Source organism: Bos mutus, chromosome 1, assembly GCF_027580195.1.
Source record: "Bos mutus isolate GX-2022 chromosome 1, NWIPB_WYAK_1.1, whole genome shotgun sequence".
NCBI lineage: Eukaryota > Metazoa > Chordata > Mammalia > Artiodactyla > Bovidae > Bos > Bos mutus.
The window spans coordinates 79,257,665-79,401,843 of record NC_091617.1 but is presented as its reverse complement, the minus strand read 5'-3'; the positions used below and the strand labels follow the sequence as shown (position 1 = coordinate 79,401,843).

The window sequence follows — 144,179 nt, the reverse complement described above, 5'->3', positions numbered from 1 at the left end:
CTCTTTAAGAAGCACCCACCGGGAGAAATAATCAGTCTACGAGAGTTAATGAACCTTTTTCTTATGAAGAAATACAAAGAATCAAGGAGGATCTGGGAGGCTATTTAGAGGACCCAGAAAAATATATTAGAGCTTTTAAAGGTGTTACTCTGCTTTATGACCTTACTTGGAAGGATGTGATGTATATCTTGGGACAAACGCTGACTCCAGACTCAAAAACTTGAGTTTTGGGAAAAGCGGTTGCTTATGGAGATGAATGGTTTGGTAATGAATCAGTAGGGAAGAGGGAGGGTGAGATAATCACCCTCCCCACTGGGAATCAGGTGGTCCCAATTACAGAACCAGACTGGGACTACAACACAGCTAAAGGAAGATGGGATCAGAGTCATTTTGTCAGATGTATTCTTCTTTTTTTTTTTTTTTTCCCCATCCTGAACCCCCCTCCCTCTTCCCTCCCCATACCATCCCTCTGGGTCATCCCAGTGCACCAGCCCTGAGCATCCTGTATCATGCTTCGAACCTGGACTGGCGATTCGTTTCACATATGATAATATACATGTTTCAATGCCATTCTCCCAAATCATCCAACCCTTGCCCTCTCCCACAGAGTCCAAAAGACTGTTCTATACATCTGTGTCTCCTTTGCTGTCTCATGTACAGGGTTATCGTTACCATCTTTCTAAATTCCATATATATGTGTTAGTATACTGTATTAGTGTTTTTCTTTCTGGCTTACTTCACTCTGTATAATACGCTCCAGTTTCATCCACCTCATTAGAACTGATTCAAATGTATTCTTTTTAATGACTGAGTAATACTCCATTGTGTATATGTACCACAGCTTTCTTGTTCATTCGTCTGCTGATGGACATCTAGGTTGCTTTCATGTCAGATGTATTCTTGAAGGACTCAGGCAGGTGCGTTCTAAGCCTCTAAAATATAGCAAATTGGCAAACATAGAACAGGAGGAGAAGGAAGCTCCTGGTAAACTCCTACATAGACTGAGAGAAGCCCTTCGCAGATTCACTGAGATTGATCCCAAAAGTGAAGAGGGAAAAGTGATCTTAAAGGATAGATTTCTCACTCAGTGGGCTCCAGATATCCGCCGTAAGCCATTACAACAGGCGTATGGACCAAATCAGTCTTGAGATACTCTGTTACAACTGGCTCACACAGTCTATTATGGTAGGGAATATGAGGAAAAGAAAGAAAGGCAGAAAAAGACGAACAGGCGGAAGCCCTTGCAATGGCTATGAGAACAGCCTGAGAAAAATGCCCACAGGGACCCAGGTGAAAAGGGATGGGCTTGCTATTACCGTGGAAAGGAGGGGCATCTCAAGCGAAATTGCCCTCAGGCATCTAAGCCACCCCCGGCTCCATGTCCAGTCTGCAAAGGACCACACTGGAAGAGAGACTGCCCTCAGAGGTGTAGGTTTCAGAGGTCGGACTCTCAAGACCATCAGGACTGAAGGTGCCTGGGGGTCCCCACACAAGCTCCTGTCCTAATTTCACCTGAGGAACCCCAGGTATCAATAACTGTGGGGGGCCAATCTGTTGATTTCCTTTTAGATATTGGGGCAACTTACTCCATGCTTACTGAAGCCCCTGGCCCACTTTCTTCCCAATCCACTTCTGTAATGGGACTGTCTGGATGAGCCAAAAGATGGGCCTGATAATCTATGTGAGCCTACTTCTGCTGACTCCAAAAATCCTGAGTCTGCCATTTGATCCTCAAGACAATGCCCTCCTGTCCTGGACTCACTCCTACACTGAATTCCACAATCAGTCTAACTGCTGGGTCTGTGGAGTGCTCCCCTCTTCGTCAGTGGAAGGCTTCCCATGGTGGACATCACCACTTCAAGGAAAAGACTTTCTCCAAGTCTGCAAATACCTTCAACAACAATCACATGTGATGCCTCTTCTTAAACTGATGACATCTAACAATCTTAAGATGGACTGATGTAACTATGGACATAATGTGACTTTTCATTTTGATTTTAACTTGGTTTAATGACTATTTTGCCTTACGTCTGTAACTATAATGGGGTTTTCTAACCGTCTAAAAGCTTTTAAGTTACAAATGGTTGTCCAAGCTCCTATGAGTGCCACAGCCTCCTCCAACTATTACTTGGGGCCCCTGGATCAGAGACCCTCAAAATGAGGGTTAGGAGATATTTTGCCTCAACAATTTAGGGACTGTGCCCCTAAACAGCAGGAAGTAGTTATGGAATGAAAACGATGCCCCTTTCCCTTGGCAACGTAATTTTCCTAAAAGAAAAGGGGAATGAGAGAGTCATTTCCTAGGCAGGTTGATAAGAAGTCTAGGGGTCCCTAAGGAGAGAGGGGTCTGGAATTCTCAAGAAGGAAGGAAGGACAAACCATTTTTTCCCCCTCTACATTCCTTAGGATTATATAACAATAATACATCCTGCCTGAGGACAGTCTCTGGATTAAACCTTCTGGCTAATTCTGTTATCTTAAAATGTAAATTATGGGAGTTAAGTTCAGTTCAGTTCAGTCACTCAGTCGTGTCTGACTTTTTGTGACCCTATGAATCGCAGCACACCAGGCCTCCCTGTCCATCACCAACTCCCGGAGTTCATTCAGACTCATGTCCATCGAGTCAGTGATGCCATCCAGCCATCTCATCCTCTGTTGTCCCCTTCTCCTCCTGCCCCCAATCCCTCCCAGCATCAGAGTCTTTTCCAAAGAGTCAACTCTTCGCATGAGGTGGCCAAAGTACTGGAGTTTCAGCTTTAGCATCATTCCTTCCAAAGAAATCCCAGGGCTGATCTCCTTCAGAATGGACTGGTTGGATCTCCTTGCAGTCCAAGGGACTCTCAAGAGTCTTCTCCAACACAACAGTTCAAAAGCATCAATTTTTTGGTGCTCAGCCTTCTTCACAGTCCAACTCTTACATCCATACATGACCACTGGAAAAACCATAGCCTTGACTAGACGGACCTTTGTTGGCAAAGTAATGTCTGCTTTTCAGTATGCTATTGAGGTTGGACGTAACTTTCCTTCCAAGGAGTAAGCGTCTTTTAATTTCATGGCTGCAGTCACCATCTGCAGTGATTTTGGAGCCCAGAAAAATAAAGTCTGACACTGTTTCCACTGTTTCCCCATCTATTTCCCATGAAGTGATGGGACCAGATGCCATGATCTTCGTTTTCTGAATGTTGAACTTTAAGCCAACTTTTTCACTCTCCTCTTTCACCTTCATCAAGAGGCTTTTGAGTTCCTTTTCACTTTCGGCCATAAGGGTAGTGTCATCTGCATATCTGAGTTTATTGATATTTCTCCCAGCAATCTTGATTCCAGCTTGTGCTTCTTCCAGCCCAGCGTTTCTCATGATGTACTCTGCATATAAGTTAAATAAGCAGGGTGACAATATACAGCCTTGACGTACTCCTTTTCCTATTTGGAACCAGTCTGTTGTTCCATGTCCAGTTCTAACTGTTGCTTCCTGACCTGCATGCAAATTTCTCAAGAGGCAGGTCAGGTGGTCTGGTATTCCCATCTCTTTCAGAGTTTTCCACAGTTTATTGTGATCCACACAGTCAAAGGCTTTGGCATAGTCAATAAAGCAGAAATAGATGTTTTTCTGGAACTCTCTTGCTTTTTCCATGATCCAGCGGATGTTGGCAATTTGATCTCTGGTTCCTCTGCCTTTTCTAAAACCAGCTTGAACATCAGGAAGTTCATGGTTCACATATTGCTGAAGCCTGGCTTGGAGAATTTTGAGCATTACTTTATTAGCGTGTGAGACGAGTGCAGTTGTGTGGTAGTTTGAGCATTTTTTGGCATTGCCTTTCTTTGGGACTGGAATGAAAACTGACCTTTTCCAGTCCTGTGGCCACTGCTTAGTTTTCCAAATTTGCTGGCCTATTGAGTGCAGCACTTTTACAGCATCATCTTTCAGGATTTGAAATAGCTCAACTGGAATTCCATCACCTCCACTAGCTTTGTTTGTAGTGATGCTTTCTAAGGCCCACTTGACTTCACATTCCAGGATATCTGGCTTTAGGTGAGTGATAACACCATCGTGATTATCTGGGTCGTGAAGATCTTTTTTGTATAGTTCTTCTGTGTATTCTTGCTACGTCTTCTTAATATCTTCTGCTTCTGTTAGGTCCCTACCATTTCTGTCCTTTATTGAGCCCATCTTTGCATGAAATGTTCCCTTGGTATCTCTAATTTTCTTGAAGAGATTTCTAGTCTTTCCCATTCTGTTGTTTTCCTCTATTTCTTTGCATTGATCGCTGAGGAAGGCTTTCTTATCTCTTCTTGCTATTCTTTGGAACTCTGCATTCAGACGCTTATATCTTTCCTTTTCTCCTTTGCTTTTCGCTTCTCTTCTTTTCACAGCTATTTGTAAGGCCTCCCCAGACAGCCATTTTACTTTTTTGCATTTCTTTTCCATGGGGATGGTCTTGATCCCTGTCTCCTGTACAATGTCATGAACCTCCGTCTACAGTTCATCAGGCACTCTATCTATCAGATCTAGTCCCTTAAATCTATTTCTCACTTCCACTGTATAATCATAAGGGATTTGATTTAGGTCATACCTGAATGGTCTAGTGGTTTTTCCTACTTTCTTCAATTTAAGTCTGAATTTGGCAATAAGGAGATCATGATCTGAGCCACAGTCAGCTCCTGGTCTTGTTTTTGCTGACTGTATAGAGGTTCTCCATCTTTGGCTGCAAAGAATATAATCAATCTGAGTATAATATAATCAAACATAATATAATATAATCAAATTATGGGAGTAGGTCTGATCTTTACAAGGATTATGTAACAATAATTTATCCTGCCTGAGGACAGTCTCTGGATTAAACCTTTTGGCTAATTCTGTTATCTTAAAATGTAAATTATGGGAGTAGGTCTGGTGAGGTCATTACAACCTCCAGACATTCTTTGGATTCACTGGAGAGTATATAACTCCATTGCTAACACTAGCAAGTGGGTACTCTTTCTGCCCCCTTCTGATGCCTATGTCAGAAGCTTTCTCTATCTCCTTTATACTTTAATAAAACTTTATTACACAAAAGCTCTGAGTGATCAAGCCTTGTCTCTGGCCCCAGATTGAATTCTTCTCCTCCAGAGGCCAAGAATCCCAGCGTCTTTGTGTGGTTCAGCAATAACCGTTCACTATCCCATTAATAAAAATAAAGACTAAAAAAAAAAAACGAGTATTCAGGGAATAAGAAGGAACTCTTGGAAATTAAAAGTATGATAGCAGAAATAAATGAATTGAGAGAGGGTTTGGAATATAAAGTTGAAGAAACCTTGTAAGAAGTAAAAAAAAAAAGGCTGTGATGTGAAAAATAAGAAAGGATCATTCTAAGAAGTTCAACATCTGAATAGTAGGACTTATACAAAAAGAGAATAGAGCTAATAGAAGGGAAGAGTCATCAAAGAAACAATGGGAAAAAAAAATTCCCAGAACTGAAGGACATGGCTTCTTGATTAAAAAACTCATTTGAGTATCCAGAGTTAAGAATGAGAAAGGACAGATACCAAAGCATATCATTCTTGGGGGGATAGGGGAAAGAAGAAAAGCCTGTTGGCACAGGAAAACAAAAACAAAACCAACCTCAAACTGATTATATGTAAGATCTAAGATAAGAATTATATATAAGATTATATACAAGATCTAAGATAAGAATCTTAGTCTATGCTAGAAGCCAGAAGAGAATGAAGCCACACCTTTAAAATTCTGAGATAATTTGTTTCCAACTGAGGATTTATACTGAGACAAATTATTAATCAAATGTAAGGGTGGGACAATGGCATTTTCATGTATGAGAAGTCTCAATTATTTTACTTCCCTTTCTGAAGGAAGCTATTATGGATATGTTCCTTCACATTTAGAGAGTAAATTAAGACGGAAATAAATGAATTCTTCCTTTCAGCTCCAAGAGCAACCAGCTCAGGTTGGAGTAGGAGAACAGAAGTTTCCAGAGGGGAGAGCTCCAAGAAACTGAAAACAGCAAAAAAAGAATTGTTGAAAAGTTGAGGCCTAAATTAGTGATAGCTATCTAGAAAATTCAGCAAATTAACAGAAGAGACAATAGTGGCCTCCAGAAATGACAACTAAGAAATGTACACAAAGTGGATTAATCATAACATGGCTCCATGGCTCAGCTGTGAACAATCATTTATCTGGTCATAACGATGAAGCTTCTAGTGTTGACTTAATTAAAAAAAAATGGCATAAAGCTTTTAGGAGAATGTGGGAAGGAGAAGAGGTCTGTAGGATGTGGTTAAAAAAAGAGCTAAATCCTCATTTTCTGTAGTAGGAAGTCAGTGGAGAATATTTAACACTGGAAAAAAAAATACACCCATATAAGCAGGCTATTTAGATAGATGGATATAACCAAAAGTAAATAAAAGGGTTGAGAGTCATTGCATTTGAGCAGCAGAAATTAGGGGTGTGGAGGAGTGGGGCAAGGCCTGAAATCATGTATTTGGAGGGCTTAGCATCTCATCATGTATCCAGATTGGCACCTGAAATAAGCAGGGTAAAAATGGAGTGACCGCTGCAGAGAACATGGTAACAACACAGTCCAAGTTCTGAGCAGGAGCACCCTGCTTTGGATAGTGTGCATATGGCAGTGGCAAAAGAACTTCCCTTTTCTGGTTCTTGGAAAATCACTTTTTACTCCATTTTCTTTTTGTCGGAACCTGTATACGCTGTGCTCAACTCAATTTTAATTTCAGCTCTTTTACTGAAAGAGCTTGGCCTAGCTCTCCCCAAACGCTGGAGGGGAAGGCAGGCTAGTGTATGGAATTCTGGTTTAGTCACTCACCAGCTTTTGCCTGGGCTAGATCCTTAAGCTCTGATTCCTCATTTGAAAATAGAGAAATTCCTTGTCTCATAGGAGGGTGTGAGGAATAAATAAATAATTTACTACATAAAGTGTCTGGTACATAGTCATTACTGATATATTTAAACAAAAGAAGAGGTACACTGGATAACCCTTAGTCTAGGGCGGGCACCCCATAATGTAGGGGCCAGCCCCCACAGATGAACCATTCAGTAGGGGCAAGAGCTCTGGGAGGGGGGAATTTGGGGGGTGGTGGTGCAAATAATCCATGAAGTTTGCTGATTGTAGCAAAAGTTCTTACTGTATTTTTTTGAGTGTAGTGTCTTTTGATTAGACTGCAGGGTTCAGCAAACTTGTGGAGACCCAGATCCTGGAATGTTTTAGGCCTAAGGATCGATAAAGTGCTTAGCTTGCTGAGCTTCCAAGTCTAAACACAGAACAATTGCTCCCATCCCAGATAATGTGGAATAATGGATCCAGGGTTAATAGGATTATCTTTTACCCCAAGGCTCCTGTGTGCCTTGTGGTGATTGTTCATTTAAGCCAGGGACCTGGGATCAGGGCTCTAACTCTAGCTCTCTCATTCTCTGACTCAAAACTGAGCTCTTTACTAATGTCTTGCCAGGAGGAGGCTCACCTGCGGGTATGCTGGGCTGTGAATTTCTTAGGCTGTATTCTTGGCTCATTTTATGAACTTCTTTAGTTCTGGGTGGGATCTTTAAATCCTGGAGTTGGTCTGGAGTCAGGGCCTCACACAGTGAGGGTTACATTTGCCTCACACTTACTGGGAGCATGTGGGAGTTCATGAGGTCTAGGCAGACTCTCATTTGGTCTCTGTTAGAGTTTGGTTTGAGTGCTTCTGTGTCTGACTTCACACAGAGGAGGAGGGGGATTAGTTGCCAGAGGCTATAAGGTATAGGGCCGGGGCGGGCAGGAATGATGGCAGAAAGAGATCATGTGGAGAATAGACCCTGAGGAAGAGGAAGGAGGTGGGTTGGCTCGGGGAGAGAAGTGAAACTACGTCTTGATGTCAAGCCAATGATCCTTGTGGGGTGGGAGGGGGTTCCGGGAGCAGAAGATGCAGATCACAGGGGTGTCCTGCTTTAAATGGGCACTGTACTGAAACTACAAGGAAGTGCATAAGTATATAGGGGGCTCAGGGACAAGGGGGCTGCAAGGAGACCCTGGGACCAGCTGAATGTATGATCCCCATAGGGTGATAGGAAGAGTTGGTTTAAGCCACTTAATAGAAAATTCTTATAAAGAAAAACCCGAAGTCTCTATTGTTGGTTATAAATAACAAGCTCTGTTATTTATTTCTCATGTTTCTGCAAAGTACACTTGCAATCCAGAACTGTTCTTTCCCATTGCCTCATCTGTCAAAGGCCCAGTCACAGTGTTTGGAAGGAAGTGAAAAAAAGGAAGTGGAAAAAAAAAAAAACACAAACGCTTCTGAGCAGCCGCAGTGGATGGCTACAGCCCTATCACACAACTGAGGCCCTCCCGTCTCACAGCCTTGTAGGGCTGTAGTGGGTCAGAGGCAGCTGGGATCCCTAGGGCTGGTCTAAACCGAGCTTTTCAGGGGTCCATTGAAGGGATTACAGGAAGGAACATACAAAGTACAGACGAGCCTTGCAGCCACTAGAAAGTTTCCAAGCATCTACCTTCTCTGGGGATGCAGGGTTTCCTGTCTGTCTCTCTGCAGGCCTCTGCCCTGTTCTCTTTGTTGACCAGCTTCCTTTCCCTCTGCAGGGCCCCACCGGCCTGTCACCTGATCTCACGTGTGGCATTTGCTTCTCATCTTGTGCTCACTACCTTTCCTTTAAGCTCTGAGTCTACCGCCAACTGACTGTGGTCTTTTTTTTCATAGTTGCAATGTTGAAAGCATCTGACTGATCCAACTCCCTTATTTATGGGAGAGTTGCTTTTGTTTATTAATTAATTAATTTATATTGGCGTATAGTTGATTTACGATTTTGTGTTGTTTCTGGTGTATTGCAAAGTGATTCATATATATATATTTTTTTTCCTTTTTCATATTCTTTTCCATTATGGTTTCTTAGAGGATACTGAATATAGTCTTCTATGCTACACAGTAGGACCTTGTTATCTATCCATTTTATTTATAGTAATTTGTCTGCCAATCCCTAACTCCTAATTTATCCCTCCCTCCCTTACACCTTTTTCCTCTTTGTTAACAGTAAGTTTGCCTTTGTGTCTGTGAGTCTTTTTCTATTTTGTAAATAAGTTCATTTGTATCATGTTTTTAAATTCCACATATAAGTGATATTATGTGATATTTGTCTTTCTCTGACTTACTTTACTTGGTATGATAACCTCTGGGTCTATCCATGTCGCTACAGATGGCATTATTTCATTCTTTTTGATGGCTGACTAACATAGTGTTGTTTTGAACACTGGGGTGCATATATTTTTTCAAATTAGATATATGACTAGGAATGGGATTGCTGGATTATATGGTAAATCTACTTTTAGTTTTTCAAGGAACCTTCATACTGCTTTCCATAGTGGCTCCACCAGTTTACATTCCTGTAACAGGGAAGAACCTTTGTATTCTAATATAAGTTAGTTATTAAAGGGATGTTGCCTATAAGCTTAAATTATGCATAATGGCTCATCTCAGGGAAACTTGCCTCCCAGATAATGAGTCTTAGGCTAAAATACTTTTGTCTAGCTCATAGGAAATATTCTGACAAGGCCCATCTGTGAATGACTTCAGGAAGGAAGGAAAGAACACATTCCCTCTGGAGGCTGACTGGGATCCAGAAGTGACCAGGAAATGATTGACTTTACTCTCTCCCCTTTTAGTGTAAAAGAAGCCTAAATTCTAACTCAGGCAAGATGGTTCTTTGGGACATGAGTCTACCATCTTCTCTGTCTGCTGGCTTTCTGAATGAAGTTGTTATTCTTTGCCACAACAACTCATCTCTTGATTGATCGGCCTGTCCTGTGGTGAGCAGCATGAGCTTGGACTCAGTAACATTCCCACCCACCCACAGTGTAGGAGGGCTCCCTTTTCTCCACAGCCTCTCCAGCATTCATTATTTGCGGACTTTCTGATGATGGCCATTTTGACTGGTGTGAGGTGACACCTCATTGTAGTTTTGAGTTGCATTTCTCTAATAATTAGCAATGTTGAACATCTTTTCATGTGCCCATTGGCCACCTGTATGTCTTCTTTACAGAAATGTCTATTTAGGTCTTCTGCCTTTTCAACTGGGTTGTGTGTTTTTTTTTTATTTGTTTGTTTTGTTATTGAGTTGTATGAACTGTTAGTATATTTTGGAAATTAAGCCCTTGTTGGTTACATCATTAGCAAATATTTTCTCCCAGTCTGAAGGTGGTTTTTTCCTTTCATTTATGGTTTTCTTTGCTGTACAAAAGTATATAAGTTTGATTAGGTCCCATATGTTTATCTTTGCTTTTTTTTCCTATTGATTAGGAAGACCGACCTCAGAAAACACTGGTACTATGTATATCAGAGACTGTTTTGCCTGTGTTCTCTTCTAGGAGTTTTATGGTGTCATGTCTTGCATTTAAGTCTTTAAGCCATTTTGAGTTTATTTTTATGTATGGTGTGAGGGTGTGTCTAACTTCATTGATTTATATCAATATGGCTGTCCAACATTCCCAGTGCCGCTTGTCGAAGAGACTTATCTTTGCTCCATAGTATAGTGAGTTGCTTTAAAATCAAAGTTCTACCCTTTGTCCATAAGCAGAGGCCCAAGTATTGTAAGTGGGTAGCAGTAGGGTAGGCAGATAGAATGACTTGCCTATTTGAGTAATATGGGAGGTCTGCAAGCCATCTTCCAAAGGATTTAGAAAACAATAAAGGGACCTCACATTTCCTCACTAGTCTGCAGAATACTGTGGCCAGAGTGCACGGTGCACGGGGAGGAAAGACAGCAGGGTTGGTCTTTGCCTGGGTCACGGGGACACAGAAATCCATTCAGTCTCTTCAGACAGATTACAAGGTGTATTAACCATTTATCACTGAAGGTTTGGTCTAGAGCAAAAGACAAGTTATGAGAGGCTGGCCAGAGAGAGATGGAGAGTAGGGGCCTCCTTCATGTAAATGAGGCAGGCAGGTAAGCAGTTTCATTGTTCTCTGGCCCTGGGGGCACTTTGCTCCTGTTTCCTGGAGGAGGTTCCTTATTGGCAGGCTCCCAGATAGCCACAAGCTCAGCTGTGTTTGCAGGCAGTAATTCTTCCTGGCCTGGTTCACTTTCCCCACAGTGACTCTGGCTCTTGGTTGTTTTGTTGGTATTAATTACAGACAGCAGCAAAGTGCACAGGTGCCACAAATGATTTTTTGTTTTTCTATCTCGCTTGATTACTTTGTTGTTTGCTCTGTTCTGCCATGAATCTTTGTGAGATTTTGACATTTGCACCCCTCAAATGGCTCACTTCAACTTCAGTTTCATCTGATGTCAGTTCCCAGCATCTGTGCTTCCTCTTATTTCTCTTAGCATCTCAGGGTCTCTTTCTTCTGGACAATATCCTTGTGTAACACCATTCCTCTCTTCATTGGATTTTTCACTTTTTCCCTCTGTACCAATTCTTACTCATGCATCCCCCCTCCCCAAAGCTTGATTAGGGGAACTCATTTTCTCATCCTGGTTCTTGTTTAAGCCTTGGCCTAAGCTGAGTGTGCGGAGAAGGCAATGGCACCCCACTCCAGAACTCTTGCCTGGAGAATCCCATGGATGGAGGAGCCTGGTGGGCTGCAGTCCATGGGGTCGCTAGGAGTCAGACACGACTGAGGACTTCACTTTCACTTTTCACTTTCATGCATTGGAGAAGGAAATGGTAACCCACTCCAGTGTTCTTGCCTGAAGAGTCCCAGGGACGGGGGAGCCTGGTGGGCTGCCGTCTATGGGGTCGCACAGAGTCGGACACAACTGAAGCGACTTAGCAGCAGCAGCAGCAAGCTGAGTGTGAGTATGAAATATGAAAAACCTGGGTGCCCCAAACTCTACACTTGTTTCCACTAGAAATGTTATATGTGGTGAGCAAGGGTGTGGGTGAGGGAGGGGCTGGGGTAGGAGAGGAGTGTTAGAGGAATGGGCAGAGTTCTCCACTCCTGGGAGTTTGTGTGGTATGATAGTTCTGCAGAGAGCCTGCCAAGACTGTTCAAAAGCCCGAGAAATTTGGAAACTCTTTGACTCTGCAATTTGACTTCTTAAGACTGTGTCTTAAGGAAATAACTATGGATTTCCCCCATAGTTTTAAGGAGATGGGAATACCAGCCCACCTACGTGCCTCCTGAGAAATCTATATGCAGATCAAGAAGCAACAGTTAGAACTTGACATGGAACAACAGACTGGTTCAAAATTGGGAAAGGAGTATGTCAAAGCTGTATATTGTCACCCTGCTTATTTAACTTCTATGCCGAGTACATCATGTGAAATGCTGGACTGGATGAAGCACAAGCTGGAAACAAGATTGTAAGGAGAAATATCAATAACCTCAGATATGCAGATACCACCACCCTTATGGCTGAAAGGGAAGAGAACTAAAGAGCCTGTTGGTGAAGGTGAAAGAGGAGACTGAAAAAGGTGGCTTAAAAGTCAAAAAATTAAAAAAATGAGGATCATGGCATCTGGTCCCATCACTTCATGGCAAATAGATGGGAAACAATGGAAACAGTGACAGACTTTATTTTCCTGGGCTTCAAAATCACTGCAGATGGTGACTGCAGCCATGAAATTAAAAGACGCTTGCTCCTTGGAAGAAAAGCTATGACAAAACTAGACAGTGTATTAAAAAGCAGAGACATTACTTTGCTGACAAAGGTCCATATAGTCAAAGCTATGGTTTTTCCAGTGCTCATGTATGGATGTAAGAGTTGGACCATAAAGAAGGATGAATGCTGAAGAATTGATGCTTTTGAGTTGTGGTGTTGAAGAAGACTCTTGAGAGTCCCTTGGACTGCAAGGAGATCAAACCAGTTAATCCTAAAGGAAATCAACCCTGAATATTCATTGGCAGGACTGATGCTGAAACTCCAATACTTTGGCTACCTAATGTGAAGAGCTGACTCATTGGAAAAGACCCTGATGCTGGGAAAGATTGAAGGCAGGAGGAGAAGGGGACGATAGAGGATGAAGTGGTTGAATGGCATCACTGACTCAATAGATATGAGTTTGAGCATACTCTGGGAGTTGGTGAAGGACAGGAAAGCCTGGTGTGCTGCAGTCCATGGTGTCGCAAAGAGTTGGACATGACTGAGCGACTGAACAGCAACAACAAATCTGTAATTTGAAAAAAAAAAATAGAGTTGAAGATGACTTAATTGTTCAGCTTTTGGGTTCAGAGGCATATACTTTTAATATGATTATTAAACCATGACTTTATTGGATCTTTGTAAGAAGTCCAGATAACAAAATAAAACCAGGAAGGGTGTGTTATCTATAGTTATCTTGGCTGGACAAGAGAGGGTAACTTTTTTCCCTCCTTTTGACAGCTACATTTTCTAAAATTTCAAGATTAAACATACATTTCTTTGGCACTAAGAAAAACAAAGTATGGGGAGGGAGGAGGGAGGAGGGTTCAGGATGGGGAACACATGTATACCTGTGGCGGATTCATTTTGATATTTGGCAAAACTAATACAATTATGTAAAATTTAAAAATAAAATAAAATTAAAAAAAAATAAAACTATCACTCAATGAAAAAAAAAAAAAAAGAAAAACAACAATTACTTTAAAAACAAACACTAGCCACCCAGACACAATAATAACATACAGGTTGAAACTTTAGATTCAGTTAAAAATGTTCCCCAATAAGTTTAGGAATTGAATTCACATTTGTAACATTATAAAGAATTTACTATAGGTCAGAGGGAGACTGTGAGCCAGTTGGATGTATTTGTTGATGGAAATCGGTTGTCCACAAACCTTAGCTAAACATTAGACTCAGGGTCAGAACTAATGCTTTCTTACTCTTGCTTTTCTTACCAATAATAGCAAGTAGCATGAGGATTAAGTGATTGTAGAAGAGTTTGCTTTGCTTAATCTGCAGCTCACTCTGAAATTGCTCAGCTCCAGAAGGGGTAGGTCTGGGTGAACAGATGGCCAAGTTGAACCCTGGGAAGGAGGCTGGAGTTCTGGAAGGGGCTCTGAAGTGGCCGGAGTGACCACGGATGGGAGGAGCAAGGGTGTTTTTCCTCCAGTGTGTATTAACATGTGTGCCTCTGATGCTTAGCCGATAACTTGGCTTTGCTTTTTTTTTTTTCCCCTTCCTGCAGGCAGTGTAGAGTGAATTGTGCTGAGATCTGCAGAGAGCAGCCCAGGGAGAAGCAGTGAAGTTGTAGACTGCAGCTGAAATGAACTGGCCCACGTGAGCCTGCCCAAGCCCTGGGGCAAGGCCTGTGTCCTATCGCTGAGGTAAGAGCCCTCAAATCCTAGCCTGGGGACCAAGAAGGTAAAAAGCCTCCTGGGGTGCTGGATGGGGTGTTGGACACTTCATCCTCTCAAGAGCAGGAGATAAAGGCCACTTGTTTCTGGTTCAAACCATCAGCTTCTATTTCAGCCCAACCAGGGGCAAGGTCATTTGGTGGCCTAAGAGGTTTTGATTTTTTAGGGCAGGTCTTCTGGACTCTTAACAGAAAGTTGTGTTTTCTCAATTGCGGGTGAAATTTGAACTCCCAAGGGAATGAATTTATCCTTCAGATAAGACTGCACCAAGCTCAGGGAATGCTTAACATTGGTGCACCAGCTCTGTTCTGCTGGGGAAGTTGAGTTTTTAGGAAACACTACCTCACCCCCACCCCCCAAGGAATATAGTGACAGAAATTACCTGGAGAGGTTATTGCAAAATAGTCCACTAAGCTTCCTAAAAAATTACTTAAATTACTTAGATATGTTCTGATTATAAAAGTAAAATGGAGAAATAATGACGAGGAAGAAAAGAAGACACGGAAGAAAAGAAAACACGCCTGAAACCCTAACAGAGCTTCAGGTAGTTTCCATTAAAATTACTCTTTAGGCCTCCAGGGCATGTTGGCTCTTCCTGCGTGGAGGCAGAGGGGGGAGGCGGAGGGAATACTCAAAAGCTAGGAGAACTCACCTCCCCTCTGGAGGCTATCCTGAGCTGATTTTAAATATTCCGGAATTTTGCAAATTGGTTGTTAAAAATTGGCGACTTGAAATTGGCTACAGTGGGAAAACTGACACCACTGAAATTAGCCAAGGCTGCAAACGAGGGACGTTTTGCTTTGGAGATTCTGATGGACCTCCCCCGCCCCCACTCCTGCCCCCCATGCTGGGAGGCACAGGACAGGTCACTTCACTTGTGTATCCCTCCGCTTCCTCCCCTGTGAACTCTAAGTGCTTCATAATCATTAATTGAATAAATGACTGAGTTTCTGTTCTTACTATCCCATAAAGTGAGTCCCATAAGAGTGAAAATGAAATGTTTTGCATGTTGTAAATTTTCCTGCCCGTGGAGGGGAGGGGCTTTAATTGATTGGTAAGCCTTTGGTTTATTGATGGAGACAAACTGGCTGGAACTTCTCCTTTTGGCTCTTGCTTCTGGGGAAATCTGTGAATTACTAACACCCTTTCATCCGGGCTGATGAAAGCTCTCCATTTATGGACCGACATCTGGGGCAAATTTCCTTCCTGGAAAAATCAAGAAATCAAGAGAAGTGTGAAAAGGAAGCCCGGGCGCTGCTGGACCTGAGAGCCAGGGTTGAAATCAGAGCTTTAGACTCACAGGCTCTGATGCGGGGAGGAGGGGGCGTTGGGGTTAGAGAGGAGCAGGGGCACTTCCTGCCAAATGTGAAACTTAAACAAAGGCTCTTTCTTCCAGGCCCTGCTGTCAGCAGATTAGAACTAATTAAATTAGCATAATGGAACCCCAACCTCTGCCCTCTCCCTCGCTTTCTGAACCTTCTGGCTCCTTTTGGCCACCTCCTTTAAGTAGCCTGCAAGAGGGGATGGGGAGAAGGCAGGGCACCAGGGTACTGTGTAGAACTGTAGTTTGGAAAATTACAAAAGTAGAAAGGACTGTAGAGGCCATCTGGTCCCACACTTTCATTTTAAGAAGCCTGGTCCCACAGCTGTGGTTAGCAGTTGTAGTTGCTGAGGAGAAGGTGTGTGCTCCAGGGGAGGGAGGGATACCGGTTGTGAGAGGGTGCTGCTCCCGAGGCCATGTGCTCACTGAGCCTTGTCTGCACCTGGCAAGGGCACAGGTGGGTGTCCTCCAGGTGCCAGCCCTGCCTCCCCCCGCCCCCAGACCCTCATCTGTATCTGACAAGCCCTTCTGGTACGCTTAGAGTTAAGTCCTCTTCCTTCATCAGGAGCTTGGCTTTCTAGGTCAGTGAAACAAGCTGAGAAGATGTTATCTGAGGACCTTTTAAGGTATATATATATACACTTGGAAGGGTAGAGAAGGGCGTTGATTGAGCTCATCGTGGCGTCAGGTGCCCTGCTTCTGTTTTGGAGATACTTGATATAGGTTTGAGCCAGGCTTCACAGTAGCTGCATGATTACCTTGTCTTTCTGACTCAGTTTCCTCGTTTGTAAACTGGGCTGAATAACACCTACCTTGAGTGAAGGTTAATAATTATATTTTTTTTTTTTCCTTTTGCTTGCTTAGTCTCTATGTCACATCCTATTCCTCTGAGACCCCATTGACTGTAGCCCACCAAGCTCCTCTGTCCATGGGTTTTCCCAGGCAAGAAGACTGGAGGGGGTTGCCATTTCCTTCTCCAGGGGATCTTCCCAACCCAGGGATTGAACCTGGGTCTCCTGTATTGCAATCAGATTCTTTACCACTGAGCCACCAGGGAAACCCAGATTAATGATTATTTTTATAATGTTCTGCCCACAAGGTAGCTGCTTATTAGATGACAACCATCACGTTTTTCCCATGCAACTTTATTGAGATATAATTGAGAGAAAAAAACCTGCATATATTTAAGTCGTGAAACTTAGTGAGTTTTGACATATGCATAAACTTATGAAATTTTCCACACAAATCAGTGAACATAACCATTATCCTCCCGTTTCTTCCTTCACCTAATCCTTCCCTTCTGCCCCCTCTGTGTCCTGCCTCCCATCCCTGCTGCTGCTGCTGCTAAGTCGCTTCAGTCGTGTCCGACTCTGTGCGACCCCATAGAAGGCAGCCCACCAGGCTCCACCGTCCCTGGGATTCTCCAGGCAAGAACACTGGAGTGGGCTGCCATTTCCTTCTCCAATGCATGAAAGTGCAAAGTGAAAGTGAAGTCGCTCAGTCATGTCTGACTCTTAGTGACCCCATTGACTGCAACCTACCACGCTTCTCCATCCATGAGATTTTCTAGGCAAGAGTATTGGAGTGGGGTGGCATTGCCTTCTCCAGCCTCCCATCCCTAGACAACCATTAATCTGCTTTATTGCTGTAAATTGGTTTGCATTTTTTAGAACTTTACATAAATTGCATAATACAGCATATTTTCATCTTACACTCACCATAAGTATTTTGATACTTATCTGTGCTTGTGCATCAGTAGTTCTTTCCTTAGGAGAAGGCAATGGCAACCCACTCCAGTACTCTTGCCTGGAAAATCCCATGGACGGAGGAGCTTGGTAGGCTGCAGTCCATGGGGTCGTGAAGAGTCGGACACGACTGAGCGACTTCACTTTCACTTTGCACTTTCATATATTGGAGAAGGAAATGGCAACAGACTCCAGTGTTCTTGCCTGGAGAATCCCAGGGACGGGGGAGCCTGGTGGGCTACCGACTATGGGGTCGCACAGAGTTGGACACGACTGAAGCGACTTAGCAGCAGCAGCAGCTATTCAGATCTTTTGTTCATTAAATGAAATTGGACTGTCTTCTTGTGATTGGATCGTAAAAGTTCTTTATATATTCTACAGACCAGTGTTTTTAATTGGAGACTTTGCAAATATATTTTCTAATTCTGTGACTTGCTTTTGGTGGGAAGCAGTAACACATTAGCAATTACAATTCAGTTGAATAGTGCTGTGCTCAGGGAGTACAAAGGAAGATCAGTAATCTTAGGATGCGAAGTCAGGGAATCTTTCAGGAGGTAAAGGTATGTGAATTGGGGCTTAAAGGAAATTATACGTTAGCTGGGCAGGAGAAGGGCAGTGTAGGTAGGAATTTGTATGTGCAAAGGCATGGATATGTGCAACATCATGGTGCAGGCCCAATTGTAAGCCATTTGATTGGAGCCCTGGGATTTGGCGAGTGGAAGAATGTGGTGTGGGCTGGAATCCCAGATGCCCTCCTACTGGCTGTGCACCTCTTTTACTTATTTATAACTTTTAATTTTGAAACAATTATAGGTTCAGTTGTAGTTGCAAAGATAGTACAGAGAGGTCTAGTGTATCCTTCAGTTTCTTCCCCTGGTTTCATCTTACACAATTATAGTACAGTATCAAAACCAGGAATCTGAGTTTGGGTACAGCTGTGCGTGGAACAATGTCTCATTTTCTCACATGTTTAGATTAGTGGAGCCACCTCTGCTATCAAGGTACAGAACTATTCCACACAGAGGTCTCCCTCATGCCACCCATTCATTGTTATGCTGGGTTGGCCCTTTCTCGCTTTTCTCATCCCTATAATTTTGTCATTTTCAGAGTGTTCTGTAAATAGAGTCATGTAATATGCAATCTTCTGAGACTGGCTTGTTTTCATTCATCAGAATGTACTTCAGGTCCCTCCAGGTTGTTGAGAGTACCAATAGTTAGCTCTTTTTTTTTTAATGATGGGTGTTATTCCATTGTATGAATGTGTCAGTTTCACTATTGACCCATTGAAGGACATTTGGGTTGTTTCTAGTTTTTGACTATAACAGATTCAACTGCTGTAAGCAGTTTTGCACAAGTTTTTATATGAACATCAAATTTTATTTTTCCAAAAAAAAGAAACTCCCCAATTTGTGTGTGTGTGTATTTTTCCAGGATAAATGCTCAGGAGGGCAGTTGCTGAGTTGTATGGCAAGTGTGTTTTTAATTTTTTAAGGAACTGCCTAACTATTTTCTAGAGTGACTGTATGGTTTTCTGTCCCCACCGGCAATGTAGGAAAGATGTACTTTTCCACCTCATCAGCATTTGCAGCATCCTTTTTTATTTATTTTATTTTTCATTGGAAAAAAGCACTCTAGTTCATCAATTTCAACACAAACATTTCTTCAAAAATTAAGAAAAAAAAAGCTTTTTATTTTACATTGGAGTATAGCCAATTAACAATGTGACAGTTTCAGGTGAACAGCAAAGGGACTCAGTCATACATACACATGTATGCATTCTCTCTCCAAGTCCCCTCCCATCCAGGCTGCCATGTAATATTGAGCAGAGTTCCGTGTACTATACAGTAAGTCCTTGTTGATTATCTATTTTAAATATAGCAGTGTGTACTTGTCCATCCCGAACTCCCTACTGAATGAAGTAAATCAGACAGAGAAAGAGCAGTATTTTATGACAGCCCTTATATGTGGAATCTAAAAAGAAATGATACAAATGAACTTACAAAACAGAAAGAGACTCTCAGGCTTTGAGAATGAACTTATGATTGCCAAGGGAGGGAGTGGCAGGGCAGGATGGGAGAATAGTTAGGGGGTGTCTTCTTTTTAATATCAGTTGTTCTAATAGGTATGCAGTGGTAGCTCATTGTGGTCTTCATCTGTGTTTCTCTAGTGGCTGGTTGTGTAACTCTTTCCCTTTCTGCTCTCGGGTTGGCTGTGATAATCTCGACCCCAGCCTGTACTTTTTAAATGTGAGAAGCAAAAGGAAGCTGACAGCCCCCTCCCACCGTTTGTCTTGGAAGTCTGGCTTCCTTGGAAGCTGCCTTGGAAGTCTGGCTTCACTTGTTTTCTGATCCAGTTACCTGGCTATAGGATCTTTCTTCATTGTCCTGAGTGGCTCTAGGAAAGTGATAGTTTATAGACTTGTGTGTTTTTTTCAGGAGAGGGTTTTTTTTTTTTTTTTTTCTATTGTTTTCCCACAGATGAGCAAACAACCTGTGCTGATATTTTACTAGCCTCTGGGGTAAGTTCTCCTCCATTCCTTCCTTCCTTGGTCCCCATGTGCCAAAATACGTACTTCTTGGCAGCTGAGATGAAGAAACGTCTGGATCTGACTCCGGATGAGTTTTCTCAGTGTTTGGAGGTCTGAGGTGCCAAGGGAGGCTGCCACGGCCTCAGGCCCTCTCTGTGCTTGGGATCGTCTCTTCTTTTTACTTATAGGTGGAGAGGCGGCTTCAGTGTGCTGGGAAAAATAATAATGGTAGCTAAGAATTACACAGCAATCATACTGGATAACAAGTGCTTTGTGCTTTTTCCGATTTAATTCCCATGACAAACTGACAGATGCAGAGCCTCAGATTCCTTACCTGTAAACAGGGCAGTAACCATACCTAGTGGGTAGATTGGGAAGGATAAGTAGGGGTGGTATAGTGACTTACCCTAGAGAATGCTGGTTCCTTCTCCTCTACAGAGGCCCTTAAGAATTATGAATACTCAGCTGCACGGCAGTACTGCACTGAAAGAAAACGAGGTGTCTGTATACCTTGTCCCACTTTAATCAAAGATGAGTGTCCATTCACTTAATCAGCATTCAGTCAACTTTAAGAATGTAAGGTGTGCTTGCTTCTGTACTAGGCACCGTGAGCCCTAGAGCTACAGTCCTTGACCTCATACAGCATGTGGTCTACAGAGAGAAATATGAATTGATTAATAACACAACCAAGTGTATACTCATGGACTGTGGATTTCTATAAAGGAAATTCTGTGGTGCTGGGTGAGTTAACCAGTCTGAGGTCGGAGGATGCCTCCTTGGGAAAGTGATTCTGTTTAAGGCTAATAATAAGGCTTAGGAGTCTTATTCCTTAGCCTTGATCTACTGCAGAGGACCTTGTGGAACATTCTACAGGATCATTTCACTTTCTGCTGTGTCCTGACTATAGACTGACCCAATGCACGGTCATCCTAGCGCTCTCCCCACCCCAACAACCCAGGCTGTTTTGTGAGGTTACTCATCCCTCATTTATAGCTGCTGCTGATCCCATGGGGATGGAGACTAAGCTCAGGGTCACACCTCACAGGGTTGGGTCATCATTTTTTGTTGTTTCTTTGTTTTTGAATGTTCTCATGACTCAGCCAACTTATTACTCAACCAAACACAGTGAGCCACCATGGTAGAGTTATTCATCACATAGAGTTAATAATAAAAACCATCTTTATTGAGATAGGATTTGTATTCCATGAAATTAACTTGCTTTAAGAATAAATTCAGTGATTTGTAGTAAATTTACTGGGTTGCACAACCATCACTAAAATCCACTTTTAGAACATTTCCATCATCGGTTGGGTCATCTTCAACTGGAAAAATCAAGAAATTATTTTTCATGGTAATAGATCCGTAATTATTTTTTATGGAATTAGTTCTGTGCTCCCTGTAGAAGGATCTCATTAATTAATTCAGTTAGTATTTACTGAGAGCCTGCTGGAGACCATAGCTGCGCTAGGTGCAAAAGGCAATAAAGAGAAACAAACAGAGATGGAGGCTGACAAGCTTCCTGTTGAAGATACATTGTTAGATGTGATCTACCTGCAGGTTGGGCTTCCTTGGCAACTGACAGTAAAGAATCTGCCTGCCAGTGCAGGAGATGTAGGTTTGATTCCTGGTTCAGGAAGACCCCCTGGAGAAGGAAATGGCAACCTACTCCAGTATTCTTGTCTGGGAAATCCTGTAGCCAGGGGAGCCTGGTGGGCTACAGTCCATGGGGTCGCACAGAGTTGGACAGGACTTAGCAACTAAATAACAGCCTGCAGGTTATAGGTTACCTGTGGCTGCTGCAGGGCAGGTGATAGTTTTCTATCTGTGGCTCCTAATTGATGAGGCAAGGGCCATGCTTTTGCAATACCTGCTGATTGCACTGAAATTACTGGCCAAGCTGGAGGGAAGCATACTCTCCAATATCCGCACACAGCTGTAAGCTTTGGCAAGAGTGGTTGCAGGATCTGGGAAGAGAGGAGATTGCGGGTGCTGTTTGCAGTGTGAAGATTCCACAGGTGGACTTGGGGTGAGTGGTGAGGTGTACTGAAGGAGGAAGAGTGCCAGGAAAGTCAGGGATGGTTGGCTGTTCAGGTGGCCTAGGGGTGCATCTGCATACAGTGGGGTGGTGATTGGGGCAAGGTGGGAGGTTTGGATACTAGACTGAGGAATTTGGACTGGCTGGAGCAAACAGGGAAGATGCTGTTTCAAGTCTCCAAGGAGGGGAGCGTGACTATTCAGAGCTGGGCTTGGGTGAGTAATCTCGTGTTATCAGAGGGATGAGAAGTGGGCATGGGTTAGGAGGTTCGTAAGTATCCTAATGTTAGGTGATGTGGACTTGGTGTGAACAGGGGAAGTGGGGCAAGGAAAGAAGAAGTGGATGGGAGAGAAGATTCTGCCAGGTAGGGGAGAAAACCTCTCTGTCCCAGCTTCTTCTCTTAAGGTCCATACCTGCTTTACCCATCTGCCTGTGGTACTTCAACCAGCCCCTCAGATTCAGCCTGTCCAAAGCCAGGCTCCACAGCCTCCTCCCTGTCATGCTTTACCCTTGCCTGGTGTGCTTTTCTCTCCCCTCCATGCCTCTCCTTGTTCTACTCCTCTTGCCCAGGAGGAAGGAGAGGAACCAGAAAGAAGTGGAACACTTATCCTGGTGGAAGGTAGCGCCATTGAAGGTAGTAGTGAGAGATTTCCAGGGAGGGAAGTGCCAGAAGTCAACAAGGTGCGTGAGTGCAGACACTGAAGAAGGGCTGGGGACTCAGGGCTGGTACTCAAGGTGAGTGAGGTCCCTTGGCCGCAAAGTTTAAGGAGGCCCTGGCTGTGAACCCTGTGTTGCATAACCCTGAAACGAGAGTCCTAGACCAGGTTCCTGCAGAAAACTGGTGGTTGGGAGGATGCCGGCAACTTTGGAGAAACCATTAGCTTTCAGAAAGTTAAGGACCGAGGGTGGAACTGTTTCTTCAGAAGATCGCCTTCAGTAGGAAGCTTCCTGAAGCTGCCTGGGGGCCTACCTGTCTACTTCTTCCTTACTGCAGGATGGCTCCTTAGGGTCTCTACAGATTCCCTAGGCTTCCTGGACCACAACGTGAAGACCACTGCTTAGATCTAGCTCCACTTCTTATCAGAGAATTCTGAGACCCAGAGAAATATGTGACTTGTCTAGGGCCACACATGGAGAGGTGACCATAGGAGTCTTCTTTATCTTCCTTTGATGTGTGACCTTTAGTTACTTTATCTTCTCTTTTCACTGTTCCTCGCAATCTCCTTCTCCCTCCTCTACCAATGAGAATTGCCAACAGCTGATACTCAAGGACTTTGTTGGAAGACTGAGGGCTAATTCTGAGAAGTTTATTTCTAAAGTGCCTGCTATTTAGCATTCTTTTAGGGGCTATTCCATTTATTATTCCTATAAGAACCGTTCTAAGTAGTTGTCATTGTCCCATTTTCTTGATGAGAAGACTGAGGTTCAGGAGGATAAGGGGCTGGCTTAGATTTGCATAGTTACTAACTCATGCTGCCTGATACCCACTACGTATTTCTTTATTCATACAACTGAGTGCCTGGAAGCCAGGCACTGGTTTGGTGCTGATATGGTACAACCAAGGGCTTCCCTGGTGGCTCAGTGGTAAAGAATCTCCCTGTGATGTGGGAGACAAAGGTTTGATCCCTGAGTCAGAAAGATCTCCTGGAGAAGGAAATGGCATGCTGCTTCAGTATTCTTGCCTGGAAATTTCCATGGACAAAGGAGCCTGGTGGGCTACAGTCCATGGGGTCACAAAAGAGTCAGACGCAACTTAATGACTGAACTATAACAACAGCAAAACAATGGTACAAACAAGGAGACAAAAATCCTACTGAAACCTACTCTATTTGTCTTCCTGCTCCTGCAGGGGATCAGCCTGTGCTTCCTCAGGTCCCCTACCTCAGGGTCTCTGGGCCGCCTGTGGTAGCTGCTGTGTTTTGGGCTGTTGCTGAGATGCTGTCCACAGCTAAATTCGTTCCTCAACCAGTATGTCTTACGGCCTCCTTTCTCTGTGCCTCTGGATTGAGGAAACTTTCCACTTGAATCATTCAGAGGCTATACGGGCAGTTTATTCCTCAAGGAACATGGTTTTGCTTCAGTTCTTAGCTTTATCATCAGCCATTTCATTTGGCCACAACCCCTGAGCAGAACTGTGACTCAGCCCCATGATTTAGCCCTGATAGGCAAGTTATTTTGGCCTCCTCAGCCCCAGTGAGAATTTGGACTCAATGTTTTCACTTGTCACTTTAGACTGTTTGCCAGAGTTTGTGGAAAAAGGAGTGTATTATTAATGCCTTTGCTGGGAATGGCTGTGCCTTGCCAGGTTGTCATGTGAGCCCTCTGAAAAGTCCTGGGCTGCAAGGCCCCCAGCGCTCCTAGGCCCAGGGGCTTAGGTGGGAAATGTGATCCTGTCCTACAGAAACTGCAAACAGCCACGGAGGGCAGAGAGAAACTTGGAAGGGGTGGATCAGGGTCTCACCTAGGAGTTCACAACTGCTTAGTGAGTGTCTCATGGGGCTGACTCCATCCTGGTGCTTCAGGGGCACCCGCCTTTCTTTGAACGTCCTTTAGTCTGGTGGCCTCCTCCCCTCTAAGACAAAATGAACATATTAAAATCAGTTTAGTAATATTTAGAGAACCATTTTACATTGGACGCTATGCTGGCCACTTGAAATAAGTGATGTAGTTTTAATCTTTAGAACAAATCTTTGAGGTAAAGCTTGTTAGCTCTGTGTAAAGGATGAGAAAACAGCCTCTGAGAGGTGGAATGAATTACACAAGGTCGTGTAAGTAGTAAAGAATGGAGATGGGATTCTAATCCAGAGTCATCTGGCTTTGAGGATGCCTTTGAGGACACCATGAGCCACCAGACATAAAATAATTCCTCCTCTTTCCTTTGGTTTGTTCCTGCAGTTGGTCTCAGCTCCTCCGTCTCTCATTTTGTGGTTCTCATCACCCTGTAAGTGGGGACTTGACTAGAGTTCAGTGTCAGTTGGGTCAAGGTTTGGTGGAGTAGATGGTGGGGTTCCAGGCCAGCATAAGGGTGAGGATAAATGGCTCTGGCTCCTTCCCCTCTGTCAGCCGAAATGACTCCTCTTCATGCTCTACCAAAGCTCCTTTTTAGTGCCAGGAGCTCAACTCTGAGTTTAGGGAAGATTATATAGCAACATCACTTGCTTGCTTGGAAAACCTCCTTAATGTCTGAGCAGATAATCCTGTTGAACCCCGTTTCTCATCTCTGCAGCTCTCATACCTTTACCCTTCACAGCTTAATATTTCTTAAGTAAAACAGGCCCACTTTCATGACTCAGTCTTTGCACTGTTTTTTCCCCCTGCTGTTGGGCATACCTTTTTCTGCCTGGTAAACTCCTATTCATCCTTCAAAACTCAGAGTGAACATTACCTTTTCTGACTTCTGAGTTGGCACCACCCCCAGCCCTTAGTTCTTGATACCTTGCATGATCTTTCCGCCTTTCAGTTTATGGATCTTCCCCTTTCTCTAAGGCCTCAGGAATAGGGACTGGACCCTATTTATTTCTATATCACCTGTACTTGGGTGATATATTTGTGTGAATAAATGAATGAAGGCTTATCAATTAAACTATTAAATATGAGTTACAGGTGGCCGCACTAACTGAAAATCCCAGGGACTTTAGAGAAAGAGAAGTGATAGGCTAAAGCTGTGGGGCTCTTGATTCATTGACAGGTGAACCAGATTGTGTGCTAGGAGCATTCCTGAAAATGAGCCCCACTGCAGAAAGAGAGGGTCCCAGAGGAAAGAAGTGAAGCCTCACAGTTGGGGAGCGAAGCACCCAGCCTGCAGTCTCAAACTCTCCCCAGCCTGCCTCCCAGGAAACCTGGGTGCTCACCGGGAGAAAAATTGGGCATTCTGAATATTCCCAAAAGGAAGGGGAGGTGGGTGGCATGTAGGGGAAGAACAGAAGCAGAGGCAGGAGGAAATCCAGGGTAACCTTTCTTTCCTTAACTGTGGTACTGGGGGCATCTTGTTGGCCAGGGCTTCTGCCCCATGGTGGCTCCTGAGGATGCAATATGAGCTGAGTCTGAGTGAATTTGGAGCTAGGACCTGGATATGTAGGCCATTCTGTGCCACTGGGCCTCATGCCCATTTAATTCTGCCTTCTCTAATTGCTGCGTGTAGGCACTTAGACTTTAGACATGGTCAGATCTGAGTTTAAATAAATCCTTGTCTTCAGTTCAGTCATTCAGTCGTGTCCGATTCTTTGTGACCTCATGAACCGCAGCACGCCAGGCCTCCCTGTCCATCACCAACTCCCAGAGTCCACCCAAACCCATGTCCATCGAGTAGATGATGCCATTCAACCATCTCATCCTCTGTTGTCCCCTTCTCATCCTGCCCTCAATCTTTCCCAGCATCAGGGTCTTTTCCAATGAGTCAGCTCTTCGCATCAGGTGGCCAAAGTATTGTAGTTTCAGCTTCAACATCAGTCCTTCCAGTGAACACCCAGGACCAGTCTCCTTTAGGATGGACTGGTTGGATCTCCTTGCAGTTCAAGGGACTCTCAGGAGTCTTCTCCAATACCACAGTTGAAAAGCATCAATTCTTCAGCACTCAGCCTTCTTCACAGTCCAACTCTCACATCCATACATGACCACTGGGAAAACCATAGCTTTGACTAGACAGACCTTTGTTGGCAAAGTAATGTCTCTGCTTTTGAATATGCTGTCTAGGTTGGTGATAACTTTCCTTCCAAGGTAAGCGTCTTTTAATTTCATGGCTACAGTCACCATCTGCAGTGATTTTGGAGCCCAAAAAATAAAGTCTGACACTATTTCCACTGTTTCCCCATTTTTATGCCATGAAGTGATGGGACCAGATGCCATGATCTTAGTTTTCTGAATGTTGAGCTTTAAGCCAACTTTTTCACTCTCCTCTTTCACTTTCATCAAGAGGCTTTTTAGTTCCTCTTCACTTTCTGCCGTAAGGGTGGTGTCATCTGCATGTCTGAGGTTATTGATATTTCTCCCGGCAATCTTGATTCCAGTTTGTGCTTCTTCCAGCCCAGCGTTTCTCATGATGTACTCTGCATATAAGTTAAATAAGCAAGGTGACAATATACAGCCTTGACGTATTCCTTTTCCTATTTGGAACCAGTCTGTTGTTCCATGTCCAGTTCTAACTGTTGCTTCCTGACCTGCATACAGGTTTCTCAAGAGGCAGGTCAGTTGGTCTGGTATCTCCATCTCTTTCAGAATTTCCCACAGTTTATTGTGACCCACACAGTCAAAGACTTTGGCATAGTCAATAAAGCAGAAATGGATGTTTTTCTGGAAACTCTGTTGCTTTTTCGATGATCCAGAGGATGTTGGCAATTTGATTTCTGGTTCCTCTGCCTTTTCTAAAACCGGCTTGAACATCTGGAAGTTCACAGTTCACGTATTGTTGAAGCCTGGCTTGGAGAATTTTGAGCATTACTTTATTAGCGTGTGAGATGAGTGCAATTGTGTGGTAGTCTGAGCATTCTTTGGTATTGCCTTTCTTTGGGACTGGAATGAAAACTGACCTTTTCCAGTCCTGTGGCCACTGCTGAGTTTTCCAAATTTGCTGGCATATTGAGTGAAGCACTTTCACAGCATCATATTTCAAGATTTGAAATAGCTCAACTGGAATTCCATCACCTCCACTGGCTTTATTCACAGTGATGCTTTCTAAGGCCCACTTGACTTCACATTCCAGGATGTCTGGCTCTAGGTCAGTGATCACACCATCGTGATTATCTGCGCCGTGAAGATTTTTTTGTACAGTTCTTCTGTGTATTCTTGCCACCTTTTCTTAATAACTTCTGCTTCTGTTAGGTCCATATCATTTCTGTCCTTTATTGAGCCCATCTTTGCATGAAATGTTCCCTTGTCTTGGGCACTTTAATTTTGAATTGTGTAGCACTGAGCAAAAATAAGAGAGTTGTTATGGATCAATGAGCCATATCAGGATCAGTGATCACTATCTACAGGCTTTCTGCTAAGTGGTTTATGGCATACCCTAAAGATAGGTGTCATCGTTCTGAAGTCACAGATACATGACTAAGGTTCAGATAGGCTAAATACATTGCCTAAAGTCACACAGTGAGTAAATGATACAATCGTGTAGTGGACCCAGGTTTGCACACTTGATCCACTAGGCCTCCAGCCTCCAGGTTGTGTGATCTTAGTCACCTGGGGCTCACTGATTCAGTCTGGTTGGGGTGGGGTCTGGGGAGCAATGTATATAGCAGGTACTCGAGATGGTATTAAGGTCTAGCAAGTTCAGGAAATACTATGTGGTACTTTCCTGCCTGTAAGGTGTGGGTCATGGCTGGCCTGCAATAACTATTAGCTGTGACTATTGTGACATGAATTAACTGAGATGATATTTTATCATAGGAGCTTCCTGGGTGGCTCAGTGGTAAAGAATCTGTCTGCCATGCAGGAGATGCAGGTTCGATCCCTGAGTTGGGAAGATGCCCTGGAGGAGGGCATGGCAACACACTCCAGTATTCTTGCCTGGAGAATTCCATGGATAGAGGAGTCTGACAGGCTATTGTCCATAGGGTCTCAAAGAGTTGGGCACAACTGAAGCAACTTAGCATGCAGTGTATTTTATCGTGCAAAGACTTTCATCTTTTAAAAATTCATTAGTCTTAGAACTAAAACTTAGAAGTTAAGAGAAGTAGATTCTGAATTGTGAATCTACAATCTAAAACTGTATACTCAGAACTATCTGTACATGAAATGAGCTGCCTTCAGAGATACCTGTTCCTCCCGTTAAAGAAATAGGCTATACCACAAAGCCGGTGTGCTTTAAGGACCTAGGGCCAGGTTAGTGACTGCCCTCTGCACGCACATGCTGCGGAGGATTTGGGTGTGTGAAGGTTCAACAGAGGTGAAGTTGAGGAGCTATGCAAAGTCAGAACGGATTCTAACCCTGAAAGGGAAAGCAGGAAGGAGGAGTGGCAGAAGCCAAAGCGAGTAGATATTCAGGGGCCATTGCTTCCAGCAATGTGTCCTGGGCAACCTGCACTCTCTTCCATAGCTTCTGAGTCACCAGAACCCCAGTCCTGCCATCAGGGCTCTGAGAACTTTATGTTTCGCAGGGAATGCTGGTGGGCACATGTCTTTCTATCTCTTCCCAGGATTCCCAGGTCTTCCTGTCTTTAAGTTCTCAAAGCCTATCCTGTGAGCACATACATTACAGATCATAGTCTGGAAATCTTGTCTCATCAGAGACTGGAGGAAGGCTCAACCCCTTACCTTGGGCCATTGACCTTTTGTTTCCAACCTCAACCTTTGATGATAAAACTCAGCATAGGGATTCCTCTGGTAGACCAGTGGTTAAGACTTCACCTTCCAATGCAGGGGGTGCAGGTTCGATCCTGCTAAGGATCCCTTAGCATCCAGGGAGCTAAGATCCCACATGCCTCGTGGCCAGGAAACCAAAATATAAAGCAGAAGCAGTTAAAAAAAAAAAACACAAAACACCTCAGCATAAGCTTTCTTACAGACTAAGAGCAGTCATTAAGACCCTGCTAGAAGGAAACCAGCTGAATGATTGCCTACGCTAGATTCTAAGATCCATGACGTTATTAATAGCTGCCACCTTGAACACTGATTGTGTGCTGGGTGTTTCTTTTGTCATTTAATTCTCCCCACAACCCAGTGATAGAGGTAGCGCTATCCCTGTTGTATCAATGAATAAACTGAGGCCCCAAAATTCAGCTAAGTTGCCCTAGGTAACAGAGCTAGGAAACAATGGACTTGGACTTCAAACCTATCTCTCTGTGAATCACAAGTTAGAACTCATTAGGCATATACAATTTTGCCTTATTGGAGTAATAGGAAGTTTTGCTTCTCTTGATGAGGAAGCTTAAGGATTGGTTACCCTGACAACTGATGAGAGCAAAGCTGTGTAAAGAGTGTATCACAGGGATGGCAGATCCTTGTACTCACATTTGAACTCCTCTCTAACCTTTATTAATATGGATAGCCATGACCTTCCCAAAGACATCTTTTGATGACTTTGGCAGAGAGAGATTTCTGGTTGCTAGTGACTCTCAGTGAGGTACCATTAATGCTAAGGATGGTGGCTGACTATGTTGGGGACTGTTGGGCTCTGAGGCAACTATGTTGAGGGCCAGGAATTTGTTCATGAGGAATGAAAACAGGTGGGAAGATTCAGTGAGAGGAACGGAGTGTGAGATGTGCATCATTTCATCAACCTTGAGATAAAAGGGCACCTGTGTGTATTAACTTTGAAAAGGAGACCATCTGGCCCCATCTTGGTTGGCCAACACAAAGAGATTGTCTTCTGATACATAGGTCTGTTCTGTTAGAAGAACAAAAATCATCCAAGAGAGGTAAAGAAATTTGAGGGCTTTCTCCAACTCAAGCTTTATCTTCTGTAACTGTGAACAGATCTTGTTTGGGGTTTAACATCATTTGAGTACTCAAGATGGCAGGTCCTCACCATCCCCTCCTTTCTGATTGCCTGTCTGCCATCTTCTAGAAGCTCCTTTGGGCTGCAGTTTGAGCTGGGTGCTCTTACACACTACCATTTCTCCTTTCCAGGGGAAAGGAGAGAAGCAGGGAAAGGAAAGAAGTGGGTAGCAGCACCTTTCTTCATTTCTAACTCTAGCCACAGTATCTTTTCTTGGGACTCTTTGTGTAAATATGGCCAATATTATAAACTTTACTCTGTCGTTAATTTCATTACATTTGTTCAGCTATTTTGTTTTCTGCCTTAGGTGCTAAGTTTGTCTCAAGACTCTTTGAGGGCAGGAAATGTAGTTTATGTGGAGGTGGTGATGACTGTATTTTAATTTCAGTGTCTAGCAGGTAGCCAATAAAAACTTTTTTTAAATTTGTTTAACTGATGTTTATTGGATGCTTTTCTTGGTCTGGGCACTGGACACAAAGGCACTAGGGTTACGGAGCTAATTGTTACTTGATCGAGATGCTTAATTTTAAGGGAAGACAGACATGTAAGCAAATTAAAATTTTAATTTTATTTGAGCTATAATTGAGGTTTGAGTAAAATTTATTGGGTGCTCAGATGAGAAATGATGAGACAAGAGAGATGGAGACAGGTGTAAGAATGTTTTGAGAGCAGTAATAATAGAACTTTGTTTCCTGTTGCGTTTGATTCAATACCTTTATGGGCTTGTGTTAGGGACAGTGAGGTACCAGGATGAATATGCAATCCAGGAGCACCCTGAGTGAAGGGAGAGTTGAATATGGGATAAGAAAGAAGGAAAAATGCTTAACAAGATATTAAGTGATGGAGAGACTGAGGGAGAGGATTATAATTCCTAACACATATTGAATGCTTATTACCATGTGCAAGGTAATTAACATGAATTGCCTCCTTTCCCCCTCATTATAATCTTATGAGGTAGATACTGTTTTCTCCATTTTTACAGATGAGGACACATCTTGAGAGTGGTCAAGTAGCCTGTTAAGATCACATAGTTGAGAAATGGTAAAGTCAGGTTTAAATCCAGGAACTCTTGTTCCAAAGTAAACACCCATGTGATTGGGTAGAGAAAAACTCAACCAGCTGATCAGGAATCCCCAAAGGGCCCTCAGTGCTGATACATGCTGTGTGCTATACCTAGTTGCTCAGTGGTGTCTGACTTTTTGTGATCCCATAGACTATAACCCACTAGGCTCCTCTGTCTGTGGAGATTCTCCAGGCAAGAATACTGGAGTGCTGATAACCCCCACATTTATACCTCTGGCCCAGACCTTCCTACCGTCCTCTGTAATCTTCTATCAGACTGCCAGGTCACACTCCACTTGAGAGTCTAATCTCAAACTCAGGATACCCAGAGCTGAACTGATGTGCTCTTCCCCAAGCTTCTCTTCCCTCATCTTCTTCTTTTCTGTTGAAAGCAGCACCATCCCCAGATACTAAGTTATTCACTCATTACACTTATGGTTTTCTATGTCTTTCTCTGCTAGAATGTAAAGCTCCAAGGGCAGTGATCTTCATCTGGTTAAGCATCTTAAGCCCTCAGAATTATGCTGAGCACATAGTTAGTGGTTAATACATTTAAAAATGAGTAAATGTAGGTGTCAATTTTCTGTACAGGTGTCTGGTTTAAATTTTGTTCTTAAATGTGGTCTGGAGTCTAGGGGAGGTGCCCATGGGTGTGTGTAAGGGGGTACAGAGGGGAGCCCATGAGGTTGAGGCTGGACTTCTAGGGATGTGGACACTTCAGTGCCAGCAGGAATCTGGTCACCAGAGGAAGTTGGCATGGGGAGGGAAGAGGAAAGCTGGGAGGATGCCTGTTAGAGGGAGGGAGTTTGAAGAAAAGGAACCAGAGAGGCCTCACTGAGGTAGGTGCTGAGAGGAGATTTTGCAATTAGAGACGCAATTTCAGTGGAATGATGTGGGCTGACTCCAGTTACTTGGGAAACAAGTGGAAAGTGGAGAAGTGTAAGCATCTCAAGAGGCTCTGCTGTGAGGAAGGAGAGGTTAGGTTGTTCTTTGAGGAAGTGTTTTGTTTGAGGATTTAAAAAAATTATTTATTTTTAAATTGAAGAATAATTGCTTTACAGAATTTTGTTTTCTGTTAAACATCAACAAAAATCAGCTGTAGGTATACATATGTCCCCTCTGAGGGTTTTTTTTTTTTTTTAATCTGTTAAAAAAGAAACCCCAACCTTTTGGGTATGGGCGGGTGAAGAGTGAGGAAGTGACACAAGAGGGGGTTGGGAGGTGACAAATAAGCTAATTTCATCCAGATTGGCAAGGAGACATTGAGCAAATTCTGTCTGGTCCTTGCCCAAGAATTGCTGCTGAGTTCAAGCCCATAGCTCAATGCCTGGCACATAGTGGGTCCACAGTATTTATTGAGTATACTGTTAAATACTATGGGATTGAGTGACAGGTCACTATCAACTACAATGCAGTAAAAGATGTCTGATACAGGGAGTTGGCTTTTCAAGCCACTGACTGTAGGCGAGTGGCATTTATCTCCCCTTAGCAGCATATTCGTGAGTGTTATGAGCAGTTGTATGTGGTTATATTTTGGTTTCCTCTTTTCTGCACCATGGTTATGCTTTTAGAAGATAAATTTGCAGGTGACTCACTTGGGTGACTAGAATGACTTGTTACCCAAGAGTTCTGTGTGCATATAATGGTGACTTAGTCAGTCTGGGCTGCTTATAAACAACAGACATTTATTTCTCACTGTTTAGGAGGCTGGAAAGTCTTAGATCAAGAAGCCAGTGTGCTGGCATTCTGGTGACGGTCCACTTCCTAGTTCATACCTGGCACCTTTTGCTGTGTCCTCACACAGTGGAAGCAGTGATGGGGCTTTCTTTTTTATAAGAGTGCTAATCCCATTCATGAGGACTCCATCCTCATGACCTAATCATGTCCCAAAGGTTCCACCTCATACCTTCACGTCTGGGGATTAGGATGTCAATACATGAATTTGCAGGGGACACAAACATTCAGCCCATAGCAAATGCTAAGTCCAAGGAAACAAAAGAGTTGGCCAAGGGTGGCAGAAAGACCATTTGACTCTCAGTTAGAGCCTGGCACCGAACCAGTTCCATTTCACACCAAGTGGTACCACCTCTGGGAGTTGGATTTAAATTATCTAAGTTTGTTTCCTTTGGATTTTATAAATAGAATAGTGTCAGGAAAGGAAGAAATAAAAGGAACTATGATTTATGAAATGTATTAAGAACTACAGTCTGTTTCCTTCTTTAAAAAATGACACGCGAAGAATGCAGGTTTAATTCCCTGATGGTGGCAAATGACAAAGTTTATAGATGTCCAGGGAGAAGGCTAAAGATTAGACTCCTATTTTAATCCCACCCTCTCTGGGAAGACATTGGCAGACTGCATAGGAAAGAATGAAAGAAAAAAACCCTTACTATTTATTAAATATCTTGTGTGCCTGAAATAATGCAAATGCACATGACACTCATCCACACTAGGGAAAGGGCAGTTCATCAGTGTAACCTACCCAAGGCCACACAGCCAGCAAAGGGGAGGGGGCTTGACCCTCTTGGCTAAAGAGGGATGCATCTAGGAAATGCAGCTGCTTGAAGTCAGCCAGAGTCCCGAGCACTAGCGCAGTGCCTTATAATCAGGAAAATCTTGAGAAATATTTATCAAAGGGATAGTGTGTTAATTGAATGAATTACCAGAGCCCTGGGAAAACTTGCAAATAGGTTTGCTAAAGTGCTGTTAGAGGTCTTCAGCACTTTCTAGAGAGTGAGAGAAACCCAGGGAGAGAAACATTTAAATTTTCAAAAGGAGTAATTACAAAGCATCAGCATCAGGTCATCACTAAGATGACTTGTGTAAAATGCCTGCATATGGTAGCTCTCAGTAAGTAATAATTAATGCATAAGGTAATTATTAAATCAATACATCCCCATTGTTTCACCTCACTCTGGGACACAAGATACAGGGTTCCCTGACCTGACACTTTTGGGGTTCATGTTGGAAAGCACTGTAGCTTTTCTTTATCCCTGATGTCTTATTATATAATATATCTTTCCCTGTTGGCAGTCCTAGCCTCTTGCCCCTCAGTTTAGCAACTCTTTGTGGTTTCTGCACAAGGAAACTTGTGTGTTATCTCAGACCCTATATTTAAAGACCATCCCAAGTATTCCCTCAATGGCCAGACATTTTTGTGTGATACCAAAGCATAAAGACACTTTATGTTGATTATGATAATAGTGAATTTAGAACGCTTCTATCAGTCAATGAACATATTTGTATCCTTAATAACTGAGGCCTCAGTTGGTAAAGAATCTGCCTGCTGTGTGGGAGACCTGGGTTCGATCCCTGGGTCAGGAAGATCCCCTGGAGAAGGGAATGGCAACCTGTTCCAGTATTCTTGCCTGGAAAAGTCCATGGACAGAGGAGCCTGGCAGGCTACAGTCTGTGGGATCACAAAGAGTCGGACACAACTGAGTGCTTAACACTTTCACTTTCAAATAAGTTGGAAAATGTGGACTAGATGGTGGTTGGTTCACTACTTCAACGTAGTGCTTTTATAACTGTCACTAAAGGATACTAATTTGTGTGTGTGGGGAAGATAGCACTTATTTAACCCGTGATTTTGAGCAGTACATAGACAGGGCTTGCTGATCTCATTTATGGATGATTTAAAGATAGGAAGGATAGTGAGTGTTGTGTGTGCCAGGGTCAAAATTCTCTGTAAGCTTCACAGGCTAGAAGAGGAACAGAGTGTAGAAAGATAAAGTGTAGCACCAGGATAAATAGAGGATAAAAGGTGAGCTCCAAATACCAATGGCACACTCAGACAGCCCAGCCGGAGGTGTAGTTAGGGACAAAGGCTTATAAGAAAGGCTGGTAAACTTGAGTTCAGTTAACGCTTGACTGAGGGTCATTAGCATGAGGCTGCTAAAAACTAACCAGAAACTGTCCACATTTGCATGGTAGGAGTATAGTTGGTCTCCTGTTCCCTACTAGTGAGGCCACACCTAAACACTGTGGAGTTCAGAAAACGTGTTACTTAAGGAATGGCTCAAACAATGAGAATGTTTAGCTTGAAAAAGAGAAGGGTTGAGGCGGGATGTGTGTGTAATAGTTTTGGGCTTCCCAGGGGGTGCTTCCCAGTGATAAAGAACACACCTGCAAACACAGGAGACATAAGAGACATGGGTTTGATTCCTGGGTTGGAAAGATCCCCTGGAGGAGAGCATGGCAACCCACTCCAGTATTCTTGCCTGGAGAATCCCATGGACAGAGGAGCCTGGTGGGCTACAGTCCATGGGGTTGACTGAAACAACTTAGCATGCCCATAATAGTTTTAAAGGATTGTTTCATGGAAAAAAGAACAGATGTTTGTTTTTCCTCTAGAGGATGGTCTTAGAACCAGCAGGTACAAGCTAAAGAGTTTGGGAGGAGATGAGTCCAATGTTTTGGGTTGACCTAAAAGTTCATTTGGGTTTTTCTATAACATCTTGCAGAAAAACCGGAATGAACTTTTTGGCCTACCCAATAAATAAAAGGCTTTTCAGAACTAATATTTAGCTGTCTGCAGATGGGGTGCCTTGGAAGGAGAGTTATCATTATTACAGGTATGAAAGCAGATGCTGGCAGGGTGGCCATTTTTTTGTTGCTGTTGAATGGGAAGTTCATTCATCAGGTGGTAGGTTGACCACCTGACTGTCCCCTGAAGTCATTTCTAACTGTGATGGGGCTCCTAGGCCTCAGAGAGCACCCAGGCCCCCGACTTGACGTACAAGGGGACCCAGTAGCCAGATACCTGATGAAGAGGCCAATGTGGAAGGCTTGGGCTTTGGACAAAGAGCTAATGATGGAAATCTTCCTCTGTTTGACTTTTTCTGCAATTAATGAACAATTTGAATTCTAAAGAACCCATAGGTAGCGTTTGTTATTTAAAAAACAGTGGTATAACAATAGAGCACTGGGATTTGAGTCTCCCGTAGGATTCCATAGGACCTCAGGGACCTTTAGGACCTCAGGGACCTCATGTTCTTCCAGCCCTGTTCAGCTTCCCGCATCCTACACAGCCTCCTTGGTCTAGGACCTGGCCCAGGTCAAATCCTCTTTCTTCACGGGAAGCCTCCCTTACCCACCCTTATCTGTAAGGCTGGTCTTGTCTCTGGGTGTAGACATGGTAGACATGGGCCTTGGAGAGTTAGTTAAACTGCGTTTGAATCCTGGCACTGTCCTAACTGTGACCTTGAACAAGGGACTTCACTCTCCATGTAAAGCATCCTCATCGTTATCTATAAAATGCAGGTGAGTTGTATCTACCTTGCAATGTTATTAAGATAACTGAGGAGAGGTAAAATGCTTAGCATAGCACCTGTCCCGTGTTTCATGTTCAGCCAATAGGATTCATCTTTATGATGCTAACTGATAGGCATTATTCTTGACATCTGTATTCAACCTACCCCAAGGATGGTTACCTGCCAAGAAGAATTCCCTGGCTGGAAACTGCTGCCTCTCGGGTGAGGTTTTCCAGTATCACTCTCTCTAGTCCCTCTCTCATAGACCATTGCAGTCCTTTTCTACAGCTTGGTCTTTTTTGATTTCCTCTGAAAAATTTCAGTAGATAATATAAACCAGATGCTGGTTTTATCCAGATTCAGTTAACTCAGATACTAGTTTCAGTCAGTTCCTCCGTCATTGGTTGTCATGGTTGCCTGCCTCCCACCTCCTCCATCCATTTCCAGGTCACCTGGAAATAGTTACACAGAGTTTCTAGTAGAGGCATCATCTTGCTAAATTCCTACCCTGTGTGCCCAGCAGTGACTAACGAACTGGTTCTTTTTTATTTTTTATTGAAGTATGGGTTGACTTGCAGTGTGGTATTAGTTTCAGACGTATAGCAAAGTAGTACATATGCATATATCTACTCTTTTTGATTATTCTCCCATATAGGTCATTGCAGAGTATTGAGTAGAGTTCCCTGCGTTATACAGGATGTTCTTATTAGTTTCCTATTTTATATACAGTGGTGTGTGTGTGAGTCCCAGTCTTCCAGTTTATCCCTCCCCTCCCCTTATACTCTGGTAACCATAAGCTTGTTTTCTAAATCTGTAGCCCTATTTCTGTTTTGTGGATAAGTTCATTTGTACCCTTTTTTAGATTCCACATATAACAATATATGATGTTTGTTTTTATCTGACTTACTTCACTCAGCTGACTGATTCTCGTTTTTCCTTTTGTGGGAAGGATCTTTCCACTGAAGCTTTTAGTTTATACTATGGGGGAGGCAGGTAGGACTTAGCCAGTTGCTTTCTTGTGGACTTTTGATGACTCTAAAGTCAGGCCAGGCGTTTCTTTTCTCTTGGGTGGAGTGTGATTCTCCTACAGGCATCTCATTCTTGACTCTTTCATTCAGGGCATGCAGAAGTCTTTGCTGAGGACCCAGTTGAGACAGACCTAGCAGGCCTCAGAGAGACTGGAATGCTTTCTGCAGTCTGGAAGGTCACACCCTCACAGAGATACAGACATAGGCACTGTGAGAGGGTGCTGTGGGAGCACAGCTGAGGGGCTCCTAGCTCAGACTGGGGCAGCAGAGAGACTTTGGCTCTGATACTGAATTACCTCTAAGTCAACACACTGTTAAGACCAGCCAGATGCACTGGTTCCCTCCACATGTTCAGTCAAAGGATGCCTGTGGCCCCTCCCTGGATGGCCCCATGTAGACCTTTCACAGTCGTCCCAAGTGAGGACTCTCTCCTCCAGCCTCCCCGGGCTTCCCTAGTGAAGCCTGTGCTCTTATGACCTGAGTTCATTGGAAGCCTGGGTTAGTCGCCTGTTGGTCTCATTCCAAACTGGGGGTGGGAGGAGGTATGAGCTGCCGTGGTGCCCTCTGTGATCATCCTTATTCATTTTGCTTTCTTTGTTCTTATAAATCCACTGTTGAGGGTGAGGAGGGCCTTAAGCACATGGGCAGAGGTGGGTTCCACTGAGTACAGAGGTTGGCCTCTGCTCACCTTCCCACAGGAGTCAGCATGGGCTTTTGTTCCCCAGCCACCTCCCTCCCTTCTGAGGACAAAGGGTCATCTGCCTAAAATCTTTTGGGCTATCAATGGATCTCACCATTTGAGAGGCTTCTCTGTACCATTGTACCATCTCTTTCCTCTCCATCTGACCTCCCATTTGGCCAAATGGGGTCTGAGGATAGGAATCCAGTTCCTGAAACTGAGCCACTCCTGTGGCACCTGAGAGTGGTTTCGGTATTCAACCATAAATATCTTTTAAAAGTGTAAACTTAGTACATGACCACAACCAAAAATACCCACAACAAATATCTCAGGCCTACTGTTCTGGGAATAGAAAAACAAATTAGATATGGTCTTTGCTCTCAAGGCATTCACAGCCCACTGTCCTATCCAGATCAGATGGGTCCCATTGCTGGTCAGCACTGAGGAGGAGAACTGTTTAATAACCCCGCCACCACCACCTTTGTCCTCCAATCCTTCTGGGGATAGTATGATTTGAGGAAATGGGCTCGTGTGACAGAAGGTGGCTGTTTTCCCCCATACCCCTCCTGTGATGCCTGGAGCTACCTATGGACTGGGATTCTGACTTGAGTGTCCTTGTCCCGACAGCACCCAGCTTAGAATGCGGGCTTCTTCTGCAGGCACTTGATAAACACTTGAGTGAAGAGTTGAAGCATCAAGTTCATAAAGGAATCTTTTTCAAGATCATTCTCCCTGTGGGGTCCCTGTGGTTACTGCTTGGCTGGCTCTTACCTGAACACATCCTTTGTCCGTTCTCTTTCATGAATGACCAGTTTGAGTCAGTTATTAAGTTGCCATAAATAATTCAGTGCACTTGAGATTTAAAGGAAAAAAAATGTCTTACAGGACCTGTTTTATTTTTTGAGGGGTGTTATGAGGTCACCACGACTTCTGTCATTCCAAACAAAAAAAAGGTCATTTCCTGTTCTGTTCTTTCAAATATGTCAGATGGAGCCAAGAGGTGCTGAAATAGCAAAAGGAATGCCAGGGGAACTGGAAGTAAAGCTCAACAAGCTGCAGACTTGCAGAAGTCACCCTGTGGAATCATAGAGTGGGGTTTTTGTCTGCTTTTCAGTTAGGCAACTCATCATTTTTTTTTTTCTTTCATTTTTTAGATTTATTATTAAAAAAAATTTTTTTTAAGAAAATCAAGGGGACTTATTAAATAACTGTGCCTTAAAGACCTCATTTGTAGGCAGGGATAGCTGTGTGCTAGACTTGGGGAGTGAGATCTGAATCTTGGTTTTGTCCCTTTCTAGCTGGGTGGCCTTTGGAAAATCACTCAGTTACTCTGAACTTCAGCTTTCTCACCTGTAAAATAACCCACTGAATTATTCAGAAGACTTAAAAATAGAGAGTGCCTAAGAACAGGGACTCAGGAAGTGAACCTTATAATAATGGTAATGTGTATAGGCAGACATAGCGATGCTTCCTCATCAAAGACGGTCTCTGTGACCTAAACCACTCTGCAGGCTTATCACCCATATATTCCTATGTGTTAAGATGCGATTATCTTCTTCTCCTAAATATCAACTCTAATACTAGAAGCTTGGTATAGCTTCCTCTAAGGCAGCAAATGAGCACACAATGGCATGTTAGTTCTACTTGTCACATTTTTAAAAAAGGAGGCCTTGGGAAAGAAAGAGTAATGGAAATAGTGCACACAGTTCTGACAGCCAGTCAGCTTAATTTAAGGCTTGCACGAGTACAGATGGGGGACATGAACCAGGGGTCCCCCAGTCTCTGTAGGCTGAGCATCTTGTGCCGGATATGATCCCAGTGTCAAAATAGTTGTTTTTTTCATGCTGCTGCTGCTAAGTCACTGAAGTCGTGTCCGACTCTGTGAGCCCCCAAAGATGGTAGCCCACCAGGCTCCCCCATCCCTGGGATTCTCCAGGCAAGAACACTGGAGTGGGTTGCCATTTCCTTCTCCAATGCATAAAAGTGAAAGTAAAGTCACTCAGTCATCTCCGACTCTTAGCGACCCCATGGACTGCAACCTACCAGGCTCCTCCGCCCATGGGATTTTCCAGGCAAAAGTACTGGAGTGGGTTGGCATTGCCTTCTCCTCAAGATAATTATTTCTTCAGGTCCGCAGAAGAAGAAATCATAATCTCCTCTTGGTTTGGAGGATAGCCCATCCACGCTGGATTTACTGAGTGAACTTATTTATTTGAGTGTTCCAGGATTGTATAAACAGACTATGTATTCTGTATTTTATGGATGATTTAAGGTAGGACTTTTTTGTGTGTTTCTTTACTGCACATGAACATCCTTATGAAATAAGGATTTATTTTAATTGACTTCAGATTTATTCAAATTTGTTTTTTCATTTTATCTATAACTATTTCAATATGTACTCTTAAAAGATAAAGCTACTTAATAGGCTCTTATTGCATTTAAATAATGAACAAATTCCTTTGTATGATCAGATATGGAGTCAATGTTCAAATTTCTCCAACTGTTGTTATGTATGTGGATGTGTGTGTACTCATACAGATGTATGTATCAGTATGTTTGTATGTGTGTATATGTACGTATATGTAATTTTAAAAACTGTGTTAATTCAAATCAGGATCCTAATAAATTTATGACATTGCAATAGGTTAATATGAATTTTAAAATTCCTAAAATGCTTTTAATCAGAAGTTTCCCGGGAGAGAGGAATTTTCGAACCCAGCACTGATTTTGCAGCTAACTGTTGGGTGAGGTGTGGCTCCATGTCTGTGGGACAAGGGCCCACAGACGATCTCTCTGCTTAGCTGCCTATTTACTTGTACTGTTCAACTGTCCCTTTCAGAGACACCTACTTCCTGATCTTTTATTCATACTCAAAAGATCTTCCTGATCTTTTATTCATACTTAAAAGAGAATCTTCTTCTCTAAATATTTGAATACTAATCCAAAGGACAAGTTTAGCTGCCAAAATCGCAGCTTCCAGATCTTCACCCAGAAAGCTTTGTATATTTGCTTTTCCTGGCCATGCAGGTAGAACACTGAGTTTTTGATGAAATGAAATTTTGCAACTTAACTAGAAATAATCTGGATCTCACCTTGGAATTGGGAAGAAGCATGTTATGACGTAGGGAAGCCAGCCTGACCTCCCAAACGATGGTGTATCTTTGTGCTTTTGACACTTGACCTTGGGAGGAGGTATAGACAGTAAGGAGGTATTTTCTGGGTTAAAAATAAGAACAAAATGTTTTGAAATAGGGCTCCTGTGCAAGTAGCTGAGGTTTATGCAGTTGCCACGGGTGGAACTTAAGTTCCTAAGATCATGGCACACCTTCCTGAGTGGCCTGTGGGGTGAGCTGGGTGAGCCTGAAGTAGCTGAGTCAGGAGGGCAATCGTGTTTCCGCCGTAGGCAGGACCTCTCAGCCTCATGTGGTTAGGAGGCCCATTGTACACTCTGTGCTGACCTTTCCTTTGGATTAAATGCTGTAGCATTCCATGCTCATTCATATCTTTATGCCCTTCTGTTTTGCGAAATGCCTCTAAGAGTCCTTCCTATTGGCCATTTCATACAACTTTCCCACCCCCACTCTTCTCTGCTTCTCTCCAGTAAGGTGCGCCCCACTCTTGGTACCTGGTGCGCTTACTCTTACTCGATTCCCCCGTTTCATGCACGTCCCATGTTGTGTTGCCAGTTTCTTTTTCTGCCAGGCCATCTGCACTGTTGTGCTCTGAGTGCCCTAAGCTTATTGCCTGGTACACAGGATGTGCTCAGCTTTCGTGGGGTTTTGAGGTGGGAGGGGGGTTGTCTGCCTGTAGCACTCTGCTTGTGTTGTGTTGGGGGCGTGTAAGAAGGAGTTGTGTTCTTAGGGAAATTGGTTTGCAGAGATATGAGACAAAAGAAGTTAAATAATTGTACAGAATGAAAGGCAGAGAATATGAGTGGCCAGACAGGACTGCCCAACTTCCTTCCTGTGTGAATTATCCTACTTATTCCTGGAGATTGTTGCCATTTGTTTTGTGATTACAAAACCTGTGGCTCAGAGGAGTGAGATGATGTGCTGAGGGCCACCCAGTTAGTAAAGGTAGAACCAGAACTGGGGCCCAGTCTTCTGATTCTAAATCAGGTATCCTTTCTACTCCTGGTCTCTGGTAACCTGGAGCCTAGAAAGGAGAAGGGACTCACCTGGTACTGCAGTTGTGACGCAAGACTTTAGACAGTGAGATGCCAAGCACTGTATGTGGTCAATGAATGGGGAGGGAGAAGGAGAGAAGGAACATTGAGCAGTTGCCGTGTTCAGTGAAAATCAAGTCACGGATGTGGGCCACATAGGTAGTTTTAACTTTTATAATAATCACAACAAAAATACACAGATGAAATTAATTTTAATAGTGCATTATATGTAACCCAGTATACACCCAAAATATGTACTTTATCATGTAATCTATATAAAAATGATTAATCCAACATTTGCATTCTTTTTTCCCCATGTGAGGCCTTCAGATTACATTTATCGCTCGTCTCCACTGGGATTAGCCATACTTCCAGGGCTCAGTAGACACATGAGGCTTGTGACTACTATGTTGGGCAGGTCGGTATTTTTTACGTATTTCAAGCATTTCAGGAATCACATGAAGAGTTTATTGTAGTCCTGTGTAAGAACTGAGGAAATGAAAACAGGAGAGATTAGGGAGCTTTCCTGGAGTAACAAAGCTGCAGAGTGATAAAGCTGACCCAGGTCTGTCCCTTGGCTTTCAGCTGTGGCTGGTGGCCTGCCAGTCCTCAGGCAAGGAGGAAAGGAGGGATTCTTGACCCCTGGTCTGGAAGGATGCTGGAATTGAATAGGTGGAAGTGAGCAGTGTTTTCCATGTCCTGAAGTTACCCCCAAGTGTCTGAGCTGCTGCTGGTGTGGATGGTTGAGTGTGGGGGGAAGGGGCGTCAGGTGCAGAGGCAGAAGTAGCCCATTTCCAAACCATTGTTAAATAAGCTGCCATGGAGCTGGCTGAGAGAGCCCAGGGAAGTGAAGGGAACCATTGTCTTCAAGCGCATTTGCTGGAGTTAAGGGAGTCCTTTCAGTAGGTGGAGTGTCTCTCTCCCAGGACAAGGACACTTACCTTTCAGAAGTTATGTGAAGAGTCTGTTATAACACACAGAGAGAGCTCAGCTAGCCAGGGCTGGGTCATCAGGTGCTAAGTGAATGTATTTGCCCTGCTCTGTGCTAAGGCAGGTGTTTCTGTAAAATCCCAGTTTTATCTTTTTTTCACGAAGACTGTGATATCCCAATGTGGGAGAAACTGAATTGGGAGGGTCATGTGCCTCTCCTGTGGGCAACCAAGTTGGTTCTAAGCTTTTCTTGTTTTATTCACAAAGATTACAACAGCAGTGAAGATACACTTTGAAAACCCTGGCATCCTGATGTATTACTATTCATTTTGCACTATTCCCTTGCAATCATCGTCCTTTGGTGGAAAAATGTTTTTAATATAATTTTAATGTCGACAAAGTTTATTTCTCCTGTTATCATAAACATTTTCCCTATCTTTATAATGCATGTAGTATGTTAATGGCTTCAAAGAATATCACTCAATTCTACATCACAGTGTGCTTGTTCCTTTGGTTAGATATTTGGGTTGTTTCAAAATTTCTTGACATTGTATTTGATGCTACTGCCTGCAGCCTCATGCTTATTTTCTTTTATATCTTTTATAATTAATTATAAAATTATAAATTTATAGTTGTCATTATATCTTATTTGTAAATATAATTATAAATTTACAACTATTTGTAAGAAATTAATCAGCTTTTGAATTCCAAGCCAGAAGAGTTATAAACATCTTAAAATGTATTGGTTGTTCTGGCACAACACTTCTGTTTTCTTGAAGTGTTGCTTCTGTCCCCACCTCCATTTTATTGAAGTGTAATTGACATATAGCACTGGGTAAGTTTTAATATGTACATCATAAGCTTTGTTTTCTCAGCAGTGGGTGACATGTGAGCTCACCAGTTTTGCCACAAAACAACCAAGACTGGATGCTAAAAACCAAAGTTTTGCTAAATTTCACAAAGGTCAAAATGCGTCAAGTGTTTGTGTGTCCTTCCCCACGTGCCTCTTAGAACACCTCTGATGTAACTGACCAGAGGAACAGGTGACCACTGTTTCCGGGGTGCTTCCCTGGGGAAGCTGTTTGCAGACAGATGGTGAAGGCTAAGCCGAAACACCCACAGCCTTTAAGTCTGACACTTCCCCAGAGCTCGGCCTCAGCCTCTCACAGGAGCACAGATGAATGGAGTACAGAGCCTGCAGTAAAGGGATGACCTTCCAGTTTCCTTCCACATCCTAATTGCACTTGGATCTGTCACAGGCTTTGGAGCAGGAAGATGTGTACAGCTGGGAATGTTATTTAATCCCTCTTTCATCTAAAGGGGATGACAGTGATAGTTCCCTATAAGTTTTCTGGGAGGATCAAGTACCAAGAACATAATTAGTACTCAATAAAATGTTGTAAATGTGGGTTTGAGTCTTAGTTTCAATATATTCTACATGCCTTCTTCAGGCAAATTACTTAACTTTTCTGGCCTTGTGCATTCTCATCTGTAAAATGGGATTATAGCATCAGCCTCACAAAGACATGAAGGGATTTTAATGAGATAAAGTATAGAGAACATTTAGCTGAGTCCTGCACATAAACACTCTCCATAAGTGTAATGAAAAGAAAAACTGCTTTTTAGTTTTATTTTCTGCTCTTATATTGATCTGATTCCCTGGTGGCTCAGATGATAAAGCGTCTGACCGCAACACGGGAGACCCGGGTTCGATCCCTAGGTTGGGAAGATCCCCTGGAGAAGGAAATGGCAACCCACTCAGGTATGCTTGCCTAGAAAATTCCATGGATGGAGGAGCCTGGTGGGCTATAGTCCATGGGGTCGCAAAGAGTCAGACGCGACTGAGCAACTTCACTTTCTTTCTTTCACTATATTGATCTAAGCAGCAGTTCTATTGTAATTAGCTCAGATTTTGACATATATGCCCTCACTGTGTGTTTTTACTGTCCACATTTGCATCCTGAAACAAATGGGAGGCAAATCGACGTTGTCATGTCCCTGAAGCTTTTAACAGGTTTTAATGAAATCGTGTTTTTACGGTTAGAGCATAGTTTCACAGAGAAAGGATGATACTTCATATACTTATTAATTTTGTGGCTTTACCCTATGGTTGGCATCAAAGCAAACTGTCAGGTTTGTGGAAGGTATCCAGTGCTTCTTTATGCTCAGCAACACAAATCAAGTCTGTCTGAATGATAAGGTAAAAACCAAGTCTTAGGGAATGCAAAAAATGGCCATTGAAGTGCTTGAACATAGCTCATCTCACACCCCCTCCTCTTATCTGTTCTGACTCCTCTTCCTCTTCGTGTTTCAGTTCAGTCAGTTCAGTTGCTCAGTCATGTCCGACTCTTTGTGACCCCGTGGACTGCAGCACACCAGGCTTCTCTGTCTGGCACCAGCTCCCGGAGCTTGCTCAAACTCATGTCCCTCATCTCATCCTCTGTCGTTCCCTTCTCCTCCTGCCTTCAATCTTTCCCAGCATCAGAGTCAGCTCTTCACATTAAGTGGCCAAAGTATTGGAGCTTCAGTGTCAGTCCTTTCAGTGAATATTCAGGACTGATTTCCTTTATGATTGACTGGTTTGATCTCCTTGCAGTCCACCTGCAGTGATTTTGGAGCCCAAGAAAATAAAGTCTTTCACTTTCCCACCTATTTGCCATGAAGTGATGAAACCAGATGCCATGACCTTAGTTTTTTGAACGTTGAGTTTTAAGCCAGCTTTTTCATTCTCCTCTTTGTCTTTCATCAGGAATCTCTTTAGTTCATGTCTGAGTTACTCAAATGTGAAGTTGATCCTCAGGCTCCTCAAAGCACACACACTGTGTGGTGACTTCTCCACATGGCACATGCTCTGTGGCTGTTATTCTTACTTACCCGTTTCTCTCCCTCCGGAGTCAGAGTCCTCCACAGTCACCCTCATGTTCTCATTGCCTAGCTCTGGTCCTGAGCAACATTAGCACTCCATCAGTATATATTGGCTGAATGGAGAAACTTGCAAAAACCTGCATGTGAAGTTAGAAGGTGTGTGTCAAGTAGTGAGAGGTGCATCTGCAAAGTGAAGCAAGTGGGCTGAGGAAAAGAAAAACAATAATATTTACATTTGGAAAACGCAAAGATTTCCCTTTGTGTGTACTTCCTTGTGCCCTGTGAGGCATCGGTATTCCCTCATCCCAGCTGTTTCTTGCCTCTAAGCCGTGTTTCTCTATCAACATCTTGCCAGCTCCCGTCTGTTCCATTCACCCTTGCTGAGGGTTTGAAGTGAGGATAGTTCTGTTGTGTGTTCATGTCCAATTTGTAGCCTTCTGATTTTGGGGGTAAAACCTGGAACCTGGGCATATCAGCAGAAAGGAGAAGTGTTTTCTTCTTTAATCCTCATGCCCTATAGGTTTGAGAAGGACCAGGGTCTCTCTGGCTTTCCTTGGATGGTAGTCACTGGTGGCATGGGGTGCCTGGCAGGTGGAGGAATAATCTTGGTATGAAATGAGTCTTTGCTATTCAAATGTTGGCTTCGGGGCCTTCTGCATTATCACTGCTCATCTGGGAAGTTGAATCCAACTCAGTAATAGAATTCTTTACTGAGCACCTCCTGTATGTTGGACAATATACTGAGAGCTTCACAAATGCTGGCTTAGGTACTTACATCTGTAGGACGATTGTGAGACATCTTCTGAGAAACCTGGCCAGACCCTGAAGCCGGGAGCATAATAACAACTTGGTGATAGAAGGAGAATTTGTCAGGGAGCCAAGAAATCTGAGTTCCACTTTGGCTCTGTCATAAAGTGATCATGTAGCTCTCTCGGTGGCAGTGGACGTCAGTTTTTCCGTCTATGAAAATGGGATGAGGACAGTTTGCCCAGATGCTTTTAGATTTTCTTCTGTTTCATGCCATCATGGTGTTGAATACGGTCCAGCCTGCTCTCTTCTTTGCCTGCGTGACTTTTTGGATTGCAGGTTGGAACTGTGTATTATGAGTAGACTGAGTGAATCTATCTCCTAGTGATACTCTGACCTCCTGGTGACAAAAAACTTGTTTTCTTAGATGTTTCCTAACCGTGGGCCTACCACATTGGCGAGATATGAGGCAACATTGTGTAAAAGGTCCTGAAACATCTTGGCTGTATGTGTTTATTCTGGGACAGTGGCTTCCAAGCCTGAATGTAGTGTTTCTCACACTAAAAACTGAAACTAATCATTAGGACTGCTTTTAAATAACTTGGCCTTTAAATGTGTTGAAGTTCTTGTCATTTTCTCTTTTATTATTAGTGCCTTTTGTGTCTGGTCTAAGAATCTTCTCCTACCCCAAGATCATGAAGATACTCTAATATGTTTTCTCCTAGAAAGTCTGTATCTTGATTTTTCACATATAGGTCTAGGATCTGCTTCACATTAATTATTTAGATAGATTGTGAAGAACAATTCAAGATTCATTTTTTCCCTATATAGATGTCCAGATACTCCAGAGCAATTTATTAAGAAGACCTTTCTTTCTCTACTGAATTTCACTGATAGCACTGTAAAAAAAAGAAAAATGTTACTGTTAAAAAAAAAAAATTAAGTTACTGTTACTTTTGGATTCTGTTCTTTTTCATTGATCTATTTGTCCTTACTTAATCACTGTCTTGATTACTGTGGTTTTATAACAAGTCTGGTAATTTTCCTTTTTAAAAACCTTTTTATTTTGTATTGGGGTGAAGCCTATTAACAGTGTTGTGATAGTTTCAGGTGAACAGTGAAGGGACTCAGCCACATATAGTAATTTATGTGTTTTTTTTTTTTTTAATTCTGTTTTTTAAGTTCTCTGTATTTTTTTTTAAATAAATTTTTAGTTATCTTGTTAATTTCTACAAATTGCCTGTTGGGATTTTGATTGAGAATGCACTGAAGCTATAGATCAATGCAATAGTCGAGCCTTCAGAGAAACAAAACTAATAGAACTTTTGCGTGTTTATCTTATCAATACTCTTACAGACTTACCTGGAGTAACGTTTGACCAAATATCTGGGCACCTGCGGTCCAACTGACACATTAAATTTATCATCACGGTCTATTTGGGGGAAAACAAACATTTAAACAAAACTAAACCTTTCAATTCATAAACATGATATATGTTCCCGTTTCTTTAAGTCTTCCTTAACTTCTCTCAGTAAGAACAATTTTATAGTTTTTCAGTGAGAAGTCTTGGCTATCTTTAATTTGCTTCTTGGCATTTGATGTTTTGTTATTATAAATTGTGTATAAGATATATTTTCCAATTATTTGTGTATTCATACTTTTAAAGAATGCATAGTGTTTTGCAAGAAATGTAATTCCCGATTTGTCAGACAGCAGTGATGTTTAGGAACTGTTGTTCTGGAGGTAACCATAAATCATCACTAAAACATCCTTTTCATCTGTGTGCTGCTTTACCATTGCTAAAGCATTTCCTTCCTTTGGACCCGACAAGGGCTCTCAGAGACAGCAGAGCTATTATTATTCCTAATATCATATAAGGAAATTTGGCCTCAGGGATATTATCTGAGAGTCCTGTGACTGGCAGGTGACCATGGCAGTCCCAGGCTGTCAGAACTCAGGGCTTTCCTAAGAGAGAGGGTCTGCTCCTGATACCACAGTCTATGTTTATCAACGTGGACTTTTATTGAGAACGCACGGCAAAGGCGTCTGGCTTTATGGTGAGTCTTCGGCCTCTGGCCTCTGTGGACAGCGTAGAAGGCAGGGGAGAACGCAGCAGAGGGGGAAAGGTGGACCAAGGTAACTGTAAGTCGCCGGAGCGCAGAGGAAGGACAGGCTCGCCATCGGCCCATTAAGCGCGTTGTCTTTTGTGAAAGATCCCGGTGCCCCACCACAGCTAGAATGTGAGCACTGTACGCAGTGCATACCTTGCCCAATCATGTGCTGCACCCCAGAGGGAAACAGCAAGCACAGAAGCCTTAATTACCCAAGAATCATTTAAAGTCGAGGAACTTAATCTACTGAATGTTTTGTTTCTTTTTCTTTTGAGAACTTCAGTAGAAGTTGATTCAAATCTAAAAGACTTGACTCTCTTCCTTTAAGTTTCCTTTTCCAGCCTTTTCAGTTTCTGTCCTTTCTCTCTTCTCCTCCTCTTCCCTCCGTTACTGAGTGCCAGGTCCTGCAAATGTAGAGATAAATGAGGGAGCTTCTCCCCTGGGGAACTTAAAGTTGTACAAACTTTTTGGACTGTCACCAACAAGAAGGAATGTAGTTTATGGTATTATAGTTGTGTTTTAAAAAAGTTTTTATTTTTTAGAAATACATACTGAAATATTTACAAATGAATGTCATGCTATTTGGGATTTGTTTAAAAATTAGCTAGGGGGTACAGGAGTAGGTAGAAATATAAACAAAATAAGATTGGACATCGTTAATAATTATTGAATCTGAGTCATGGGTCCATGAGAGTTCATTATTTGTCATCCATCTATAGCCACGTTGCTAATGATCTATTTCAGATAAAAGTTTCATGAAGCACGGTTATTACATGCAGTGAATTTTGATACTTTCAAATCTAGTTTGCTCTATTTTATAAGCCGAGTGATGTTTTAAATTGTTTTTGACTCATTAATGTAAAATAATATGTATTTTGAAAAACACTGGTATAGTGTGGGAGAGAAGGACCTGTAAAATAAGTGATTACCAGCCATCCCAAAGTGCTGCTAGAGTGTGAGCTGAGGGACACAAAGGAGAGAGAGGGACTGAGCAAACAGAGTCCCAGAGAGTCTGGGAGACCCTCACAGATGTCTTTGAGCAGTTTGGATGAAAGAAGAAACATTTACATGTTGACAAGATGGTAAGGAGGGATGTTTGAGCTCAAACATCAGGAGGGCCCTGGTATAGCTGGGAATCAGTAAGGTGGACTAGGTGAGCCTTAGTTAGGTTAGTGCAGCTAGAATCTCAGAGATGAGATTATAGATAGCAGCAAAAAAAAACACAAAAGGTCTACAAGACAGCTTAAGAAATTGGGAATTTTTTCTCTGTGTTTCAGGAACGCATTTTGATGGTAAACCTAGAAATGACCCTATAACATTTGCTTTTTCTCAAGATTGCTATCAGCTACAAGGAGGTAGACCAGCTTATTCTATGCAGCGATGGTTTACAACAGAAAACACAGACCCAGAGGAGACCTGATCTTGGAACCCAGATCTCCCAACCCATCTCATGCATCTCATCTCCCACCCTGTCACATGCTTCTCTGAAGATCCACATAAATACACAAATTGAGCTCCTACAGTTTTTACTAAAGCAAAAATTATAGTCATTTCAGGACATAGTAAGAGCAGGGAATAGAGTAAGCCCTGTCCTTTCTTATTCCCACTGCAGTGTTCTCTCATCTGCAGAGTGAAGATATGGTAACTGTGAGAAATTGATAATAATCACTTACACTTACAACATGGTATTTTTTTAGGTGCTTTACAACTATTATCTCACTTAATGTTCACAACAATTCTATGCGGTAATTATTTTTTCCATTTCACAGATGAGAAAACTGATGTATATACATAAAAGTAAGTGATGTGCCTAAGGTCCCATAGCTAGCAGTTAGCAGAGCTTGAATTTAAGTGAAGTCCAATCTCTTAACCACTATGATGCTTCTTAGTTAGGTTTGATTTCATTGAATCCAGATGTTTGAACAAAGATAGTCAGTGAAAAGATTTGGCTTTCAGCTTGATTCTCAATATTGCTGAATCTGAATCTTCCCTAATTCAGAGGAAGGAGAATGTTTTTCCAGGTAAGAGAAGAAGGATGACTTCTTGCATGGGAGTGATATTTTAATGGAGCTTTGAGAGATGGGTGAAATTTTGAGAAATAAAAAATTCTGAGAACAAAGGGCAGAATACCAGCCAAGATGAAATAATCCAGCTATAACTTCTCCTCACCACTATTTATAACAAAAAATTGGATAGAATGCAAGAACCAACTACATGAAAACTTGGAAAAGGCAGATAGGATACTGTAATCAAAACCTAAATAATGACCCTTGCTATGTGGAATTGTGTAGTTTGGGAGGCTAGAACTCTGAGATAACCCCATCTTTCCAGCCAGAGGAACCAGGAAAATGAGCCAATGAAAGCCAGAGACTCCAGGGAAATTCCTGAGAAGAAAGAGCTGAAAGGGGGACCCACTCTGTGTATGGTTTGGCACAAGTCCTGGGCATTCTACAAGGTGCACTACAAGATGTGGGATGGATCGTATGAAGCGTAGCAAAAGTTTTGAGAACTTAATCTGTGGTATTAACCACTATCTGAGTCCCAGATAAACCCTTGAGTTGCCTATGTGACTGGCATACTCATTTGGCACAGGAAAGGCTTTGAAAATTAAATTGACGTCAGAGATACCGGTCATTAAAGATGAGGGAGAATGTTCTATTTGAACCAAAGTGGGCTAAACGCCTGCTAAAACAAATAAACGGAAATATCAACGTTTTTTTCAGAAGAATTTAACAGAGTTTAGAGTCTCATGACCTAACATTCAAAAGTCCAGGATACAATCCAAATTTACTCACTATGAAAAGGACCAGGAAAAGCTGAACAAAGAGGGAAAGATTTTCAACAGGTGTTGACCCTATGATATCTCAGATGGTAGAATTCTCAAAGATTTAAAGTAGCTGTTAAAACCATACTCCACTCTTGAAAGACATGAAAGGAGAGGTTTTCAGCAGAAAAATGGAAACTATGCAAAATAACCAGATGGAAATTGTAGAACTGTTGAAGAGACAACATCTGAGGGAATGAATCCACTAGATGGGCTCAGTGACAAAATAGAGATGACAGAGAAAGAAGTCAGTGATCTTGAATATAGAGCAATAGAAATTATACAACACTTAAAATATATTTGTAAATATATTTTTTATTGGAAACAAATGGATAGAGTGTTATGGTACTGTGTGTGTGTGTGTATGTGCTCAGTTGCTCAGTCATGTCTGACTCTTTGCAATCAATCCCATGAATTGTAGCTCATCAGATTCCTCTGTCCATAGGATTCTCCAGGCCAGAATACTGGAGTGGGTTGCCATTTCCTCCTCCAGCAGATATTCCTGACCCAGGGATTGAACCTGTGTCTCCTGCATAGGCAAATGGATTCTTTACCACTGAGCCACCAGGGAATTATCTAGCCACGAATGTCAGTGGTGCCAAGTTTGAGAAACCCTGCTCCAGACTAATCTAAGTTTTCTCTCTAATGATATTTCCAGCATTTTCTTTATGTTCTAATTCTGGACATATACTTATCTTGCATCTGGTTTTGTATTGTTCTCTTTTTTGTATCCATCGTTGAGTGAATGTGAATTTTGATACCAGCTTTTTCATTTATCCAGTTGTGTAATTTTGGTCAGGTCACTAAACTATGCCATGCTTCAACATCTGTATCTGTAACATGAGATCAAAGTCAATATGCATAGATAATGCACTGATTGACATTTTCTCAGTATTTGCCGTGGGCCAAGGACTGTGCTAAATGCTGTAGGTTTGTTACGTTTCACTTCTTCAAAACAGCTCTGTATGGTTAGCATAGGGGCTTCCCTGGTGGCTCAGTGGTAAGGACTCTGCCTGCAAAAACCTGCAGGAGACACAGGTGTGATTCCTGGGTGGGGAAGATCCCCTGGAGAAGGAAATGGCAACACACAAGTATTCTTGCCTAGAAAATCCTATGGACAGAGGAGCCTGGCTGACTACAGTTCATGGGGTTGCAAAGAGTCGGATGTAACAGAGCACACAGCACACACAGAATCACAGTGAGTCCCAAACAGAGTAAACGCAAATGATAACTACTCAGTCACATCATAATTAAACTGCTGAAAACAAAATTAAAAAAAAAATATTGAGAGCAGCCAGAGAAAGATGATACATCATATGAAAGGGAAACCTATTCAAGTACTGCAGAGTTCTCATCTAAATCCATGTAGATCAAAGACAGTGGAACAACATCTTTGAAGCAGTGGAAAAACAAAGCTGTCAACTCAGAATTTTATATGTAGAAAAAAATCCTTCATGTTTGAAGACAAAATATTCTCAGATGTAGGAGATCTAGGAAACTCATTTTAAATCATATTGGAGAGAAAATTTGAATGTGAGCAATAAAAGAAGAGCAGGAGAAATAATAAATATCCAACATGGTAGACTCTCCAGCAGTGAAAATACACTCAAAAATATGAAATAAAAAATTGAGCAAAAATAATCTACTCCCATGACACAAGGGTAATTATAGATTACTGGCAATATTTTGAATTTATTTCCTGCAAGTCATTTTCCTTTGTGAATAATTTCTCCCTTTCCTTTTCTTCTTCTCCCGCTTTTTCTCTCTTTCAACTAAGATTTTAGAGTTTTATAATATTCTTTATCAGTTTGCATTATATTATGAATCCATTACTATTTTGTTGAGAGAACTAATCTAAATTTTTTTGTTTGATAATGATGATTTGGTTATATTTATAAAAAGAGTGCTTTTTAGAGATCCATAGTGACATAATGGATGCAATGATACAATGTCTGAGATTTTCTTAAAATAGTCAAGATGGAGGATTGGCTTCTTATGTCAAAGAAATGAAACTTGCATTAAATCAGTAATTGTTGATGTTGGGTAAGGAGTACATGGTGGCTCATTATATTACATTCTCAGCCGTGTCTGACTCTTTGTGACCCCATGGATTGTAGACCACCATCCTCCTCTGCCCATAGGGTTTTCCAGGCAAGAATACTGGAGTGGGTAGCCATTCCCTCCTCCAGGGAATCTTCTCCACCCAGGGGTTGAACCACAGGTCTTTTGCATTGTTGGATTCTTTACTATCTGAGCCACCAGGGAAGCCCATGCTACTTTCTAGTTTTCTAAATGTGTTTTGTAAATTAGAAAGCTTTAAGAAGTCTTCATAAATGTGATTTTAATTGTTTAATCACTCCCTGTCCTGCAGACATTCCATAAAAGTAGATTCTCCTATTATTGTTGTGAATTGAGGCTGTTTCAGGTTGTGTGTGGGCTGAGATTGGATCAGACAGCTTTTCTGATTATTTCCTTTTCAGAGATGTAATTACTGAGTTAAAAGAGAATGGGCATTTTTAATGCTTTGATACATTTTGCCAAATTGCCCTTCAGAAGAGATGTTCCATGTTATTTTTGTTCAAGAGACACATGAGAGTGCTCTTTCAGCTCTATATTATATATATTTTTAACTGCTAGTAATTTTTTTTTACAACAACTGGACTTTATTTGGACCTTAATTCAAACAAACTCTTAAAAAAAATCAGCTTTGTAAACAAACACACGTATTTGAACTTCTGGCTAGATATTTGATGGTATTAAAGTTTTATCATTTATTTATGTTTGTGTTTATTTGTTTATATTTACTGGGTTTGGGGGTTATTTTTTGTGTTTCTGTGGTTACTTTTTTTTTTAATTAATTTTTATTGCAGGATAATTGTTTTAAAACTGCTATTAATTTGATAGGGAGAAGGTGGCATCTTGTTATTTTAATGTATATTTCTTTGAATTTTCAATAACACTGAACCCTCAACCTGCCACTGGATTGGTCCCCATCCTTGTAGGGAGAAAGCAAGGGAGACAAGTAGAAGGAAAAAGATTTACAGCCCCTCCTCATTCCTCCCTTTGGGGATGAGAAGCAAATGCAGACAAAGAGCCCTGGGTTCAAATCCTTTCTGCAACTTCTAGCTACAGACTTTGTACAGCCTTCAGCTCTCGAAGCCTCAGATTTTTCCACTGAAGAAATAGAGCAGTGTCACTGGCCTCTGTAAGGGTGAGGTGATAGAGATTTAAAGGGAAATAACCTGGTGTGCAGCGGTCAGTCTGAAGCTTTATGAGGCTGCAGTTCAGGATACAAAAGCACTACCTGGTGTGCAGAGGCAGCAGGAATCCAGAGCCAGCTCTCCTGCCTGGGACGGCCCTGTGGGGACTGCTGCTCGTGTTTGCTGTTTACCATTCGTTCTTTACAACTTCCTCACACAGCACTCTTCCAGTCATTGCTCAGTGACAGAGGCAGCTATCCCGAGCCAGGAAATTAATCCTGGGGAGTGAATGCCAACACCTGATGTATTTATCTGATTCTGTGGGAATGCACCTTTCAAACCTCAGCTCCGGATCATGTTGAACTTCAGGTGGGTTTCTTTGGCAGTGTCTCCCCTTCTTCTTTGGAGCCAAACTCAGAGTAGGACTCTGCTCTTTTCAGGGCAGCCCAGCCAAGCCGGGGTCTCAGACTAAATTCACTGTCCCTCCCTGACCGCTCACCTTCCTACTGCTCCCTCTCTGCCCAGGCCCAGAATTTCCAAATTGGACATATTCTTGCTCCACACCTAGAGGTTAAGAGCGGCTGAGACAGAGTTGGGGCCTGGGACTCTGAATAACCTGTCTCACAGCTCAAGAGACAACCTGACATATTCTTCTATTTACTGCTTTGGAATGGTGGCGGAGGGTGGGGGTTACTCTTTAGGTCTTTTGAATACCAAATGAGAAATGTGTGTGCATGCATGCTAAGCTGCTTCAGTTGTGTCTGACTCTGTGCGACCTTATGGACTGTAGCTTGCTGGGCTTCTCTGTCCCTGGATTCTCCAGGCAAGAATACTGGAGTGGATTGTCATGCTGTCCTTCAGGGGAATCTTCCTAACCTAAGGATTGAACCTGTGTCTCTTATGTCTCCTGCATTAACAGGTGGGTTCTTTACCACTGGTGCCACCTAGAAAGCCCCCAAATGAGAAATACTTCTCCTGAAATCAAAGCTGGGTGCCCAGGCCCTGGTGCTATCAGCCTAGCCCAGTTTTGCTCTGGAATCACCTCATTGATTTCCCATTTTCTTCCCTGGACACAGTCTACTTGCAAAAGACCAAAGGGTGGAGCTGGGAGATGGAGTAAGTTTGGCTTATTTTCTAAGTTGAAGGAAAATTCAGAGGCAAAGTCAGCAGGCTTTCTTGTGAGAATTTGGGTCTACTGACTTCTCCTGTCTTGGGCAGTGAGCCAGCCAACTCCTGTGGGGCTGTTTGGGCAGAGCTTCTCTAGTTGTTTGTCTGCAGAAGACTCTCAGGTATGTCCATGCTCTGAGATAATTGAGTGATTTTGTGTTTGCATTTTGATGATCATTGAAAAATGATTCTTATACCAGTTATTCACCCCAATTCATAGCTAGACGATCCTTTAGTAGAATAAACTATTGGTGTCTTCAGTAAACGTTTGTCAAATAGCAAGCATTTCTTTTTCCTCTTTCAAATGGAAGGGTGCTTGATGAAGCAAAAACTTTATTTCCTATTGCTTTATAGAGGTGGAGAACTCATGCCATTGTCTTGGAGCCTTAAGGTTCCTTCTCCTCTATTATTTCCCTAGTGTTTCCACCACAACCCTGTGAAGTAAGGATTATTAAGCCCCTTTGAGCATAAGGAAACAGAGGGTCAGAGAGGATGAGTGACTTTCAAGGATACACAGAGATTTGATCTGAGGACTGGGGGTCCTCATATGTATACCATGATATCAGGCTTTTTCATGAGTTTGGCCCTCCCAGTAACAGCTCCTTGTCTCTAACTCCTTTGAGAGTTCCAGATTCTGGTTCTCATTGCTTTGGATCAGTGTTTGAAATGGTTAACACTGAAAGTGGCTATGTTGATTTTGTTGAGATGGTCATCTAGGTCCCAGATTTAACCAGGCAAATATTGAGTCATGTACTCCTGGAACATTCATCTCTTCTCAGAAATGAAGACTTGCTCCATCCTCAGTAGATAAGCCTTCTGCTCCTGGCAGGCTCAGGTTCACAAGGTGCCATTTATTAAGCACCTGCCATGTTCCAAGGCATGGTAGGATCCTTTCTTCTAACCTTATAGCAACTCTGTGAGGTAGGTGGTTTTGTACACATTTTACAGATAAGGAAGCTGACACCCAGCACATTCATGTAATTTGCCAGGGTCATGCTGATAGCCGATGAAGCTAGGATCCAGATTCGTCTGACTCCAAGGCTGGATTTGCAGGAAATTTGGCTCTACTCTTCCAAGTGGCGCCTTGTGTGTGGGCCTTCACCATCTTAGTCCTGATCCTCATCTCATGAGTGTGGGGGTGGGTAGGGAGTGGGGTGCACCTGGGTTGGCTTGACCTCTGGACCCTGAATCAAACCTGAGTTGGGATTCTGGCTCTGTCTCTTTATAGCAGAGTGATTGTGGAGAAATCCACAGCCTCATTTGTAAAATAAATTAGACAATTATAGTATTGTTTTGATCGTTAATCAAGTACTTGTCACAGTGCCTGGCCTGTAATAGTTGCCCAAGAAGCAGTGACTACTATTTGTTTATTGGTCACGTACTCTCAGGGAGTGGAGAAGAGGGTTTTAGGGATGGGCAGGTCTGCCCCCGCCACCTGCTCCCCCACACGGCTGAACTGGCACAGCACCATGTCAGCTCGGTAGCTCCCTTCCCTGCTCTGAAGCTCTTGATCTGCTGTCCACTGCACCTCTGGTGAAAGCCAGACTCTCCTACCTGTTGCTGTGCCTCACTGTGAGGCTTGAAGCTCCCTTTCAGCTTCACCTCCCGACGCTCAGCTTTGTCTCCCTGCCTAGGCAGACTTGAGCCTCTCTGTGCCCAGCACCCTGCCCTTGCCCACCTCCAGGCCATTTCCCTCCCATCCCACGGGTCTTTCCCATCCGCCTAGGCTTCTTTGATCCCAGGCTGGATTTGAATCCCTCCTCCCGGGCTAAGATCCTTGAACACCTTCTTTTCCAGAAGAAAACACTCACTTATTTGGTAAAGGAAGATGACCCACAGGCCCTGACCCAGAGGTAACTGGGCCACAGGCTTTGGCAACACAGAGGTAACTAGATGGTTCAGGTGCTCACTCTCTAGTGAGAGGAGCAAAGTAGACAGTGCATTAAATATTTTGTCTTTGACTTCTCATGGCATTTAGGATGATTAGCATCTTGAGGGCAAAAAGAGTAAGTACCAGTTACCTCTGGGCTACTGTTCTGAGCTCACAGTTACCAGTGTTTTGGTTGAATTGATTGATCTGAACAGATGTGATCAAAGGTAAACTCACAGTTCTGGCACCCCCAGGCAAGCACTGGTGGGGGGCGGGGTTAGAGGGAGAGTGGGAAGCCCAAGAGCACCCCTCTCCCTTCTGTGACCTTCTCTTCTACCCCTCCATCTTCCTAAGTCACATTCTATGACCGAGTCAGCATGCAGGGTTTGGCACTTTTTTGATGACTTGCTATTGGCTTCTAGGGAGGGAAGCACCCTGGGCTTAGAGCCAGACATTCTTGGGCCAATCATATGATCTCCTCCAGCCTTGGTTTCCTCTTGTATAAAATGTTCAAACAGTAGACTTGACATTCATATGAGAGTTCTCTGGAGATCTTTGGAAATGCTCCACATCATCTTCATCTTTCTTACCAAGTTCTCATTTATTGATAGTAGTCCTAAGGTGAGGTGTTCTGCTCTCATTTGATGGATAAGGACGTCAGGCACCAGAGCTACCAGAGCACAGAGTTCCCCCAATTTATGCAGTCAGGCTTAAGCGATCTGTGTCCTGAGCAACTTAAGTGATCTGTGTGCTCTGTTGATCTCATGAATATGGAGCTGTAGGCATTTGTAAGTCTATTAAAAGAAATTCATCATTGGGTATAAATTTTCCTTAACACAGACTAGCAGTCTGGTTTCTTTGGGAGCCATAGCTCACAAAGTGAAAGTCACTCAGTTGTGTCAGACTCTTTGTGACCCCATGGACTATACAGTCCATGGAATTCTCCAGGCCAGAATACTGGAGTGGGTAGCCTTTCCCTTCTCCAGGGGATCTTCCCAACCCAGGGATCAAACCCAGGTCTCCCACATTGCAGGCGGATTCTTTACCAGCTGAGCCACAAGGGAAGCCCAACAATACTGGAGGGGGTAGCCTATCCCTTCTCCAGCAGATCTTCCCAACCCAGGAATTGAACTGGGGTCTCCTGCATCACAGGCAGATTCTTTACAAACTGAGCTATCAGGGAAGCACTACAAACAAGCAGTTATTTCTATCATGACCTGAGGAGTATGGAACCCCTCTGCACCGAGTTGTGGTCTGGAGGCGACTTCTCTTGCAGACTAAGGGACTCAGATAGTCAAAATCCCAAATGTTGACTCTGTAAATGCCAAAGGTCAAGTGTCAGGACAAGAACCATCTGGGGCTGCTGATGGATTCAGTGAGATGATAAGTGTCCAGCCCCTGAGTGTGCCCTGGGCTCAGAACTATGGCACAGTTACTTTCCTTTTTCACTAAGATCATTTGCTTCTGGGGTTAGTGGGCTCTGCTGTGGCTGAGAGAGTGTAAGTCAAACAAGATGAACATCTGAGTACAGGAATTAGGAGCATGGTCAGACAATTCTGGATTTACATCTTGGCACTGCCACTCGCTACCAGAAGCCCTCTAACTTCTTTAAGATTCAGCTTCCTTATCTGTGAAATGCAAATGATAGCAGTGCCAGCCCCAGAGTACAGTGAAAGGAGGAAGATCTGGGGGTGGGATTAAGCAGTGAGTGCTGATATCTGATCTCTAAAGTAAAAGATCCAAACCTTCCATCTGCCAACACAGGCGCAGATAATCAAGTGATCTGTGTGTACGTGAGGTGGGCAGGGAGGCAGATGTGAAAACCCCCAGAAAACCAGCTCTTGCCATCTAGAAGGGACTGACCATGAGCCAACAGCAGAGTGGAGTGTGAGTCTTCCTCTGGGACCACTCTTTGTCCAGGAGATGACTTTTCACACCACTGCTGCCTGTGTCATCTGGCGATCACGCTCAAGGTCACAGATGGGAGGAGAGAAAGTTGAAAGGTCCACTTTGATGTAAGGGTTAGTAACAGATAAGAGTTGTTCACATCTTCACTTTGGTCAGGGAGCCCAGAGTTAATGACATTTGACCTGAAAGTCTTGGAGATTTGGATCGAAGCTGAGGCCCTGTCACCCCACCTCCTCAGTAACTCAGGCCCATCACAGGCAGTGAGTTCCCTGGACTATGGAAAAGCCTGTGTAAGTAGGGACCTAAAATGTCTGAGCTCCTGTGTTGATCCATCAACCATGTCCACCTTCACTGAACTGGCATTACCCCTGCCCCATCCCAAAAGCCTGGAGCTTGTCCTGTCCACCTAAGGACCCACCCCTGTGAATGTCACATTCTTCAAGGCCTAAGTCAATGTTTATTGGTTCAGGCCAGTTAAATCAGAATCTATCTAGGAGAATTTTAAGCATCTAGCTGTATTTTTACTGAAGTATAGTTAATTTACAATATTGTGTTACTTTAAGGTGTATAGTAAAGCAATTTGGTTAGACATATATATCTATATATGTATATACATTTTTTCCATTATAGGTTATTATAAGATATTGAATATAGTTTCCTATGTTATGTAGTAAGTTCTTATGGCTTATCTGTTTTATAAACAGTAGTGTACATCGGTTAATCACATCCTCTCAATTTATCTCTCTCCACATCTTCCCCTTTGGTAACCATTAGTTTGTTTTCTATGTCTGTGAGCCTGTTTTGTAAATAAGTTCATTTGTACTATTTTTTAGGTTCCACATATAAGTGGTATTATATATTTGTCTTTCTCTGACTTTCTTCACTTAACATGACAATCTCTAGGTCCATGCGATGCATGTTGCTACAAATGGTAATATTTTATTCTTTTTTATGGCTGAGTAATCTTCCTTTGTGTGTGTGTACACACATACACACCATATCTTTATCGATTCATCTGTTGATGGATACTTAGGTTATTTCCATGTCTTGGCTATTGTAAATAGTGCCACTCTGAACATTAGAGTACATATATCTTTTTGAATTATAGTTTTCTTTGGATATATGCCCAAGAATGGGATTGTTGGTTCATATGATAACTATTTTTATTGTAGTTTTTACCATTTTCAATAGTGGCTGCATCAAGTTACATTCCTACCAACAGTGTTACCTTCTTTCCACAACCTTTTCAACATTTATTATATGTAGGCTTCATGGTGATGGCCATTCTGACTGGTATGAGGTAACATCTCATTTTAGTTTTAAGTTGCATTTCTCTAATAATTAGCTATGTTGAACAGTTTTTCATGTGCCTTTTGGCCATCTGTATGTCTTCTTTGGAGAAATGCTTATCTTCTGCCCATTTTTTTTGGATTGGATCATTTGTTACTGAGTTGTATGAGTTATTTGTATATTTTTGAAATTAAACCTTTATTGGTTGCATTGTTTGCAAATATTCTCTCCTATAAGTTGTCTTTTTTTCTTTTTTTTTTTTTTATGGTTTCCTTTCTATTTAGTCCTCCTTTGCTCTGTAGTATGTGAGAATTCTGGGCAGCTAATTACCCTGCCCATGTTTCACAGCACTGGTGTTCTGTCCCCAGGGTGCAAATCTTATCAGTTTGATTAGGTCCCATTTGTTTATTTTTGCTTTTATTTATATTTGTCTTAGGATACTGACCTGGGAAAACATTGCTATGATTTATGTCAGAGACTATTTTGCCTATGTTCTCTTCTAAAAGTTTTATGGTATCATGTCTTATATTTAGGTCTTTAAGCCATTTTAAGTATGGCATAGAGGTGTGTTCTAACTTCATTGATTTACATGAGGCCATCCAACTTTCCCAATATTACTTTCTGAAGAGATTGTCTTTTCCCCATTATATATTTTTGTCTTCTTTGTTGAAGATTACTTGACCGTAGGTGTGTGAGTTTTTTTCTGAACTCTCTATTCTGTTCCGTTGATCCATATGTCTGTTTTTGTGCCAGTACCATACTATTTTGATTACTATAGCTTTGTAGTATTGTCTGAAGTCTGGAAAGGTTATGCCTCCACTTCAGTTCTTTTTCCTCAGTATTGCTTTGGCAATTCTGGATCTTTGGTGTTCCCATATAAATTTTATTTGTTCTAGTAGTTCTGTGAAAAATGTCATGGGTAAGGCATCTGTACTTTTAAAATGCTTCCTAAGTGCTGTTAATGCTCAGGCAAGAGCAGCAGTCTTCTAAGGAGTTCCCTTCACCCATTTTGAACTTCATGGCTATGGGATTTAGAAGTGGGGAGCACTTCTGAGGACAGACTTGATCAAACTCTTTCTCTTCTATATTCTCTTTGCTTTTCTCTTTGCATGGTGCCCCATTTGGCCTTGAGATCAATTTGCTAAGATGAGAGGGGTAAACAGCCATCACCTTGGTGATGTTAAAGAGAGGCCGATCACTTCACTGATTCTGGTATTTAGGAAGTGCTAAAGAACTCTAGGCCTGAATTCCTCCTGTCCAACAGGTAAAACTACATGGGGGGAAATTGGAAATGGCCCCTGACACAATCCCCAGCGGTGGGGTTTCTGGAGGAAATTATGTTTAAGACAACTATCAGACATCATTGTTCTCACTAAAGATAAACTTAAACTGGGGTTTGAAGAGTGAGATGTAGGTCATCACACCTTGTTACCAAGATTTAAGACGATATTCTTAAACTTTGTAATGTAGGTCATCACACCTTGTTTCCAAGATTTAAGACAAAATTCTTAAGCTTTGTTTTTTCAGTAGCACTCTTTCCCTCCTGTGTTGTTGCCATTTAGTCCTCCTTTGCTCTTTAGTATGCGAGAATTCTGGGCAGCTAATTACCCTGCCCATCTTTCACAGCACTGGTGTTCTGTCCCCAGGGTGCATCTTTCTGATATAACTGCTGCTCAACTGCTGAGAGCTGAGGTGATGAGGAGGGAGGCTTGTGTCTGTTTGATCTGTGAGTAAGTGAAGTCACTCAGTTGTGTCCAACTCTTTGTGACCCCATGGACTGTACCCTGCCAGGCTCCTCCGTCCGTGGGATTTTCCAGGCAAGAATACTGGAGTGGGTTGCCATTTTCTTCTCCAGGGGATCTTCCCCACCCAGGGATTGAACCCTGGTCTCCCGCATTGCAGGCAGACCCTTTACCGTCTGAGCCACCAGGGAAGAACAAAGTGAAAGTCGCTCAGTTGTGTCCGACTCTTTGCGACCCCAGGGACTATACAGTCCATGGAATTCTCCAGGCCAGAGTTCTGGGGTGGGGTAGCCTTTCCCTTCTCCAGCAGATCTTCCTAACCCAGGAATCAAACTGCGGTCTCCTGTATTACAGGTGGATTCTTTACCAACTGAGCTATCAGGGAAGCCCTGTTTGATCTGGCAGTCACTAAAATTCTGGTTTTACATTGCTATTTTCCTTATTTTTAAGCACTTAGGAGCCAGATTCTTCCAGATAAACTTGGAGTGCCTAAATTTTGCCCAGTTGGGTACAGATGGGGGTAGTTTTTTAAAAAGCACTCTTCCATAAATAGTCAACAGGCAGAACCTGTTTTTTTAGGAGGCCAGCTGAGATCAGAAAGTTATGATTTTATTGGGGTCAGTTTCAGGTCATGGACAAACCAGAATTCCTTGCCCAGGGTTTCCTGAGACCCATCAGACACTTCAGGGTTTCAAAAAGTCAAATGGGAGAAGCACATTTGTCCCAAAAAACCTGCTCAGACCAAGGAAATCATCAAGTTTCTTTGTTTCAAGCTCAGCTTGTGTCATCTGATTGTGATAACAATGACAGTCTTATGCTGGTCAGAACCTCTTTTTTAAAAAAAATATTTATTTTTAATTGAAGGATAATTGGTTTACAATATTGCTTTGGCTTTTCCCATACATCAATATGAATTAGCCATAGGTATATTCCTCTCCCTCTTGAATATCCCTCCCACCTTGTCCCACCCCTCTAGGTTGGAACATCCTTGTCCATTTGATGAATGTTTCGTGAAAGTGAAAGTCACTCAGTTGTGTCTGACTCTTTACAACCCCATGAACTATACAGTCCATGGAATTCTCCAGGCCAGGATACTGGAGTGGGTAGCCTTTCCCTTCTCCAGGGATTCTTTCCAACCCAGGGATTGAACCCACGTCTTCTGCATTACAGGCAGATTCTTTACCAACTGAGCCATAAGGGAAGCCCTGTCCATTTGATAACAAACAAGAACACAAATTATTAGCTAAATTTGGCTGTCAACAGTTTTCAAAATTTGGGGGTCATGGCAGGGGTAAACAAATAAAAAGGCACTGGATGTAAAAGAATTTAGAAACTGGTGGCTTTGGCTAAACTAAGAACTGTTATTTTACTGTGCTAATGAAATGCTGGGATGAAGAGAGAATTGTGTGGACAATGAAAAATCTATAGGTAAGAATTCTAATGAATTCTCAGAAGTCTACTTAGACCAGTAGAAATAAATATATGAAGTCTGGTGTGTTACAGTCTATGGGGTCACAAAGAGTCGGAAACTACTACACAACTAAGCAGGCACGCATGCACACACACTCTACTCAGTAGCTCATTTAGTTACAGTAAACGAATAGAACAAATAGATTCAATTCTTACTCACCTTGCCCAGAAGTGACACGTGTTATTTTTGGTCACATTTTATTGCTGATAACTAGTCAAACAGTCTCAGTTCCACCTAGATGCAGGATGTGTATGTATGTGCACGCATACACACTTCCTGAAAAATATCAATATAATCCCTGGTTGGGCCACCACTTTAAGCAGCAACTCTATATGGCAGAAAAAGCACGTCTTTGGTAGGGTGGCAGCTATCACTGACATGAAGAAACAAGAAAATGAGTCATTGCAGAGTTGAGTTGTAACTCAAGTGACTCAAGAGTTTGAGGAGACTTCCCTGGTGGTTCAGTGGTTAAGACTTCATGCTTCCAATGCAGAGGCTGTGGGTTCCATCCCTGGTCTGGGAAGTTAGATCCCACGTGCTGTGTGGCACAACCAAAAAGTGGAAAAAAAAAAAAAAAGGAGTTCCTGATCTGAAAGAAATGGAAGCCCATTACAGGGAGGTTTCTGGAGTCCAGGACATAGAGACTACTTCTTGAAGGTGGTTAGCTGAAGGCAATATGATATCAAGGAGTCTAGTCTGGGGACAGAAAGTTTGGGTCCTGAAGTACAGACGAGGGTGAAGTTTGCACACTGAGAAATTAAAGAGGTGGAGATCAGCACAGAGCATAAAGAAGTGTCAACAGAAGTTTCCAAAATGGTCACTGGCAACTCTAGTTGACCTGGTAAAGCAGAGGCGCGACAGTAAACAAACAGACTGAGTAGAGGGATATATATTGGATGGCAGAACCAGGCTTACAAGTTAGAACAGTCTGGCTTACACCCCATTTACAATATCTTAAGCTTGACCATTTACAGTATCTTAAGCAAATGGCTTAAACTCTTTGAGCCTCAGTTTCTTCACTCATAAAAGAGAATTGTTAATACCCGCCCCACTGGATGGTTACAAGAATTAAATTTGGTAACGCAAAATGCAAGTGCCTGGGAAGAACTCTAGTTAACAGGATCCTGGGTTTTCCTCCCTTGGCTTGTTGCAGTAGCCTCTTAAAAGGTCTTTCTTTTTTTTAACTTTTCCCAACCTGCCACCCACACAGTTGATTCTCAATGTAGCAGCCAGAATGATCCCTTTCAAACCTAAGTCAACCAAGACTTACGTAGAGTGAGTTCGAGTTCTTAGCTAGAGTTCTTACACCAGTGGAAACCCCTCTGTGATCTGTAGCCACCACTTCCCTGCCCCGTCCTGCGCTGTTCTCCTCCTCACCCTCTCTCCCCAGGCCCCATGCTGGTCTTCAAGCAGGTCAAGCGTGTCTCTGCTTAATCATTTGTTGGTCCTTCATCTGGAACCCTTCTCTCTCAAAAGTCTGCCTGAGCCCTCCTTCGCTCCCTCCAATATTTGCTCAAATGCTTTTCAGTGAGGCTATCTCTGAATATCTAATTTACAAGGGATCCTCTGCCCCCTAGCCCCTACTGTCCCTCTCCATCTTCCCTGCTTTAATTTTCTATCTACTTACAAAGCACACTGTATGTTCTTATTTTGTCTTACTCTCTACATACCCTCTCACTGTGAGGCATATTCTGGGGCGTGAGATTTCTGGCTGGTTTCTGCACTGTCATATCTCCACTTTGGCTCACAGTAGAAAATGAGTACTTGCTGAATGAATGAACCTATTATGAGTATTGGAGTATGTTGTTCTTTAAGCTCTGGGACCACTGCAACGTGGAGACCTCCCTGTTCATTTCCCCACCCCAAACTCCCTTAGATTATCAGGATTTAGCCCCCCTTAGAATATCAAATAGAATGATCCACAGTGGGAGGATCATTGGACTTGAAACCACTGCATCTTAAGAAGCCTTGGGATCTAACTCTAAGTTTACAGGAAACACAGAGCAAAGGGGAGTAAGTTGATACCACAAGGAAGTCTCAACCAGATTCAGTATGTGGCATATTCCACAGGACAAATGACAGTTTTTTCAACAAATGTATATCATGAAAAAGAAAAAAAAAAATAAAACAGTAGGGAACTGTTATAGATTAGAAGAGAGTTCATCCAAACAAAATGTGCCCACCTTGATGGGATCCTCATTCAAGGAATTTAGTGTAAAAGACATTTTTGGGAGAATTGGCAAAAATTTGAAAGTGAAATGGCTATTGGATGATAATGACATCATGGTCATGTATGTACATACACAGAACCTAACACATAGGGGGTGGGTAATATTATACAGAATTCAGCTCCACAGAAAATGATGTTGAGGGCCTATGTTCTCAGTTCTCCTGAGGAGGGTAATAGCAAATACTATTCTAGATGCCAAAGTGTGCTGTGCTAAGTTGCTTCAGTCATGTCCAGCTCTTTGAGGCCCTATGGACTATAACCCACCAGGCTTCTCTGTCCTAGGGATTTTCCAGGCAAAAATACTGGAGTGGGTTGCCATTTCTTTCTCCAGAGATGCCAAGGAGGTAAGTTAATTCATTACATAAATGGATATCTTAGGCTATTAAGACTTAGTTTTCTCATGGCACCCCAGTTAAGAAGACCTGGTATGGGGAACTGACACGAAGCCTGGCATTTGCTTTAAATTACTGGAGTGTGAGATGGATAAAACAAGGTTGGCAAAATACTAATAATCTTTGGATCTGGGTTATGAAAACATGGAGGTTCTTTATGGTGTTTTCTGTCCATTTTTGTATGTGTAAAAGCTTCCGTAATAGTCACTACAAACTTGGTTTTTCAAGATGAGGAGGAGGTGAAACAGTTCTTTCTCAGGAGGAAAGAGGCCTATTTTTTATTTTTTTTCCTCTCTGTGTCTCTGTGGGGTGTGAGTTGGGGTGTAAAGGAAGAGAGGCGGGTCTCTTGCTTGGGAGGAGCGTTGTGTCTGTTCAGCCCTCCTTGCAGGCTCTTTTGTTCCTTCCTCCTCGGCTCACCCCTGACTGATGGAGGGGAGCAGACTTGTCTTAGCTGGTAAGAGTGGGCAGATGGCTTTTGGGGCTGGGGCTTCTACTGCTGGTACTGGGAGGTGGGCGTCATACAGAAGGAGAGCTGATGGGCTGTGAAGTGCTTACTTTCCACCAGGCACCTATTGAATTGGAAGGCAAAAATTTCTACAAATATGTGTCCACTAAAGACACAAGACTGAAGACAAATCACAAGCAAATGGCCTGTGATTTTTGTCCCCTTTGTCCTCTCTCTTAGTCCTGAGTTCAGAGCTCCCCTCACCTGTTCTGAGAGGCGGGCTCTGGCCTGGCACCATGGAGTAGCTACCCTCTCTGTGGTGGGGACTCAACACCTCTCATAGATAAAGTTCTGATCTCCATGTTTTAGGAAACCTCAGGGAAATGTACTCAGCCATTTCACAGCTTCTCCATTAGTGCCTGCCTGGCTGGGAAAAGATCTAATCTCCGGTAAGAGATCATTTTGTTTGTTTGTTTGTTTGTAGTCTGGGTCTGGAACAGGCAGGAACAAAGGCCCATTTGTCTCTAGGGCTCTGATCTGGCAAGATTCCCCCCTCCCCACCAGGCAAACACTTGTCAGTGCAGCCACTCAGTTACTTGGTGAGTCTCTCATGGTTTCCTCTCACTCCCCACTCAGAGTCACCAGCTACAGGTTGGTTTCCATTGCTTATCACGTTTCTGATTTTTTTCTGTCCTTTTGAGTAAAACTGGACTTGTCAGAAGTGTTTTGACACGACGACTAAGGTTCTGACCTCTGCTGGCTCCATACAGTGGAGCTCAGTTGTTGGGACCTGAACGCTGTGTCTGACAGCAGCCTGGACCAGCTCTGCTGGGGACCCTGGGAGGTGAACCAGCTGCACACACCTCGAGCACTATTGGTGCTGCTGGGGTTAAATGACCTTCACTCAATTGCAGGAATTTTACCTTTTGTATTGATGAAGTATTTAGCACATGGTAAAAGTACAGTAATTGTTAGCCAGAACAGAGTGATGAAGTCTATCAGTAGAATGTCCGCACAGCCCTGGGGAGGCAAATTTTAAAGTATTATTATCCATACTTCACAGATGAAGACACAAGGCTTACAGATGATGGCAAAACTTGTCTAACATCCGGCAACATCTGACAGATAGAAAAGCCAGGATTTGAATCTGGGATTTTGAGATGCCAGAGCCTGAGCTCTTTCTCCAAAGTTGGGGCTTCTCAAACTAGTGGTGGTGAAGGACAGGATTTCTGCCCTAACCTCTCCCACATCCATAGTTTTTAAAATACAATAAAATGGAGTTACTAGAATAATGAAAAGACATTTACAATAACAAGCTGTATTTTTAAAGTTACTATTAGACTCAACAGGCATAAAATTATTCTTTCAATTACACTCAGTTTCTATGCTTTTCCCATCCTGGATCTTGATAAAGCTTTCTCAGATTAGCACTTTTGTTGGCATCAGAATCACTTGGGGTGCTTGCTAAATGCAGTTTTCCTAGCTCCATCTCTACTTGGATCAGAATGACTGAGGGTAGAATTCAGGAATCTACATTTTAACAACTCATTTCAATAATGTGCTCTAAATCTGATCATCATTGTTCTCTGCAGTGCTGCCTCCTCTCTGCAGATTATAGAGAGTACACTAACAAGTGAAGTGAATATTATGTTTTTTTAGTCTCCCAACCTGAGCCCTACTCTTCTTTTTAGTTTGTTTTTAAGTATTAGAGACTCCTTTCTGCAGAAGCTCACCAACAGAACCTGTTTCTGAACTCATTTAGTGCATGTCAGTGTCAACAAAAAAGTATAGTCACAGCCTGAAAGTAGAGAGTTATTTTATGTAGTGGGAATGTTTAAGACTCTGAGTCTGGGAGACAGCATCTCAGTAGCTTTGAGAAAACTGCTCCAAGGAGGCAGGAGTGACATCAGGCTATATAAGTTTGCAACAAAGGGAGCAGGCAGTCTGAACATCAAAGATGAGGAATCAAGTTAAGGAATTTAGCCTTCTCCCTACAGGGAGATGTAAGCCTCTGGGCTCACTGAGTTCATTCCTTTCGTGTACACCTCAGCTATCTGGGGCCAATCCTGTCTCCTTGCTCACCTTGCTGCTTGAACTCCCCCAGCTGCTCAGCAGTCACTATGAGGGGTGGCAGCATCCCCTGGATGGTGGTTTGGGGACCCCTCATTCACATTTGGAGGCCAGAAATCGCTGATGGCTGTGACATTTCTTGTTGATTAATATGGCAGGAAATATAATCATTTCACATCAGCAAAGGTGTTTTGGGTGCAAACTACAGACTGAGTAGACGGGGACCAGGTCACAAGGTGCCCACATCCAGGAGAGAGGGAGTATCACTAGAACAAAGTCCAGAAGTTGGGGCACTTCTGTGTGTAGAGGTGGGGGAGAGGAGCGGAAACCAGTGTCAGAGACAACTGAGGAGTGAACAGTAAGGGGAGAAAAAAAATGTGGGTTTTGGGAGCCAGAAAGGGGATGTGACCAACTGTGTGAAGTACGGCTGATGGGCTGAATAAGACAAAGACAGCCCTGAGCATCCGATTGGTAGCATGGAGTCATGGAGGTTTTTGGGATGTGGCAAGAGCAGTCTTACAGAGATGAGGGAGGCTTCATGGAGGGGCTTCAGGTGAGAAGGGGAAGAGGGAAATTGGAAACAATGACTCCAGAGAGTTCTTTCAAGCAGTTTTACTGTAAAGGGAAGGAAAGGTGTAGAGCTTTCATTGGGGGGACAGGGAAAAGGAGCTGATTTAGACCTCACGTAGTGGCTAAAGAGGCAACTTCTGTAATGTCCTGTATCTTTTTTCAGTTAATTCCTCCAGTAAAACAGAAACACTATTGACCATAACTTTTTTGTTTTCAAGCTCTTTGAAACTCTCCTTAATCTCAAATGATGTTGTCTAAGAAGAGTCTGCAAATCACCCTTATTCCTTACATAGCTTAATTTGAATATATTTGAACAAAACAACATTGCATTTTTTTTATATTTGCTTTATTTTTGGCTGAATTACTTTAAATTTCATTTCTACTTCAAATACATAGTTCTTTTCTAACATAATCACATATATAATCATGATAATCCTATTATTATACCTAGCAAAATTAACAGTGATATCTTAATATTGATACCTAATCTATATTCAGATAACCCAGTTTGTCGCTGGTGTTGCTCTGTTCAAACCAAAGGCCTACAGACTGCATGTGATTGTTGTCTTTTTTTAAGCTATTTGTTTGTTTTTTTTTTTTTTTTTTGTGCCCATTGACTTGATGAAACTAGTTCAGTTGTTCTATGGAGTGTCCCACTTTCTGGATATATCTGATAAATTAGGGTGTCTTTTGACTTGTTCTTCTTTCTCTTGTATTTCCTAAAAAACTAGAATTGCATATACAGATTAAACATCTTGGATAAGAATTTTCCATAGGTGGTGCTGTGTGCTTCACATGTCTCACTTCAGAAAGCACAAACTATTGAGGTGTCCCATTGTTAGTGATGCTAAGACTGATCTGGGTCAGGCGGTGGTTGCTTCAATTAGAGTTTGTTTTTTTTAGATAGGAGAAATAATAGCATGCCTATATGCTGATGATCTTTGACAGAAGGCTATCTATTGATGCAGAAGAAAAAAAGAGGGATTTTTAAGAACGTCCTTAAGTAGACAAGAGTGTGTAGAATCTATGGAAAAAGTTGGATGTTGCAAGTATTGAATGCAGCCAATTTATTCGTAGTAATGAGATCATTTGGGCATAAGTGTAGGTAAGGTGAATAGCTGTTGTACAAAGGCATGTGTGTGACAGTTCTGTTCTGTTAGCTTCCTTTTTTTTTGTTCTGTGAATAAGTAGCAAGTTCATCAGGTGAGGGTAAGATGAATTTCTAGGGGGAGGAAGTCATACAGTCCTCTAGGAGAGTGGCAGATGAATTGACTGGACACGTACCATATCATTGCTATGAAACATTAAGGAACTACTTGCAGTTAGTAGTCATGAACGTGAAGTGAAATTGGTAAGCGTCATTGTGTGATTTTCTTTAACCATGTTCAGCTGCATACTTGCAGGTTGCAGTAGCACAGAGAGTTGAATTTAACCAGACTTGGGGGTTATGCAGCCATGCATGATGAGAGAGGTCAGTTGAATGACTGACCAGGGAATCTGAGGTGGATAGAAAGGAAAGGGAGGGCAGGGAGGAAGTGAGAGGCAGTGAGAAGGTGGTAGGATCAAACACAGAAGACTGTTGGAGTTGGGTACTGGTTGGACTAAGCTGCAGAGATGAGAGTGATGATGAGAGAGGGGATACCTGAAATCGAGACTATGAAGGGAGTATATTTTTTGGAAATGACAAGATCAAAGATATAACCTTGGAGTGCGTTGCTGCGGTCACAGTCTTTGGAATTGAAGAGATCAAAAAACTGAGAGCCCAGTTGTTGTTGTTCAGTCATGCACTTGTGTCCAGCTCTTGCAACCCCATGGACTGCAGCATGGCAGGCTTCCCTGTCCTTCACTGTCTCCCAGAGTTTGCTCAAACCCATGTCCGTTGAGTTTATGAAGCCATCCAACCATCTCATCATTTGTTGTCCCCTTCTTCTGCCCTCAATCTTCTCAGCATCAGGGTCTTTTTCAATGAGTTGGCTTTTCACATCAGGTGGCCAAAGTACTGGAGCTTCAGCTTCAGCACCAGTCCTTCCAATGATTTCCAACCCAAATCAATTCAGGGTTGATTTCCTTTAGGATTGACTGGTTTAATCTCCTTGCTGTCCAAGGGACTCTCAAGAGTCTTCTCCAGCACTGCAGTTCAAAAGCATCAATTCTTTGGTGCTCAGCCTTCTTTATGGTCCAACTCTCACATCCGTACATGACTCCTGGAAAGACCATAGCTTTGACTGTATGGACCTTTGTTGGCAAAGTAATGTCTCTGCTGTTTAATACACTGCATAGATTTTCATTGCTTTTTTTCCAAGGATCAAGTATCTTTTAATTTCATGACTGTAGTCACTCTCCACGGTGATTTTGAAGCCCAAGAAAATAAAGAGACCAGAGGACTAGAATAATTCTGTAAGTGGATATTAATGCTATGAACAGTTATGATGGAAATAGTGTTGGAAAGAATTATAGTAAGCCAGGAGCTAGCATATTCAGGGAATGAGGAAGAGTGTCCTGGGTGGAGGAGAAGGTGGGCAGCAAGGTGGGCGGTAGGCAGTGTGGCCTTCACAAGGTTGTCATGAGGATGAAATGAGTGGGTGCATGTGGTGGAGTTCCCAGCACTGAGCATAGGCTCAGCAAGCATTACTGGTTTTCATTTTGAGTCTGTATGAATCTAGAGATCAAAGCTTAAAACACTGAGTTTATTTTTGCAAGTAGGTTGATTGCTCTTCATTTTAAGACCTTTATAACAGGCAGAGCTGCTCACACAGCCACATTTGACCTGGGGAAGTGGTGAATTTCCTGTCACTCAGCACGTTCAGCAGGCAGAATGAACATCTTTCAGTAACAGTGCTGTAAAGGGGACTCCAGCAATTGAAGGTGATGGGTAGGGAGATGGTGGGGGTGATTCTAAAAATTGAAGGGCATGGGGACAGGGGAGGAGAGGTGTCAGAGCTAGATTCTTTCTTTCATTCAAACATGACTGAGCACTTCTCAGTTATGGTGCAGAGCCTGGCTAGGTGCAGGGGGCCAGAGATGGATCTTACAGGCTGGGACAGACCTGCAAACATGTGATCTGGTGAGAGCCAGCACAGGCACAGCAGAGCTGTGACGATCTCTGTGGTGTCAAGAAAGGCTTCAAAGTCCAGGGGCACTTGAGCTAGTAGAGGAGGTTCAGGGGGGAGGTTGTGGTCCCATGAGAACAGGGTAGGAAAGGACATTTCAAGCAGAAGGAGCTCTCTGGGCAGGACTGCAAACGCATGGAAGAGCATGAGGCATTTGGAGTGCTACAACTGAGTTACTCTGGGCAAATCACTCTTCTTTCTTGTCTCAGTCTCCCTGTTTGTAAAATGGGGATAGCAGTGGTATCCTCTCAACCATGGGATGGTGAGGAGGGCAGGATGGTGAGGACTAAATGAAGTGATGTGGATAATTTTTGTCACAGTTCCTATTGCAATCCCTTTGGGTGTTTTATCTAACTCGATTCTTTAAATAATCCCATGAGATGGGCTCTGTTATTATTATTACCATTTTACAGATTAAAAAAACTGATTCCTAGGGGGTTGAACAGCTTGTCCAAGGTCATGTAAACTGGTGAGAGGCAGTTTGAACTCTTTCCCAGCTCAGTCTAATTCGAGTCCTTACTCTTAACTCTTAAGCTATGGTCAGTGCTTCACATGTAACTAGTATTACACACTTGGTAACTATTATTGTCATGAGTGCTAAAGTGTCTCTCCCAGAGAGTTGAGGATTCTATTACTGTTTCTGTAGCTGGTTGAAGATCACCACTGCTGGTATCTCATGACCAGCAGTGACTATTTTTGGAAGGCCCTCACCACCTACAGTACATATAGATCAATGATTATACCACTTGTTTCAATTGGTTGATTTTTAGAAATCAAGAGTGATTTTTAATCTCCTTAGAGGGCAAGTTGTTCTGAGTAAATGTGGTGTGAGGGAGGAAGAACTGGGTTTGCTGCACTCCTCTGATGTCTGTGCAATGAACCCAAACACAGGTCTCATGGGCCAGCATTGAGGGGGTGGCAGTGAAGTGGCAAATACAGGTGAGAGTGGCATCCTAAGTGCCATGACTGCCCAGAGTGTTGTCTGTGAGGCCGCTGAGCAGGAACCCTGTCCATCAGTGGTGCCTGAGGTAAGCATAGACCTCTAAAGGATGGGCAACACTTCCCTCACTCACTCATTCAACAAATAATCCTTGTTTGTTGTCTCTTTGCGATCCCACGGACCACAGCCTGCCAGGTTCCTCTATTCATGGTGTCGGGAGAGTTTGAAGTTTCCTTGGTTCTGTCTTGTCCAACAAAAATTTGAAGCCACAAACGGCCCAGTGTTACAGCCCCTTGTAATTTCCTCGGACGGACCAGTGTTACAGTTCCGTGTTACAGCTCAGTTTTATTTCTAAAGCAAAGGAAAAGGCGTGAGGGCAGGTCGACGCAAAACACACAAAGAGAAGCCCCCAGCCCAATTTTGGCTCCTCTTTTTGTATGTTTTTTCTTCTCCCCCTGGGCCTGCCCTATGTAAATTGGGCTAGCCAGGAATGCTGTTTGTTTTACCTGAGGTCCTCATTTGGTCCTGGACCTTCCTTTGTTCTATTTTTGCGGGCTTTCCCCTTGTCTTTTAGCCACTGCCATTCTGGACTCCTTTTTCCTATTCTAACTACCTAAACAATAGGATTTCCCAGGCAAGAATATTGGAGTGTGTTGCCATTTCCTCCTCCAGGGGATCTTCCAGACCCAGGGATCAAAACCATGTCTCATTGAGTATCTCCCATATGCCAGACATGCATCTGGGCACTGAGGGTAGTAGTGAAGAACCAGCACTTACAGGGTTCACATTTTTAGTAGGAGGAGACAAATGGTAATCCAATAATAATATGAATGCTTGCATAATCACAAACCCCCCTCCCTCACCTCAGAGGAAACTTGTATGACATGAAAAGAAGGCTAGCTATCAGAGGCAATTTTTGGACTGTACCAGGAGGCTGCTAGGGAGCCAGTGCTTCTCTAAATGGATAAGGGGAGCCCTGACTGTTTTTTGACAAAGAGCAGAATGGCACCTCTCACTTCTGTCCTGTCCATCATGCCCAGGATCTGCCTGCCTGCCTCCTGGTCATGAAAAGCTCAGACACCCCAGCCTAGATATTTAGATACGTAGAACTTTTAGTCACAGTGATGTATGTACAGGTAACATTTTGTTTCACTTTCTTTGTTATAATATTTTAAGCATTTTATTTCGTGTTGCTACTTAAAATTCATATACCATTATATATATATTCTATCTGAATGTAAGTACCATAGTTTAATTATTTCACTATTGTTGTAAGCTTAATTATTAATTTTAGATTTTTTTCACCATAATAAATCTCTTTGAAACTGAAAGCTGTTTTTTCTTTTTGCACATGCAAATTGCTTCATAAAACTCATTCTTTGTCTCATGAATCTTCTTCCAATTCTCACCAAAGCTGTGTAAGGTAGGGAATTGTCTTATATGTGAGGAAATAGAAATATACAACTTTTTCCCCTTGGAATTATTTATTCAATCTTATTTCCTGGAAGTATAATAACTTGGTTCATAGTCATAAGCTCTTAATTCTTTGGTGTGATTACTTTCTAAAAAAGTTAAGTTAATTTCTACTGCTCTCTTGAAATATACCAATTTCATTATAATCTGCCTGTCAATGAGTATTATCATTTTGAAAACTACTGGTTAAAGTTAATTTTATAAACTAGTATCTTAATATTCCAGTTACCTCTTTTGGGTTTCTCTCAAGAGTAATCATAATTTCATATGTTTATTAATGGTATTTTCTGTTTTGTGATTTGTTTGCTCATGTTGATTGCCTGTTCATTTTTAAAGGCTTTTACTGTGAAACTTTTGCACACCTTGAGTCTTATTTTCCTTTTTATTACAATATTTTTATTGTATAGAAGTTGGAATTTTCATGCAACTATTAAATTTCCTTTGTTATTTTTCTACATTCCATCAGACGAAAGAAAGCTTACAAGTATAGAGTTCTATTTTTAGCTTCTAAAACACATTTTTATAATTTCTTGTAACTCTAAGAGTAATGCATGTACACTTAAAATTTTTTTCAATATACAAAAATTTATAAAAAAATGAAAATGCTCATTACTCCTTATTCTACCTTCCAGGTATGTGTGTGTGTGTATATATATATTGGTATAGTCTTTCCTCTTTCTCACATTTGAATTTAAAATTTTTTTTCTGAATTTCAGTTAACATTATACTCATAAAACTTTCATATATCATTAAATATTCTTTGATAATAAATAACTTTTAAAAGATCTGTTTAGAGTTCATTTCGGATGAACTGAATCCTGTCTTCTTAAAATTGCTATTTATGTATGCCCAAACCAGAGACTAAACAATTCTTTCTTCCCAGGTTGGTGTATGGTGCTTGCTTCATCTTTCTGTCATGTTCTTATTAGTATTGGACTATTTTTAGGATTTCTGTGCTGTTTATGAGCCCAGAACATTGCACCTGTAATTGACTTTTGTCTCTTTTTTTTTTCTGAGCCCCTGGGGCTTCCTGGATTGAGCCATACCAGGGCCCACATTGGAGTTTGGCAGAGGTCCCCGTCTATCTTTTTAATCTTTAACCTTTCTCCTCTTGGAAACTGGTGCTTCACTCTGTTTTACTGTCCTCTTTGTAGATGGTTTTTGATCATCCTGAGAAGAATGAGCCTTGGCCTCCAGACCCAGTAAAACAGACATCCATGGAGAACAGTGTTCGTTCCTGAGGACCTGGAGGGCTTGCAGCCCAGGAGGATTAGCTAGAAGCAGGTAAGGAACACCTGGAGGAGTGGGATGTGGAAGCAGCATGGGGGTCCATACTCTGTTTAGGAGAGGCACAGTGGAGTGCGCTGGTAAGAAGCCATAGGGGCTCAATGTATGGCTACAGCTTTGCTGTTTTCTTTGTGTTTTTTATTTATTTATTTTTCAGTCCCTAGTGTTGATAGGTGATTTGCCTATTTCTATAAACTATAAATATAAGATTTAAATTTATTCTGTAATTCAATCTACCTTTTTAAAGCACCTATTCTGGCCAAACCCTGCATTTGATACCCAGCAGGTAGTGATATAGTGATATAGATGGGGAGCCCTCCTTTGGGATTTTCTTTCTGTTGGTTCAGTGTTGGCTTATTCTCTGTAAGTGATAATGTGAGTTGTTACTTATTCCTCTAGAAGCCAGGAGGGGGTTGTTAGCATTCATTGATAAGTCCAATCAATTCAAGAATCCTTTATTGAATACCCACTGTGTTCCAGGTGTGAGGGGGCACTGGAATTTCAGAAATGAGCCAGGAGGAGTCTCCCTCTAGCAGGGGGTCAGTATGAAAAGCAAACATTACTGGGACTTCTCTGGTGGTCCAGTGGCTAAGACTTCATGCTCCCAGTGCAGGGGGCAGGGGTTTAATTCCTGGTCTGGGAAGTAAGATCCCACGTTGTAGAGCATGGCCTAAAGACGAAAATCAAAAGCAAGCATTACTAAACACTAGAGATGAATAGCAGGGAGCAAGAACAGTAGGGAAGGGGAGATGGCCTCCACAGGAGCCCAGAAACGGAAAGGCTGTTTGGTTGCCAGGCAAATGGACAAGAGGAGAGATTCCAGCAGTGCAAAATTGTAGAGAAGTAAGAAGGCAATCAGAGAAATGATTGAGAAATTAAAAACTTGGACTATTTTCCCAAAGAATTTGGGGAAAAATATTGACTATTCCTTTCCTTCAGTCTGGGCTGTTTAGATGAAACTTATTCAGTCTGTGTCTCTCTGTAGCAGCTTGAGAGATGAGATTGACTCTCTAAGTCTCTCTGACTAGAGGGTCTAGCCAGTGGTGGACTTGGAGCCTCAACAGAGGATGGTGTTCAGAGAACTGGGAGCCCTGACACGAGGTTTCAGATGAGTGCCCATGGCACTCATGACAGTTCAGTTCAGTTCAGTCACTCAGTCGTGTCTGACTCTTTGTGACCCCATGAATCGCAGCACGCCAGGCCTCCCTGTCCATCACCAACTCCCGGAGTTAACTCAAACTCACGTCCATCGAGTCAGTGATGCCACCCAGCCATCTCATCCTCTGTCGTCCCCTTTTCCTCCTGCCTCCAGTCCCTCCCAGCATCAGGGTCTTTTCCAATGAGTCAACTCTTCGCATGAGTACTGGAGTTTCAGCTTTAGCATCATTCCTTCCAAAGAAATCCCAGGGCTGATCTCCTTCAGAATGGACTGGTTGGATCTCCTTGAAGTCCAAGGGACTCTCAAGAGTCTTCTCCAGAGCACTGACCTTAAAGGCTGAGGTGCTCTTGAAGTTGTAAGACTGTGTATGGTTGAAGGTTTGGAGAACTCTTCTTTCCCGGGAAACCTGACCTTTGAGGGCAGGGTTTGGCAGGAAGCTGAACACAAGCCCTTCTGAGCCTTGGCCCAGTGAGATAGTGAACCAGGTTCCACATCCCTACCTCCTGTCTTATTTCACTTATACACATAAAAGTTAAGTCCAAACTCCATCATTACCAAATCACTCACGCAACTTTGAAAATTATTTATGTTTACAAAATCATAGTTTCTTTAGTTATAAATGAAACTAATAAAATTTCCTCTGCTTATCTCACAGGGTTGTACTGGGTCTCATAAATCCAATTGCTGGGTCACCTAAATGGTAAAATAGTGCACAGTAGCAGTGTCAGCACAGATAGTGAGGGTGTTTATTTTGTGATTGTCCAGCAGTTATCTCATTAGAGACCCTGAATTCTGAGTCTTAAGTCAACACTGACTTTTCACTGTACTTTTTCACAATGCCTGTCCATTAATGCAAAAACCATGGACTTTTAGTCAGACAAATCTGGGTTGGAATTCTGGATTATAAGTATGCTCACCAAACTCAGGAGAAGAATAGAGGAAATAAGTACTGGCAAGGGTGTGGAGAAAAGGAACCCTCATACACTGTTGGTGGGGGTGTAAATTTGTGTATCCACTGTGGAAAACAGTATGGAGTTAGCTTAAAAAATTAAATATAGGACTACTGTATAATCAAGGCAGTTCCACTCCTGGGTATTTATCCTGGAAAACAAAAAGCTAATTCAAAAGATTTATGCATGCCAATGTTCATTGCAGAATTACCTATAATTTATAATTGCCAAGATATGGAAGCATCCTAAGTATCCATCAACAGATGACTGAATAAAGAGTATGTGATATATACATGTATATTCACAAACACAATGGAATATCACTCGGCCATTAAAAAGAATAAAGCCATACCATAAAACCTTGCATTTTGTGATATGGATGGACCCAAGGAATATTATGCTAAGTGAAATAAGTCAGAGAGAGAGAGACCCACAAATACTGTACATTTTCACTTACATGTGGAATCTACAAAAACAAAAAACAGAAACAGACTTAGAGTTACAGAGAACAAACTAATGGTTGCCAGAGGGAACGGTGATAGGGGGAAGTGTGAGAGAGGTAAAGGGGGTTTGAGGTATAAACTACTAGTTATACTTAAGTGTGCTGGTGTGGCTGGCTGGCTAGAGTATCAGTTATAAATAAGTCAGAGGGATGTAATGTACCGCATAGAGACTATAGTAAAAAATGTTATAATGGTACATAAGAAACACAAGCTGGAATCAAGATTGCCGGGAGAAATATCAATCACCTCAGATATGCAGATGACACTGCCCTTATGGCAGAAAGTGAAGTGGAACTAAAAAGCCTCTTGATGAAAGTGAAAGAGGAGAGTGAAAAAGTTGGCTTAAAGCTCAACATTCAGAAAGCGAAGATCATGGCATCCAGTCCCATCACTTCATGGGAAATAGATGGGGAAACAGTGTCAGACATTTTTTTTTCTGGGCTCCAAAATCACTACAGATGGTGACTGCAGCCATGAAATTAAAAGACACTTATTCCTTGGAAGGAAAGTTATGACCAACCTAGATAGCATATTCAAAAGCAGAGACATTACTTTGCCAACAAAGGTTCGTCTAGTCAAGGCTATGGTTTTTCCTGTGGTCATGTATGGATGTGAGAGTTGGACTGTGAAGAAGGCTGAGCGCTGAAGAATTGATGCTTTTGAACTGTGGTGTTGGAGAAGACTCTTGAGAGTCCCTTGGACTGCAAGGAGATCCAATCAGTCCATTCTGAAGGAGATCAGCCCTAAAATTTCTTTGGAAGGAATGATGCTAAAGCTGAAACTCCAGTACTTTGGCCACCTCATGCGAAGAGTTGACTCATTGGAAAAGACTCTGATGCTGGGAGGGATTGGGGGCAGGAGGAGAAAGGGACGACAGAGGATGAGATGGCTGGATGGCATCACTGACTCGATGGACGTGAGTCTGAGTGAACTCCGGGAGTTGGCGATGGTCAGGGAGGCCTGGCGTGCTGTGATTCATGGGGTCGCGAAGAGTCGGACACGACTGAGCGACTGAACTGAACTGAATCTATAAAAATATCAAATCACTGTTTTAGACCTGTAACTAACATTATAAGTGACCTGTACTTCAGTTATACTTGATGAAGGACCTGAAGTTCAGGTTGATGAGTCATGGCCAGTGCTCCACTCTGCCACTGTTTGCCATTCCTCATTGCCTCCATGTGGCTCTCATGCCCGTGGGCGCTGGCGGGGGTGGGCTCTAACCTTCTGTGCCTTATATTTACCTAGTTCAAAGTCCATGAATGTCATTCTCCTTTGGTGTTCCCAGGACCAGTGAATGAGACATGGCAGAGATGATTACTCCACAGAAACAGGTGCAGAGAGGTTAAGAGACTTGCCTAAGGCCACCAAGAGTGGGGACAAGAAGCCAGGTTCTGTGATACCCATTTCAGTACTCCTACCACCTTATCTCTGATAACCTTAGGAGCAGGCTTCCTGGAAGTCGACTATAGATCTGTTTCTTTTTTTTTTTTTTGAATTTTTAAAAATTATGGTTGATTACAATGTTGTGTTAATTACCACTGTATAGATTCTTAATCAGTTAGCAAAATCCTAGGGGTAGTTGCTTTAACTCATTATGGTAAATAAACCTAGTTACTTAGGGAATAAGTTAATGTTTTCCAGAAGATTACAGACATTATTTGAATTCAAAGTTCTTCCATTTTCCGTTCAGTTTGACAATAAATTCTGGGAAAGCAAAGTAGGTCTTTACTCAGATATAAAGGAGCCTATTCAGGCTCTATTTAATTTGTGAAGTCCATTTTCTAGAACTTTCAGCATCCTGGACATGATGCAGTGAAAGGGTCACGGGTTAGGAAAGCAAGTGCGCTTGGATTTGAATCTCAATCTACTATTCACGCAGTTCTGTGATCCTAGGCATTTCTCTTAATTTCTCAGCACCTCAGGTGGTTAATCTATAAAAATGGAGATTATGGCACCATCATGGTTGGTGATGGTTAGGGCTTTTCTGCACAGCTCTGGAGATGCCCTTCATGTTAGGTTATTATTAACATGGTGCTCACTGATATTGTTTATCATGATGCCCCCTGGTTTATGATGAAATTAAATGAAATAACCTCCTATGTGCTTAATGCATTTTTGTTTTCATTTCCTTAACTGGTCACATATCTGCTATCTTATTAGGAGATCCCATCTTCTGCTATGAGGAGAGTCAGTTTCCTGCCACATGTAGAACTCCATAAACCTGAATGTTCTATTGTGAAGCTAACCCTTGGCTTTCTTCTCGCACAGGAATCTAGCACCAGAGCCTTTAGAGAAATGCACTGTGCACCTACCACACCGTCTATGGTGAGAGGTCTCTTCCTGGCAATTTTAAAAGGAGGCCAGGCCTTTTTATGGAGTTTGGCTTCCTGTGACATAGACACGTCAGCCTGCTCTGCTGTTCTCTTTTAGTTTTTCAAGCATGTATGCCTTCCTTGAACAAATAGTGTGAGGCCCTATGAACTGAGTGTGTAAGTTGTGGTTCTTGACCTCAGGGAGCTCAGAGAGTACTCAGGAAGCCAGACTGAGACAACAGGAAACTAAGATTCAGGGAGTACAAAGGTGTGGTGGGCAAGTCCATAGAGTGCTCATGGTTCAGAGAGGAAGATGAGAGTGTCTGAGGATGACTTTCTACATTTCAAGCCCAAACTGAGGGTGATTTTTTTTTATTTTGGAGACTTGCTGAAAATGGGAGATAGGCATGGGCTGGAATTCAGTTCTCGTCACTCTAAAGCCATTGCTTAGCTCGTCATTACTTTTGGCTGTTCTTTACATCACTTTCTGCCTTGTCTCACTTTTTTTTAGGCATATTTTCCTGCTCAGAACAGCGTGGTTTCCTTGAACACGTCCTTCATTATGACTCGCACCAGCTTGAAGAAAAAAGTCTTCAGCTGCTGTGTGCTCATCTTTCTCCTGTTTGCCATCATCTGTGTGTGGAAAGAAAAGAAGAAAGGGAATTACTATGAGTTCCTTAAACTGCAAAACAAGGAATACCAGGTGTTGCAGGGCCTGGAGAAACTGGCCGTGAGCTCTAGTTCCCAACCTGTGTCCTCCAGCAGCACCCACAACCCAGAGGAACATCCAGGCACTCGGTGGTCCCAAGGCCAAGTTGAAGGCTACCTTCCAGGTGTGGGACAAGGACAGCTCCTCCAAAAACCTTGCCCCCAGGCTGCAAACTATCCGGAAGAATTATCTGAACATGAACAAGTACAAAGTGACGTACAAGGGGCCAGGGCCCGGGGTCAAGTTCAGCGCAGAGGCCCTGCTTTGCCACCTCCGGGACCATGTCAACATTTCAATGATAGAGGCCACAGATTTTCCCTTCAACACCTCTGACTGGGAGGGCTACCTGCCTCAGGAGGACATTAGGACCAAGGCTGGGCTGTGGGGCAGGTGTGCTGTGGTCTCTTCAGCAGGATCTCTGAAGTCCTCCCGGCTGGGCCGAGAAATAGGTGGGTTCTGCCGTGTAGAGACTGTTATCTGAGTGGCCAGTGCTCATTTGGACCATCTGGGCACGTGGACAGGGGTGGGGACTAGTAGTCCCAGTATGGCTCGTGGACTGGTGGAGCAGCCCAGTCGGTGTTTCTCAGATGTGCTTCACGAGTCAGAGGTGGCAAGGGGGCAGTGGAGAGAATGGGGATCCAGTCTTCCAGCAGCTTTATTAATTTGAATAGCTCTATTTTGATCCATTTTAAATACTGGTGTCCTACAGAAAATTTTGTTTGAAAAGAAAGTTCCTTTGCTACCAAGAAGGAAAACACTGCATTAACATTTAAAAATATTTAAAGCATAGATCTCTACTTTATCTTCAGGTCCTGAAATTCTATAATTTACTGATTAATTAGCAACTAATTATCTCTTTTGGCCTCAATGACCTAACTAATTTTTAGTTTTGCTCTTTGAAAGGAGTTAATTGGGGATTCTGGACCAATTCAGGAGGTTCACAAATCCCTACAATCATATGAAAACTATGTGCTGTTTATGTGTGTTTAACATGCGTATCTGTATAATTCAGCCTGCGTTGTTCCAAAGAGAGAGTCCATAGCTTTCTGTTGTATCTCAAAGGGGTCTGTGACCCCCAAAATCGTTAAAAATCACTGATGAGAATATATAAATTTGCTTTCCCCAAAATTTGTCATAGTTCATTAAGATAGACAAACTAGGGTTAACATATACACTATATGAAAGAGATAAACCAACAAGAACCTGCTGTATAACATAGGGAACTAGTCTCAATATTTTATAATAACCTATGAGGGAAAAGAATCTGAAAAAAATTATATATATGTATTTCATGGGCTTCCCAGGAGGGGAAAGAACTGGCCTGCCAGTACAGGAGGAATAAGAGACTGGGGTTTCATCCCTGGGTTGGGAAGATCACCTGGAGGAGGAAATGGCAACCTACTTCAGTATTCTTGCCTAGACAATCCCTTGGACAGAGGAGCCTGGTGGGCTACGGTCCATAGGGTCACACAGAGTTGGACACAGCTGAAGTGATGTAGCATGCATATATATGTATATGGGGTGTGTGTGTATGTATATGATTCACTGTGCAATACCCATGAAGCTGATGCAACATCGTAAATCAGCTATATTTCAGAGGCTCAAGAGGGAGGGGAGATATATAGATATAGATATATATAGATATCTATGTATCTATAGATATATAGTCATAATGTAAAATTACGACTGATTTGTGCTGTTGCACGGCAGAGATCAACACAACATTGTAAAGCAATTATCTTCTAATAAAAAAATAAAAAAACTATACTTCAATAGAAATAAACTTAAAAAAGTAGAAAGTTGATCCAGATTTGTAAACATAGATATAGCACAGTGCTATGGATTTGCTTAATGTGCCTTAGTTCGATTGTTCTGAGAGAATGTGTTTTCCATGATTGTGAAATGAATTAGGCTAAAGAAAGCAAAGCACAGGAAGCCTAGCTCTTCTGTCAGGCCCTGGAAGGTACTGGAGCAGGTGAGGTCATATGTCTCCTTTTTTATTTCCTTCATATGACTGCCAGGAAAAATGGTCTGAAACCGAGCATAGGCTCTCAAAAGAAGTAAAGTAGACCCAAATTAGATTCTCTAGAGCAGAAAGAAGTGATGAGATCATATTTTATACTTCCCCAAATGGGCAGCACTTAGGAATAAAAGCTGCCAAGATAACCAACCCCACCCCAACTTTTGCTTTTGCTTTTTTGGTTTCTTTTGGACTTCGTTTTCTAGAAGCTAAATGTAATTGGTTTTTATTTCATCTATAATGGAACTAGATTTCTTTCTTCCTTCCCCAATTTTTCTTTTAATGGTAATGTTTAGAATATTCCAGGTGTTAGCTGATCCTCTTCTTCAAGTCACCATTGCCTGCCTGGCTGGAATTGTGTTGAAGTTTCAGGTAGAACCTAATACTTCCATGAATTGGAACTATAATCTTTATTTTTATGTACTTCATAAAACATTGGAGGGGTTTAACTAAACTTTAAAATAACCTTTTTCTATAGACTGCAGTTATCATTTCAAATATGTGATTTCATGGAAGGACTTTGATCCTGAGATCTAACAAAAATCATTAGAGTCAATCGAAGAGTTGACTCGTTGGAAAAAGACTCTGATGCTGGGAGGGATTGGGGGCAGGAGGAGAAGGGGATGACAGAGGATGAGATGGCTGGGTGGCATCACTGACTCGATGGACGTGAGTCTGAGTGAACTCCGGGAGTTGGTGATGGACAGGGAGGCCTGGCGTGCTGTGATTCATGGGGTCGCAAAGAGTCGGACACAACTGAGCGACTGAACTGAACTGAACAAAAATCGTGTGCTAGACTTCAAATGTTCTGCCTTTTATTGGGTATTTCCCTTGGGCATTTAGTCTTACAAATACGTTAAGAAATTAATTCATGTATTCTTTTATTCCCTCATGGATTCATCAACAGTATCAAGTAGGAACTTAGAATACAAAGAGGAAAGAGAGAGGAAAGGCCTTCTGTTAAAGGCCTCTGAGCTTGCCAGGCCCACAGCCTTCCCATCACATCTGGAATTTGTCCAGCTTATTCCCAACTGTTGAATATATCAAATAGTTTCAAATTGTTTGCTCTTAAACGTAGTACTGCTAATGAGTTTTGTGAAGATAACTTAAGTGACTGCTGCTGCTGCTGCTGCTAAGTCGCTTCAGTCGTGTCTGACTCTGTGTGACCCCATAGATGGCAGCCCACCAGGCTCCCCCGTCCCTGGGATTCTCCAGGCAAGAACACTGGAGGGGGTTGCCATTTCCTTCTCCAATGCATGAAAGTGAAAAGTGAAAGTGAAGTCGCTTAGTTGTGTCCGACTCCTAGTGACCCCATGGACTGCAGCCCACCAGGCTCCTCCATCCATGGGATTTGCCAGGCAAGAGTACTGGAGTGGGGTGCCATTGCCTTCTCCGTAAGTGACTACTACTGCCCTCCAAAGGGGAAATACCCTCAGGAGCAGGGCTAGAAGACCAAGTAACATATGTTTTAGGGCTCTTTTTCTGGGGCATTACAAAACTGTTTATCAGAGGAACTGTAACAATGTGTTGTGTCTCTGGCAGTCCCACAAACCAGCCAACAGTGGGCATAGTAATTTTTAATTGTTTTTGATACATACACATGTAAAGTATCTTAGATTTTTTTGAATATTCATTTCAAGCAGTAGCACACTTAACAAATATTATAACTAATAGGAGTAACACGTATGGTGCAACTGCTGTGTGAGTAACAAGCCTTGCTCTTTTAATCCTCCCAGTAATCCCACGAGGTAGGTACAATTATTGTCCCCGTTTTACTGATGAGCCAAGTATTAACACTCAGAAAGCTTACACAGCTGGTTGATAGTAGACTGGGACTTGAAACTGGGGTGTTTGACTCCAAGGCCCCCACACTTAGCCTAAACTCTTCTTTTGTGCCCCATGGTGATTGTAGTTTTATAATAATGAATGAATCCCTTGTCAGGTTAAAATAATAACTTCATATTCTTCCTGATTTTCTCTCCTAGAAGAGAGGAGAAGAGCATTCTGAGACAAAAGTAAGAAGCGAAGGCTGCATGGAAAAAAAAAGTGCAGAGCATGTTTAAGCATCACAAATAACCCTGTTTGGCTGGGAGGTAGGGTCTCACAGGGTGAAGAGGGCTGAGAAATGAGATCGGAAGGGTAGTCAGGGTTCAGTTCTTAGAGGGAGTTGACCATCATAATAAGGACTTTGAATTTGGTTCTTTAAGCCATGGAGAGGCCTAGAAGATTTTGAGCAAGCAAGTGTTGGGATCATGTGTGTTTCAGAGAGGTTTCATATGTCTCTGGGTCTCCTTGTCTCAGGGGATTGCAATCTAATCTCTCTGCTGTTAGGGAATATTGCCACATCCAATGGGAAGTGCCAGGTCTGTTGAGCAGTGGTGGTGGTGGTGGGAAGAAAAGGTTTGACTTGAGAGGCTTCGTGAGGTGGAAGAGACAGAACTTGGTTCTAATTAGACATGATCTTGAGTCTAATTGGTAGGGGTAGAAGCCAGGGTCTCTGGCCAGGGAGCAGGCTATATTATATCAGCAGGGAGCATTCTTCTGGAGGAAGACAGGTTCCATTTTGGATGTTCTAAGTCTGAAGTGTTTGTGGGTAGATACCCACTATGCAGTTGGGTATTTGCTTTCAGGGAAGTGTAAGGGTGGGAGATTAAGAGTCATTTGTTTCAAGGTGATAGTTGTAATCCAGAAAAGAAGATTGATGAGAAAATCTAAAGCAAAGTTTACATTTGAAGGGCAAGGAAATAACAGGGACAAACAAAAAAAAGAAAAAAAGAAAAAATCAGAAGGACCAGTAGGAAAGGCTGAAGTGAAGCAGGTGTACCACATGATGGAAAGCAAAAGTGGGTAGAGTTTGGGCATATTTTTGGGCAGATGGAGTTCCTGGGCAGAGTGATGACTGGGAAGACACCCTTGGATATTGAGTAGCTCAGACAGCATGATTGTTTATATCAGGGTTCTGCAAACTTTCCCTATAAAGGGCCAGATGGCAAATATTTTTGGTTTTGAAGACATACAGTGTCTCTTAAAATGACTGCTATTTTAGTGCAAAATCAACCACCTGCGTGCATGCATGCTCATTTGCTCAGTCATGATTGATTCTTTGTGACCCCATGGACTGTAGATGGCCAGGCTCCTCTATCCATGGGATTCTCCAGGCAAGAATACTGGAGTGTGTTGCCATTCCCTTCTCCAGGGAATCTTCCTGACTCAGGGATCGAACCCGTGTCTCCTACATTGCAGGCAGATTCTTTACCATCTGAAAATCAACCACAGACAGTAATAAATGAATGTATCTGGTTATGTTCCAATAAAACTTTATTTACAAAGATGAGGCAGGTCAGATTTGCTCTGTGGGCCATAGTTTGCCCACCCCAATCTGTGTCATATCTAGTTTTCCTAGTCAGAATCAGAATATGGTCTTCCATACATGGTTATATGATTCATTAAGCTCATTGGAAAATATAAAAAAATATTTGGTCCAAGTAGTGATAAAATTTCTTTCACCATAATTTCTAGCTATTTGGAGTTATTATACCCGGACCCAGTAGCTGTGGATTTCTCCTGGTGATTTCCTCAAGACCTATTCAAGCCTGAAAGTTTTTTAGTCTTCAATAGCAATAGCAAAGGACAGTTTGACAAATAAGAATCTAATCCCTTTTTTTATAAGCTTAAATTTAGTGGTCTGTTTTAAAGTTTTCTTCTTTGATTTTTTTTTTTAAATCTTAGAATAAAATTCAAACTTCATACCTTCATAGCACAGCCTGCATGGTTTGCTTTTTTCCAGTCTCTTCCACTGCATCCTTTATTTTTTCTTTCCCTCATTCACTTGTTCGCAGTTAAGTCCTTACCCTCCTTAGGGTCTTGACACTGCTGTGTCCTCTGGCTGGAATTTACTTTCCTGGACCCTTCCCATATATATGTATATTTTTTTCAGATTCTTTTCCATTATAGGTTACTTTTGTGCCACAGTACTGATCACAATCTGTAGTTATCTTGAATATAGGTTGTTGTGCTTATTTATTGCCTTTCTCTTTACTGTGGATTTCAAGGTCTCTAAGGGCAAGGACCTTGATTTCTTGCTCACAACCATTGTCTCTAGTGCCAGGCAGAGAGTAGGTGTTTAATCAGTATTTATTTATTTATTCATTTTATTTTATTTTTTAAAAATTTTATTTTATTTTTAAACTTTACAAATTGTATTAGTTTTGCCAAATATGAAAATGAATCCGCCACAGGTATACATGTGTTCCCCATCCTGAACCCTCCTCCCTCCTCCCTCCCCATACCATCCCTCTGGGTCGTCCCAGTGCACTAGTCCCAAGCATCCAGTATCGTGCATCGAACCTGGACTGGCAACTTGTTTCATACATGATATTATACATGTTTCAATGCCATTCTCCCACATCTTCCCACCCTCTCCCTCTGCAACAGAGTCCATAAGACTGTTCTATACATCAGTGTCTCTTTTGCTGTCTCGTACACAGAGTTATTACTATCTTTCTAAATTCCATATATATGCGTTAGTATACTGTGTTGGTGTTTTTCCTTCTGGCTTACTTCACTCTGTATAATAGGCTCCAGTTTCATCCACCTCATTAGAACTGATTCAAATGTATTCTTTTTAATGGCTGAGTAATACTCCATTGTGTATATGTACCACTGCTTTCTTATCCATTCATCTGCTGATGGACATCTAGATTGCTTCCATGTCCTGGCTATTATAAACGGTGCTGTGATGAACATTGGGGTACATGTGTCTCTTTCCCTTCTGGTTTCCTCAGTGTGTATGCCCAGCAGTGGGATTGCTGGATCATAAGGCAGCTCTATTTCCAGTTTTTTAAGGAATCTCCACACTGTTCTCCATAGTGGCTGTACTAGTTTGCATTCCCACCAACAGTGTAAGAGGGTTCCCTTTTCTCCACACCCTCTCCAGCATTTATTGCTTGTAGACTTTTGGATCGCAGCCATTCTGACTGGTGTGAAATGGTACCTCATTGTGGTTTTGATTTGCATTTCTCTGATAATGAGTGATGTTGAGCATCTTTTCATGTGTTTGTTAGCCCTCTGTATGTCTTCTTTGGAGAAATGTCTATTTAGTTCTTTGGCCCATTTTTTGATTGGGTCATTTATTTTTCTGGAATTGAGCTGTAGGAGTTGCTTGTATATTTTTGAGATTAGTTGTTTGTCAGTTGCTTCATTTCCTATTATTTTCTCCCATTCTGAAGGCTGTCTTTTCACCTTGCTAGTAGTTTCCTTTGGTGTGCAGAAGCTTTTAAGTTTAATTAGGTCCCATTTGTTTATTTTTGCTTTTATTTCCAGTATTCTGGGAGGTGGGTCATAGAGGATCCTGCTATGATGTATGTCGGAGAGTGTTTTGCCTATGTTCTCCTCTAGGAGTTTTATAGTTTCTGGTCTTACATTTAGATCTTTAATCCATTTTGAGTTTATTTTTGTGTATGGTGTTAGAAAGTGCTCTAGTTTCATTCTTTTACAAGTGGTTGACCAGATTTCCCAGCACCACTTGTTAAAGAGATTGTCTTTAATCCATTGTATATTCTTGCCTCCTTTGTCAAAGATAAGGTGTCCATATGTGCGTGGATTTATCTCTGGGCTTTCTATTTTGTTCCATTGATCTATATTTCTGTCTTTGTGCCAGTACCATACTGTCTTGATAACTGTGGCTTTGTAGTAGAGCCTGAGGTCAGGTAGGTCAATTCCTCCAGTTCCATTCTTCTTTCTCAAGATAGCTTTGGCTATTTGAGGTTTTTTGTATTTCCATACAAATTGTGAAATTATTTGTTCTAGCTCTGTGAAGAATACCGTTGGTAGCTTGATAGGGATTGCATTGAATCTATAAATTGCTTTGGGTAGTATACTCATTTTCACTATATTGATTCTTCCAATCCATGAACATGGTATATTTCTCCATCTATTAGTGTCCTCTTTGATTTCTTTCACCAGTGTTTTATAGTTTTCTATGTATAGGTCTTTAGTTTCTCTAGGTAGATATATTCCTAAGTATTTTATTCTTTCCGTTGCAATGGTGAATGGAATTGTTTCCTTAATTTCTCTTTCTGTTTTCTCATTATTAGTGTATAGGAATGCAAGGGATTTCTGTGTGTTGATTTTATATCCTGCAACTTTACTATAATTATTGATTAGTTCTAGTAATTTTCTGGTAGAGTCTTTAGGGTTTTCTATGTAGAGGATCATGTCATCTGCAAATAGTGAGAGTTTTACTTCTTCTTTTCTAGTAAGTATTTATTGAAGGAACAAAAACATTCTCCTTTTTCATGGTCAGCCAGGGGCCTATCCCAAGCCTCCTGTGCTGGGTGTTCTCTATCTGCCTCTCCAAACCCACGCTCCACCCTTTCCTGGGAAGTAGAAATGTAGACTGTGTCACCTGGGCATTCTTGCCCTTTTGGCTTTCATTGGGAACTAGACAGAGGAAGTGGGCTTCCCAGGTGGTGCTAGTGGTAAAGAATCTGCCTGCAATGCAGGAGATACAAGAGATGTGGGTTCAGTCCCTGGGTTGGGAAGATCCCCTGGAGAAGAGCATGACAACATACTCCAGTATTCTTGACTGGGAAATCCCATGGACAGAGGAGCCTCATGGGCTATAATAGTCCAAGGGGCTGCAGAGACTTGGACACGACTGAATGACTGAGCATACAGATAGTGGAAGCACTGGCACAAATCTGAGACTAAGAAGGAGGAGAGTGAGGCGGAGTATCTGTCTTCTCCCCCAACCCCTTCCCCGTCCCATCTCACCTTTTAGAATGAGTACAGACTGCTTCTCTTCCTTGACTAAAAGTTTCAGTCCCTTTCGGGTTCTCTGAGTCCTGCTTGCTTCCTTTTCCTTCCAGGCTTGGAGGTCAGAGGAGAGAAAGAAAAAGAGATTGTGTAATGATTCCCTCTGAGGTTCCTGCCAGGTGGCCTCCTGCTACCTGCAGTGTAGCAGTGGGGTTCCCTGCCATATCCAACCCCAGGGCATGGTCCCATTCCTTGTTTGACTTTTACCTCATTAAACTCCACCCACAGCTCTGTAAATAGTCCTTTTATTTGATTCTCAATGACTGCATTTGAGCTTGCCATTCTTATCTACTGGGACTCTCAGATTAATAACTTATTCACCTGCGAGATGGGAAAGTTGACTGAGGGAAGTTTCTAATGCATCAGCATTTCTAGCATGGCTACTGCTGGTCACTTTTGAAACCAGTGGTTAATTTCAGCAAAACTGATTGCAATCTGAGTTATCTAAAGATAAACTTGCTGCTCCATTTGTGGTTCTCTGTGCCTGTCTTGTTATCTGATAATGTCTAGACTATGAACATCTTATGTAACTTTTTAAAGAATTTTATTTTTAATTGGAGGATAATTGCTTTACAATGCTGTATTGGTTTCTGCTGTAAAAGAACGTGAATCAGCTTTTTTTTATACATATATCTCCTTCATCTTGTGCTTCCATCCTATCCCCAACCCCCATCCCACTCATCTAGATTGTTATAGAGCACTGGGCTGAATTCCCTGTGTTACACAGCTAGCTATCTATTTTATACATAGTTGTGTGTGTGTGTGTGTGTGTGTGTATAACAATGTAACTTTTAAACCCTTTTGATAAAAATTTTTTCCCTAGGATTGAGGATAAGGTTGTTTTTGTGAATGAGGTATCTAGATTGCTGGGGTGTAGGGATACAAAAAGAGGGAGGCTTTCATCCCTTAATTCTGTGGATATTCTCCTTTAGACCCACTTATATTGAGCCAAAATCCACTCCTACCCTTCTTCTCCTGATGCCACCTTTTTGCATGAACCATCCAAAATCAATCCCTCATGGAAAGAAATTGAACAGAGATCTGGACTGACCTCTAAATCCTGTGCAGATTTCAGTGGTGAACTGAAGCTTGTTTGATCACGTAAACTTGAAAGGAGCTCTCATAGGATCAGAGGCTCCAGGTTAAAATGGATCTTAGAAGTCATCAGTTCCTTCCCCCCTCAGATTGATCATTGTAGATAGAGGATCTTCTCCTAGTCTTCCAAACACTGCTTGAACAGCTACAAGGACAGAGAATGAGAGCTGGGGAGTGAGTAGATTTTTTAAAAGATGGTCTACTTGATCTTGGCTGGATTGAAGATTTTGTTCCTTACAAAGAGCCTTTTTTTTTTTTTTTTTTTTTAAATAGAAAATACGGGGTTTAGTTTAGCTCTGTGACTTCTTATTCCATCTCGTCCAGCACCCAGGTCTGTGACCCCTCCAGGGGCTTGGATTCCTAAAGGGAACACTTAGGGAGCTGTCGTGTGCTATGCCCAGCCAGCTTTTCAGAGTGCCATGGGGATACTCTGCACTTGTGGATTAAGCCAAGCTTATGGTAGGATCTTTGATTTTCTGATAAGGATAGAAGTATGACCTACTGGTAATACCAAGAGAATGTCTGGTTTGCTCCTTTGGTAACTGGAATAGTGATTCACTGGGAGTAATGCATTGGCCCTGTCCACATTGCCCCTGTGCGACACTGAATGGGTTTCAGGGACACCAACGTACGGACCTCTTTAGCCTTCGCAGTGATTGGGCAGACAGCTGGTGGTCTCTGCCTGTGAACCTGACCTGACTGTGCCATACAAATATGGTCACTGTCCCCTGAGTACCATGAGGACATAAAGATTGGGAAGTATTATTCCCTTGCCCTCCTCTTCCTTCTGCCCTCTCTCCCTCCAGACCTTCTCTCTCTCCTCATATCGCTGATGTTCACACCGTCATCACTGCTGATGTGTTGTTTCCTTGTGGTTTCTAGATGATCACGATGCAGTCCTGAGGTTTAATGGGGCACCCACAGTCAAATTCCAACAAGACGTGGGCACGAAAACCACCATTCGTCTGGTAAACTCTCAGGTAAAACTTCTTCTGTGCAGAAATACATCCTTCCACAAACATGGGTGGTGCTGAGTAGGGTGCAGCCATCAGTACAGAGACTCTGCAGGTAGCCTGTCTGCCATCGAAACCAGCTCTGCCTTTTGTGAGCTAAAGAGTCGTGCATATGTTACTCCTGCCTCTCTGAAGAGGGGACAATGATAGTGTCTATCTTCGTCACAGGGTTGTGACGAAGGAGTAAGAAGATCCACACAAAGCACGCAGTGGCTGGCATTTATGTGTCAATGTTATCTACTCTGATATTTATGTGCGCAGAACTGAGGTGGCTATGGAGGGTACACTGGTGAGTGAATCAGACTCAGCCCTGCTCTCATGTAACTTACAGATACAGTCCAGTAGTTATACAAACAAATGTAAAGTTACAACAGATAACTACAAAGAAAAGGGTCAAGGTGCCACCAGAACCCAGAAAGGGGAGGTGTCCCTAGACAGGAAGTCAGGAATAGCAAGGAGGTGTCTTTGCTGTGCAGGAGGAGTAAGGGGTCATGGTGAGAAGTGTGGGAAGAGGCAATGGCCTGGGGAAGGTCCTGTGTGGAAGGAGACAGGGGGGCACCAGGACCCAGAAAGAGGTGAGAGTCTCGGGGGGTGGGGTGGGGGCTTGTAAAGGGGGACGAGGCTGAGGATAAGAAGGAGCTTGGCCACGGTGCTTGTCTTCTTCTTTGATGCACGCCCACACTTGCATTTTGTAAACATCCCTGGCTTCCAGTGATCACTGCAGTAGATGCAGTGGGTCCAGTGGATGGCGAAACACGTTTAAGAGGCTCTTACAATCGTGTGGACTAGAAATGCTGGCAGTTGTACCAGAGTGGACATGCAAGTGACTGTGAGAAATGATGGATCTGAGAGCTATTCCATGTGTGCAGATGACAGGCTCTATGTGGGGTTGAGTGTGAGAGGTGAAGGGAGGAGGCCACAGATGCACCTGGGCTTCTGGCTTGTGTAACTGGCCAGCTAGAGTCACTGAGACTGCAAAGAGTATTGGAGATGTTTTGGGTTGTGAGGGGCTTGGTCAGAAAGGCGGGCAGAGATAAAGAAATATATATATCTTCTGGATATGCTTGATCTGAGCTGCTTTTTATGTATCTGTGAAGAGAGGTCAAGTTGTGCAAATGAGATTGGAGGTCAGTGGAAAGGTTTGGACTGCAGATGAGGATTTGTAAATCTTCTCTTTCTATGTGGCAACAAACAGTGGGACCAAATGAGAGCACTGGAGAGGTGTAAAGAGAAGAAAAGTCCATGCAGGAGCTTTGGGCAATGAGAGCAGTAAGAAAGACGTCAGCGCCACTAGATTCTGCTTAAAGGCCAATTTAGATGAAGATTGAAAAGCATCATTCTCTCCTTAGCAAAATGGAGGTCACTGTTGGCCTCAGCAATAGCTAGGTGATGAAGGGAGAGTGATAAAGCCAGAAGCCAGACTGGAGTATGAGAAGTGAGATAGGTGGAGGATGGCAAATACGGAGAGTTCCTTCAAGAATTCTGGTTCTGAAGGGCAGAGAGAAATAGAGCAATAGTTGGAGAGAGAGTTGAGTGTTCCAGGGCTCGTTTTTGTTCATGTTTTAGATTAGAGAGAATTGAGAATGTTTAAAAATCAGTGGAAAGACAGTCACAAAAGGACAAATACTGTATGTTTCCACATACCTGTGGTCCCTGGAGTAGTCAAACTCATAGAGATAGGTGGTTGCCAGGGCCTGGCAGGAAAGAGGAATTGTTGTTTAATGGATATAGAGTTCTAGTTTGGGAAGATGAAAAAATTCTAGAGATGGATGGTGGTACAAACCCAGGTTGTACAATAGTGTGAATGTACTTAATGCCACTGAGCTGTACACTCAAAAATGCTCAAAAGAGTATATCTTCAGTCAGTTCAGTTATTCAGTCATGTCCAACTTTCTGTGACTCCATGGACTACAGCACACCATGCTTCCCTGTCCATCACCAGCTCCCAGAGCTTGCTCAAACACATGTCCATCAAGTCAGTGATACCACCCAATCATCCTTTGTTATCCCCGTCTCCTCCTGTCTTCAATCTTTCCTAGCATCAGGGTCTTTTCCAATGAATCAGTTCTTTGCATCAGGTGGCCTAAGTACTGGAACCTCAGCTTCAGCATCAGTTCTTCCAATGAATATTCAGGGTTGATTTCCTTTAGGATTGACTGGTTTGATCTTGCAGTCCAAGTTTCTCTCAAGAGTCTTCTTCAACACCAGAGTTCAAGAGCATCAATTCTTTGGCACTCAGTATTTTTTATGGTCCAATTCTCACATCCATACATGACTACTAGAAAAACCATAGCTTTAACTATATGGACCTTTGTTGGCAAAGTAATATCTCTTCTTTTTAATATGCTGTCTAGGTTGGTCACAGCTTTTCTTCTTATGTTACATATATTTTATCACATACACACAAATTTAAGTCAATGAGAAAAAAAAAAGTTGATCCAGAAATTGAATATACTAAAAAGAGGTGACACTGAAGTCAATGGTAGGAGTGGTTGGTCCAAAACCTAGCGGAAGATTAACCCCAGCAGGAGCAGGTCAGAAAGGAAGGAGGACTGGGGAGGGGGAGTAGCTGGAGGCAGTCTGTAGTGGTAGACTGAAGGGGCTTCTGTTTTCTCTGCAAAGTTAGGATACAGAGAAAATGAGACATTTTGTAGGGAGGTGAGGGGAAGAGAGGTTTTAGTAGAGGACGTTTGAGCCAAGAAGGTTTGAAATTGTCAATGAGGATGGAGTAAACCAGAGGAATGGAGCAGGATCTCTAGGCATGCTGACCACGTTGAGGTTGGGACCAGGGATTCAGAGAGAAATTCAGTTGTGTTTGCTCATAGGTGGTATGACCCACAGGTCAGCAGGCAGCTGAATGTGAGGAAGCATGGAGGAGGCCTGAAAATTCTCTTGGATTTGGAAGGCTACCCCGTTCTTGGGCATCTCTTCTAGGTGTTGGAAAGTTGCTCAGTCGTGTCCCACTCTTTGTAACCTCATGGACTATACAGTCAATGGAGTTCTCCAGGCCAGAATACTGGAGTGGGTAGCCATTCCCTTCTCCAGGGAATCTTCCTAACCCGGGTATCAAACCCAAGTCTCCGGCATTGCAGGTGGATTCTCTACCAGCTGAGCCACCAGGGAAGTCCTCTGGGTGTTTAGTGATGAATTAAACCTCAATCCTCAAAGATTCTGAAATTTTAATTTCTAGCAATTGCTCTCCTGGGTATACATGCAAAGGAAACCAAAACAATGCTGTGAGAAGATCCATGCACCCCAGTGTTCACTGCAGCACGGTTTACAATAGCCAAGACATGGAAGCAACCTAGATGTCCAGATAGATAAATGAATTAAGAAGATGTGGTATATACACAATTGAATATTACACAGCCATAAAAAAAGAATGAAATTTTCCCATTTGCAACAACATGGATGGACTTGGAGGAAATTATGCTAAGTGAAATAAGGGGATTAAGAGGTAGAAACTACTAGGTACAAAATAAAAAGCCACAAGGATATATTGTATAGTGCAGGGAATACAGCCACCATTTTATAGTAACTTGAAACATAGTTGCTATGCTGCGATTGAAACAGTATATAATATTGTTTATCAACTGTACCTCAATAAAAGAAAATAAATAAAGCCAAGGTAAGTTTGCCTGAGAATTACCAGATAGACCTTGATCCGATTTCTCCCTCAGCACTTCCTGCGTGAGTGACTTGAGCAAGTTGCTTTATCTTTCTGAGCCTCAGTTCCCTTATTTGTAACAGGGAAATAGTTACCATTCAGGGTCTTTGTAGGATCCAGTGAGACTGCTTAGTGTGGAGCAGGTCACTCGGAGGCCCGCGTGCTGCAGTGAGGACTCAAAAAAGGGTGGCTGTGGTCACTAATGCAGAATGAAGCCCTGCCCGTGTCTGCGCAGTCTCCATGTCCTCTCATTTCCTAGGCAACTGGGTTTCTTGGCTCCTAGTAGGGATGCCAGCCAGCTTGGGGTTACTTCAGAGGTGCCTAGCAGAAGGAGAAAGTTAAAGGATAATTTTCAGGAAAAAGTAAGCTCATGACTCTCATAGAGATAGTGTCTATTTTATTCATATGAGGAGGGAACCAGGCACATGTTATAACCGCTTCAGAGAAAAAGTCAAAACAGTATCAAAATTTGAATAAAGGACAAAAAAAACCCCAAACCACCTCATTTTTTTTTTTCATCTTTTTTTCCCATGAGGTAGGCAGGAAGAGGAGGGAATCTACTGAAATTCTACTGGGCAAGGTTGAATAAGCATGTCTGTAGTTTGCTACAACTAAGAGCTGTAAGACAGCTCCTCTGTGGTCAGAATCTGATAAAGAAAAAGGGTGTGCTGCAGACCATGCATAGTTTTCCTCTGAGGGACAGCATTTGTCCTGCACTTCTGGATGGCTGTGCTCCCTCTGCCAGGGCTGAGAAGAGGGTAGCTGACTTCCCAGGGTGCTGTGTCCACTCATAACAAAAGCATTTCCTGTCCTCCTCAGACACACTGACCCTACTTCCTGTCCTACTGTAAGTGGCACTGAACATCCAGGCTGTTCAGTGCTTTGGCACTGGTCACGGGAAGCTGCATGACCGCGCTCCTTGTGATACTGACGTGTGACTGATGCCCTTCTGTTATCGTCCTTTCTCATCTTGCTTTTCGAGGAAGCTGGCAGTCAGTCTCCTTTGCCTTTTGCCCAGGTTGGTTATCTCAGCTGTTTTGTGTCTGCTTCTGAGCAAACTGAGTCCCCACATCACACACAGACTGCACCTGGCACTCCACAGTTCCTGGGGGCATAGCTGTGATCTGTGGGCTTGGTAAATTATGCCTTTGAGCAGCTCATTCTCTTCCCAGAGGGAGAGCTCCTCTGGACGGCAGCTGGGCCCAGGTTTGTTTGCTCAGCACCCAGCCTCCTCACCTGCAGAGATGTGCATCTGGCCTGTGACAAGGCCATGGAAAACAAAGAGGTGGTTCCTTACTGAGAAGATGGCTTTTTATAAGAGAATGGTGTCACACTGTGAAATTTCAGTAGATCTATTTGGGCAAGTATATGCCAGGTATTGTTATGAGATTCAGCTGGAAAGCTATAGTTAGCTAAATGTGAGTCTTTAAATAAATTCAATTGTGACTCTAAGTGTAAAGGTTTTGTGAGACTGAGCTGAGCCCCTGCTGGGCCCAGTGCTTCCTTAGAGACACTTGTACAGGTTGGGAAAGAGAAAACCATGCACAGTGGGACATATGCTGACTGGACTTCACCCAGGGCATTTCCAGATCACAGGACTTCCCTGGTGGCTCAGACGGTAAAGCGTCTGTCTACAGTGCGGGAGACCCGGGTTCAGTCCCTGGGTCGGGAAGATCCCCTGCAGAAGGAAATGGCAATCCACTCCAGTACTATTGCCTGGAAAATCCCATGGACAGAGGAGCCTGGTAGGCTACAGTCCATGGGGTCGCAAAGAGCCAGACACAACTGAGCGACTTCACTTCACTTCACTTTATCTTGAGATATGAGGTAGTGCCACTTACAAATACCTCCATCATCTAAGGGCCATATTTGTCTTATCATATTTAATCTTCATGATAACCCTATGAGGTGTGGTCACCGAACATTATTTTATATGAGGACAAAGGTCCGTCTAGTCAAGGCTATGGTTTTTCCAGTGGTCATGTATGGATGTGAGAGTTGGACTGGGAAGAAGGCTGAGCACTGAAGAATTGATGCTTTTGAACTGTGGTGTTGGAGAAGACTCTTGAGAGTCCCTTGGACTGCAAGGAGATCCAACCAGTCTATCCTAAAGGAGATCAGTCCTGGGTGTTCTTTGGAAGGAATGATGCTAAAGCTGAAACTCCAGTACTTTGGCCACCTCATGCAAAGAGTTGACTCATTGGAAAAGACTCTGATGCTGGGAGGGATTGGGGGCAGGAGGAGAAGGGGACGACAGAGGATGAGATGGCTGGATGACATCACCAACTCAATGGACGTGAGTTTGAGTGAACTCCGGGAGTTGGTGATGGACAGGGAGGCCTGGCGTGCTGCAGTTCATGGGGTTGCAAAGAGTCGGACACGACTGAGTGACTGAACTGAACTGAACTGAACTAGCTTCAAAGAGTCGAAGGGAGTCGCTCAGGTTGGGTAGGAGATAAGCAGTAGAGGTGGATTGAATCTAGGTTTGTTTGCTGGTGGTATTTTAACTCCCCTGAACTTTCTTTTAAGCTTTTCTAGGTCGTTGCTTGGAGAAGGAAATGGCAACCCACTCCAGTGTTCTTGCCTGGAGAGTCCCAGGGATGGGGGAGCCTGGTGGGCTGTTGTCTCTGGGGTCGCACAGAGTCAGACACGACTGAAGCAACTTAGCAGCAGCAGCAGCAGCAGGTCATTGCTATTTTTCAGAGCCAGAGAAGGAGATTGACTTGATGATATTGGACTCAGGGTACCTTCTTACTCCAAACCTCTAGGTCATAAGTGGTTTTCAACATGTCAGAGCTGCCCTTGGTCTTCTTTTCCTTGTGTAGCCCATCTGTTGTGGTGTGGGGCCAGCTACCCTGATTCCATTCAGTCAATCAAATAAGTTCCCACAAGATCCTGCCTAGTGTGAGGGAAGAGCAGAAGGAAACAGTGCTCATAAGGACTTCCCTTTGGATGAAGAGAAAAAGACACCCCACCCCCAACATGTTGTTATTGTTGGTCAGTTGCTAAGTCATGTCCAACTCTTTGTGATCCCATGGACTGCAGTGTGCCAGGCTTTCCTGTCCTTCACTATCTGTCAGAATTTGCTCAAACTCATCATTGAGTCAGTGATGCCATCCAACTATCTCGTCCTCTGTCGTCCCCTTCTCTTCCTGCCCTCAATCTTTCCCAGCATCAGCGTCTTTTCCAGTGAGTCAGCTCTTCACATCAAGGTGGCCAAAACATTAGAGATTCAGCTTCAGCATCAGTCCTTCTAGTGAATATTCAGGGTTGATTTCCTTTAGGATTGATTTGTTTGATCCATGCCATCCAAGGGACTCTCGAGAGTCTTCTCCAACAAGGCCAGTAAAGGTGAAGTGCAAAAACAGAGTATATTCTTTTTCTATGAGTCTGACTGTTTTAAGATAACTCATATAAATGGAATCATGCAGTTGTATTTCCCTCAGTATAATGTCCTCCAGGTTCATCCTTATTGTCATATTTGGTACAATTTCCTTTTTTTTCCTTTTTTTTGAAGTTAATATTCCATAGAAACAGACTGTTAAGTGGTGGTTTCCAGGGGCTGAGGTGAGGGGCAGATGGGGAATTGCTATTCAATGGGTATAAAGTTTCAATTGTGCAAGATTAAAAAGTTTCAGAGATCTGCTGTACATTGTGTCTATAGTTAATAATACTGTATTTTGCACTTAACAATTTGTTAAGAGGGTAGATCTCATTTTGTTTTCTTACTGCAATGAAAAACAGAAGGGCGTATACTCCAGTGTGGGGCTGCTAGTTTAGATAAGGCATATCTTTGGCATGGAATTCTTTCTGTGCGGGCATTACTGAATTGAGAAGGGGACATTCAAAACCTGTATTTAATTTGTGGAAAATAGCTGTGTTTATTTATTTTTTTTTTCAGACACCTCTGTATTTTATTTTATTTTATTTTTTTTTTATTCTTCCAATTTTATTTTATTTTTAAACTTTACATAATTGTATTAGTTTTGCCAAATATCAAAATGAATCCGCCACAGGTATACATGTGTTCCCCATCCCGAACCCTCCTCCCTCCTCCCTCCCCATACCATCCCTCTGGGCTGTCCCAGTGCACCAGCCCCAAGCATCCAGCATCATGCATCGAACCTGGACTGGCAACTCGTTTCCTACATGATATTTTACATGTTTCATTGCCATTCTCCCAAATCTTCCCACCCTCTCCCTCTCCCACAGAGTCCATAAGACTGTTCTATACATCAGTGTAATAGCTGTGTTTAAAATAACCTCTCTCTGACCTCACACCCCATTTCAGCTCAGTTCCCTGCTGCGACTAGTGCTTACACCTCACTCAACCTTAAAAATTTTTTGTCTACACTTTGAGGTCATTTGCTAGGAATTTTTGCATCTATGTTCATGAGGGATGTAAGTTTGTAATTTTGTAATTTTCCCTTCTTATAACATCTGTCAGTGTTTTTGATATCAGAGTAATGCTGCCATTGTAGAGTGAGTTGGGAATTGTTCCTCCAAAATTTTTCTGGAAGGGTTTGTGTAGAATTAGTATTACTGTTTTCTTGACTGTTTGGTAGAATTCACCCAGTAAAGTCATCTGGGCCTAGAATTTACCTTGTGGGAAAATTTTTAGCTACAAATTCAGTTTCTTTAATAGACACATAATAGATAGTTATTCATGTTACTTGTTTCTTCTTGACTTCTTGAGTTTTGGTAGTCTATATCTTTCAAGAAATTTGTTCATTTCTTCTAAGTTATTGACTTTGTTATCATAAAGTTGTTCATAATTCCCTCATTATCCTTCTAATATCTGTGGAATGAGATGTGATGTCTGAGGTGATATGACATCCTTCAAGGTGAGTCATAGTATTGGAAATCCTAGAGCTAAAAATGACTTTGGAGATCAAGTAGCCATTCATTCATTCCAGAATGAGTTCTATTGATCACCTGCTCAATGTGAACAGAGCTAGAACTCATCCACTAACAACAGCAGAACAGAAACAGACATGCTCCCTGCCCTTGTGAAGCCCAGTGTCTTGCTTGATCATTTCATTTTACAAATGAGATAACCGAGGCCTGAGAAGAGAAGGTGACTGGTACAGGTGCATGCAGGGCAATGGCAGGCCATGTAGACTGAACCTTCCTGACACTTGGCCCACGACTCTTTCCTGGTTCTCTGATGACACCTTCTAAGTCCATGTTTTCTCACTCCCATCATCTTATTTATCCACCTCATTTATTACCTAGCTCTCTCATTAGGAGAGGAGGCATTGTGGTCTGTTTTGTTCACATATGCCCAATGCCCAGCTGCCAGAATAGTGCCTATTACATATCTACATTACACAGTAGACATGCAAGAAATATTTGTCTAGTGAAATATAGTCCAGGGAACCTTCTCATTCAATGGATTGCCTCCAAAGTTCCTCCAATTTATTTTTTTTTTTGAGCTTTTTATTTGGAAAAACTTGAAAACCTCTAGAAAAGTTGCAATAATATGATGAATACAAAGAATGCCTATATACCATTTACCTAGATTCACTTATTATTTTTTCATTTTACCCCGTTGCTGTATCATATGCCCTATCTATCTTTCATAATATCTTTTATTTTTTTCATTTGAGAGTGCTAGTGGTAAAGAATTCACCTGCCAATGCAGGAGACATGAGATGCAGGTTTGATCCCTGGGTTGGGAAGATCCCCTGGAGAATGTAATGACAACCCACTCCAGTATGCTTGTTTGGAAAATCCCATGGACACAGGAGCCTGGCTGGCTACAGTCCATGGGTTGCAAAGAGTCAGACATGACTAAAGCAACTTACCATGCGTACATCACAGACATTAATCCCTAAAAACTTATTACAGACAGAGAGTTTACAGCTGCCTCCCCAAATTTGTATGTTGAAACCCTAACTTCCAATATGATAGTATTTGGAGGTGAGGCCTTTGGGAGAGAAATATGTTTAGATGAGGTCCTGAGGTTGGGGTCCCCATGATGAAGGGATTAGGATCCTTATAAGAAGAGGGAGACCAGAGCTTGCTTGCTCTCTGCCACGTGAGGACACATTGAGAAGGTGGCCCTCATCAGTAACCAAATCTGCTGGCACCTTGACCTTGGACTTCTCAGCCTCCAGAACTATGAGAGATCAATGTCTTTTGATTTCTACCATACCTAGTCTATGGTATTTTGTTATAGTAGCTGGAGCAGACTTTGTTGTTGTTGTTGTTACTGAGAAGTAGAGTGCTGCTGTAACAAATACCTATGTGTGAGTTGCTTTGGAACTGTGTACAGGATTGCCGGGAGAAATATCAATAACCTCAGATACGCAGATGACACCATCCTTTTGGCAGAAAGTGAAGAAGAACTAAAGAGCCTCTTGATGAAAGTGAAAGAGGAGAGTAAAAAAGTTGGCTTAAAGCTCAACATTCAGAAAATGAAGATCATGGCATCCAGTCCCATCACTTCATGGCAAATAGATGGGGAAACAGTGGAAACGGTGTCAGACTTTATTTTGGGGGGCTCCAAAATCACTGCAGATGGTGATTGCAGCCATGAAATTGAAAGACGCTTACTCCTTGGAAGGAAAGTTATGACCAACCTAGACAGCATATTCAAAAGCAGAGACATTACTTTGTCAACAAAGGTCTGTCTAGTCAAGGCTATGGTTTTTCCAGTGGTCATGTATGGATGTGAGAGTCGGACTATAAAGAAAGCTGAGCGCCAAAAAATTGATGCTTTTGAACTGTGGTGTTGGAGAAGACTCCTGAGAGTCCCTTGGACTGCAAGGAGATCCAACCAGTCCATTCTGAAGGAGATCAGTCCTGGGTGTTGATTGGAAGGACTGATGCTGAAGCTGAAACTCCAATACTTTGGCCACCTGATGTGAAGAGCTGACTCGTTGGAAAAGACCCTGATGCTGGGAAAGATTGAGGGCAGGAGGAGAAGGGGATGACAGAGAATGAGATGGTTGGATGGCATCATCGAGTCGAGGGACATGGGTTTGAGTGGACTCCAGGAGTTGGTGATGGACAGGGAGGCCTGGCATGCTGCGGTTCATGGGGTCGCAAAGAATCCAACACGACTGAGTGACTGAACTGACTGACTGACTGACTAATGTTTGTGGAAGGTAGAACTTGTGAGTGAAGAAACTGGATATCTAATTGAGGCAAGATTTAGAAATTGTTTTAGGGAATGTGTTGGAGGAGTGGCTTGATTCCTCATGAATGCTTTTATTATAGTAAAATATGAGAGGAGAGAAACAAATTGCAGAAGGAATTATTTAGCAAAAAGGAAACAGAACTTAAGATTTGTAAAATTCCCAGCCTATCTGTATATTGCAAAAAATAAGAAAGCTTGTTTTGACAAAAACACTAAGGGGATGGCCCAAGAAGCATTTGATTTAAAAGGTCAGTTTGGGAGTGAACCACAGACCTAATCAGCCACCCTAGCAGAAACACTGCTAGTTTGAACTAAAGAAGACAAGATGAAGGCAGGCTGTCAGATTTAGATTCTATGGGACCAAACTATAGAGTTCTTTGCCTGCAAATAGATACCATTCTTCAAGACAAGGGATACCAGTGGTGATTCAGAGACCATCAGGGCTGCTTCCTTGGTTCCAAAGGGGAGAGAGGATTGTCTTGATTTCAATAGGCCAGATGGCAGCTGCCCAGGGCCTTGGTGGAGTGACCCCTACCCAGCAGAGCCACGCAGGTAGGACTCATGCCCTACCACATCCATAATGCAAGCATCAAACCAAAGAGGATTATTCTCCAGCCTTAAGCTATAGTGATATTTACTTTGCTAGGCTTGGACCTTTTTGGAACCTGTCATTTCTTTATTTATTCCAATTTCTCCCTTTTGGACTGAGACTCTATCCTATGCCTGTTCCACCACTGTATTTCAGAAGCACATAATTTATCCAGTTTCACAGGTTCACAGCAGGAGAAGGTTTTACTTCAGGTTGAATCGTTTGGTTCTTTTCTGGTTTAGATAATATTTAGATAAGACTTTGGATGTCAGCCTTTAGAATAGATGCTGGAATGAGTTAAAACTGTGGAAGATGTTGAAGTGGAATTAAATGTACTTGCATGTGAGAAGGACATGATTTTAGGAGATACAAGGGTAGAACGTTATGGACTGAATGTTTCTCCCCCAAATTCATACCTTGAAGTCCTCAAAATATAAAGAAGTTCTTGAGGGCGAGGCTTCCATGATGGGATTGGTGTCATAAACAGAGATACCAGAACTTGCTCTCTTTCTGCTGTGGGAGGACACAGGAAGAAGGCAACCGTCTGCAAGCCAGGAAGTGGGCCCTCACATGGAAAGTGAATTTGCTGGTACCTTGATCTTGGACTTCCCAGCCTTCAGAGCTGTGAGAAATAAATGTCTGTTGTTTAAGGCATTCAGTCTGTGGTATATTTGTTGTAGTGCCCTGAACTAAGATAATAGTTTAATGTGTACTTCCTAGGAATAAGAATATTGTCTCAAGTAAGCAAAACATAGTTATCAACTTCATACATTTACATTGATACCATGTATCTGGTATCAATGTAAATTAATCTGGCTGCATTGCAGTTTTGTTAATTTCTCCATTAATGTCTTTTATAATTTTTCTTCTAGTACAGAATCCAGTTCAGGATCAGGTGCTACATCTAGTTGTCATGCTTCTTCAGTCTCCTTTAACCTGGAATAGTTCCATGGCCTTTGTCTTTAAGACATTTAAGCATTTAAAAAAAATTAAGTCCTTTAATTTTTTTTTTTTTTTTTTAGCGTTTATCTGATGCTTTCTCAAGAGGAAATTCAGTTTCTGCACTCTTCGCTGGAAAACTGCACAAATGACATTGTGTCCCTCTTAGAACATCACATCAGGAGGCATCCATATCCATCTGCCCTTCAGCTGATGTTTATTTTGAGCACCTAAATGTGGTGGTGTCTGATGAGACCACTGTATAATTACATTTTCCCTTGAAATCTATGAGTGAACACTTTTAATACTATGCCATTACTCTGCTCTGCATCAAAATTTCCTGCTACATTTAATATGTAGCGATCAGTTTTGCCTGAACCAATCTTTACTATGATGGTTGCAAAATGACGGTCTTTTAATTCCAGCTCCCCCTCCTCCATGTCATCTAGTTAGCACTTAGAATTTTACTATAAGCAAGAAGCCTCCCTTCTCATCCTCCATTTATTTCCTTCCTCCCACTTTTCCTCCCTCCCTCCCTTCTTTCTTTCATTTCTGTATTTGTTATTGGTAAAAACTTATAGATTGCTATATTTTCAATGGTTTATAATTCATTTTATAGTTACAAACTACCTAAGCATTCAATTTTTCCCAGATTTGACAAAGGAACTCCTAGTGGGAGTTCCTTTAAACTGGCTCTTGTTGTTCTGTGACATGCATGCCCTCATCATTTCTTTAAAATACTCCTATACTTTCTGGCATAACAAGATGTTCTAGTTCATTAGTACCTATCTGTTGGGTTTTTAATATTTCATATTTATTAATTTTATCCTGAACATACACACAAAGTGTTCTAGATCAGTGATGGATTTCTTATTTAAATGTGTGTTCAGTTGCATCTGACTCCTCTGAGACGCTATGGACTGTAGCCTGCCAGGCTTCTCTGTCCGTGGGGTTTTCCAGGCAAGAATACTGGAGTGGGTTGCCATTTCCAACTCCAGGGGATCTTCCCAACCTAGGAATTGAACCCACGTCTCTTACATCTCCTGCATTGGCAGGCAGATTCTTTACCACTTGGGGCACCTGGGAAGCCCTTTATTTAAATCCCTTACCTTAAATAATAAATGCATTAATCTCTCTCTGCCTTAGTTTTTATTGTTAGGGCAATGCAGTAAGAGCCAGGCCAATTATCCTACATGAGTAGCCAGTACCCTATAAGAAAGGAACAAAAAAGAAGTGATTTTTTTCCCTTGCTTATAAAAGGCAGGATGTAGCTGTCCTCTTTTCCTCCTAAAGAGAGTCCCCTTCTTACTCCAGCCCTTTGGAATATAAATAAATATATCTAGAGCTCTCTCTGGGTTCCTAGGTCTCTTTCTTCCTACTCCAGAATATCTCTTAGAATATCTCTGTATTAATCTTGAGTTATAGTCGGAGTTATAACCATTTAGCTTCTCGGGGAGATAAGCAAAGTTTCATTATGTTTGGAGTCAGAGAAGAGCAGTTAACTAGACAAATTAGCTGTAGATTTTATTATCATGATTTATAAAGTCTCAGGAGTCTAGGGCTTTTTGCAAGAGTGCTGAGACATCATGGTAAGTTTTACTTCCCCATACTATTCTACCCTAGTTCTGGGATATGCCATTTCTTCCCAAGGAGCTCTGATTCCTTTAAGTGAAAAATGACATTAGAAACTAAGATTTAGGTACTAGGTATGTTCATGCCTAATGAAGTAATCTTTGCTTCTTGGCCCTTTCAGTAGGTAGAGGAAATATATACTGGTACACACACAATACACATACTTGTGTATTTGTTCATTTATATATATATATATATGCATGTGAAAGTCGCTCGTCTGACTCTGTGACCCTATGGACTATACAGTCCATGGAATTCTCCAGGCCAGAGTACTGGAGTGGGTAGCTGTTCTCTTCTCCACCAGATCTTCTGAACCCAGGGATCGAACCCAAGTCTCCCGAGTTGCAGGAGGATTCCTTACTGTCTGAGTCACCAGGGAAGCCCATATATATGCATACTGCTGCTGCTGCTAAGTCACTTCAGTCATGTCTGACTCTGTGTGACCCCATAGACGGCAGCCCACCAGGCTCCTCTGTCCCTGGAATTCTCCAGGCAAGAATACTGGAGTGAGTTGCCATTTCCTTCTCCAATGCATGCATGCATGCTAAGTCGCTTCAGTCATGTCCCACTCTGTGCAACCCTATGGACAGCAGCCCACCAGGCTTCTCTGTCCACAGGACTCTCCAGGCAAGAACACTGGAGTGGGTTGCCATTTCCTTCTCCATATATATGCATACTTGTAGGTATATGTACACATCCATATCAGATCAGATCAGATCAGTCGCTCAGTCGTGTCCGACTCTTTGCGACCCATGAATCGCAGCACGCCAGGCCTCCCTGTCCATCACCAATTCCTGGAGTTCACTCAGACTCACGTCCATTGAGTCAGTGATGCCATCCAGCCATCTCATCCTGTCGTCCCCTTCTCCTCCTGCCCCCAATCCCTCCCAGCATGCACATAAGTCTGTTTTAGAAATGATAGACTCTACTTGATACCTCAGTCTATTCAGGTAAAGGTACTTGCCTTTCCATTGTGTATTTGCATCCCCTCTTCTTCCACAGTGAGAATCCTCCTCCTAACAACATCAGCACACTGATTTATTTGGTTATATCTGTAATACATCTAGAGTAATTTGAAAATTATTTTGTGTATCTCTACATAAAGCAAACCTATTTAAAGTTCAGGATTTGTTTGCAGTTCTCTTTCACACCCTGCCCAAAATTAAGGGTTTATGGCCAACTAATGTGTACCTAAGTTACCTTGATTAGCTATTCTGTTTCTCTTCACTTTGATTATGAATTCATTTGAAATTCAATTGTACTCATTTTGTTTCGATTCTAGGTTTTTCTTTTTCTTCTTCTAAAAAAATATGCAGAATGTTAACATGCTTCTAGAATTCAAAACTACCCAAAAAGGCATACTCAGAAAAGCATTACTTCCTACTGAATTCCTTCCACCTATCTCACTACCACGCTTTGTATATAACTGACTACTGTTTTGTGATTTCTTCTATCTATAAAGACAGATAGATGTATATATGTGTTCTTTTTTTTTTAATTCCCATATTCTGTACAAAAATACAGTGGACTGTATATACTCTTCTATACTCTCCTTTTCCCCAGTGCTTTCTGGAAATCACTCCATATCAGTTCACAGAAATCTTCCTCATTCTTTGTTGCATCTGCATAGTACTCCTTTGTGGGTAAATTTCACAGCTTATTCTATCAATCTCCTTTGCTCAAACATTTAAGTACTTTCCAACCTTTATTTCCCCTACTACTTTACGGTTCTTTGAATGACTTTTCCTGTGATTACAGGTTGAATGATAGGACCCTTGGATTTTGGGTTTGTGGTAGGTTTCAATTTGTGCTGCCCTTAAGTTTAGCACTTCCCTGTCTAGATTCAGTTTGCAAAGGTCAGGTCTTCCCTTAAGACCCACAGACTCCATATTTTTACATCTCCTCAAGACCCTGAAGATCCTTTTGTCTTCCTAGAGCATTAACTAGCTTTGCAACTGTGGCAGATTTGCAAATCTAACAGCCAGAATACAAACTTTATCATCCCTTAACATTTTTGAAAGAAGATTGCTTAGTATAATGAGACGTTGGGCAGACCTTGCTTTGTACTGTAGGTCCATCCCTTCCGAGCTCTGTGATTGTGGGCCAGGTATATAATCTCTTAGAGCTTCCTCTTCAAGCCCTGTTTGGGGCTTGGAAATAATGTGAGGAGTAAATGAAAAGACATCAAACTGGACTGTTGTGTGAGTTTAACAAAACTGTTAAGTCTAGACTCTATAGTTAAGATGTATCAGTATCTACACCCACACCACACCCACACAGAAAGTGTATTAATTTCCTAGGCCCACCATGACAAAACACCACAGATAGTGTGGCTGAAACAACAGTGATTTATTTTCTCACAGTTCTCCGGGGCAGAAGTACTAGATCAAGGTGATGTCAAGGTTCATTTCTGACAAGGGCTCTTTCTGGCTTGAGGATGGCCACCTTCTATGCCATTACGTGTGCATGTGAGTTGAAGGTAGAGAGAGATCTCTGCTATCTCTTCCCTGTCTTATAATGACCTCAGTTTTATTAGATAAGGGCCCCATCTTTAGGACCTTATTTAATCTTATCTCCCCAAAGCCTTATGTCCAACATAATTACATAGGGGATTAGGGCTTCAACATATGAATTTGGGAGGGATACAATTCAGTTTGTAACAGAGGGAAAGAAAGATTTGGTAAGAAAAAAGACCAACATACTCACAGTGAGAATATCTGAAGAATGCAATTATATATGATTACTTTCTTCTATATGTATATAGATAGATGGATGTGTGTGTATGTGTGCGTGTGCATTCTTGTATTCTCTTTTAACTTTCTGCAGTGACTATTTCTAACTTTGACTAGAAAGCCTACTTTAAACGGGTTTCTAAATAGCAACAACCCATCTCCCCAGTGTAGTCTTTTCCTGGCACAGACCTCCTTGGGGGTCTGTTGCTCTGGAAATGATTTACTTTCCTCATCATGAGGCCCTGGGGATCCCCGAACTCAGGTCAGACTGCATGAGGGTGAGTACAGGAGCATTTGAGAAGAGCTTTATTTTTAAGTCCCTTGTGCTGCAGTTGGACAAAGGACTGAGATGTTGTCCAGACATGTCTAGTCACCCAGGCAGGGCCTTACAGGATGGTCATGTCTTATAAATAAGGCACCTGGGCCCCAGATAGGGCAATGGTCCTCCTAAGACCACAAGCGAGTTAGACACAAAGTCGTCTCCCAATTCCCCAAGCACTTTTAAGCCTTTTTTTGTTGTTTTGAGGAAATCCTTGACTCTTTTATAAAGGGGTACCAAAATTAATACGTAAGTCCAGAGCTATGTTCTTCTAAGGCTGAGGGGTGCTTGCTGGTTTCTCCTCTTTCCTTCCACCAGATCCCAGCCCTGGTCACTTTCTTTTCCTTCTCCAGATAAAACAAGAATTTACCTTCACCTCTTCTTAATTTTCTAGATTACTTTCTCACTTGTCTCAAGTGGCTCAAGTAAATGACCATTTCCCCACTGTGTACAGTGAGAACTGAGATCGGTCTGATCCTCAGAGTGTGCTGGTTTATTTGAATATCTTGTGGTTTATGAATACAGCCCTGTGGGAACAGAAACAAGCCTGCTAAGAGCTAGGCTCTGAAATCTGGTCCTGATTCTTCCTTATACTTATCTGGAAGTCTCAGACCTCAGTTTACCTTCTGAAAATCATGGGTTTGGATTCAGTCTTTTGAGGATTTTCCTGTATGACACAGGAAAACTTAGGAAGCAAAATTCTTGTGACACATTTTCTTTTTTTTAAAATAATATTTATTTAGCTGTGTCGGGTCTTAGTTGTGATATGCAAGCTTAGTTCCCCTACAGTGTGTGGAATCTTAGTTCCCTGACCAGGGATGGAACGCAGGTCCCCTGCATTGCAAGGTGGATTCTTAACCACTGACCACCAGGGAACTCCCTCATGACACTTCCATACCCTCATCAAGTGCTTTCTTTGACGTTTTCTGCCACAGGTGTTCCACCCTATCTTCTTAGCAGTGAAGTAGGTAGATTAGAAGTTTAGAATCTGGAACCAGACAAAAGGGATCCCATTCAGACTCCCTGAGTTACTAGCCATATGGTTTGGGTAAACTACTAATACTTAGCATCTCTGAGTCTGCTCCCTTATTTATAAAATGGGTATATTAAGAATTGCTACCTAAGATTGTTGTAAAAATGAGCTAACATATAAAAGAGTCTGGCTTAGAATAAACATCATTTAAGCAGCATCTGTGATCATCATAGTTATCCTTTATCATAAAGGAGAAAACTTTCTGCATCTCTCTTGGATTTGCGAGGACAGTAACACCACAGACCCTGGGAGAGTATCAAGGTGCAGGAAGTACTGCTCCTGGCCTCCGGCTTTGTGTACTAAAAAGACAGCTTGAGAGAAACATTTTTAAAAATCCCAGTTATCTCTAATCCTGAGTCAGGGATAAATCACCTGGTGTCAGTCCTCTACATAGAAAGCAGCATAGCTTAAGAAAGGACACTTTCAGTATACCAGCAGTTTCTGGTGGTGGGGTGGGGGCCTGTGGAGTGGGATGGGGACAGGGAGTGAAATTGTAGAGTTCAGTCTTAAAAGTCCTATATAAGATAGTTTGAGGGTGTCCCTCTGCCCACCCCTTATGTCTATCTTGCAAAGCCCTGTCTGCCAGGATGCCCACTCTGCCTTTGGACTATAGCACTGAATTCCTGTGCTGTGAGTTACCATGTTTCCCACAGAAAGAGGAAAGTGCTTGATGTTGGAAGATCTGGGTCCCACTTCTGGTTCCTGTGGCCTCTCGCCTGTGGCACTCCAGGCCAGTTGTCTCATCCTTGAACTTCAAAACTCTATTCTATCCCCACATACCGGCTGCTGTTCTTTCCATGTTCTCGTTTTAGGAAAGTGGCCTGAGGGCCAGGACTCACCTTGACCTCTTTTTCCTTCACTTTCAACATCCAGTTAGTCTGCAAGTCTACAGACTTGGTTCAATTGTCCAAGGTTCAATTGTCATTGAACTCTTGCAGCAACTCTATTAGGTAGATACTATTGACTTGATTATTCATATTTGTACATGAATTATTCATATAGCTGACGGTTGTAACTTTTTCATTTCTCCATCATTTTTACTTATGCTATAGTAGCATCTTCTATCTGAGCTTCCTTTTCTGCAAAAATTCTAGTCCAGAACACTGGTCTGTTTGGATCCTTCTCACGAGCCTTCACTGGTCCTGTAATCTACTGAGGAAACCCTGAGCTCCCCCGAGTGGCACTTACCTACATTTCTCTGACCGCTTCAGGGTCTCCCTTTGTGTCTAAGCCACACTGGACAATCTTCAATTCCTAAACAAGCTCTTCACTTTACTTACTAGAATTAGGTTTGTCGGCAAGTGACAAGAATACTCTGCCCACCTCTCAATACTAGTTTAACAAGATAAAACTATATTTCTCATGTAAAAGAAGTCTAGAGCTGGTATAGTGTTCCAGAGAGCCAGGAACCCAGACTTCTACTACCTCATGCATCTGCCATTCTACCACGTGACTTCCACTTCATGGTCCAAGGTGGCTGCTCAAGTTACAGCTATTATACCCACCGTTTGCAGCAGGAAGGAGGAAGGAACAAGGAAGGTCATAACCCTGCCTCTAAGAACAGTTTCTGGGAGTCACACTTGCTTACACACCATTGGTCAACATTTTGTCACACAGCCACACCTAGCTGTTAGGCTAGGAAATTTTTATTTTGGCTAGTGTTTATTTTAGATAGCCATGTGCTGAGGTAAACATTGCTTCCAAGGAAGGAGAGGATGGGTACAGGGTGACACCTAGGAGTCTGCCATGTAGTCTCACATCTGGGGGGTGTGCACGTTGTTCCTTCTGTCCAGGTCCTCTTCCCTCTCCCTTCTCAGTCCCTTGGCTTGGCCTAGCCTTATCTGTCCCTTAACACTGATACCTCATGCCCATCCTCACTCTGGCACCCTGTGACTGCCTGGGGCTTCTTAGCACCCAGTACAACTGCACAGTCTCTGGCCAAGGTGGGCCCACCACCAATATTTCTTCTTTCAAAGATACACTGAAGAAATGGGATTATGTTCTTCAGGCTCCCAGGACCTTCCTACATCTGGGGGAAAGTATAGCGATGGGGTAGCTGAATGATCTTAAAGGCTCATGGCAGACTGCCGCTCTTGGTTGTAGAGACAACCCATCTTCCCACAGTGGGACACTGTTTAGGTCTCAGCCTTCGTGATGGTGAGCAATCAATGTGGGGTTACTGTTGTGATTCTTGCTTTCAATTCCAGTCAGTTCTTGATTTGATTTTTGCCATTTGTTTCTCTCATTTTAAACCTGGGCAGTATCTCCCACATGCCTTTTAAGGTGACTGACCGCTGGTCTCGCGTATCAGCTTTGTCCCTTAAGAGGGACACAACTTCTTTCATTGCTAAGCCTTCAGGCCCTTCCTTGGTCTTTCTCACTCCCTGCAGTGCCCCCACTGGATCCTCAGGACAGCTCCTGAGATAGGAGGGCAGTGTTACCTGCACTCACAGATGAGCATGAGGACCTAAGTGACTGCCGGACTTGCTCGCAGTCATTGGACATGTGGCAAAGCCAAGAACTGAGCCGGGTCTTTCTGTAATAAGTGTAGTAGCTTTCACCTTCTGCTGCCACACTTCTATTTTAATAAGTACTTTAACATTTCTGTGCATAATTTCTTCCCAAATTTAGGAGTCTCCTAGGATAAAAGGCAAAATGTGAAATTACTGAGTCAAGGTGTATAAATATAGTTTTTAAGAAGGCTGTTAATGTGTTTTGCAAAATTGATCCAGCAGGGATGTCCTGTGGAGCCTTATCACAGTCACATTTTGCCCAGGCTAGTCCAAGAGTTGGGGAGCCTGAGAGTGTGGGGAGGAGAGAGGCTGGCTGGTTCCTCAGCAAGGTGCATGTGAGCCTCCCCCCAGCCTGGGGGGATTCTCATGTTTAAGTGTATGCCATGGCCCCTCCAGTGCTTTGGCCACCTCATGCGAAGAGTTGACTCATTGGAAAAGACTCTGATGCTGGAAGGGATTGGAGGCAGGAGGAAAAGGGGATGACAGAGGATGAGATGTCTGGATGGCATCGGTGGACTTGATGGACGTGAGTTTGAGTGAACTCCAGGAGTTGGTGATGGACAGGGAGGCCTGGTGTGCTGCGATTCATGGAGTCACAAAGAGTCAGACATGACTGAGAGACTGAACTGAACTGAACTGATGGCCCCTCCACATGGGCCAACTACTTTGGTGCTCAAGCACAGATTCTGCCATCCGGTCCAATGTGGCAGAAACCAGCACCTGTATCGGACTCTCAGATGTCCCGTGTCTGTCTCCAGCATGCTTTGTAATAGTAACTACTACATGCCGGGCTTGATAGGTGATTGAAGGGCTTTTCAGAGATCATTTTGGTTATATGTGATTCTGACTTTAAACCTTAGCCCCCTGACCTCCATACGAGGCATGACCACAGAGGACTCTCTACCCCAAGCCATGTTCACTGTACCCTTTCTCCAATAATCTCAAAAGTCTGAGTGGAACCCTTTCTGCTATGTGGCTGATGGGTTATGACAAAATGTCCTTTAAGGTCCACACAGTTCCAGCTGTCATCTTTGCCTTCTTCTCACAAGTTCTGCCCCAAAACTTAAGACACTTCACTGGGCTCTAGGGCCTCACTCAGGTGGCACTTACGATGTGACAGATAGTACTACAAGCCAACACTCACATGTAAATGTCCAGGTGACAGCCTGTCTGTTTCTTCCTGCAGTTGGTCACCACAGAAGCAGGCTTCCTCAAAGACAGTTTGTACAATGAAGGAATCCTAATTGTGTGGGACCCATCTGTTTACCATTCAGATATCCCAAAGGTAAGTGGATGTCCATGGGAAATTGGGATTGGGTCACCTGTTTTCTATACATTTCCCTGATGTACTGGGTTTTTAAAGTTGTGGTTGACCTAGCCACCCTGAGGGCTGACTGGTTCCATTTCAGGGCACCTCACTTTTGGATTAGTTGTTCAGGAGAATTCCTGTCCTATACCAGTGCTTTCCATGCCCGCCCTGCATTGCCATGTATTTGTCTCCCAACTATGGTCTGTATCAGGAGTAGTAGTGGCTGGATTTCCCACCATCTGGGGTGGACTGTGTTCATGTAATAATTATTTCTGATGAGCAGTAGCAGGCATACACAGTTGTTGTTATCTCTCCTATACACAATATTACCATAATATTACTTGCCCCACACTTCAGTTTCCAGACACTTTTCATTTCACTCTTATAGCAACAGAAATAAGTAGGCAGAAGCATGGTTATTCCCATTTTACAGATGAGGAAAACAATGTGGTGGTGGTGGTAGGGTTATCTGCCTGGGACTTGATTTGCTAAGCAGAAGGCCCAGATCTGCAACATCAGCTTTTCCAGGGCAGGAGACAGTCTCAGTCCTGCTGGGCTCTAGCTTCTCTGGCCTCTCACTGTTTGTCACACAAGTCAGCTGGCCTCTCCCTGGCATGGGCTGCAGTGGCCACAGGAGAAAGGCTTTGAGGAGGAGGGACAGAGAGCACTCTCCTTGGTTGACTCAATTCTCATGCTGGACACACTGGTAGCTGACAGGCTCTGGTGATCCCTGGCACCCTCCTCGACCTACCTCAGTTTACAGTTTTGCACTGATCTCACTTAGAACTGAAATTTGCCTGGGTCAGGTCAAGGACTGTGAGTCCACAGCTGTGGCAATCTGGGTCCCAGTTTTCACCCCTTTAAAAAAGAGAGGTGGGATTAGATAGGGCCAAGAGCCCCTCTCAGCTCTGATCTCTTTCCCAGTCTGTGATCCTGAGGTCTGAAGCTGTTCCATGGTCACCAAGAGCAAATGTCCCTGTGAGCATAGGCTATGTGCTGGGTGCCCTGCTATCAGGTGAGAGCTGTGATATGGAGAAGCATGGAGTCTATCTCGATGAAGCGATGTCTCTCAGGAGTCTGCCACGAGTGGTCCCTCCCCACCTCCCCTAGTCCTCAGAGGATGATGAACGCCGGGGTGGCAGCAGACCAGCCCATTGCTCTCCTTGAGGAGACCTCTTCCTTCTTTTTCAGTGGTACAGGAATCCCGACTACAGTTTCTTCAATAACTTCAAGAGTTATCGTAAGCTGCATCCTGATCAGCCCTTTTACATCCTCAAGCCCCAGATGCCTTGGGAGCTGTGGGACATCATTCAAGAAATCTCCTCGGAGCTGATCCAGCCAAACCCCCCATCCTCTGGGATGCTTGGTGAGTCCATGTCTGAGAAAGACCTTCTGGTGCTTGTCTCTACAATAGAGTAGCTTTCTTCTGGGGTCTCATTCATTTGTTCATTTACCAAACAGTTGCTAGTTTTTGCTATATTTTTATGCTGAGGCAAATTCCAACTAAGACACAGAGATCAATATGATAGAATCTTCTTCTTTAACTTCAGGGTGTCCAGTGGGAGCATTTGGTCAGGTGTCTGAGGCAACATTCAGTTTGTGCCAGGAAAGCGTGACCAGCTTGGTGCCATAGGAGAGAGGACCCCTTCTAGGGAGACAGCCTGAGAACTTTGTGGAGAAGAGGACCAGACCTGGGAAATGGGAGAGTTGGCAAGTGGATGTGGAGTAAAAAGGGAAGCACAGAAAAGATGAGGCAGGAGGAGTAGGGCTGGGACTTGGGTGAGGCCAGCCAGGCACCTACTTCAGATGTACAATTTAAGGAGCTGCCATGAAATTCAGAAACAAATGATATCTTAATAGTGTCTTTAAAAAAATCACAGTGAAAAATTTCATGATAGACAAAATATTAAAATTTTAGATAAAGGATCAGTAATAATGCCATTATTGTCGTGAGCCATATTAGAATCTGAAGAAAAAGGAAGAATCAATAATATTCAGAATTTCACCTAGTGACCACCCTGTCTGTGGCCCTGAGAGAAGACTGAGTGGTGAAGCTGCACTTAGTTTGGGGGTCACAAATGGAGTTGTGGGTGCCGATGTGGGGGCGGGCCGGGGTCAGAGTGCTGAGGGCCCTTAGTGCTGGCTGCAGACTTCTTCTTGGACTTACTCCACAGCTCTCTGCCCTCATGGCCTGTCTGCCCCTCGCTCGCTGCCTCTCACTGAGTTCAGCTGGACCACAGGCACTTTCTGCCAGATGCCCCCTGGCACTGTCATCTGCCCACCTGCCTTCCCTATTAGACTGCAGCTCCCTCAGGGCGGAACTGTGTTTGCCTCTTCCTTGTAGGGGCACAGGGCAGGCCTGAAGTAAATGTTCTTTGAGTAAATGAACAAATGCTTTATTATCAGAGGCATTTCCTGATAGAGATGAAGGTGCTTTCAGTATCCCATCTGCTTTATGCCTTTCTCTTCAGCTTTTGGATAGGTGCCTTGGGGGTACTTCCTGGACCCCTTTTGAGCAGGAGTAGATGGAGAGCATCCTAGGGACACTCTCCTGTTGCCCCACTGCCTGCCTTTGCTTGTGCTGTCCCCTCCACCAGCAGTCCTTCCCCCTTGCCCATCCCTCATGGCCAGAGCCCTTGCCAGCCCCGACACCAGTGCTCCGGGGGGCTCATGAGAGCCCGCTCTCATAGAAGCCTCCCTCCCCTCATCTGGAAGCACAACTGCTGGGCCATCGTCACTTAGTTGCATATGTCTTTTCTCACCCATCATACCAGGGTGGGGGACAGCCAGAGGGGGTTAACAGGGCTTTCCCCATGTCTAATTCTTCTGGAACAGAGCTGCTGCTAGCAGTTTACAATTTTGCTGTTAGTAAGAACTGTTCATCATAAAGGTTCCCTATATTGATGGTTGACAAGAGCAGTCTTAGAGCCATGATCTTATTGCATCTGAACAGTAGCCTATGTGGTAGGGAGAGTGGGTAGATCGCCCCCTTGGGACAGGTGGAGAACCTGAGACCCCTAGAGGGACGTGTCCTGCAGGAGATGACTGAGCCAGGTGGGGACGAGCATGGGGGATGGGAGGCATCCCCCGTCTCTTGTTGGGTCTGCACCTCTGTGTTCTGTACCCCTCCCTGAGCGCATCACCCACCACACACTCTCAGCTCCTCTCTTCTGTCTGACTGAGCCCATCAATACAGACCAGCACATGCTCCTGTAACAGCTGTCCCCCTCTCATATGAGGCACGAAGCCTTCCTTCCCCACACTGTTTCATCAGGTACTACTGTAAGAAACACCTTCCAAATAACCAGCTACGAGGCTCATCCAAGATACAGACATGAGAGAAAGTAATATCTGCATGGAATGGTTCTGTCTCCTCAGTCACCTTACCCTCTCTCTTCACAGAGCTTCTTGACAGTGATTAGTTCATTGACTGATGGTGGAGCCCTTCAATTCATTAATGTTTAGGGAGGACCTGCTGGGCACTGGGCTCTGACCTGGGTGCTGAGCATACGAAGGTTCGTGAGCCCTGCACCCTGAGGAGCAGCCTGTTGGATGGGCTTACTAGAGCAACTCAGACTAGGAATCACACTCATGAACAGACATTCCAGACATACCTCTCCAGCTTTCAGGGCATGAGCTGTGGGGCTCCTGGGCAGAACTCCGGGGAGCCAGGGTGGGTTGTTGCACAGGACTCAGCTCTGCTCTCCTTTCCAGGCATTGCCATTATGATGTCACTGTGTGACCAGGTGGATATTTACGAGTTCCTCCCATCCAAGCGCAAGACTGACGTGTGCTACTACTATCAGAGGTATTTCGACAGTGCCTGCACAATGGGCGCCTACCACCCACTCCTCTTTGAGAAGAACATGGTGAAGTACCTCAACCTCGGCACGGACGAGGACATCTACCTGCTTGGAAAAGCCACGCTGCCTGGCTTCCGGACAATTCGCTGCGGAGCATAAGCTCCCCAGCCAGGCCCCCTCACCCTTCCCCACTGGCATTTTACAGCTGGTCTTCTGGCCACCCCAGGCCTGGGAAGGAAGACTGTGTTCCTGAATAATCACAGCCCACACTTCAGGCAGCAAGAGCCCTGGGGCTTCAGAAACTCAAGGGTAGGGCTCCCAGCCCAGCCTGCCCTGTTGTCACGGGAGTGTGTGAACCCAGAGCCTCCTGTCTCACTCATATATACCCATTTAGCATTCCCTCCAGAAAGGGTCCTCCCACCCCCAACCTAGGTAAACGCAAAATCCACCTTTCCCACCAGGGCTGCCAAAACTGGTCTGCTTTCCCCACCAGAATGATGTTGTTATTGCGAACCAGGGAAACAGAAAAAAAGGTACAGTCTCTATCCTCACGGAGAAGGTGATGGCACCCACTCCAGTACTCTTGCCTAGAAAATCCCATGGACGGAGGAGCCTGATAGGCTGCAGTCCATGGGGTCGCGAAGAGTCGGACACGATTGAGCAACTTCACTTTCACTTTTCACTTTCATGCATTGGAGAAGGAAATGGCAACCCACTCCAGTGTTCGTGCCTGGAGAATCCCAGGGACGGGGGAGCCTGGTGGGCTGCCGTCTATGGGGTCGCACAGAGTTGGACACGACTGAAGCGACTTAGCAGCAGCAGCAGCAGCAGCTCCATCCTCAAGTTGCCTATAGATCAGTGCGAGAGACCAGATAGATTCAGTGTGCTTAATGCACTGGGGCTTGTGGGTTGGGCTTGCTGTGTGGCTTTTTTTGCACCCAGGAGGGACCACACCCTTCCCGTGTCAGTGGGTGATAGAGGGCTTCACGGAGCTGGGGGCTGTGAAGTGTAAAATTCACTTTTTCCTTTAGAAAAGGAGAAACATGTCAAGCAGACTTTGTCTAAGTCATCTGAGATGTGTTTTCCTATCTGCCTTTATTACCTGTATTTAAGAACTGCCTGAGTTTACAGGCTCAAGGTACTTTTTGAGGAACCCCCCTCATGTCTGAGGCATCAACTGAAGCCCCATACAGATGCCAGGCAAGCCAGATGCCAAAACCCTGATTTCCCCAGGCTTGCCTGGCCTGAGCCTAGCCTAGCCTACCAGCTGGGTGTGCACAGCCTATCCAAGTCTTCCTTTTTGATGCCCACCCCCAAACCTCCTCCTGCCATCCTGTTTTTCCCTTTAATCTTCCCACTCCCAAATTACTTTCAAGCATTTTACACTTTAAAATTTCCTGACTTTTTTTTTTAACCTTCATGGGCCTTTTGTGAAAGGCCTCTCAGGGAGTGGGAACGTGGTTTCCTAGGACTTAAGAGTCGCTCTCAGAGGTCAGAACCTTGGAGATCATGACTATTTCTCACCAGGTGTATCAGAGCACTGTGCCCCCACCCCCGCCTGCAAGGGAGCAACATCAAAGCCTCTGGACAGAGGTCTGTCTGCTGTGGTCTGTCCACACACACTCTGGACCATTGTGCTAAGTCCCCTCCCCTGATGGGGAGCCACACTAGACTGGACCAGGCTTCTGGACTCCTGAGCTAGCCCTATGTGCTCATGGGTCTTGAATGTCTGAGGTCCAGACCAGCTGCTGTGGAGCTGGAGTACTCATTCATGGTCAAACCGCTGGCTTGTGCAGGCAGTAGAAAGAGCTCTGGAGTGAGAAGCCCTGGGTTTTCAAAGTGATGCTCCCCTATTACTCGCCATGCCACCATGGGCAAATTCTCCTCTCTGAGCCTATTTCCACATTTGTAAAATGGGTGGTGAGCCTGCCTCACAGGTGCTCTGAGGGTTACCTGGGAGAAGGCAGGTGCTCAGTGCATGCTGGATTTCTCCCTTCCTTTACTAAGATCCTGCCCTGTGCCCACACCTGGCAGCATCCTGCTGTGAAGCAGGCCAGAGAGTGGGCTTTGTCCTCAGGGAATGTAATGTCCTATTGGGAGACAATAATACCTACCCTGCTTGGAATACCCTGGCAACCATCCGAGGGAGTGGAGGGTGCAGAATGTGTCCCTGCTCAGGCCTGATCCACTCTGGGATGGGCAGAGCACTTGGGCCACTGGCCACTGTGACCCCAGGCTTTTCCACGTCTGTGGGCCCAAGAATTCCTGGGAGTCCCTGAATCATGAGCATGGAGTGCAGAGGGAGGTGACATTCCATCGCCAGGAGAGATATATTGGTATGGACACTGAGACTACACTGGGTAGATTCTAGCTTTTATATGTTATATTAAGAGATCAAGTTAATTTAATTGTGCTTTCTCAACCTGGAAACGGGTAGAATGCAAATAAGATGTGGATATTCTCGTTAGTCTGATTAAATGTTTTATATTTGTGACAGGCAATTTAAAAATTATGACTGTGTCTTGTAGGAAATCCACTGTCTCTAAGCTGTTCTGTTTTATTCAGTAGCCATCTGTTCATTCTCTATCATGAAGTCCTCAAATCTTTCCATCTCAATCAAATAAGCTATTGATATTGGCCTGGAGTTGAGACGTCAGTCTCAGAAACTTCTGAATCATGTCCTAAGCTATTTCTGAATTATCCAAAGATTATGTAAAATTTTAAAATAAATGATTGTTCAAAACTTGTATCTGTCTTTTCTTGTTAAGGGGACAACTGCTCATTGTCAATTCTTGTCTCCGAAGAAGACACAACAGGAATCCTGAACCCCCAAACCCTCCCCCATGAGCTCCTCTGCCTTAGCCTCTTGTCACTTCTACAAGAAAAGAACTACTTACACAGCAGGATATCATCTATGAGATAGTGACTGGTTTGTTTTCTTCCTTTTGCTCTTGCTTGGATTCAAATGACAAAGCTGTTGTTCATCCAACACCTCAAGGAAGGGCTGCAGGAGGACAGAAAGCAGAATGAAAGGAAGTTCTCACCTTGGTTTTCAAAAGTCTAAAACCCTTAAAGGATTTAAGGCTAACCCAAGGGGATAGCCAAGTTGTTTAGATACAGAAATTTCTGCCCAAACCTCGGGAGAATGGGAGTTCAAAAGAGGAGCGACAGAAAAAGAGATTTCAATTAGTTTGGAAACTGAGATCTGTGCTTGCCAGATTTACAATAGCCTTAAGTCTCTTTTAGGTCCTTTCAACTGGTGAGCTGGGTTTTAGGGTGGCACCAGGCTTCTCTGTTTGAACCTTGTGGGGAGCTTCTGCCACCTCCACAGGTTGCCTTTTCCCTTGGATCCTACTCTGGTATCTGCTGCTTATTTTAAGGTGTGTATGTTAGGGATGCGGGAGGAAGAATGAGAACCTGGCTTCTTCTTTACCTTATCAGCCATTTAAGCAGAAGAAAGACACAAATCACAAAGAGAAAGACCAATAAAGAGAGAGTGGTACTCACCTACAACCTCCATGCCCACCCCACCAATAGCACCCTTTAAGCCCAACTCCAGGCTGTCTGTTCTTATAGAATGCTTCACACCCTGGCAGTATGCTTTACTCATACCAGTAATGGCTCCACAGCTAGAAGCAAGAGGCAGAGAAGGGGGTACTCTGGGACTGCCGCCTCACCTATTTCCAGCTCCTCACCCCCTGTGTGGCTTTGGTTTCTACTTCCCACGTGACCCTCGGGGCAGCCTTTGTTCTGTGACGTATGGGGAGTGCATTATGACCCCAGGGACACTTACCACTCTAACTGGGGCAGAAACACCCTAACCCAGAAAATTCATCCCTATGGGCTGGCGTAATGGCATCAGTTTCAGGAGAGAATAAAAGGCCTTACTGCACTCATGGCATCCCATCACCTGGTGCATTTATGCTGCCATCCAGTCCTTCTCAGGTCAGGATTGACTGGAAACAAGTTTATCATGGGAAGAGGAATTCTAATTTTTTAATTAATTAATTTATTTTACTTTACAATATTGTATTGGTTTTGCCATACATTGACTTGAATCCACCATATGTGTTCCCCATCCTGAACCCCCCTCCCACCTCCCTCCCCATCCCATCCCTCTGGGTCATCCCAGTGCACCAGCCCCAAGCACCCTGTATCATGCATCAAACCTGGACTGGCGATTTGTGTCACATATGATATTTTACATGTTTCAATGCCATTCTCCCATATCATCCTGCCCTCACCCTCTCCCACAGAGTCTAAAAGACTGTTCAATATATCTGCATCTCTTTTGCTGTCTCGTATACAGGGTTATCATTACCTTCTTTCTAAATTCCATATATATGTGTTAGTATACTGTATTGGTGTTTTTCTTTCTGGCTTACATCACTCTGTATAATAGGCTCCAGTTTCATCCACCTCATTAGAACTGATTCAAATGTATTCTTTTTAATGGCTGAGTAATATTCCATTGTGTATATGTACCACTGCTTTCTTATCCATTCATCTGCTGATGGGCATCTAGGTTGCTTCCATGTCCTGGCTATTATAAACGGTGCTGTGATGAACATTGGGGTACATGTGTCTCTTTCGATTCTGGTTTCCTCAGTGTGTATGCCCAGCAGTGGGATTGCTGGGTCATATGGCAGTTCTATTTCCAGTTTTTTAAGGAATCTCCACACTGTTCTCCATAGTGGCTGTACTAGTTTGCATTCCCACCAACAGTGTAAGAGGGTTCCCTTTTCTCCACACCCTCTCCAGCATTTATTGCTTGTAGACTTTTGGATCACAGCCATTCTGACTGCTGTGAAATGGTACCTCATAGTGGTTTTGATTTGCATTTCTCTGATAATGAGTGATGTTGAGCATCTTTTCATGTGTTTGTTAGCCATCTGTATCTCTTGTTTGGAGAAATGTCTGTTTAGTTCTTTGGCCCACTTTTTGATTGGGTCATTTATTTTTCTGGAATTGAGCTGCAGGAGTTGCTTGTATATTTTTGAGATGAATTCTTTGTCCATTGCTTCGTTTGCTATTATTTTCTCCCATTCTGAAGGCTGTCTTTTCACTTTGCTTATAGTTTCCTTTGTTGTGCAGAAGCTTTTAATTTTGATTAGGTCCCATTTGTTTATTTTTGCTTTTATTTCCAATATTCTGGGAGGTGGGTCATAGAGGATCCTGCTGTGATTTATGTCGGAGAGTGTTTTGCCTATGTTTTCCTCTAGGAGTTTTATAGTTTCTGGTCTTACATTTAGATCTTTAATCCATTTTTAGTTTATTTTTGTGTATGGTGTTAGAAAGTGTTCTGTTTCATTCTTTTACAACAGGTTGACCAGTTTTCCCAGCAGCACTTGTTAAAGAGATTGTCTTTTCTCCATTGTATATTCTTGCCTCCTTTGTCAAAGATAAGGTGACCATATGTGCATGGATTTATCTCTGGGCTTTCTATTTTGTTCCATTGATCTGTATTTCTGTCTTTGTGCCAGTACCATACTGTCTTGATGACTGTGGCTTTGTAGTAGAGCCTGAAGTCAGGCAGGTTGATTCCTCCAGTTCCATTCTTCTTTCTCAAGATTGCTTTGGCTATTCAAGGTTTTTTGTATTTCCATACAAATTGTGAAATTATTTGTTGTAGTTCTCTGAATAATACCATTGGTAGCTTGATAGGGATTGCATTGAATCTATAGATTGCTTTGGGTAGTATACTACCCAAAGCAATTTTCACTATATTGATTCTTCTGATCCATGAACACGGTATATTTCTCCATCTATTTATGTCCTCTTTGATTTCTTTCACCAGTGTTTTATAGTTTTCTATATATAGGTCTTTTGTTTCTTCAGGTAGATATATTCCTAAGTATTTTATTCTTTTCATTGCAATGGTGAATGAAATTGTTTCCTTAATTTCTCTGTTTTCTCATTGTTAGTGTATAGTAATGCAAGGGATTTCTGTGTGTTAATTTTATATCCTGCAACTTTACTATATTCATTGATTAGTTCTAGTAATTTTCTGGTGGAGTCTTTAGGGTTTTCTGTGTAGAGGATCATGTCATCTGCAAACAGTGAGAGTTTAATTTCTTCTTTTCCAATCTGGATTCCTTTTATTTCCTTTTCTTCTCTGATTTCTGTGGCCAAAACTTCCAAAACTATGTTGAATAGTAATGGTGAGAGTGGGCACCCTTGTCTTGTTCCTGACTTTAGGGGAAAGGCTTTCAATTTTTCACCATTGAGGATAATGTTTGCTGAGGGTTTGTCATATATAGCTTTTATTATGTTGAGGTATGCTCCTTCTATTCCTGCTTTCTGGAGGGTCTTTATCATAAATGGATGTTGAATTTTGTCAAAGGCTTTCTCTGCATCTATTGAGATAATCATATGGTTTTTATTTTTCAATTTGTTAATGTGGTGTATTACATTGATTGATTTGTGGATATTGAAGAATCCTTGCATCCCTGGGATAAAGCCCACTTGGTCATGATGTATGATCTTTTTAATATGTTGTTGGATTCTGCTTGCTAGAATTTTGTTAGGGATTTTTGCATCCATGTTCATCAGTGATATTGGCCTGTAGTTTTCTTTTTTTGTGGCATCTTTGTCAGGTTTTGGTATTAGGGTGATGGTGGCCTCATAGAATGAGTTTGGAAGTTTACCTTCCTCTGCAATTTTCTGGAGGAGTTTGAGTAGGATAGGTATTAGTTCTTCTCTAAATTTTTGGTAGAATTCAGCTGTGAAGCCATCTGGTCCTGGGCTTTTGTTGGAAGATTTCTGATTACAGTTTCAATTTCCGTGCTTGTGATGAGTCTGTTAAGATTTTCTATTTCTTCCTGGTTCAATTTTGGAAAGCTCTACTTTTCTAAGAATTTTTCCATTTCTTCTAAGTTGTCCATTTTATTTGCATATAGTTGCTGATAATAGTCTCTTATGATCCTTTGTATTTCTGTGTTGTCTGTTGTGATCTCTCCATTTTCATTTCTAATTTTGATTTTTCTCCCTTTGTTTCTTGATGAGTCTGGCTAATGGTTTGTCAATTTTATTTATCTTCTCAAAGAACCAGCTTTTGGTTTTGTGGATTTTTGCTATGGTCTCTTTTGTTTCTTTTGCATTTATTTCTGCCCTAATTTTAAAGATTTCTTTCCTTCTAACTAACCCTGGAGTTCATAATTTCTTCCTTTTCAAGTTGCTTTAGGTGTAGAGTTAGGTTATTTATTTGACTTTTTTCTTGTTTCTTGCAGTAATCCTGTATGGCTATGAACTTTCCCCTTAGTACTGCTTTTACAGTGTCCCATATGTTTTGGGTTGTTGTGTTTTCATTTTCATTCGTGTATGCATATTTTGATTTCTTTTTTGATTTCTTCTGTGATTTGTTGGGTATTCAGCAGCGTGTTGTTCAGCCTCCATATGTTGGAATTTTTAATAGTTTTTCTCCTGTAATTGAGATCTAATCTTACTGCATTGTGGTCAGAAAAGATGCTTGGAATGATTTCAATTTTTTTGGATTTACCAAGGCTAGATTTATGGCCCAGGATGTGATCTATTTTGGAGAAGGTTCCATGTGCACTTGAGAAAAAGGTGAAATTCATTGTTTTGGGGTGAAATGTCCTATAGATATCAATTAGATCTAACTGGTCTATTGTATCATTTAAAGTTTGTGTTTCCTTGTTAATTTTCTGCTTAGTTGATCTATCCATAGGTGTGAGTGGGGTATTAAAGTCTCCCACTATTCTTGTGTTATTGTTAATTTCCCCTTTCATACTTGTTAGCATTTGTCTTACATATTGTGGTGCTGCTATGTTCGGTGCATATATATTTATGATTGTTATATCTTCTTCTTGGATTGATCCTTTGATCATTATGTAGTGTTGCTGTCTCTTTTCACAGCCTTTGTTTTAAAGTCTATTTTATCTGATATGAGTATTGCTACTCCTTCTTTCTTTTGGTCTCTATTTGCATGGAATATCTTTTTCCAGCCCTTCACTTTCAGTCTGTATGTGTCCCTTGTTTCGAGGTGGGTATCTTGTAGACAACATATATAGGGGTCTTGTTTTTGTATCCATTCAGCCAGTTTTTGTCTTTTGGTTGGGGCATTCAACCCATTTACATTTAAGGTAATTATTGATAAGTATGATCCCGTTGCCATTTATTTTATTGTTTTGGGTTCGAGTTTATACACCCTTTCTGTGTTTCCTGTCTAGAGAAGATCCTTTAGCATTTGTTGGAGAGCTGGTTTGGTGGTGCTGAATTCTCTCAGCTTTTGCTTGTCTGTAAAGCTTTTGATTTCTCCTTCATATTGGAATGAGATCCTTGCTGGGTACAGTAATCTGGGCGGTAGGTTTTTTTCTTTCATCACTTTAAGATGTCTGGCCATTCCCTTCTGGCCTGAAGAGTTTCTATTGAAAGATCAGCTGTTATCCTTATGGGAATCCCCTTGTATGTTTTTTTTTGTGTGTGTGTAATAAAGTTTTATTAAAGTATAAAGGAGAGAAAGCTTTTTTTTTTTTTTTTGCTTTCACACATACAATTTTATTTTATTTTTTTCTAATGTTTGACATTTCATAGAAAGAGGAATCATAATTTCTATTTACTGCTATTTCATTGAAATGCTTTTTTTTTTTTTTTTCAAGCTTTTTTTTTTTTTTTTTTCCATGTGCGCTTGAGAAAAAGGTGAAATTCATTGTTTTGAGATGAAATGTCCTATAGCTATCAATTAGGTCTAACTGGTCTATTGTATCGTTTAAAGTTTGTGTTTCCTTGTTAATTTTCTGTTTAGTTGATCTATCCATAGGTGTGAGTGGGGTATTAAAGTCTCCCACTTTTATTGTGTTATTGTTAATTTCTCCTTTCATACTTATTAGCATTTGTCTTACATACTGCGGTGCTCCCATGTTGGGTGCATATATATTTATAATTGTTATATCTTCTTCTTGGATTGATCCTTTGATCATTATGTAGTGACCTTCTTTGTCTCTTTTCACAGCCTTTGTTTTAAAGTCTAATTTATCTGATACTGAGTATTGTGACTCCTGCTTTCTTTTGGTCCCTATTTGCATGGAAAATCTTTTTCCAGCCCTTCACTTTCAGTCTGTATGTGTCCCCTGTTTTGAGGTGGGTCTCTTGTAGACAACATATATAGGGGTCTTGTTTTTGTATCCATTCAGCCAGTCTTTGTCTTTTGGTTGGGGCATTCAACCCATTTACGTTTTAAGGTAATTACTGATAAGTATGATCCGTTGCCATTTACTTTATTGTTTTGGGTTGAGTTTATACACCATTTTTGTGTTTCCTGTCTAGAGAATATCCTTTAGTATTTGTTGGAGGGCTGGTTTGGTGGTGCAGAATTCTCTCAGCTTTTGCTTGTCTGAAAAGCTTTTGATTTCTCCTTCATACTTGAATGAGATCCTTGCTGGGTACAATAATCTGGGCTGTAGGTTATTTTCTTTCATCATTTTAAGTATGTCTTGCCATTCCCTCCTGGCTTGAAGAGTTTCTATTGAAAGATCAGCTGTTATCCTTATGGGAATTCCCTTGTGTGTTATTTGTTGTTTTTCCTTGCTGCTTTTAATATTTGTTCTTTGTGTTTGATCTTTGTTAATTTGATTAATATGTGTCTTGGGGTGTTTCTCCTTGGGTTTATCCTGTTTGGGACTCTCTGGGTTTCTTGGACTTGGGTGATTATTTCCTTCCCCATTTTAGGAAGTTTTCAACTATTATCTCCTCAAGTATTTTCTCATGGTCTTTCTTTTTGTCTTCTTCTTCTGGAACCCCTATGATTGAATGTTGTAGGGTTTAATATTGTCCTGGAGGTCTCTGAGATTGTCCTCATTTCTTTTAATTCGTTTTTCTTTTATCCTCTCTGATTCATTTATTTCTACCATTCTATCTTCTAATTCACTAATCCTATCTTCTGCCTCTGTTATTCTACTATTTGTTGCCTCCAGAGTGTTTTTAATTTCATTTATTGCATTATTCATTATATATTGACTCTTTTTATTTCTTCTAGGTCCTTGTTAAACCTTTCTTGCATCTTCTCAATCCTTGTCTCCAGGCTATTTATCTGTGATTCCATTTTAATTTCAAGATTTTGGATCAATTTCACTATCATTATTTGGAATTCTTTATCAGGTAGATTCCCTATCTCTTCCTTTTTTTGTTTGGTTTGGTGGGCATTTATCCTGTTCCTTTATCTGCTGGGTATTCCTCTGTCTCTTCATCTTGTTTAAATTGCTGAGTTTGGGAGTCCTTTCTGTATTCTGGCAGTTTGTGGAGTTCTCTTTATTGTGGAGTTTCCTCGCTGTGTGTGGGTTTGTACAGGTGGCTTGTCAAGGTTTCCTGGTTAGGGAAGCTTGTGTCGGTGTTCTGGTGGGTGGAGCTGTATTTCTTCTCTTTGTTCAGTCGCGCTGTGGGGAGGGAGGGAGGGATGCTGCAAACAAATGACACTGGCGTGCGCTCGCAGTGCCTCAGCCACACTGGGTCTGCCCCCGCTCACGGCACGTGTAGCCTCCCTGCCCACACTGCTCGGGCTCTAGGTTGTTCCGCCGGGAACAATCCGAGGCTGGGCCTGGGTTGCATGCACCTCCCAGGTCCAAGCCGCTCAGGTTCAGGCACTCAGGTAGTCCTCAGAGGCGCAGACTCAGTTGGGCCTGCGTTTTGTGCTCTTCCCAGGTCCGAGCAGCTCAGGTGATGAGGTGTTTGGCGAGCGCCAATGCTGCGACTTATCGCCTCCCCGCCACTCGGTTATCTGGGTGTAAAACCGGCGCACCTTCTCAGGCAGATGTTGACCGTCCAGACCCCCAATAAGTTTTAGTTAGCAAAGAAGCCAGTTTTATAGATAATGTCTCTCTGGGGCTGCAATTGCCCCCTTCCGGCTCTGGCTGCCTGTCACCGGAGGGGGAAGGTCTGCAGCCGGCTATCTCTGTTTAGTCCTTTGTTCCGTGCGCGGGCTGGCGGTGTCTTAGGTTAGGGCTGGCTTTTCGCATGGTAGATATCCCACAGTCTGGTTTGCTAGCCCAAATTATTTCGTTCAGATAGTGCTCAGGGTATTCAGGCCAGATTCTTACTCTCAGCGATGCAGTCCGCGCCGCGCCTCCCTGCCCAGCCCCTGCTTGCTAATGGCGGATGCAGGCATCTGCGCTGTTTCTCCGCTGGGGGAGTTACCGTAGGGCTCGCAATCTGTGAGTTTTAATTGTTTATTTATTTTTTCTCCCTGTTATGTTACCCTCTGTGCTTCCAAAGCTCGGCACGGATTCGGCAGTGAGAAGGTTTCCCTGGTGTTTGGAAACTTCTCTCTTTTTTAAGACTCCCTTCCCGGGACGGAACTCCGTCCCTCCCTCTTTTGTCTCTTTTATTGTCTTTGATATTTTTTCCTACCTCCTTTCGAAGAGTTGGGTTGCTTTTCTGGGTGCCTGATGTCCTCTGCCGGCATTCAGAAGTTGTTTTATGGAATTTACTCGACGTTTAAATGCTCTTTTGATGAATTTGTGGGGGAGAAAGTGTTTTCCCCGTCCTACTCCTCCACCATCTTGGCGCCTCCCCCCTTGTATGTTATTTGCTGTTTTTCCCTTGCTGCTTTTAATATTTGTTCTTTGTGTTTGATCTTTGTTAATTTGATTAATATGTGTCTTGGGGTGTTTCTCTCTGGGTTGATCCTGTTTGGGACTCTCTGGGTTTCTTGGACTTGGGTGATTATTTTCTTCCCCATTTTAGGTAAGTTTTCAACTATTATCTCCTCAAGTATTTTCTCATGGTCTTTATATTTGTCTTCTTCTTCTGGGATTCCTATGATTTGAATGTTGGGTGGTTAACATTGTCCCAGAGGTCTCTGAGGTTGTCCTCATTTTTTTAATTCTTTTTTCCTCTGTTTCATTTATTTCTACCTTTCTATCTTCTACCTCACTTATCCTATCTTCTGCCTCCGTTATTCTACTGTTGGTTCCCTCCAGAGTGTTTTTGATCTCATTTATTGCATTATTCATTATATATTGACTTTTTTATTTCTTCTAGGTCCTTGTTAAAGCTTTCTTGCATCTTCTCGATCCTTGTCTCAGGCTATGCATCTGTAACTCCAATTTGTTTTCAAGATTTTACATCATTTTCACTATCATTTTTCAGAATTCTTTATCAGGTAGATTCCCTATCTCTTCCTCTTTTGTTTGGTTTGGTGGGCATTTATCCAATTCCTTTACCTGCTGGGTATTTCTCTGCCTTTTCATCTTGTTTATATTGCTGTGTTTGGGGTGGTCTTTCTGTATTCTGGCAGTTGGTGGTTCCTCTTTATTGTGGAGGTTCCTTGCTGTGGGTGGGGTTGGATGGGTGGCTTGTCAAGGTTTTCTGGTTAGGGAAGCTTGTGTCGGTGTTTTGGTGGGTGGAGCTGGTTTTCTTCTTTCTGGAGTGCAATGAAGCGTCCATTAATAACTTTTGAGATGTCAGTGGGTTTGGTGTGACTTTGGTCAGCCTGTATATTGAGGCTCAAGGTTATGTTCCTGTGTTACTGGAGAATTTGCATGGTATGTCTTGCTCTGGAGCTTGTTGGCCCTTGGGTGGTGCTTGGTTTCAGCATAGGTATAGAGGCGTTTGATGAGCTCCTATCGATTAATGTTCCCTGGATTCAGGAGTTCTTTGGTGTTCTCAGGATTTGGACTTAAGCCTCCTGCCTCTGGTTTTCAGTCTTATTCTTGCAGTAGCCTCAAGACTTCTCCATCTATACAGCACCAATGATAAAACATCTAGGTTAATGATGAAAAGTTTCTCCACAGTGAGGGACATCCAGAGAGGTACATAGAGTTACATGGAAAAGAGAAGAAGGAGGAGCGAGATAGAGGTGACCAGGAGAAGAGGGGGAATCAAAAGGGAAGAGAGCAAGCTAGCCAGTAATCACTTCCCTATGTGCGCGCCACAGTCTGGATCCCTCAGAGATGTTCACAGAGTTACAGAGAGAAGAGAAGAGGGAGAAAGGAGACAGAGGTGGCCAGGAGGATAAAAGGGGGAATCAAAAGGAGCGAGACAGATTCATCCAGTAATCAGTTCCCTAAGTGTTATCCACAGCCCAGAACACACAAAGAGATTCACTGAGTTGGGCAGAGAAAAAAAAGAGGGAGGGGGGAGATAGAGGCGACCTGGTGGAGAAAAAGGAGATGTCAAAAGGGGGAGAGAGCAATCAGGCCAGTGATCTCTCTCCCAAGTAAAAATGGGTACTGAAGATTGGGTTCTTAAAGGTACAAAGTTGATAACAAATACCAAAAAGCAAAGATTAAAAATCTTGAGTAGAGGTAAGAGTCTCAAAATATAATATTAAAAAAAAAAAACCCAAAAAAACAAAACAAAAAAACACAAAGTCACAGAAATTATAAATGTGTGTATGTATATGTATATGTATATGTGTGTATATATATATATATATATATATATATATATGTATGAAGTTTGCTTTAAAAATAGGGTCTTTTTTTTTGCAAGGTAATAGTAGGTTATAAAAATGAAAATTAAAGGAGTAATGGGAACTTAAAAATAACAAAAAAAAAAAAAAAAATTTTTAATTAAAAAAATTATAATAGTAAAAATATATCTAAGACTTTCTCTAGAGCTGTTGTGGACAGTGTGGGGTCAGTTCATTTTCAGATAGTTCCTTGGTCTGGCTTGTAGTTCTCATGGTCTATAGGCCCCTTCCTGTGTAGTCGGTGCTAACTACAGGGTTTTAATCTATTGCACCTGTCACTTCCAAAGCGGTTCCTTCTGTTTATTTTAGCTTTTTCTGTTTGCTGGTCTCTTCAGTATCTAATTTCCATCCTGACACAAGGGGCGCGGTGGTGGTCACTTTATTTTAGGCTTGCTTGTTCAGTCGTGCTTTGGGGAGGGAGGAACACTGCAAACAAATATCACTGGCGTGTGTTCACAGTGATTCAGCCACACTGGGTTTGCCCCCGCCCACGGCGTGTGTGCTTTCCCAGTCTACACTGCTCAGACTCTAGGTTGCTCTGCTGGGAACTGTCTGATGTGGGCCCTGGTTTGCATGCACTTCCCAGGTCTAAGACGCTCAGGTTCAGGTTCTCAGGTACTCCACAAAGGCACAGACTTGGTTGGGCCTGCATTTTGCGCCCATCTCAGGTCCAAGCAGCTCAGATGACGAGGTCCTTGGCGCGTGTAGTTGCCCCCAGTTGAAGTCTGTGACTTATCCCCTCCCCCGTCCCAGCTGCTCGGTTTTCTGGGTGTACAATGGGCGCACCTTCTCAGGTGTGCTGTGTATCTCTTCTGGAAAGCTGATCTCTGACTGCGACCCTCCCGGCAGATGTCGACCGTTCAGAATCCCAAGAAGTCTTGGTTAGCCATGAAGTCTGCTTGCAGTTTGGTATAGGATGCCTCTCTGGGGTGGCAATTGCCCCCTTCCGGCTCTAGCTGCCCTTGCCTGCCTGTCTCTGGTGAGGGATGGGCCGGTCTGTAGCCAGCTAGCTCTGCTCAGTCCTTTGCTTTGTGAGCGTGCCTGGCAGTGGTTAGGGCTTTTCGCGGGATCTGGGATGCTATCCCATAGTCTGAGTTGCTATCTCAAGCTAGTTCCCTCAGATTGCCCTCAGGGCATTCAGGTCGGGTCCTTATCCTAAGTAATGCTGCCTGCTCCTCCCTGTCCCTCCCTCACTTGCTAGTGGGGGATGCGAACGTCTGGGCTGTTGCATCTCTGGGAGTTGCTGTTAGGCATGTAATCTGTGGGTTTCAATTATTTATTTATTTTTCCTCCCAGTTATTTTGCCCTCTGAAATTCCAAGGCTCACCACAAACCCACCAGAGAGAGTGTTTCCTGGTGTTTGGAAACTTCTCTCTTTTTCCAGACTCCCTTCCTGAGACTGATCTACTCTTTTGTCTCTCTTTTTATCTCTTATATTTTGTTTTACCTCCTTTTGAAGACAATGGGCTGCTTTTCTGGGTGCCTGATGTCCTCTGCCAGCATTCAGAAGTTGTTCTGTGGAATTTGCTCGGCGCGCAAATGTTCTTTTGATGAATCTGTGGGGGAGAAAGTGGTCTCCCCGTCCTATTCCTGTGCCATCTTAGGACTTCCCAGGAAGAGGAATTCTATCCAGCCCAGCAAGTGCACAATGAGCACCCACTGTGAGAGGCACTGGGAGACAGTGACGAAGACTCCCAACCCCCGCCCTCCAAGAAATCAGAGCCCGAGAGACTGGATCTGCGCTGTCTGTGTATACTATTATCAGGTTCAAGTGAGATAAGAGAGCTGCCATTTTCTGAAAATGAAAGTATGGTTATTGTTGTTAGGCTTGCATTTATAACTGCATAGAAGAAAAATACTATACAAATGCCAAATATGAAAGAATATGATCATATAAGGTAAAAGCACAATAATGAAGTTGTAAAAGAAAGATTCATTTTGGCTGGAATTTGTGGAATCTTAGTGGGTGACAGTCTTGAGACTGTCTTGACAGGCAGGATCCTCCTTATTTCTTTAAGGAAAATGCTTTTCTGATTATAAAAGTTACAAATACTTACTGTCAAAACACAAAATCATGAAGGGGAAAAAGTTCATCTTTTCCAAATATAATCCCTATTAGCAGTTCCCAAAGCTGCAGTAATCAAAACAGTATAGTACCAGCACAGAAACAGAAAAATAGATCAATGGAACATCACAAGAGACGACGCTACACATGAACATCACCAGATGCTCAACACTGAATTAGACTGATTATATTCTTTGCAGCCAAAGATGGAGAAGCTCTATACAGTCAGCAAAATAAGACCAGGAGCTGACTGCGGCTCAGATCATGAACTCCTTACTGCCGAATTCAGACTTAAATAGAAGAAAGTAGGGAAAAACACTAGACTATTCAGGTATGACCTAAATCGAATCCCTTACAATTATATAATGGAAGTGATAAACAGATTCAAGGGATTAGATCTGATAGAGTGCCTGAAGAACTATGGACAAAAGTTTGTGACATTGTACAGGAGGCAGTGATCAAGACCATTCCCAATAAAAAGAAATACAAAAAGGCAAAAATGGTTGTCTGAGGAGGTCTTACAAATAGCTGTGAAAAGAAGTGAAAGGCAAAGGAGAAAAGGAAAGATATACCCACCTGAATTCAGAGTTCCAAAGAATAGCAAGGAGAGATAAGAATGCCTTCCTCAGTGATCAATGCAAAGAAACAGAGGAAAACAACAGAATGGGAAAGACTAGAGATCTCTTCAAGAAAATCAGAGATACCAAGGGAACATTTCATGCAAAGATGGGCACAATAAAGGACAGAAATGGTGTGGACCTAACAGAAGCAGAAGATATTAAGAGGTGGCAAGAATACATAGAAGAACTATACAAAGAAGATCTCATGACCCAGATAACCATGATAGTGTGATCACTCACCTAGAGCCAGACATCCTAGAGTCCGAAGACAAGTGGGCTTTAGGAAGCGTCAGTATGAACAAAGCTAGTGGAAGTGATGGAATTCCAGCTGAGATATTTCAAGTCCTAAAAGATGATTCTGTTAAAGTACACTCAATATGCCAGCAAATTTGGAAAACTCAGCAGTGGCCACAGGACTGGAAAAGGTCAATTTTCATTCCAATCCCAAAGAAAGGCAATACCAAGGAATGCTCAAATTACCACACAGTTGTACTTATCTCACATGCTAGCAAAGTAATGCTCAAAATTCTCCAAGCCAGGCTTCAACAGTACATGAACTGAGAACTTCCAGATGTTCAAACTGGATTTAGAAAAGGCAGAGGAACCAGAGATCAAATTTCCAATATCCATTAGATCATAGAAAAATCAGGAGAGTTCCAGAAAACCATCTACTTCTGCTTTATTGACTATGCCAAAGCCTTTGTGTGGATCACAACAAACTGTGGAAATTTTTTAAAGAAATAGGAATACCAGACCACCTGAACTGTCTCCTGAGAAATCTGTATGTAGGTCAAGAGGCAACAGTTAGAACCAGGAATGGAATAACAGACTGGTTTCAAATTGGGAAAGGAGTACGTCAAGGCTGTATATTGTTACCCTGCTTATTTAACTTCTATGCAGAGTACATCATGCAAAATGCCGGGCTGGATGAAGCACAATCTGGAATCAAGATTGCTGGGAGAAATATAAATAACCTCAGATATGCAGATGACACCACCCTTATGGCAGAAAGTGAAGAGGAACTAAAAAGCCTCTTGATGAAAGTGAAAGAGGAGACTAAAAAGCTGGCTTGAAACTCAACATTCAAAAAACTAAGATCATGGCATCTGGTCCCACTTCATGGCAAATAGATGGAAAAACAATGGAAATAGTGACAGACTTTACTTTCCTGGGCTCCAAAATCACTGTAGATGATGACTGCAGTCATGAAGTTAAAAGATGCCTGTTCCTTGGAAGAAAAGCTATGATCAACCTAGATAGCATATTAAAAAGCAGAGACATTACTTTGCCAACAAAAATCCGTCTAGTCAAAGCTATGGTTTTTCCAGTAGTCATGTATGGATGTAAAAGTTGGACTATAAAGAAAGCTCAGCACTGAAGAACTGATGGTTTGAAACTGTGGTGTTGGAGAAGACTCTTGAGAGTCCCTTGGACTTCAAGGAGATCCAACCTGTCCATCCTATAGGAAGTCAATCCTGAATATTCATTGGAAGGACTGATGCTGAAGCTGAAGCTCCAATACTTTGGCCACCTGATGCGAAGAGCTGACTCATTGGAAAAGACCCTGATGCTGGGAAAGAATGAAGGTGAGAGGAGAAGGGGACAACAGAGGATGAGATGGTTGGATGGCATCACTGACTCAATGGACATGAGTTTGAGTAAACTCCAGGAGTTGGTGGTGGACAGGGAGGCCTGGCGTGCTTTGCTTTGCAGTCCATGAGGTCATAAAGAGTCAGACATGACTGAGTGACTGAACTGAACTGTAACACTATATAAAGTCCAGAGATAAACACACACACCTATGTTTAATTAGGTGTACAACAAAGGAAGTAAGAATATACAATGGAGAAAAGACAGTCTCTTCAATAAATAGTGCTGGGAAAACTGAACAGCTTCAGGTTAAAGAAGGAAATTAGAAGAACATTCTCTAATACTGTACACAAAAATAAACTCAAAATGGATCAAACACCTAAAGATAAGACTGGACACTATAAAACTCTTAGAAGAAAGCATAGGGAGAATGCTCTTTGACATAAATCGCAGCAAGATCTTTTTTGATCCACCTCCTAGAGTAATGAAAATAAAAACAAAAATAAATGGGACCTAATTAAACTTAAAAGCTCCTGCATAGCAAAGGAAACCATAAGCAAAATGAAAAGACATCCCACAGAATGGGAAAAAACATTTGCAAATGAAGTGACCAACAAGGGATTATTCTCCCAGATATACAAACAGCTTTTGCAGCTCTAAGTCAAAAGGCAAATAAACAATCCAATCAAAAAAGGAGCAGAAGATCTAAATAGACATTTCTCCAAAGGACACATGTACACATGAAATGATGCTCAACATTACTAATTATCAGAGAAATGCAAATCAAAACTACAATGAAGTATTCCCTTATACCAGTTAGAATGGCCATCATCATAAAGTCCACAAACAATAAATGCTGAAAAGGATGTGGATAAAAAGTAATTCTCCTCCACTGTTGGTGGAAATGTAAATTGATTAGCCACTATGAAGAACAGTATGGCGGTTCCTTGAAAAACTGAAAATAGAGCTACCATATGATCTAGGAATTCCACTCCTAGGCATATATCCACAGAAAACCATAATCCCAAAAGACACGTGCATCACAGTGTTAATTGCAGCACTTGACAATAGTCAAGACATGGAAGCAACCTAAATGTCCATTGGCAGAGGAATGCATAAAGAAGATGTGGTACATTATACAATGGAATATTACTCAGCCCCCTAAAATAATGAAATAATGCCATTTGCAGCAACATGGATGAACCTAGAGTTCATCCTAATCTTCACTTATCATACTAAGTGAAGTATGTCAGACAGAAAAAGACAAATATCATATGATCTCTCATGTGGGATTTAATTAAAAATGATACAAATGCACTTATTTACAAAACAGAAACAGACTTACAGATATCAAAAACAAACTTATGGTTACAAAAACGGAAACATGGTTGGGAGGGATAAATCGGAAGCTAAAGATGAACATATGCACACTACAATATATAAGATGATCACCAAAAGGACATACTATATAGCACAGGGAATTCTACTCAATATTCTGTGATAACCTATATGAGAAGAGAATCTAAAGGAGAATCAATATATGTATAACTGAATCACTTTGCTGTACACCTGAAACTAACACAACATTGTAAATCAACTATAACTGAAATATATAACACATACATATATTGTGCACACACACACACACACACATATATAGCATGCAAAAAAGAACATATCCTGCTTTTTTAAAATTAAAAATATATTATAAAAATGTCTCCAAATCATTAAGGCAGCCAGCTATGTCAGGAACCAGCCCCCTCCACCAGCAAACAGCAGCTCCAGGAACCCCAAGCTCTGCAACCACCCACCCCAGAACCCGGCTCTGCCCACTACTGGGCCACAACTAGCCCTGGAACCCCCTGGGGTCCTGCAAACAGTCAGCTCAGGACCTGGTCCCATCCACCAGTAGCCAGCAGCCATGGCACGAGGCAGGGCCTGGCAACCAACTGAAACAGAAGCCAGACACACCTACCAGATTACCCACAGTAGTCAGCTTTCATTATGTTTCCTATGCTTGGGATTATTTGAGCTTCTTGGATAAGTATGTGCCTTGTTGTGTTGTTGTTGGTTAGTCACTCAGTCATGTCTGACTCTGTGACCTCATGGACTGCAGCCCACCAGGCTCCTCTGTCCATGGGATTCTTCAGGCAAGAATACTGGAGTGGACTGCCATTCCCTTCTCCAGGGGATCTTCCCAACCCAGGGACTGAACCCTGGTCTCCTGCATTGCAGGTGGATTCTTGACCATCTGAGTCACTAGGAAAGCCCAAGTATGTGTATAGTTTTAATCAAATTTGGAAAAGTTTTGGCTATTATTTCCTCAAGCATTTTTTCTCTTTTCTCCTTTGGAAACTTTAACAACATGAATGGTAGGTTGCTTAATGCTGTCCCATACTCACTGATGCTCTTTCCATTTTTCACAATTCTTATATTTTTTTCTGTTTGATTTTATATAGTGCCTGGTGTTACATCTTCAGGTTCGCTAATCTTTTCTTCTGCAATGTCAAATGTGCCATTAATCCTATCCAGAGTATTTTTCATCTGAGATAATTGAAATTTCATCTGTCTTCTACTTTCTTGAAAACATAAAAAGTAGCAAAGATCAACTGGAGAAGGCAATGGCACCCCACTCCAGTACTCTTGCCTAGAAAATCCCATGGATGGAGGAGCCTGGTAGGCTGTAGTCCATGGGGTCGCTAGAGTCGGACACGACTGAGCGACTTCACTTTCACTTTTCACTTTCATGCATTGGAGAAGGAAATGGCAACCAACTCCAATGTTCTTGCCTGGAGAATCCCAGGGATGGGGAAGCCTGGTGGGCTGCCGTTTATGGGGCCACACAGAGTCGGACACGACTGAAGCGACTTAGCAGCTGCAGCAGCAGCAGCAAAGATCAACAACCTCAAATATGTAGCTGATACCACTCTAATGGCAGAAAGCAAAGAGAAACTAAAGAGCCTCTTGATGGGGCGAAGGAGGAGAGTGAAAGAGCCAGCTTAAGATTAAATATTAAAAAAACTAAGATCATGACATCTGCCCCCATTACTGCATGGCAAGTAGAAGTAGTGACAGATTTCCTCTTCTTGGGCTTCAAAATCACTGCCGATGGTGACTGAAGCCATGAACTCAGCAGATGATTGCTTCTTGGCAGGAAAGTGATGACAAACTTAGTGTGTTGAAAGCAGAGACAGTACTCTGCTGACAAAAGTCCATATAGTCAGGACTTCCCAGCGATCATGTACGGTTGTGAGAACTGGACCTTAAAGAAGGCAGAACACCAAAGAACTGATCCCTTCAAACTGTAGTGCTGGAGAAGAGCCCTGAAAGTCCCTTGGATATCAAGGAGATCAAACCAGTCAATCTTAAGGGAGATCAACCTTGAATATTCACTGGAAGGCCGGACAGTGAAGCTGAAGCTCTAGTATTTTGGTCATCTGATGCAAACAGATGATTCATTGGAAAAGTCCCTGATGCTGGGAAAGATTGAGAGCAGAAGGATAAGAGGGCATCAGATGAGATGGCTGGATGCATCACCAATGCAATGAACATCCAAGTTCATGTTGGACAAACTCCAGGAGATGGTGAGGGACAGGGAGGCCTTGTATGCTGTAGTCTGTGGGGTCGCAAAGAGTCAGAGCTGACTGGGTGACTGAACAAAACAAAACAAACAAAGAAAACTCTACCATTATTTCTGGGTCAGTTTTGATAGATTTTGCTCCTCATTATGGATAGCTTTTTTCTGCCTTTTTTGCATATCCTGGTGATTTTAGATTGGTGCCTATATAAATATTTTCTTTTTGGATGCTAGATACTTTTTTAGTCCAATAAATATTCTTGAGTTTTGTTCTGGGATGCAAGTAAGTTTCCTGGAAACCATTGGTTCTTTTTAAGTACTTCTCCTAAGCTCTTTTATTTCTCATTTCTCAAGGGATCACTGCTGTTACTTGATCCATTACCTGTTGTTACATTTCCAACATCTTCAAAACTACATTTTACATTTTGTTGTTGTTGTTGTTCTTTAGGTGTTTAATGCAGGAGGATGAAGTATTTAATCATTAAACGCTGAAGTGAATAAGTGTTATAAGAGTTTTACTGAAACTGAATCTGGCTCATTCAATCATCTGGCTCTGTCTCAGAGACCAGGGGCAGGTAGGTTGTTGGCTAAAGATGGTAGAGGATCTGCCTACACTGTGGGAGATCTTCAATCAAGATCCCCTGGAGAAGGAAAATGGCAATCCACGCCAGTATTCTTGCCTGGAGAATCCCATGGACAGAGGAGCATGGTGGGATATAGTCCATGCATAGGGTCACAAAGAGTTGAACACAAGTGAGCTACTAACATTTTCACTTTCTGAGACTGGAGAAGGGATCCTATGAGCCTTTATTTTCCTAATTGGTAAAGAGCCTCCAGAAAAGAGCCTCATCCAAAGGGGAGGGGACAAAGCTGAGGTGAACCTGCCTGGCTTAAGGTCAAGGGGCCACAGGAGGAGGGATGGATGCTGATTGTTCTGTAGCCCTGTTCCATGGAATAGGAAGAGAGGACTCTAGTGAAAGTATGAGAAGACCTTCTGAGTTCACAGTCCCCTAAAAATACATTGGATATCGAAAACACAATGTGCCACGAGAAATCTGCAGCTCCAGCAACAGTGAATTTGGCAGTAAGGAGAGTCAGCAAGAAAGGCTGGTACCAGGCATTGGTGTTGGTGTTCACAGAAGACAAAGAGGAGGAAAGTGATGGCTGTTATGAAGACAGATTCACTTATACCAATGCCTCTCAGCGCTATTTCAGTAGACTTGTGGGTGCTGGAGCTTTAATTAAAGGGCCAAGGTCAAAGCTTGAAGTGAGATTTGGGGAAGCAAAAATGGCCCTTGACAGAAGAATTCCTTGAGTCCGTATATATACACACACACAGAGGTCAACCAGGAGGGGGCGGCAAGGGCAACATGATAGTGGGGGCCACAAAGCTCTGAGTAACTGAATTTTCAGACTGTGGCTACAAAAGTGACCCAGTCTTTTTCAGACATGAGATCTGGTCTGTCTGTCTGTGGTAATGAGATCCCTTTGTCTCTAATGACTACATCTTCCTCCTGGGCAGCCTACAGGTGGGCCTGTCCAGCTGAATAAACAGGGTCAGGCCTGAAAGCCCAGAGCTCTCACTGTGCTTCCTCAGATGTTTGCTTTTACCACTTGCCAAAGAAAGATTGAGGGAGTCTTAAAATAGGTGGAAAAAAGTTACATAAAGTTCTTTATTGGGAAGCTCTGAAGGAGGCCTGGTGTGCTGCGATTCATGGGGTCGCAAAGAGTCGGACATGACTGAGAGACTGAACTGAACTGAACTGAACCGAAACCCACTTGTCAAAGGTCTACCCCAAGGCATGAACAAATAAATGGAGAAGAACCAGTCTTAGGCACAGCATGAAAATAGCTGAAACTCTGTTAAAATCTGCAGCTTACATTGAGACAAAGGCTATGAACATTCTTGAATCTCTGTGGAAGTACACTGAAAGAAAAACGTCTGCTAGATCTTTATATGAACACCTTTTTTCCAAATAGAAAATATCCCATTCTTGAAACGTACTGCACAGAGAAAGTGGGTGGCCCTGGGAAGTGTTGAGTCATAAAGTACTATTCAACTAGGAGTTCTAGGTGAAAGTAAAAACTTAGAGAAAGTCTGAGTAGCCACTTTTACAATAAAATAATCCAACTGGAGGAGACTCTAATGCTCCAGGCAGTGCTAACCAAGAGGAGGGAGTTAGTGGTTTGGCCTGTGATGGTGCTGATCTCACTGTCTGCTATACTTGGCTAGCAGTGAGTAATCTCAGTTTTTTCCCTTCAGTTTCACTCATGTGAGTTATTTCTCATCAGACATGGTAAATTCCATCAGAAGCCAGACAGCATTATTTCATGTTTACTAGCTGGAAGAATACCAAGAGTGCCAGCCCACTACTCAAGAGTGGTAACACTTTCTAAAGTCATCCTTGCACTGACGTTTTTATGATGGCCTAACCTAGAAACCTTCTTTTAAGACACTCAGTTTTAAGTTCATTTAAAACTCTGAATCTAGTGCCACCAATCCTTCCAGCTATCTCACTGCATCCTCTTTTAGAACTTAAAAAAGTATTAAGTTTGTTCCTTCATCCATCTATCCATCCACCCATTCACTCTTCCATTCAACTGATATACACTGGTGTACACACTGTATGATGGAGTTACAAAGATAACACTGATGATAGCAGTGACAAGGAGAGTGATGGCATCAAAATGGCAACATAGGAGGCCCTAAGCTCTCTCCGTGCACAAAGACCAACAATTAGACAGCTAGTTGTAAAACCAAATAGCTCTGGGAGAGCTCTGGATTCCACCTAAGAAATTTTAACACACAGTGGAACAAAAACTCTGAGAATAAATGCACAAGAAGAGAAGACAATTAGTTTCATTTTGCCTGCATTGTTCCATCCCTCAAGCTGGCACTTCTTAGTGCCAAGAAAGAACTTCCCAGCTAGAAAGAAGTCTCCTTTCTAGGAAAGAAACAGTGGGTCAAGCAGCTTCTCCACCCTTCCTGGGTACCATACAAAGGATCTGCTTAGGTTTTGCTCCACAGACAGAAAAAACTGAGATGTACAGAGATGGCGAGGAACGAAAAGAAACCAGTCATATAGTGGGAGCAATTGCAATTCACACTGACCTGCTCTATAGACAAACCCTTTGCCACCGAAGAAGAATTAGTGGCCAACACAGCTGCCACAGACTCCCTGCAGATTTCCCTGGCTCTTGCCGTATAGGTATTTGTGTTCACTGATGCCAATTGCCTGAGTTCCTCCCTGCTCCATCACCTTCCCCACCCCCACCCCCCTATATCCCCTTGCCAGAGCCTGGGAACAGTACTGGTAGCTAGCTCAAGCCCCTGAGGCTGCACCAATGCAAAACAGCAGCTTAGACCCTGTGGATGACCCCTACTGCTGTACATGCACCCAGAGCTAGGCCCTTCAGCTCACTTTTATGCTGCTAGCCTGACATCTATCACTAGCCTTCACCCAGCTGCACACCTAGGGG

At 42.7% G+C, this 144,179-nt stretch overlaps 1 protein-coding gene across 1 annotated transcript; it reads left to right on the top strand.

Moving 5' to 3' along the window:
- Positions 1–48,956: 48,956 nt before the first annotated feature.
- On the top strand, positions 48,957–122,168 carry ST6GAL1 (ST6 beta-galactoside alpha-2,6-sialyltransferase 1). The gene is given in 9 exon segments (XM_070371891.1): positions 48,957–49,118; positions 55,417–55,565; positions 77,029–77,158; positions 82,600–82,865; positions 82,867–83,246; positions 93,611–93,708; positions 115,496–115,594; positions 116,810–116,984; positions 119,333–122,168. Coding segments are annotated over 6 exon segments (1,215 nt in total). The 5' UTR covers positions 48,957–49,118; positions 55,417–55,565; positions 77,029–77,158; positions 82,600–82,650; the 3' UTR covers positions 119,581–122,168.
- Positions 122,169–144,179: the final 22,011 nt, after the last annotated feature.